This window comes from Gadus morhua, chromosome 15 (genome assembly GCF_902167405.1).
Source record: "Gadus morhua chromosome 15, gadMor3.0, whole genome shotgun sequence".
NCBI lineage: Eukaryota > Metazoa > Chordata > Actinopteri > Gadiformes > Gadidae > Gadus > Gadus morhua.
In genome coordinates, this window is record NC_044062.1 from 28076941 (window position 1) to 28221119 (window position 144179).

General features: G+C 44.4%; 1 protein-coding gene across 2 annotated transcripts; it reads left to right on the forward strand.

Annotated features, from left to right (window-relative positions):
* Positions 1-4590: 4590 nt before the first annotated feature.
* Positions 4591-93304, forward strand: piezo1 (piezo type mechanosensitive ion channel component 1 (Er blood group)). Of its 2 annotated transcripts, XM_030378828.1 has the most exons (54): positions 4602-5182; positions 38856-38951; positions 39906-40071; positions 40158-40299; positions 46977-47277; positions 47491-47704; positions 51902-52073; positions 53368-53448; positions 53648-53708; positions 53844-53944; positions 55398-55477; positions 55577-55757; positions 55938-56043; positions 56373-56554; positions 56920-57068; positions 57465-57623; positions 57804-57886; positions 58230-58393; positions 58510-58686; positions 59060-59185; positions 59593-59793; positions 65315-65519; positions 66538-66642; positions 66906-67062; positions 67344-67587; positions 67846-67942; positions 68238-68403; positions 68673-68762; positions 69074-69156; positions 71131-71205; positions 71308-71408; positions 71861-72005; positions 72312-72377; positions 73416-73588; positions 73682-73776; positions 78615-78785; positions 78948-79209; positions 79368-79556; positions 79935-80144; positions 80287-80479; positions 80636-80753; positions 81125-81272; positions 83649-83801; positions 84082-84143; positions 84319-84477; positions 84680-84827; positions 88543-88731; positions 89283-89375; positions 89533-89705; positions 90111-90233; positions 90829-90908; positions 91696-91891; positions 92021-92162; positions 92809-93304. In XM_030378828.1, the coding sequence occupies exons 1-54, from the start codon at positions 5119-5121 to the stop codon at positions 92935-92937; spliced, it is 7746 nt and encodes a 2581-aa protein (XP_030234688.1). In that variant the 5' UTR covers positions 4602-5118; the 3' UTR covers positions 92938-93304. The 2 variants fall into 2 exon arrangements, 1 of the variants encoding a protein (XP_030234688.1); XR_003979631.1 differs by lacking the exons at positions 92021-92162; positions 92809-93304 and having other exon boundaries at positions 4591-5182; positions 90111-90256.
* The last annotated feature ends 50875 nt before the right edge of the window (positions 93305-144179 follow it).

A 144179-nucleotide genomic window follows, 5' to 3' on the forward strand; every position in this document is an offset into this window, starting at 1 on the left:
CAAAAAAGCTGGTGAGTCACCTGTCGAATTTAGGCTTCGCAATAAATTGGAAGAAGAGCTCCCCCCTCCCCTCACAGAGTGTGATGTATTTGGGGGTAGAGCTGGATTCAGCTGTAATGAGAGCACGGCTCTCACAGCAGAGGATGGAGGCACTGTGGTCTCTCCTCCGCCGCTGTTCCCCGGGCAGCGTCGTGACAGCCCTCTCTGTCATGAGGCTGCTGGGCATGATGTCAGCTGCTCACACGGTGGTGCCGCTGGGGCTGCTTCACATGAGGCGGCTGCAGAGATGGTTTTCTCGCCGGCGCATCGACCCGGTGCGCCAACGGCGGCGCAAAGTGACCATTCCCCCATCAGTGGGCCCCGATTTGACCCACTGGGGCGATCCCCGAACTCTCGCGAGAGGGGTGCCGTTGGGCAGAGCAACGTCACACATCTCGGATTCACGGATGCTTCTCTGTCGGGCTGGGGAGGAACATGCGAGTTTCACGTGGTGGGCGGCGTTTGGCCCCCCCCCGTGACCATGCATATAAACGCATTGGAGCTCCTCACTGTGTTGAAAGTGGTCCAACACTTTGCCCCATTGTTGACGAATCAACACGTAATGATTCGCACGGACAACAAGGCGACAGCAGCATACATAAATCGCCAAGGGGGCATGCGCTCGGCACAGCTGCTGAGCAGAGCGAGACAGCTGTAATGCTGGGCGCACACACACTTGCCCTCTATCAGAGCAGCGTATATCCCCGGTGTCCTGAACAGAGGGGCCGACATAATGTCGAGGGGGGGTCCCCAACCAGGAGACTGGACTCTGCACCACGATCTGATCAATCAGATATGGAGCGAGTTTGGGAAGGCGGAGGTCGACCTATTCGCCACGCGGGAGAACACACAGTGCGAGCTGTGGTGCTCTCTCAGCGCGAAGGACAATCCCCCACTCGGGGTGGATGAGTTCGCTCACAGACCGCGGCCGAACACACTCCTGTACGCTTTCCCGCCCGCCCCCCTGATTCCCCAAGTCTTGGACCGAGTCCAAGAGGAGCGGCTGTGTATGATTCTCATAGCACCGAAACGCACGAGTGCACCGTGGTTTCCCTGCCTCCAGCGTCTGCTCTCGGGGCCGCCGAAGGAACTCCCTTGGTGGCGGGACGCTCTCTCACAGGCAGGGGGAGCCATCATAGATTACCCAGAGATCGGCCAGCGCTTGTGGGCCTGGCCGCTGAACGCGAGCGCCTAGAGGGTCTCAGCCTCTCCCAGGAGGTCGTACGGACCATCCAGGGTGCCAGAGCTGACTCCACCAGAGCGTGTTACTCGGCTAAATGGGCGGCTTTCCAGAAATGGTGCACGGAGAGGGGTTGTGATCCCATCTCCTGCCCTTTGCCGCATGTGCTCTCTTTCCTCCAGATGCTGATGGAAAGAGGGCTGGCTTTTTGCACGGTTAATACGTACGCTACTGCTGTTTCATCATGCCACAAAGGCTTCGGGGATAAAACTGTTTTTAGTCACCCCTTAATGAAGCGCTTCCTAAAAGGTGTGAGTAGAGAGAGACCCGTGACGCGCTCTCTCATTCCACAATGGGATTTAACACTGGTTAAAGCCCCATTTGAGCCTCTTGACCGGTGCCCCTCAAGTTTGTGTCAGCCAAGACAGCTTTGCTGCTGGCCCTGACGTCAGCTAAGAGAGTGAGCGACCTGTCTGCACTCTCTGTAGCCCCTTCTTGTCTTAGAATACAAGGAGACAGCAGTTCGGCCATATTACGCCCAAACCCGGCTTTTACACCTAAGAGTATTACTAGCTCGTTCAGATCAAGAGTAATAACACTCAATGGTTTCTCTCTCCCTCCTCATCAATCTGAGGAGGAGGCAACAGCCCATCTCTTGTGTCCCGTACGGCGCTTGCCTGTTATGTGAAGCGCACGGAGGCTCTGCGCAAATCTCAACAGTTATTTGTGCATTACAGAGAACATTCCCAGGGCCTCCCCCTGACGAAACAACGGCTGTCGCATTGGCTGTGTGATGCTATCACACAGGCTTATGTGTCAGCGGGGGCAGAGCCGCCTGAGACTATCAGAGCTCACTGGACCAGAGGAATATCGTCCTCTGTCGCTCTGCAAAGAGGGATGCCTATGGAGGATATCTGCACAGCAGCCTCCTGGGCTTCCCCATGCTCTTTTATTAGGTTTTACCTAAGAGACATGTCGCGCCTCTCTATGACACACTCAGTTCTAGGTGCTTTGTCAGAGTGAGTGTGATTGTGTGACTATTCCCCTCGCATATTAGACAATGTGAGGAGGAGTCAAATATTCATGCTGAGAGCTCTTGTGTCTTATCAGACACATTGGAGCTGCTTGTTGATGACATGCCGTTAGACGCATGACGTATGTTATGCTACGTCTGACGCTAGCGCGTATGTAGCTGTGTTTCTGGTACTCATTGGGACCAATGAGGCATAGACTATATCGTGCTTCGCCCTTTAACCCAATAGCGATAGCCTTAAAAGGCGAAGCCTATACGACATAGAACGATAGTTACGTATTGTAACTCTAGAGTCTCAGAGTATAGGCGCAGCCTTTTAAGTGTCGGCCTCATTGTCCTTTAAATAGATGAGGCAAATCTGTTTATTGGGAGCAGAACGTCCGCCGGCGCCCGACTATATCTGCGAAATGCGGACGTCGTTGAGGCACGTGGACGTAATTTAGGCCCATGCTGTTGGTGGGCGGGGATTACAATTTTTTCAGTGCTACGGCTCACGCCTAGGGATAACCCAATAGCGATAGACTTAAAAGGCTGCGCCTATACTCATAGAATCTAGAGTTACAATACGTAACTATCGTTTCCATGGTTGTTTTGCTGTTCGTCAGTCTCTTCCCCCAGATACAGGCTAAATCCCCGAATCAAGGTTGTTGTTTGTTTAGATCACTATCGAATGCCTCAGATTTTGCTGAGAGTGTAGCCTTTATCATGTGATATGTATGGCTGGACATATAATGTAGTACCCTGCTCCAGAGCTGCTAGTTAGCACATATTCGTCGGTAACAGAATTTCACGAGACGTGAACCTCCATTATAGATTTAGCAATGTTATACCTTTGGTGTAGTTCCCCGCGTGTCCATGGTGTAAACATGTTTGTAAAAAGATTGCGTTGTATTTTTTCTTAGTTACAAGCGTTGGAAAACAGCATTGTTATGAGTTATCGTTAGGAGGCTTGATGACCCAAGACGGCTTGGCCTGCTTGCCCCGGTACAGCCACCACCCACATCCGAACTTGTGCGGTACAAATGTCACGATGAAATCAAGAGAACCCTCAAGAGGATGCTACACAATAGCTGTTACTTGAATTTTTTTCAATTTCCAAAATAAATATTTTAACCAAAAAGTGTGTAGTATTGAACAAATGAAGGACAGGTGGTGATAACATCTGTTATCTAAAGGGGACATATTTTAAAACCATATACAATAATAATTATTTACAATTTTTGTATTTGCAAACCTTTACACGTAAACAAATGTGTCCCTAATCTTCCAGAAACTGCATCTGGCTATTATAACTGTCCTGCCGGGACTGGCGACAGCATACCCTCTCGATGTCTGAATCCATCTCCCTGCCTACACAAGTTGAGCAGATACATAAATGTACGATTGCTGCGCAAATTGTTAATGCTTTCGTTATGTAGCCAATTATGTTGGCCAATCTTATACAGATCGTTCGGTTCAACAACCAAATATAAACCAATTCTAATCTAGGATATAACATCTCCCCATCAACTATAAAAAAAGATGGGTTCATGTTTATTGTAACACAAATACACCATTTCAAAATGTATAACCTTGTCTACCCTTAATGAACAGCGAACATCAACCTCGGATATGGCTCCAAGCATTCGCCGGCTTCTTTGAAAACAAATACACATGGCTAGCTTACGTAGAAGTTGATGGGGTAGGGTCGTCAACGAGTTGTTACGACAGTGTTGTAAAATATCTACTCTGAAGCGTAGGGGGAGCTGTGTAGAGAAAAGTGTGAGCGCAAACCGAAGAAAACAGCGAAGAAATGGCCGATCCTGCATAGTGGGCCGTTAATCTATGTGGCCTTATTAAAAAATATTTTCAACCTCGGTTTATAGGCTACTACAGCGCTCACCGTATTTTCTGCAGGAAATGCATTTTCTAGTTTGTATCGTTCCACAAATCCACAGATTCATAGTTTCAAGTCATCCCTCTCTTCTCAGACGTCCCAGTGGTGGTTAATACTGGCGAGCTGTAGGTTACAGGACGCCCCAGTGTTATTGGTGGTATACTGACTGTGGGTTACAGGCTCCAACCATACCGGTGAACTAAGTAGGCCTATGCACACGTAATCTGTAGCTCTTTCCTGACACCACACACACACACACACACACACACACACACACACACACACACACACACACACACACACACACACACACACACACCATAGGAATACTAGGATTACTTTTATACACGTGTTGCCTACTATGCTCCTTTGAGTCAATATGTGAAGAAAATCCCTTTCATACAATGGGTCTGCTACAAAAACAGTGTTTCTGTAGTGTTTGTGCAGCAGCAGGGAGGTGGCATCGCGTCAGTATAGCAGGGTGTCACAGAGAGAAGGTCCGCAGCAGCAGCACATAGAGGGCTTGTTGAATCATAGTTTCCACTCTGGAACATCACCGAGGAGGAACGCCTTGAGGAGAACACACACACGCACACACATGCAGGCAGGCTCAGGCTGGGGCGGACCCACGGACTAACTTGGTTTTAAAATCTAAAGCATATAAATTGAGCTGCTTAGTTTTATTTCAAAGAATGGTTCTAGCTCAAGTGACACCAAAGGAAGAAGTGTATTGAACACTTCCAACTTTTTACACAAACTTTTTACGCAGTTCCGATCTACGATGACCGCACCGGGGAGTAAATGTGTTATCGTTCAGCCGGACTGTTTATCAACTAGTTGAACCGACGATTGATGTTTTATTTTTAAACATGTAGTGCACTACATATTATTGTACGGTTTATTGGAGGATTGGCCCGCAGTGTGTAACGAGTTGTTGGTCCGCCTCTGAAGGCTTCGTGACGGCTCTGTGCCGAAGCACGGCTCCTCAACATGGAGCTCCAGCTGGTCATAGGCTTCTTCTACTGTATGATCCTACCTGCAGTGCTTCTGACAGGTAAGACTGGACATGGTTTTATAATGTAACTACATTGATACACTCAGACCAGGCAAGAACGTTCAATATTCAAATATTGTAGTTCAAAAAGGTGCAGTCCATTTATGTGAAACGCCTGTGTTTACACACACACACACACACACACACACACACACACACACACACACACACACACACACACACACACACACACACACACACACACACACACACACACGTCATATTTCAGGGTTCTGCCTCCTGCTTTTGTTCTATCATGTCTATCATGATACATTGCAATCAGCCTTGTTCATACTCAAAATATGTAGAGAGAGAGAGAGAGAGAGAGAGAGAGAGAGAGAGAGAGAGAGAGAGAGAGAGAGAGAGAGAGAGAGAGAGAGAGAGAGAGAGAGAGAGAGAGAGAGAGAGAGAGAGAGAGAGAGAGATATCCTGGTATGTTGCTAAGCCAGTGAGACATTTCTTGACTTGATGTGAGAAGTGATCAGGATGACATCTCCCCGGTTTTAGTGTACGATTTCTGTGGGAAATGTGTGCTGGTTGATCTCAGCCGATGAGAACACCAGAGATGAAACACAAAATATGACCACACTGTCAATTCAAAAAATGATCACACTGAGTGTCAATTCATTTTTGTCATGTTCTCTTCAGCATCTGCTGCCTATTTCAATTCAAAAGAGCAGACTGTGCCTTTAACAGTTAAACAAATGTACCTTTATGGGTACATCTATATTTCCGATAAGCCCTAATTTAAGGGAAAGTCCATGACAAAGAACAAAACAATTACAATTTGCTGTATGGGTTAAGGTCATTGCTGATATGGTCTTACGTTGAATGTGCTTTTGTTTTCCTCCTCTTCTCTTGCCAGTGTTACATGTTTCCAAAAGTGTGGATATCTTGGTGTCATGTGCGAGGGCTCATGTGCCCAGGGGCGGGGTTGTTTTAACTGGGCCTCCAGGTCTCAGGCATTACAAGTTCAACCTGAAGCTAGTTGAGAAAGTCTTTACCCTCAGAACACCAAGGATTTACAAGAGAGGCAGTACGCTATCCAACTAGCCATAAATGATCTCAAGTGCCACCCACTGATTAGGTCAACACCACCCTTTTTTAACTGCTTACAGCTAAATGTATTTGTTCCGTGTGTGTGTGTGTGTGTGTGAGAGTGATAGTGTGTGTGCCAACACACAGGCACACACGTGCGTGTGGGGAGGTTAGACAAAAACAGGAAAGCATGTCAATTCAGATTCACCAGTTGCTAACACACGCGCACACACACACACACACACACACACACACACACACACACACACACACACACACACACACACACACACACACACACACACACACACACACACACACACACACACACACACACACACACACACACACACACAGAATGGAACATTTCTTGGCTTATTGTTGTTGGACCAGTTGTCGTCATAATGACTGACAAAAGCAACAATGGTTATGGTAACATCAAGTCTGCTAACACATAGCTTAGTATGATCTCGTTAATATTTATTTTGTACTAGTCCGGAATAGTTTTTACAGAACATTAAACAGAGTTACGGCTTAACTTTTTCCATAGCTCCAATGTAATCCCAAAATAACCACGTTGGTTGCCAAGATTTGAACTGCTTTACCTTAACTGTCTACAGCTTTACTTTCCAAATGAGAAGATAATAATTTGTAGGCATTCAAACCCTCTCTACTTTACTCTATTTAATATTTAGTTAAAGTGGTTTGCTGTGTGTGTCTGTGTCATTGGCACACTGTATAGCCTCATATTGTTCAAAGTCAATTTCAAATTACCTCTCTATATCTAAGTTGATAGTTGGTAAGGCGTGTAGTATGTCCATTGTGCAATGCCCGTAAATCGGTTGGTTCAACAAGCATAATGGTTTATAGCACATTATGGCCTCGAAAACTCTCATCACGAAAGCGACTTCCTTCCTCTGATCAAATTCACATTTTGAGTCATGATCATATTTCTTATGTTCATTGTATTGTATCCCTTCTCAACACATACGTTACATATTATTGCCTCAGAAAAACTATTATTATTCCATGATCACAGCGACAATATATATTTTTTAAATTCAAAAAAGTAGACCATATCTAGTGAGAGCAGACTAAAGCAGTGAACAACTGCAATCTGTTGCACTGTGCTGTTTTAAGTGATAAAGAACGTCCGCACGTTGTAAAGAGCGGGTTTATTTCTATGGCCTTGGAAATATGTAAAATGCTAATTGTTTTGAAATATTTCCACGCAAAACCATTGCAATAGGGCTTGAACATTGTGAATTCACTTCACATTGACCGCCTCTATTCCGAAGCGTTGGAGAATAGGAATGTATTTGGTAATAAGGTTTTTTGGTTATTGTTGGGCAATTACTTGGGAAATCATTAGTCATTATGGGGAGAAATTGTTAGGTTTGAAACATGGTAAAACAAATAATGTATTAGCCACAGTTACGGTATGTTTACTTTTATTTATGATTTTACTGCAACTACCTGAAGGTTGCGGAGTATCAGCAACATAAATCTCATGATAGGTTCTGATCGACAAGCCATATGATTATTAAACATGATTTGCAGCATTATCTTTAGCAATGAAAACAGGTAGACCACAGTCTACGTCTCCCATTCTTGGAGATTGTTCAAACCATGTACAGTATGTGGTTCTCAAACCTGCAACCTGTTAGTGTTTGCACATATCAGCGGGGATCTTTCAAAAATGCCCCTAAGTGTAAAAAAAGCTCAAGCCCAAATCACACATCTCCGTTTCAGAGCCGTGTTGCTGCTCAGAGCCCGTACACGTCCCATTGGATGATACATGAAGATATAGGTATATTAGTATATATATTAATCTCTCTGGGACTTGGAGTCCTCTGAGAGCCTAGCGAGGTGTCACACAACACTGCATGGGTCTCGGCTTGAACACATTGCTTATTGTATCGAGAGACATTCTAAATTCTAGAACCGTTGTTGAATCTAGATACTTATCTTGTGTAAATGTGTTATGTATGTATGTATGTATGTATGTATGTGTGTATGTATATATGTATGTATATATATATATATATATATATATATATATATATATCTCTAGATGATTAACAGAAAATTCAAAAAGTGACCCAAGCGTATAGATTATTCATGCATAGTTTGAAGTAAGAGCAGATCCTTTATACCTGCAATGAAACACGTGTGTGTGTGTGTGTGTGTGTGTGTGTGTGTGTGTGTGTGTGTGTGTGTGTGTGTGTGTGTGTGTGTGTGTGTGTGTGTGTGTGTGTGTGTGTGTGTGTTATCTATTGTTTATCTAAGCTGCTACTGCTCAGAGAAGCCTGATTACACTACCTGCTGCAGCATATAATGTCTGTGTATATATGAGTGGGTAAATACAGTCTTTAATGTAGATGTCAGTAGTTGCAGGATTTGAAAACCATTGCAGAGGGAACAAAACATTACTTGGGTCAGAGCAGATGAATGGAATCAACAGAAACAAGAACTTAAACATAAGGAAACCAACAAATAGGCAGAAGACATAGACGTACTATCTAATTGCTGATATCTCCCACAGGGTGATAGCAAGGAAGAAGGATGCTTTCATCTGATTAGCGAGAGTTTTGACGTTCCACCTTGGAATAAACTAAACCATTACATTTGAACAAGATACAATCTAAGAACTATTCAGCAGCTTTAAAACATCAAATATTTAAAGGGCCCATGCCACCAAGTGTGGGTGTGATTAACTGGTGGCACACCTGGTGGCATGACATGAGCCCTTTAAGGAAGGGTTTATGTGGAGAAACTAGGGGGAGAAGTGGGGTGTTGTAGGGATGGTCTATGCCAGTGTCCATAAAACCATGGGAATCCCCAATGGTGTTATGCTGACAAAGTGCATCCGGTCTCGTGGCAGCAGTTATTCAGGCCTAGTGATTGTGGCAGCTGCTTAAAAAAAAAAAAAAGACCAGTTCCTCTTTAGACAATTTTTTAGACGGCTATGGTATTTTGCTACCCAAGTGTAAACATTTGATCAGTTTACCTGCTAATATCAGGGCTAGCGATAGGGAAAACATTCTTTTGACCCACAAACTGGCATATCCTTCAGCTTAATTTACGCCACATTAATCGACCCCATACTAGGCCGACATTGCGTACGTGCGTCTGTGTTTGAATTCCCAAATTGATACAAATAAAATGCAACCAGATGACCATAGTGATATTAAAAGAGGGTCCTCAGAGGTGATAGATTCAAACGTGTATCCTCTCAAAATTGTTAACCGATTACCCAATGTTCCAAAAAGAATGCCTAATCCTTACCAATGCATACAAATTCCAATACATAGTGCAACGTAATTATTTTCGAAATGGCATGGGTGCCAGTAATTAAAAGAAAATAGACTTAAACAAGTAAACCGCGATATAGCACGGTTTGACATAGTGCCTATATGGATGTAACGTGGTGCGACCATGGACCCCGATTAGAGGGGCGATTTCTGCACAGAACTGCCTAAAAAACTAATGAAACGTCTGTGTCTAATCTATAGTCGGGTGTAGTTTTGATAGCGAAATATTAGAATGCCTTCCTGCGGCGCCCTTTGTAAGAAGAAGCTTACAAGAAGATTTGTCAGCAATAAGCCAATTAAAAATAAAAAGCCCTTTGTTGTTTCATATTAATCACAGGCTTCGGCTAAATCTAAAGTATTCTACAAAGCTTGTTTATGGGTGTGTTGTTAATTAATCACAGAGCTCTTCTGGCTATCTCTGTCGCCACATGAGGTCAGATTGATACAAATAATAGGCTTCCCATCCCAGGTCATTCACTGAGCAGTCAACGAGCAGTCAATGTGGGAAAATCATGATTAACGCACTCCCAGAATTATATGTTTATACTATAATAACGAGGTCATCATTTTGTGGAGCCAAACAAAGGCGTTAAATTGGGTTTTACCTGTATCAGGGATCTCCTCAAACAATGCTATAGTGGTGCTGCGCCACCATACTCATTTCAATTAAAGGTATTTGTATGTAGCCCTTAATCACAGTTACAGTCTCAGGGCTTCACAGGCCATATATTCATGACATCCACCTAGGAGTGGTTGCACCCTCCTTCCTGGGATGGTGAGGAGTGCAATGGGTGAAATAATTGACATACACCAAGGCAATTCTGTTGTCTTGGTGATAGGGTGGTGGACGGTGAGCAGGCTGGTTACCTTCTGGGAATTCCAGGCATCCAGTCAGGGTGCAATAAAAAATGTTTTCAACCACTAATATAGTGCGAGTCATCTGCAGCAATCTCGGCAAACCCAGTGCAACAGCAGCTTAGTGGGTGCCATGCCGTAATTCCGACGCCTCATTGTTCCGACGTCTCAATGTTCCGAAATATTTCCCATTAGATCGACATGCCACTATTCCGACGGTTCAATGTTCCGAAAACGAAACCCCTTGGTCCGAAGGTCCGTTAGTCCGACTTTTCGAACTGGAGGCGCATTAGGCCGACGGTTCAATATGCCGAATAGGAAAAATAGTTTTATACCTCGCTCGCTCCCTCTCCCTCTCCCTCTCTCTCTCACTCTCACTCTCACTCTGTCTCTGTCTCCAAAATACAACCTAGGCCTACATATCACGTTCACGATGAATTTTGGAGGGCAAAAAGACAACGCTTACTTCATTTCGACACGGTGTTGCAGCACCATGGACAGAGAGCGGAGGTCTAATTCTCAACACGGGCACGAACACACACACACACACACACACACACACACACACACACACACACACACACACACACACACACACACACACACACACACACACACACACACACACACACACACACACACACACACACACAGAGTGAGAGAGAGAGAGGGAGCGAGCGAGGTATAAAACTATTTTTCCTATTCGGCATATTGAACCGTCGGCCTAATGCGCCTTCTTTTTGAAAAGTCGGACTAACGGACCTTCGGATTTCGTTTTCGGAACATTGAACCGTCGGAATAGTGGCATGTCGATCTAATGGGAAATATTTCGGAACATTGAGACGTCGGAACAATGAGGCGTCGGAATTACGGGCAGGCCCCGCTTAGTGCGCCTCTAGGCCAAATAAAAGAGTAAAATAGTAGGTAGGTTTTCAGCTTGTCTTTGAATATCTGAGTAGAGTCAGTTTCCCTGATTACAGATGGTAGACCATTCCAAAGATGGGGGGCTCGATTGAAGATGGTCCTTCGATTGAAGGACCATCAGGTAGGATGGTGCTAATTCATGCAAGGCTAGGTAAACAGTAGCACCTTAAAATCCGGACTGGCAGTTCTATGGTTGTGTTTTTTCCCCCACTTATGTTCTGAAATGGTTCAATTGGTTAGAAGGTATGTTTACGGCTTGGTGAAGGCAGAACTTCACTATGAAGCGGCTCACACACCAGACAAGGAGCACCGCGCGGGACAGCCTTATGTAGTGGAAAGGATAAACCTGTGAGAAGATTATATTTTAGGTGATAGGGGAGGTCATGAAAGGTTCGAGCCAAGCTGGAAGTTATAGAGTGGCTCTAATTGGAAACATGACCCACTGAAGTGAAGTTAAAACATAGGGCTTAAAAGGAGCTTTTTACACTCTGCAAAGTGTCAATGAAATTGCACAGTAACACTTGTGCTATAAAAGACAAGAGCATACAGACAAAATACAAACAATCACTATTCTGATGACTGAGAGCCAGAAAAGGAAATGAAGATCAGGTATAATACCTGTTTACCAGCCTGTTGTTATTAGTGGTTGAGGTTTTTAATGTGTGTGAGAGCAGTGTTGGTAGTGAGGAAAGAAAAGACCCCGGCAGTAAAAAAGGAAAAAGGAATTTACAAGTTATTGCAAGTAAGTTCATCTTTACAAATAAATCTACAGAGATGGATGAAACGGGACAGAGGATGTGCCAATACTGTGACAAAGTGGGGAAAAAGGGTGTGTGACAAATTCAGTTTGGGTGACACAGATCTCCAGTAGCGCCGAGATCGTTCATTGGCCTGTGACATGTGCCGCCGCGACCACTGACATACCATGGCACATGCCGTTCCGGAACGGCAGATGCCGTTCAGGAGCGGTAACTGCCGTTCAGGAGCGGTAACTGCAGTTCAGGTGGAACGGCATAGCGTTCAGGAACGGTAACTGCCGTTCCCAACAATGGTATATGACACCAGCCCGCCCAGCCTCCTTCGTATAATTTCAAGACAAGTATTGCCGTAAATGTAAAGCTATATATATTTGGTCTTTATTGACACTATATCACAACATAACGCCGTAAATAAAGGGATTTATACGTTTCTCTCGTCCGTTCTGTTGTTAGGTTATGTGCGATCTGTTTGTTGTAGCTTTTGAAATGACAGATGCGACTTGCTCCGGTGCCGGTAGTTAGCCTAGCCACCTAAACAGGTCCGACTAATCGATAACAGAGATTTAGAGCTATAGTTATGGCTACAGAGGCAGTTCCCTAAATTTACCATGGGGCAGGTACTGTAGCCTATGGCTAGACAGTCATCCATTTTTCCACTCGTGTTTTATCAAGGTGTCCTGGTAGCGTAGCCTATATAGCCTACTGTATGACTGCTTCAGCTCATAACTATTCAATAGGCCAAATATTAAGTTTGTTCTTATTGGTGTTTGACCCAAAAATTTAAGTAGGTCTACAGGTTCCTATCATTTAACACTGATCCAGTGTCATAAACCTTACTATACCGACATGATCCAGTGGTATCATGGCATAAAGGCTAGTCCAACCGTTTTTCCGCTGGCGAGCCAATTATGTTAATTGGAAGTTCCATTTCCTACTGGAATCACCGTTTTTCCGCTGGCATGCCACTCATGTAAAATAATAATAATAATAATAATAATAATAATAATACATTTAATTTAGAGGCGCCTTTCAAGACACCCAAGGTCACCTTACAGAGCATATAGTCATCATTCAAAACTATGTAAAACAGACTAGGAATAAAAGGAAAACAGAGGGAAACAGTGTGTGTGAAAATGGTAATTACCAGTTTATACTGGCTGGCAACTACCGTTTTTCCACTGGCATGCCACTTATGTAAAATGGTAATTACCAGTTTATACTGGCACCTACCGTTTTTCCACTGGCATGCCACTCATGTAAAATGGTAATTACCAATTTATACTGGCACCTACCGTTTTTCCACTGGCATGCCACTTAGCCTATGTACAATGGTAAGTACTGGGGATGTGCATTTCTGGCAAAAATACTATTCAATATTCGCTGAGAAGTATTTGAATAATATTCGAAAATCGGTCAATCAAGAACCCACACGCACCTCGGATACACTCACACAGAGGCTTGTTGATTTGTATGAAATCAATCAAAATTATTAAAACATCGCTATTTATTTTACTGAACACAGCCTGCATGACGGTGAACTAGACACGTCTTTAGGCCAAACAAATTTACACGGTGTGTCTTTTTACAATTTATTTGTTACCAGCATTCATAGTGTGATCAGCTAAGAAATAGTCTGCCAAAGACGATGACGTCGCTTAGCAACAGAGGAGTCGGAGGGATTATTAGTCTACGTCACTCCCCGCTCTAAGCGCATGTTATGCAGAAAGAGACAAGAGCGACAAGAGCCCCAATCATGTCTTGTTGTGCACAAACAGTTTTAATAAGACTAACAAAACGCAGAAGTTTTACAGGATACCATCAACTCGCACCCCATTTAATGCAAACAGAAGACGTCTTTGGTTACAAGCTATCGGAAGAAGCGATTGGAATGAGCAGATGATCAAGCTTACTACCGTCACCGGAGTCCGGCTGTTTTCAAAAGCATCTGTCATTTCAAAAGCAACAACAAACAGATCGCACATATCCGAGTCCCTCCAGAAAAATGCGGCGTTTTTTTGTGATTTATGCGGCCAAAAATCCTTGATTATGCAGCACGTTTTCTACAAAAATGCGATGAAATATGCGGCTTATTTATGCAATTTTATGCGATGAAATTGCGGGAACTTGCAAAAAATGCGGGAACTTGCGAAAAATGCGGGAACCTGCGAAAATTGCGGTTTGATAAAAGAGGGGAAAAAAGTGATTCCCCCAACACCCTGTTCTCACTAGGCTACTACCTTAATATAAAGAGTAATTTCTTATTACTTTCTATGATAAACAAGCATACCACATCGCAGAAAGTGCTGGGAATATTTAAGTTCTCATCTTGTTTTTTTTATTTGAGACCTTAAAACATGGCTCAAACTTACAAAACATTGAGTACAACTTCTGTAGCTTTACAAAAAGAATCTGCTTCAACTTCTGTAGAAATGAATGAATAAATTATAAAAAAATAAATGTTCCTGTTTTACAGAGGAAGCTTTTCAAAAGAGAATTGTTAAAAGAGAATGAAACTACAACAGTCCACTGTGAAAATTAAAACTAACTGCGTAGCCGCTAACACTAGCCAATCATTCCTCATCCTCCATCCCCTCTCCCTCAAAGTCCATCTCTTTAACCATCCTTGCGTGTTTGGCTGCGGCAAAGTGGTTTTCCAGCTTCGACTTCCGCCTGTGGTCCAACACGCAGTTGCACAGAGTGCAAATTAATTTGCCCCCACTGTCGTGTAAAAATCCGGGAAACTGCTTTGCACGGTATTTTGCATTTATCTTTGTTGGCAAATGACACTGCTTCATCTTGCCTTCGTCACAGGGTTTGCCATGGCGTTCACGACGCGTAATTACGTCACTCCATAATCAGGGTGTCCGCGGAGGTCTTAAAAGTCTTAAAAAGTCTTAAATTCATTTTTCTAAATTTAAGGCCTTAAAAAGTCTTAAATTCGTCAAAAATGTCATATGCTGGTCTTAAATTTATAACTCTGAGGTCTTAAATTTGTCAGGGCAGGGCTATTTAATTTTTATTTTTTCTCGCGGAACTTTTCGAGAAGGAGATGTACGAGAGGCTACTTTCTTGCTAGCTGCATATATAAACGGATGTCTGCGCGCTTTCTAGCTAGTCTGCAACAATGGGTAAATGCAAGTTCAAAGTCTGTTGGCTGGAAGACGTCCGTTGCCAACCCAGAACAGGCCAGATGCATTCCGTGCAAAAGTAGCCTACATTCAAGCTCGGCACCATGGGGATTAAGGCTGTTGTCAGCCATATGCAGAGCCAAAAACATAAAACCTCTGCCAGGAGCCACACACAGACCCCAGCCATTTCTACGTTTTGCATCTCTGCCCCGGCGCCACCGCCGCAGACGGTCCGCGCTGCTAGCACTGACCTGAGGGTAGCATTTGGTGCGCCACCAACACTGAAAGCGGAGCAGTTGTGGATTCTAAATACAGTGGTCAAGCACCAGTCCTACAAATCGAATGAGGGGATAGGAGATCTCTTCGGTTTGATGTTCCCTGACTCTCAAATCGCGAGCACCTTTACTGCTGGAAGGGACAAAACGGCGTATATAACTCGCTTCGGACTAGCGCCTTTCATCCGAAACGAGCTAATCTGCAGCGTCAACAAGGCTGATTTTGTTTTGATGTTTGAGACGTTGAACCACGCCACTAAAAGCAAGCAACTTGACGTGCACGTCCGATATTGGGTCGGAGATCAAGTGCATTCCCGGTACTTGGGCTCGCAATTCATGGGGCCCCACATATATTGGGGTAAAAGGGATGATGATGCATAATATTTTTTAGACAATATGCAGAATCTTTTCACTTACGAATTAACACGGTCGGCTATTTTTGCCAGCACGCCACCCTAGCCATATTATGGGCAACCGTGTTCCCCTTGGCTGTGATTTGAACTTTTAATTCCTCGTAGGAGTTCATAATAATACATTGCTCGCCTTGGATGAGATACACCGCTCTTGCGCGATTTATTTTGCATAAGGGTGAGTCAAATGACACGAGAAACGCCCCTTTTATGTGAACGCGCATTGAACCTAAAGCGGAAAACCTGGTTCAACTAATTTAATCTAAAGTGAGCGTCGTGGTACCATTTAACTGTGATTGCGAGTTGCGGCTCTGTCGAGCCAGGTTTTCCCAAGAAAGCCTGGGTATGTTCAACGAGGTTCGTGGTATACCCCCCAGGTCTTACTGAAGGCATTTATTTAATGGTGAAAATATTATTAATCAGTGGCGTAAATATCGACGGTGCAACCGGTGCAGCTGCCCGGGGGCCCAGACGCTGTCCCCCACCCCCCTCCCTCTCAACAACTCACAACTTGGGTGCACCATAAATACGTGCTGGTGCACCCAAATTAAAAATTCCTTGGGCGCACCAGTGCACCTAAGGAAAAAGTTAGTCTGGAGCCCTGGAGTATCACTTTATGTTCAATAAACAGACAGAAAGTAAACTTGAATGAGTCTCATTGAGTGACACACATGCTATGCTTGGGTTGTAATACAGCGGGATCCCCCCCACCATCACGGGTTTAAGGTCTTAAATTTCATTGAAGGTGGTATTAAAAAGGTCTTAAAAAGTCTTAAATTTGACTTGCTGAAACCTGCAGATACCCTGATACCCTGATAATCCCATGGCAACAGGGGGAAATGGCTGCTTTATGAGGTGAAAGTGCGGCATATTTAAAAAAATGCGCCCCCCGCATGAATATGCGGACTCGCTGATTATGCGTTGAATTATGCGATCACATAATCGCTTTTTTCTGGAGGGACTGATATCCTAACAACAGAACGGACAAGAGAACCGTATGAATCCCTTTATTCACGGCGTTATATTGTGATATAGTGTCGATAAAGACCAAATATATATAGCTTTACATTTACGGCAATATGGCCTACTTGTCTTGGAATTATACGGGGGAAGCGGGACGTGCTAAGGATTGGTTTTGGGTCGTTTTAGAAAAATAAATGGCTTTGGTGGAATTTGTAAAGACATCATTTGAATACCTGATAGATTAGAGAGACAGATAGAAATACATAATACAAATCTCACTGGCTCTTACACAGGCAGGGACAATCAACTCGGAAAACTGATTCTCATAGCGCATGCTCACTAAGAGAAGGCAGATGGCTTTGCCTTTTTTGAAATATTACACTTTATTAAGTGCTGGAAAACTGGATCTAGAAGCTTAAAATAACCATTACATATCCCATTATCCATGACACATCTACCAAATATCTAGGAAATTTTTGAAAATGATATAAATATACATCTCAAAGACGGCTAATAACTCTTCCCCTCAATGCTTTGTTTGGTCTGTACTTCCCCAACCCATACAATAGGCACTATTGCCTGGATTAGCCATTTGAGAGTATGGTCATTCATACCCACCACTCCTTGCTATTACGAGTCACTTATTTCTGTTGTCCATCACTTTTTATTTTACAGGCAGCTCCTTTAAAGGTATAATTCGCCCTGATAATCTATAATAAATGATAATCTCTCGCTCTCTTAATGTCTTGCCTATTACAGTCAAACACAGTTTTTAATTCATATTTTGAAGAGTCAGGGGCAGGGCACAACCTTCTCCTATCAGTCTTTTTCACCTGCGCTATTCTTATTGGAATATGCCAAATAAACGCATCATTACTGATGAAATGCATACTGAAAAAACATTGTTTGTCCAAATTATTTACGTTTTTCTCAGAGTGAAGTTGTGTTCTCTGTGTTATAATTATATTATTTTAATGATAAAACAGCCGAGAGACACCAGGGTAGCCTCATTGTAAAACTCTTCCGGATGTCCCTCCCCTACAGCCTCCGCAAATCCCTACTTAGATGTTTCCTACGTGTATGCGTAGTGTTAACGATATATTGTTATAAAACATGTTCTATGATTGTAGGTGCAAGCTTCATTGGCTTGTTGATTGTAGGTGCAAGCCTTATTGGCTATGCATACTAAATGAATGATAGCCAACGAAAACAGTGGGGACACACAGATCCTCCCCACGGTTGAGTTGGAGAGAGTTTCTCACTACGGGGGCAGGAGATTAAAATCCTGGACATAGCTCAACTTTGTGGTTAGCTTTTGTCTTCTTTTTGCTGATCAAAAACTTGATTTGCAAATAATACATTGATGTTTGTAAGCCTCTTGGACTGGAGTTGTGTGTCACCTGGTCCCCACATGTCTGAAACGGCTGCTCTTTCCTGTGGGGGGCCTAAAAGCCTTGTATATGCTGCCCTCAGTTCATATTGTGAGCAAATTTAAAGGTATCAAATATCCCTTCTACCCTGACGATATCCAGGGTAAATATCCCTGGATATCGTCAGGTATGTCTCTTTTAAGTCCTAATGAGATTGACAAAGTGTGAGAGTGACTGTTTTGCACATTTGTCTTACTTTCTTAGGGAATTGGTTCCTTATCATTGCTTCAGAAAGAAGTGTGTCCAAGCTTGCGTATTGGGTCTCCTTCTGCAGCAGTACTATCTAACTATACAAATCACTGGGTTATATTTGACGCTTTGTACTTCGATCAACATGTAAAATGGTTGTCCTTAATAGATTTTTTTTATCTAAGATACATTGCCAAACTCAGGTTTGCTGTATGCCTGCCTGCTCTAGAGGTGATCATTCACGCTTTAATAGAATTCAGGATAGAACAGCGATCCCCTTTTCCCCTGCCTAAGCAAGGCATCTGTGACAATCTACACATGGTGGAGAATTCTGCGGGAAGGCTGTTGACAAGGTCTAGCTGGACCACTCAAATTACATTCTTCTTCACATTTGTTTCCCATGAAGTTCAGGATTTATTTTAAGGTACTTGTTTATTTTACGTATAGAGCCTTGCATGGTCCAGGACCTGTGTACATCTCTGACCTGCTCAATCCTTATATCACAGCTGAAAACAAAGCTGGTTGGCCCTTTGAAGTGGTAACTCTGAGAATTCTCTTACATAGTCATATGAAATTAAGAGAGATGAGAGATATTAATATTGTAGTTGAAGACTAAATTTATTCAAACTGGCCTTTGTGTTTTTAAGATCTGTAGTTGCTTATTGTAGCAATGTCAAACCACATATCCCTAGATGGCAACTCTCTCCTGCATGCTGCCATGCAGGAGATCTCTTCCAGAGTGTGTATGGAGATGGCTGGTTTAACCTGTGCACACTGATTACTCAATGCGCAAATTGGCCAATAAAGTTGGAGCAGTTGGCCCATTTTTCTCATATGACCATTTTGTTATTGTATAAAAAAATATACAACTATTATTGGATGGATACCAATACCCCCCAATACCCATAAACCAAAGTTGTTGTACTGCACCCAAAGGTGGCTCTATTTAAAAAGCCTTATTTCTCCTCACCAGATTGACCTGGACTCAAAATTCTTTAATCATATTAACCTCTAAAATCAGATGCATCTTTTTCCCCCTTATCTTCTGCTCTAAAATGTTTTACTTTTCCCACAATTTCATAGAAAAGCCAAACATCCACAGTCTAAACCCATTTTGCCTATATTACCATTTTGTTGTTGTATAACTACCATACGGCTATCATTAGGTGGAAACCATTAACAATGCAAATTTTCAGACCTGTACTCTTTAAGAAAACCCTCAATTCTCTTGTGAAATGTGTGCTTGGAGTTTTCTTGATGTTGTGTGCTTATCAATTGACATTTTCACCATGTGAATGAGGCTTTATGCAGTTCAGGAATGTCAGTGGCTCAATGGGTTTATGCTGTGTACTGGTGATCCTGAGGTTGAGAGTTCAGATCCCGATTATCACATTATGAACAAGCTGAACATGACATTCTGTCATTGCCACTCATTTAAGAAACACAACAATGAAAAGCACCTGAAATTCATCAGGCAATCAACATTCTGGGTCATTAGTTTCCAAGAATCTGACTGCCATGACAGAGTATGGCATTAAGGGGAACTTCCTCATTTATCATTTTTCCATAATGAACTCTGTCATATTGATATTTCTTCCGTTAGTGTTCTTGACTACAAATGTTTAATTTTCCCAGAATTTCAACGATTTTTGTTATATGCTTTGATGAAAGCCATTAATTCACTTGAGAAATGTGTGTTTGAGTTTTCTGGATGTTGTGTGCTTATCAATAGACATTTTGACCATGTGAATGAGGCTGCAGTTCAGGTTTATAAGTGGAACATCTTTCCTTAAATATGACAATTATATGTTATATATCTTCCATTAGTTTGTTCTTGACTTTTAATTTTGCTCGGACCCCGTTAAACACCACTTGCGGTTTGTCTTTCATTCTGCTTAGTTTGTTAGAACTTCTTTTCAAGAGAAAAATACGTTTCTGATCCTCCTTCCGAACCACTTTACTCAGTGGTTCGATGAAAGCCCTCAAACTGATGTTACCCGACAAGCTTCCTAACCAAAGTAACACATTTCGAAACATCTCAAAATATTTTTACCTTTAGTTCTCCTATGATAAGTTAAACATTTATAACATATCTTGGAAATTGGATATGCCGCCAAACTATGAATGACCCAATGTTTCATTTCAGAAATGTAATCACATTTTTATACATAAACCTCATCAAACATTATGCTTTCTTTGAGGGATCGACATGAATAGCAGAGTGGGAATACAGAAAGGATGGAACATCACTTATAAATTAAAACTTAAAAATAGGTTTGGAGTGGGTCTGGTCTAAGAATCCTGAGTTCATGGAAAAATGTCAAGGGTTCTTCGGTGTTGAGAGTTGATCGGAAACCCACTTACTTCCTCCAAATAGCACCTATGTGATATAGGAACCAATATATATCAGGTAGAGTAGAGTACACTTTGTTTGACTCATCTCCAGATAACTAGCAGATTGACCTAATGGATACGGATAGGTCGATTTTACCTACCAGAGAGGTAGAGTTTGTTTTAAGCTCCTCAAACAGAGGAGCTGGCAGTAACGGAAACACAGTCCTATAACCCTATTTGTTTAAAGATAGAATTACTGTCTTCCTTCTGTCAAAAAACTTAGTTTTATAAGTACTTACCGTAACCGACTATAAGCCACGCCTTTTTTCCCATTTTTAGATTCTGTGGCTTATATAACGGTGCGGCTAATCTATGGATTTTTACAGCTAGCGGCCACTAGGGGACCTCCTAAATCGAGAGCAAGTTAGACATTACGAGAGCGAGACAGCAATCTCTTTCCCGACAATCTTCTGTGCACGAACCCTTACATATGGTAATTAGGGCTGGTCCGAATTATTCGAATACTTGTTCCGAAAATTTGTATTCAAAGCTTAAATCAGTATTCTGAGCTTCGTTTTTTTTTTCGAAATGCTAACCTTAGCTTAGTTGTTTGTTTACGTTCGCAGTACAGCGCCGCACCAATCAACTGTGACTGGCTGCAGAGCGTGAGCGTCTTGGGAGTACCCGGTCAATATAATTGATATAATATGGACACGTAAGACGATCAATATTCGGTATTTGTTATGGATTTATTGTACAAATTCCCTGAAAAGATGCACGTTCCAGGATGAATTTAAAAGCTCCCGTAAGGGCTGAGACGGCAGAGGACAGCTGATTTGGAACAGAACAACAGCTGTTCGCTTTCACAGGGAAAAACTAAGGAACTTCAACCTACTTAGGCCTACTAATTAACGTTCAAAAGCTATTAAATCTTCAACAAAATATGCAGATACTGTCAAAATCGGTTTAGGGAGTTTATAGGGATTATTAATGTTGTTTTTGATGGCGTTTTCTTCTGGAACGAGTATTCGAATATTCGCTCGGAAAAATCCAACGAGTATTCGGAGCCTGAAAAATGGCATTCGGGCCAGCCCTAATGGTAATTAAACATTAAAACACCTGCGGTTTATAGTCCAGTGCGGCTTATATATGTACACATCATTCAATTTAGCTGCTGCGGCTTATACTCCGGTGCGCCTTATAGTGCGGAAAATACGTAGTTCGATTTTTGTCACAGGGTTGATTTTTCTTACTAATTATAAATTGTTAGAAGCTGGAACTTACCAAATAATATTGGTTTCTTTAATGTCTGAATCAAAGCAGCCACCAAGATTTTGGCAGATGGTTTGACATAAGAGGATGAATGTGTAAGGCCGTTGGTGAGACAATTGATGGAGTCCAGGGCGATATAGGACAACCTTAGACTTGTTGTCATTCAACTGGAGAAAGTTGAGCTGACTCTGTGCTGCGAGAGGGCCCTGAAAGCAAACAGTTTGGGAATAGCCTTTTCGAAGTACTTTGAAAGGAATCGCTTGGAGTTGCTGGACTTCTGCATTCTTAGTACAATGACCCAGTACCAGTGATTTGCAGCGGTTGATAACAGAAAGAATGCAATCGGAGGCTTGAGGAAATTATCTTCATATCATATGGGGGACTAAATATGAGGCAGAGACCGGTTGAAATGGTTGACTGGAAGGTCCCTCAGTAGGCCTATATGAAAATGTGTTTGAATGTTGTTGTTTTTTTCTACATTCTCTTTTTACAGAGCGATTAAACCAGTGCTGGGGTTGGGCTGCATCAGGGCTCGGCGATTAATCAAATTTTGATTGCGATTTCGATTTTAGCGACAAACATTCCGGAAATTAACATAATCTAGTTTTTTTTAATGATTTATAGAAAGGGCAGAACAGCTGAACACATATCTATTAAGGCTGTAACGATACGCGTATCAAACCGAAAATCGCGATACCCGAAGCCACGAACCTGTCTCGCGGTGTGAGAAGGCAGAAGCGCGATATGCCCTTTCTAACTCTTCGGTCAAATTGTCCGATTGAAATTTGCTAATAATTTGTCTAAATAATAGTCTGCTGACAGCGCCCCCTCCTATCGATGCCGTAAATATGTGACGAGATGCCCTCTCTGTGATCACAGCTCTCCGTGGCTACGGAGGATTGCATTTCTCCGCAGCCGTCGAAGTCCTCATATGCGATATGAACAACATTTATCCAGAGTGGGCCAAGCGCGAAAAAAATTGCCTGTGTGAGTGTGATCCTGTCTCTATTGTTTTGTGTGATTTGACTGGCAGTTTGTCTGCTTATAGGTCGGAATGAAGCGGCCACCGATTATTGACAGGATGGGTACTTTATTCTACCGGACTCGTTCGCTTCTTCACTAGACACACGCGCTACCGCTCGCTCTCCTCGCTCGTCCACTCACTCGCTGACGTCACTCACACACGCATACGCACACTGCCATTCTCGCGCACACACATATGCTACTCGTAACACCAGAGCCCGTCTACGAAGAGCCTGGGCACTCCCTATACGCCCCATTGTACCGATTTTGGTTGCAGTTCCATGAGACATCCACTGGGGGTGATCGCGGGCGAGTCCAGATTGAATGGGAGTCTATGGGGCTAGACGGCTAACTATGCCTCTTTCACCTGCTTGTCGTTGAAATATCGCAAATGTTATTGTAGATTCCGCAAGTTCAATATAGATTATGGTTCAAAAGTCAAATGAGTGAGTACTTATGTCCTTTCGATTTCTTACAGTTTGGGCCGTTGTCGGCCATACACGCTAGCATTCTGCTAATGAATGCTGATTGGTCAGGGACGGACTTGCGACTGATTACGACCAGAGACCCCTCTTGACGGCATCTGAAGCTGAAGAGCAATCAGAAACGTGTTAACTTCGACTTTCCCTCGAACTAAATTTTTGCGTATTGTATATATATTTTCCTGCAGGCCCTTTTATTTTTTAGACAGTATGTATGGTGAAAGTACATGGGCATAAATTGAATTTCTTCCATTTCTTGTGTTCAATGTTCAATGTGTTATATACATGGTAGGTACGGTATGACCACCTTAAATAATACAGTCAATGTCCCGCTCAATATAATTTCATCTGTCATTGTCTATTTTTCGAAAATAAAGATAGTTTAAAAAAGAAATGCCTCGTAAATGTGCAATGATAAACTGCACTAACAGTGGAAACGGATTGTCCGTCTTTTCGTTTCCCAAGGAAAGAAAAAGGTAACGTTCTTGCTTGCTCCAATGGTCCTAGGCTACCTTCGGCTTCACCTGGTAAGGAAAGTTGCGCTGGAGCCCGGGTAATATCGCACATGGCTTATCCAAGTTGGGCGCTAGACATTCTCTAAAGTGTCGAGACTCAAGCACTTAACTAACCTTAACCGATTGTTCCATACAAATGGTTAGTTAACGATTTAACAACTTCAACATCTGCTATTACAGTCGTTATTTTTTTGTAGGACTTGTGCTAATGACCTTGCACAGAGGGAAAACCATCTACACCACTTGTCATTGATTTCTATGCATTCACTGATCTTTACAGATGGGTTTGTTTTAAGCCATTGAATATAATTGCTCTGCCCTGCAACACATTATAAGCTACACATGTTTGTTAAATGAGAAATATGGTCTGGGTCACATTGAAACAGTAACAGTTATATAACAGTAATTATACAAACATTATACCAACATTGCAACAGGCAAGTTTATTCAAACATCACACTAACAAGAACACAATAAGAACAGTAACTAATAAAAAAAAAAGAGAAATGATTTAACAACACTGAACATACTGAACAGAGGAGGGGGAAAAGGACAGAGGAAGAAGACTTGTCCGTTGTCACAGCATCAAGGTCCAACTGTACAGATCAAGAAAGGAAGAGGCATGAGGAGTACAACAGAACACTGCTCTCTAGCAGATTGTTTACTGATGTAAACTAAATTGATGCAGTCTTAAAATTATGATTCTAATCCAGGTTTCTATTTTAGGAGAAAGAAATGGCTCATAATCGTTACAAAAAAAAAAAAGCTTTATCATCGGCACTAGTGAGGATTAGAAAAAACACTCTGTAATTAACATACATATGTAAAACATTCACGCATTTCTTTTTTTTACATTAGCTCACTAAAACTCTGTAACTAGGGTATTAAGCAAAAAAAGCCTTACCTCCAACAGCTGGTGTTATCGTTGCGGGAAAAGGGAAATGCTTTAGAAACTGCCGTAAAGCAGTACCTCTGACAGTATGACAATGTGTGACGTCATCGCATGTTTTTAACGCCTTTTTAGAACAGATACTTGACCTTAAAAAATGCAATATTCAGCTGAGTTTATTATCTTAGCCCCACCTTTTGATAGCAACTTTCAAATTACTTGACAAAAAATTACATCGTGAGAAAAGTGGATTCTGAGGATAAAACCCCGTTGGCTCCCATTCATTCTGGACTCGCCTACGAGCGCCCCGCGTGGTCAGAGATTATTACTGCAACCAGTCCAGAAAACCGGAACTAACCCGCGAGTGCCCATTCTCCTCATATTAGACATTCTCTGGTAACACTATGCATGGTTATTGCGACGTTCATGTTTTTCCTCATCTATTGAAAGTTAGGCTATTAAACATGTTGCATTCTATCCGGCCTGATTATGTCATTATTTAAGCTACATAGCCTAATAAGAAGCGCTAATAAGGATATTTGAATAAACCAACCAAACAGTTAAAGGGGCCCTATTATGCCTACCAGCAAAAAGCATCCTCCAACTGCAATCTTTGGTTATTTCTTTATTAATATAGCTATACTTTAATAGTATTCTTTCGGTTCAAATCTGTCCAGTGTTCCAAATTATTTGTTATTAGATTAGATTAGATTAGATTAGATTTCTTTATTGTCCTTGTTCAACAGAGTTAATCAACGAAATTACGTTTAGAGCATCACCACTGGCATAGTATATAAATATAAATATATTAATAAATAAATAATAGATAAATAAATAAATGAATAAATAAATAAATAAATAAATATTAAATGTTACATCAAGATAATTGGTATTTAAGTGTTGTTTAAATAAAATGCTTTTTAAATTTAAAAGAATCGTGGGATGTATCGAACCGTGGGTCAAAAATCGTGATACAAACCGAATCGTGAATTTGTGTATCGTTACAGCCCTAATATCTATATATCATTTTAGATTTCGACTATTTTGTGGGGTTTTTTAAGGCAACATTTCTCAGTTACAAAGGTTTTTTGGGAGAGACATAGTGATTAAATGCAAAATGTTTTCAAACTCAAAAATAATCGTTTGAATAATCGGGATTTCAATATTGACCAAAATAATCGTGATTATGATTTTTCCAATAATTGAGCAGCCCTAGGCTGCATGGGGGATACGCGTAGACATCCGTCAGCCATCGGTGTGTGAAATGGCTGACATAGGGAGGGGGGGGAGGTTTTTCTTGGTTGGTTAGTTTCAAAATATTGTTCTCTCTCGCCTCCCCGATCTCTCCCACATCTTTAGAATTGAATGTGTTTGATGGACATGTAAGGCTGAATGTGCTTTGAATGATTTTGTGATAATCTTTGCATCACCTAATGATCTGATGTCGGAAAGTTTCCTTAACATAGCTTTCCTAGCAAGGTGACATTATTGCATAAGCTTTAATTGGAAAGAATGACCAAACTTCAATAGAAGGAAGAATTACTTAAATATTTGACAATTGTTCATAACCAATATTACAACGAATGTGCTCCTGGGCCCCTGTACTCCAGTTTGAGAAACAAGGCTCAATGGTTTTCTAGACATCATGCACTCCACTGCCCATGGTTCCCGCGGGTCCTTAAAAAGTCTTAATAAGTCTTACTTTTTTTGTGTGAAATTAAGGCCATAAATTGTCTTAAATTTACTGTAAATTTGCTCTAGGTATTACATTTTGCAGAGGGTTTTTTAAGACTAGGGGAAATTGTCGCACACAACAAATCACGTGCGTCTTTTAATTACGGAGTTTTCAGGAGTTCAGTCACTCATCAGTAGGCTAACTTGCTGGCGCTACTTTAAGCTAGTGACGGTTGACATCCTTAGGCCAACTTGCGCTACTTTCAGGATGGGACGGTGCAAATTCAATGAGAAATGGTTTGAGGAGGATAAGTTTCGGGGGTGGTTGGAGAAGGCAGGTGACTACGAGGCAAGGTGTCATGTTCCCAGGTTCTGAGTCGTTCACCTGTGGTGAAAACAAAACAACGGCCTATCTTGCAAAATACGGCATCGCATCTTTCATAAAAAGAGAGCTGTCACGCAGCATAAGCGATAAACAGTACATCCTCACATGTTCGATGACAGTGAACAAAACCACTAAAAGCAAACAGATGGATATCCATGTGAGGTACTGGCCCACGGAGGACACCGACAGCCATATCATATCGCGGTACTATGGATCACAGTTCATGCTGGATCATTTTAATGTAAGTATTCCAAACAGTAAATTAATAAAATTGTGTGTGTAGGGCTTTGACCCTTGCCCAAAAATCATATCTGAAGTTTGTTTGTTTATTAATATTAATATTCGAATATGTTCGAATATTTATTAATAATACTTTGACCATTAAATTCCTTCAGTAAGACCTGGATTGGGCTTCGCAGGGTTTGTTTACCGGCGTTGCTATGGTTACCGGTCCTGCTTGTTCCGACGGTTTATTAGGTATCTAATAAATCGCTGTCTAATCAATACTTTCATAAATTCACTGCCTCCTCCGTGGTCATTACAATATTATGAATAGACTGCGTCGGCTTCTCCGACGTCTCTCCCTCTTGGTCTGCCATAACAGGTTTGAATCTTAAGGGTTGCCTAATATTCGTTTGAATTTTGATTTATTTTTTGATATTCAAATTATATTCGAATAAGGAAGTTCGGCGTCAAAGCCTGTGTGTGTGTGTGTGTGTGTGTGTGTGTGTGTGTGTGTGTGTGTGTGTGTGTGTGTGTGTGTGTGTGTGTGTGTGTGTGATCACTGTCAGCCGTGTTTACATGGACACATCTGATCCGCATAGATGTGGAAGAACACCTCAATCGGAATAGAAAAGGATCATAGGCGTCGATTACGGGGGGGACATGTCCCCCCCACTATTTAAAACACAAATTTTGTCCCCACCACTTTTAAAAATGTGCAAACCAATTGCGACTGAAAAAATCCCCGCACACTCAACCGAAATCGTCGACTCTAAAATCATGCGATAGGCGCGCACAAAGACATTATTTATTAGATAGGCCTACCTAATAAACCGTTGGAACACACAAGACCGGGACCCATAGCAACGCCGGTAAATAAACCCCGAGAAGCCCAATCCCTATGAGCTCCCCGCGCTACGGCCATCCGGAGGCGCACTGAGCTTTTGGCCGTGATATTATCTATACAATTATATTATATTATATACTATTATATATAGAGCTCAGAGAGTCGCAAACAGCAACAATCACTTTCTCCTCCATGCTGCAGTTCACCCCGGACTGCACTGCACAGCACTTAGTTTGACGGTTGAACGCTGATTGGCTGTTACGTTACACATGTCACTCAGCGGCAATGCTGTTGAACGCTGATTGGCTGTCATCACGCGAAATTCGTGTCAAAGTTGAAATATTTCAACTCGAGCGAATTTGTCGCGCCACAAATCCTCGTGAACGCGCCCGCCTGTGCACGGCGACAGTGTGGCGCGACAAATCAAAACTTGTCGCCGGTTGTATTTCATGTAGGCTACGCCGTCTAGGCTTTGCCTAATGGGCTTGTCCCGCGCGCGCGTATGCGCGCGCTGAAAATTCAAACTATGCACCTATCAGCGTGGGCACCGCCCACATTTCCCACGGTATCGTGTCTATATAACACGGTGTATACCGTCGCTCATCCTCCCTTTTCTTTCAGCACTTGTGCTTATCAGCGAGAAATTGAGAACTACTATTAAGAAGATGAGAACTTCTTTCATACGCTTAGAGCTTTTGGATTTGGTCAAACATTTCTCAGATGGATAGATATTCTCTATAAAGACCCACAGGCCGCAGTGAGAACAAATGGTCTGATTTCCTCTTATTTCACACTTGGTAGAGGCACCCGGCAGGGCTCTGCATTGTCGCCAGGGCTTTTTTGTCTAGCTCTTGAGCCTCTTGCGGCAGCTATTCGGAAGAATCAGAATATTCAGGGAGTTAAAATAAATGAGTCTACACATAAGCTTCTGCTATACGCGGACGACATTCTGTGGCTTACCTCGGACCCAGCCAGATCTGTCCCAGCATTATTGGACGTTATTAAGTCATTCTCCAAAATATCAGGGTATAAAGTCAACTGGTTTAAGTCAGAGGCCCTCCCACTGACCTCATACTGCCCAAAAACTTTATTTCAGGCAGGGCTATTTCAGTGGCCTACTGAAGGCATAAAATATCTTGGCATTCTCTTCCCTCACCAAATTGATAAAATAATCGAAAAGAATCTGGACCCACTTTTTAATAAAATGTCATTAGATACAGATAGATGGTCACCACTATTCTTATCATTATGGGGGAAGGTTAACGTCCTTAAGATGAACTGTATCCCAAGGTTGAATTATTTGCTTCAATGTCTTCCTATTGCAATACCCCAGAAATACTTTAAAAGGTTTGACCAAATTTGCAAAAAGTTTTTATGGAATGGCAAACGTGCAAGGATAAAGTTAGAAAGGCTTCAAGTTCCAATCAATAAGGGTGGCATGGGCCTCCCCAAGCTAGCCCTGTATCATTATGCCTTCTGTCTGAGACATATAGCTCAGTGGACACTGCCACCTGAGAGAGCCCCTCCCTGCTTTGAGATTGAACAGAGACTGCTTTCCCCACTTGCCCCTATAAATGCTCTGTCTAGCACTATACCTTCCGAATTAAAATCTCACCCTATCATATCCAACCTCGTTAATGTGTGGAAGAAGTTTTCTAAAGCTTTTAATATCAATGTCTATCTTAATTCTGAATCTTGTATTTGGAATAACCCAAAGTTACGTATTAATAAACATTCTTTTTTATGGAAAGATTGGGTGGAAAAAGGAATTATTACACTAGCAAACCTATATGAGAGGGATAATATAAAGTCATTTGAAATGTTGACTGGTGAATACAATCTGCCCAGAAATAATTTCTGGAAGTACTTACAAATGCGTCACTTGTTACTTACTGTCATAGGGAGAGGAATAGAACCTCAACAGTCAGATCTTCTCTCTCGGACTATGAAAATAATGGGTTTGGGACATGAGGCTTCCATATTCTATACAATGTTATTCCAACAGACAGTTACCATATCTTATGCATCAATGTTAACTTGGTCGGCAGATTTGAACATTGATGTCACACATGAAGACTGGGATCGTATTTGTGAAAACATTAAGAGGGTGTCAAGAGACATTAAAATTAGATTAATCCAGTTTAAGATTCTTAATCGCTTTTATTGGACTCCAAGCCGACTGTTCAGGCTGAAGCTGCGGGATAATGCAGACTGTTGGAAGTGCTGCAGCTCAGAAGGGACTCTCCTTCATCTGCTCTGGGAATGTCCCATGATACAGAACTACTGGCTAAAGATTCATGATCACATTGAAAATATTACCCGGTCTAGCTTGGAGTTCTGCCCGCGGCTTTATGTCTTAAATGATCCACAAATAACATCCAATTGTGGAGCAGCAGACTTTATCCAGACCAGTATAATGGTTGGAAAACAAATTATAATGAGAAATTGGAAGAACCTAGGTGAGCCCTCTTTCCAGGAGTGGAGCACGGAGTTAGCAAAAGTGGCATCCTACGAAAAGATTTCTTTCAACATTAATGACAGGACTGAACGGTATGTGGCGAAATGGGGAAAGTACGTGCAATATATTGCTATAAGATGAGAGCGTGGTGCCTATTGTAAAAATGTAAAATTGATCCATGTGTGTTTTTCTATTTTTATTTTCTTTAATTTTTTTTTATTTTATTTTATTATTATTTTACTTTTTCTTTTTCATTTAACTATTTCTACCCGATTTTTATTACCTTTTTTGGCTTAATCTTTATGTTCTTTTTCAAAAATGTAACATCACTAAGGAACAATTGGTAAGATGTCAATTGTCATGTTGACTACAATGTTGATTGCAGTGTAATAGTGGTGTATAAAAACTCAATAAAATACCAATTACAAAAAAAAAAAAGAAGATGAGAACTTCAACACGGATCTCCCAAGCCGGTGGCAGCGGCTCGGGCGAGGCCGCGGACAAACGGCCCTTTTCAGGGCCACCTGAGAGCGCTCCTGGAGCTAGGTCCTTTTCAGGACTCCTATGCGCCTCCTGTCCCGCCTCCCTGGCATCGGGTGACGGGCACTTGGCATGCTTTCGGTGCCTCGGCGCCGACCACGCCGCGGCTGCTATGGCGGCCCCCGTCTCCTGTGTCGCCTGCCGGGAGCTAACTGAAGGGGGTGCTTCTTGCTTGCTTGCTTCTTTTCCCCTGCGGTGGAACTGGCTGACGCCATCGACCTGTTCAGGGCCGGCCCTGAGGTCGACGATGGCATCATCGACGCCTCCCTGGACGATGTCTTCGGCGACTCGGCGTCCGGTTTTTCCCGCTCTCGGGTTACAACCACCACCGTCATACAACAAGAGGGTCCGTGCCGGATGACCGATCTCTTCCGGGACATCATGGGTGAGGCGGCGGCCATCAAAGGGATTCCCATGCCGGCCCCGCCTCTCGCCCCCGTATCTGACGATATGCAGGGCGAGTGCTTTCGCACCCCATCTTTTTCCCGGCGGGTTACCCAGTGCCTTGTTCCCGCCTTTGCAGCACTTGTTTATTGCTGCAGGTGAGGACCCTCCGACCCTGAAGGCTCCGGTAAGATCCTACACGGATTTCACCAATGTGGAGGGGTGGGCCGATACTCAGGCGAGGGGGATCCCTCGCCTGGAGCCTCCCCTGGCAACGCTTCTCTGTCCGGGCGCCGGATGGCTCCCTAACGAAAAGCCGCTGCCCCCCGACCGCCTCCAGAAGCAGATTGTCGGCCTAACGGACAGGGTGTTCGTTTGTGCCTCTCAATCCGCGGCGGCGGTCAACAACATCGCCCTGCTCTCCTCTGCCTTGTTCTCCTTGTCGGCTCACAGGGAGGCCTACGGCCCGGAGGAAGCCGTGAGATGGCTGGCGGTTTTCCGCTTTTCCAGCGCCATCCTCCAGCTATGCCAGCCGATAACCGTTTCGGCCGGCCGGCATATGGCGTGGGCTACCATAATTCAAAGGGTCATATGGCTCTCCCACACTGCGGTGCGGGAACGAGAGCGGGCCAGCCTCGTCCAGGGTCCACTAGCGCCGGATGGCCTATTTGGTCCAAGGTTCTCCGAGGTGCTCGTGCACCAGCAGTCAGTCCGTGAGAATCTTTCCCGGTTCGGGCGGTTCTCACGGGCTCCTCCCGCCAGCAGGCTGGGAGGAAGCGGGGTCTAGGCCGGTCCCATCGTTCCAGGGGGCCGCCTCCGACTCCAGCCCCGGTGCAGCAGCAGCAGCAGCCGCCACACACGGGGAGAGCAGCAGCGCCACGGATCGGGAAGTACCGGACGCTTGCTCCTACTTTTTCTTTCCTTATTAAAGAAAAAAGTAAAGACCGTTCGGCCGAACGGCGGTACATGGTACCTAAAGAGCGATATTCCTCAGGCCACCTGCGTCCTACGCTTGTGGTGCGCTCCTCCATGTTGCCTCTTTCCCCCTCTCAGCCTGGTGGCTGTAGGGTGCCGGTCGGACGGCTTGTTCACATGGCCTCTGGTTCACCTGCTTCTAAGAAGCGGCGTCCCTTGGAGCCTCGTGGACGGATCAGAGACTCGTTGCACGAGCCCGTGGATACGGCCGCTTGTACCGGTCACCTGGTTCCCCACATTATAGGTGAGGAGACGGGTCCGCACTCTGTGGCTACAGCCTGCGGACAGCGCATGCGCACAGGTGCTGCGGCCGGACAGCTTGCTCCCTGTTCAGCGGGCACGAGCGCGACGTCTAGACAGCTTGTTTTTTTTACAGCTGCTAGTTCTGGTACGTCTCCTACGCTCGCTGAGCCTCCTCCCTTTCATGGGAAGCCCCCCTTGGTTCACACGCAGTGTGGAGGCGGTAGGGGCAGAGGAATACGGGTTATTCCTGGACGGTCTTCCTCAGCTGTGGGCTCGCCCTCTCTCCGACCGCTATGCGTGTTGGCAAGAGCGGTGCGTTCTGCCATCGTCGTTGGACACCACGTTGAGATGGGGCCATCCTATACAGTTCAAGCGTCGTCCCCCACCCTTTATGGGGTTGGTGGAAACCACGCTACGGGACCCGGCTGCGAGCACGGCTCTAGCAGCAGAGGTGGCACGTCTCTTGGTAAAGGGGGCCAACACTGTCGTTCCCCCCTACGAGTCTCACCTAGGGTTTTATTCCCGCTACTTCCTGGTTTCCAAGAAGTCAGGGGAAAAGAGACCTATTCTGGATCTTCGCGTGTTCAACAGATTCGTTGCCACGAGGAAGTTCAGAATGCTCACTGTTGGAGCGTTGTTCCGGTGTGTGAGAGAGGGCGATTGGTTCACATCCCTGGATCTCAAGGATGCTTACTTCCACGTCCCTGTTCGGCAGGCGCACAGGAAGTTTCTCCGCTTTGCCTTCATGGGGAAGGCGTACGAGTACCAGTGTCTGCCGTTCGGCTATTCCCTGGCTCCACGCACCTTCTCGAAGTGTCTGGAGACGGCGTTGGAACCGCTCAGGCGTCAGGGAAAGAGGATTCTCTTCTACCTAGACGACCTGCTTATTCTGAGCAACTCAGAAGAGACCGCGAGAAGGGACACCATGTTGGTGATAAACCATCTCTCCTTCCTGGGTTTTGCCGTCAACTGGGAGAAGAGCTCCCCGCTCCCCAGCCGGCAGACAGTCTATTTTGGGCTTTGCCTGGACTCAGCCACCATGACTGCGATGCTTTCGCCTCCTCGGCGAGACGCCATCCTGTCGTCGCTCTCCCGTTTTCACGTTCGCAGAAACGTGACCGCACTGTCCACCATGCGCCTGTTAGGGCTGATGGCAGCTTCCCACCCCGTGGTCCCCCTGGGTCTGCTTTTTATGCGCAGACTCCAGCGGTGGTTTGCTCGCCAACGGTTGGACCCAAGGCGACACAAGCTCAGGGTGCTCCTCGTTCCCCGTTCGGTGTCGCCAGACCTGGAATATTGGAAAGGACCCTCCGCCCTTCTCAGGGGTGTTCCCCTGGGCAGGGTGGCGTCCTACGTTGTGGTCTTCACGGACGCCTCGTTGACGCGTTGGGGAGGAACGTGCCTCTCTCACTCGGTCGGAAACGAGTGGCGCACGCCCCCTAGAGCACACATAAATGTGTTGGAGCTCGACGCTGTGAGGAAAGTGCTGTTGCATTTCTTTCACCTGGTGCGCGGCCGCCACGTTCTGATCAGGACAGACAGCGTGTCGGCGGCGGCGTACATCAACAGACAGAGCTCTGGCTTTGGGCTCATCAGTATCTCCTCAGTCTGAGAGCCCTGCATATCGCGGGCGCCCAGAACTTTGGGGCGGACCTCATGTCTCGAGGCGGTCCCCGCCGAGACGAGTGGCGGTTACATCCCAACATTGTCAGACTGATCTGGCAGAGGTTCGGGACAGCGCAGGTGGACCTCTTCGCGTCCAGGGAGAACACGCACTGCAGGTGGTGGTTCTCCCTCAGCCCCCAGGATCTTCCCCCGTTGGGGGTAGATGCGTTGGCACACACACCTTGGCCGCGGGCTCTCTTGTATGCGTTCCAGCTGATCCTTCCTCTTCTGGAACGGGTCAGACAGGAGAGACTGTCCCTGATATTAGTGGCCCCGGAGAACCGTTCAGCTCTGTGGTTTCCAGAGCTGGCCGCGCTCTCGCGGTCGGCGCCTTGGCCAGGATGCGCCAGGATGCGCTTTCACAGGCCCACGGGAGGGTGCACCACCCGCCCGATGTCTCGGGACGGCTGTTGGTTTGGCTCCTGAGAGGTTGATCCTGCAGGGCAAAGGTTTGCCTGAGACGGTTATCAACACTATTCAGAGTGCTCGTGCGCCTTCTACTTCTTCCCTCTATGCGGCGAAGTGGTGCGCCTTCTCTAATTGGTGCGAGACGAACCACGCTGTTCCATCTCAATGCGAGGTGGGAAGCGTGCTTTCGTTTCTGCAAAACGTATTGAAAAAAGGTTTGGCCTTCTCCACTATCAAGGTCTATGCGGCAGCCGTTTCGGCTGGCCATGCAGGCCGTGATGGTGGACCGATCTTCAGCCATCCACTGGTCAAGAGATTCTTGCGTGGGGCTAGACGGGTTAGGCCTGTTTCACGCGTGCTTACACCACGCATTTAAAACGGCGCTCTTGTTGGCCTTGGTTTCTGCCAAGCGGGCCGGTGAGCTAACCGCTCTGTCTGTCAGCCCGAGTTGCTTGTTGCTAAACGAGGACAGCTCCTTGACGTTGCTCAGACCTAATCCTGCGTTCCTCCCGAAGAACATTAATAGTTATTTTCGGTCGAGGGATATTGTGCTTAAGGCTTTTCACCCCCCGCCTCATTCTAGTGAGGCGGAGGCGGAGTTGCATCTCCTGTGCCCGGTTCGGGCGTTGGCTATGTACGTGAATCGCTCGGCTGCATTCTGCTCCACACAACAGTTGTTTGTGTGTTATAGCGACGCTAGCAGGGGCCGTGCTCTCTCTAAGCAGCGGTTTTCTCGCTGGGTATGTGAGGGTGTTTGCTTAGCTTACTCTCGGCAGGGCTTGGCGCCACCGTTGGGTGTTAAAGCTCACTCCACACGGAGCGTGGCCGCTTCAACGGCTCTACTCAAGGGCGTTTCAGTGGAAGACATCTGCGCGGCTGCGTCTTGGTCTTCCCCCGGCCCCTTTGTCCGTTTTTACATGTTAGACATGTCCAGGGGCTCACTCGGCAACTCTGTGCTGGAGTCCGGGACCCCTTTCACGGCTTAAGAATATAGACATGTTCTTTAAAGCGGCGTGGTTGGATTTCCTCTCGCCGCCTGGCGAGTTGGACTTGATTACCAGTCTTACTCTCCCACCTTTTTTCAAATGAAAAACAGGCTAGGGGTTTTTCTATTGGCTCGCCAATTGTCTGGTGGTTTTGTTTACCAGTGTGGCACTCCCGCCCGTTTTCTTCAAATAAGAAACGGCCGAGAGAGTCCCATTATTGGAGAGCCGGATTCCGTAGCTCCGCCCCCGGTGGTAGCGGACCTAATGGAAACCGTGTTGCTCTGGTTTTTCTTTTCCTTTTCATGGGTTCCATGAAGCACGGATTAGAGCCGGAGTCTTTACAGACTCACTTTTTTCTACCTTGATCATTGCCTTGCTTGATCTGGGAGGAATTAGTTTTTTATTAAGCTGTTGTGCTTTACACTTCCTTGGCTTTTTGAGTCTTAATGTGCTCTGGTGACTTAGGTCGTTTTGACTGGGGTCCAGCAGGAGTACATTGATCGGGCTCCGCTCGCAGCTTCACCTTAGCCCATAAGGCGGAGCCTAGACGGCGTAGCCTACATGAAATAGAACGATAGTTATGTTATTATGACTCTAGTTCTATGATTGTAGGCGTAGCCGTATAGTTTCCCACCTGCTGTACCCTCCAAATGCTGAAAGAAAAGCGTGGAGGATGAGCGACGGTATACACCGTGTTATATAGACACGATACCGTGGGAAATGTGGGCGGTGCCCACGCTGATAGGTGCATAGTTTGAATTTTCAGCGCGTGCAAGGGACAAGCCCATAAGGCGAAGCCTAGACGGCTACGCCTACAATCATAGAACTAGAGTTATAATAACATAACTATCGTTTTCTCTCGCGAAAAATTAGACCGATACGCGTCTATACGTTCACTTTGTATGGGATCCTGTCGCCCCATCACGTTTGGTGTGAACGCACAGTGAACGCACTGGAGAATTTTCAAGACAGACAGCCAAAATTGACAGTTTTATTCAGAAAATAAAAAAAGCATGTTTGTGACACTGGATAACGATATGGATACATTACCTAGCCTGCATGTGGAGGGCCACATAAGGGAAGAAATTGGTTTACGTAAACTTTGCTGCTGGTTCTGTTTGCTCGTGATGACCTGGCCAAAGGTTACCCGCGGTCCTAAGCGATGGTGATCTGATTCTGGTTGGTGCTCCAGCTAGTATGCATTGTATATATAGATTGCAGCTTGTAGCAGCTACACACGGTGCGATTGCTATGCCAATGTGGTTATAGTTGTTTTGTCTGATTGAGATATGTGACGACTTGGAGCCTGGTAGGCCTATATTGACATAAATATGTTACCTGTGTGATTATGCTAAACTGTAGGGGAATTTATTTGCGGGCAATTTGCTTATGATGTTGTAACGAGTGAAGTCTACATTGGTCCTTCGCAAGTGTTTACTGGTGGTCAGGATTTGGAAGATGCAATTCTCCTCTGGGTGCTTTTTTTTTTATTTTTTTTTATGCAGCATAACATATTCTACCAGCAGCCCTTGCTCGTCTTCAAAAGGCTGATGCTCAGTACCTCGTTTCATTTCGTACCCCCTTTACAGTCTGGCATTGTTTGTCTGGTAAACTTTGTTAATGTCAAGATAAGTGTTAAATTGCCAACACTGTTCTTTGTCCTGTGTGTATTAGTATTACATATCCCGAGCCAATACCCTGGTCTTTCCAACGCCGTTTTGCAAAACACGCCAAAACACAAACTGTGGTTTTCAACTTGTATTGTTCGGATAGGATTCAACACCTGACAATACGCTGTAGTGCATATTGTAATGCAGCGTTGAATGGATGAATAGCTTACATAAGGGTACCCAGCACTTTTCAAACCACACTTATGGTTATTGTCCCCACCACTTCTAAAAACAAACTGACGCCCTTGAAAAGGATCATATACACGCCTCAATCGGAATATAATTATCTGTTCGGAATATAATTCTATTCGGCTACAGAAGAGGTGGTGTAGTCCGCTATAATCGACATGCATACACTTATTCCGATTAGTTTGGGGTTTAACTAAGAGCAGCTGCAGTAGTTCGCATTTGGTCAACTCCGCACACCAAACTTGACCGCTGTCAAGCAAGGTGGATTTATTGCCTGATTCATGTCTTTGTTATCACTCCGTGGTAGTTACGGTAGTCCGGTAACATATCAACCCCAGCGTGTCCGGTTGCTAAGCGACGGGACTTGGGTGATTATGGGTGACATGGGTGGGTTCATGTGTTCGCGTATCGTCGTGTCTGCGCGCTTCCGAGATAACTTTGCAAGAGTACTACTACTGCTAGTACTACGGCTACGGTTGATGTGTATAAGTGACTCAATAAATTCCCTTTTCTATCAAATAATATTTCAGACATTTTTTGGGTCTTAATTTATGTATGTGTTGGTCTTAAAAAGGTCCTAAAAAGTCTTAAATTTGACTTTAAAAATGGTGCAAGAACCATGCTGCCAATCTCCTCCCATCAGAGACAGCGCCCCTATCCTTCAAAAAGGATAGGGGCTTCCCATAAAATGAATTAACTTCTTAATAATTCTCATGATTTACAAAACTTTCCTCACTGGCAGGACCTTAGCTGTAAGGTCCTGCCAGTGGTGTAGCATAGCTACACCATTCCTCTTGAACCAAGAACAGCAGTGATTTTCCCTCCCCTCGAACCATTCAAACCCTTTCAATCCTTCAAACTCCCTCTCTCCAAACGCCCTCTCAAAGCGCCAGTGAACCCACTGTTTCAGCTGGAATTTGAACAGTATGAGTTAGAACTTTGAGTCAAAAAGGTCTGAGAATTGTATTACAAAACCATAATAAATAAAATGGATAATTACTATAATTATTACTTTGTTTTACCTGTTGGAATTGAAATGTTACTGTCAATGACTTATAGAATTGAACAAGACTAGATAGCGCAAATGTTTGCAAAATAAATAATGACAATGCATAAATCAGAATTGGAGGGTGAGAAGTTGATTCATGCAGTTGATCACATCTAATTTGAGAAGGTATTGTGGGACAGTATTTTACTGACTACAAACTTTGTTTTTTACACCCCACAGCATGTTTGTTGCGCTACACTGTATTCTCTCTGGTCTACCTGTTCTACTTGTTGCTGCTACCATGGTTCTTCTGGCCCAACAAGCACACAGTCAGAGGTAAGACAGATAGATTTGTGTGTGTATATTCTGCTGCCTGTCTTTAAGAAGCCTGTGTGTAACTTAACAATTCATCTTGTCGATTGCCGATTCTGTGTAAAAGAAGGAAGAGCCCTTGGAGGCTAAGGAGACACAGGGAGAGTCCTAATTGATTAAAACTTTAATCAATTAAGAATTCCTTTAGTTCCTTTAGTTCACCTTTTTCACAGAGGTGTCATCATAGGACACAGACAGCGGTCACTCATATCACTAATTACATGTCTGCTGTTTTTATGGGCATGGTACATAAACCAGCCATACATGATTGGAGCTGCCCATGTAGTGTTGGAGACACACACACACACACACACACACACACACACACACACACACACACACACACACACACACACACACACACACACACACACACACCAACCTACCTACCTACCTACCTACCTACCTACCTATCTACACCCCTCATGGGAAAAGGTTTGTCTGTAATCCGAGCCTGCCTCACCAGGCATATTTAGCTTTATATAGTAATACAGAGAACCTGATAGGGACAGCTGGTTAGGTTTGGTAATCAATAATATGTTCCCAGATATATATCTGTCCAAAAGAGAACGCAAATGCTCCCATAAGCGTAACAAGCCAGAAGGTAACAAGAAAAAATTATGTTAAACAGCACAGTGGAACCGTTGGAGTAAACAAATTGATGGGCAATGTTATGAAACTTAACAGTACAGAGTCACGTAAACACCGGTAGTCCGCCATTCCCTCATGTTTTTTATTACCAACTCAGATTAATTATGTAAGCATTCTTCCTGCCTGGTAACCCTGGAATGTTTGACTTATGTCCTTAGCAAACATCATGTATGACAAAGCTACTGCCGAGATTCCCCCATGTTATGTCTTACATCTCCAATGATAATCACAATCTATTTTGTCTCCTCTATCATTTGTCTGTTGCAGGTCCTACAGGCCTATACATCAAAGGATTGTTTTGCACCAGTCTGGTTTTTGTGCTGGCTCATGTCTGTTTCCAGACGATGCTATACACATATCCACCTCTGTATACAGCTCTGGCTGACAACTGCACGCAATGGGACATGCTCTCCAAACACATAGGACTGTCAAGGTACCAATGTCACGTTTCAGTTGGTTTGACTTTGCCGGTGTTTGTTGACATTTACCATTACATTTTTTTATTTGTGTCTTCCGAAGGCTTTCATTGGACGACCCATGGGGTCTGATGCGTCAGTTATGCCCGGATGTAGGGGTGTGCATGGTTGCCCTGGTAACCATGGTACTCTGCAGCCAAATATCAAAGAACAGGGAGCTGCTGGCTGCTTCTAACATCACCTCGGTAAGTTGCAGCATATACCTTAAGGGTTGCTCAATATATTAAACCTTTTCCTTAACCCAGCCACTTCTCCACCATCAGCCCACACTGGACAGTGGTGCTGTTCCACCCTCAACTGAAACTTACTTTGCTACGGATGTGCTGACGCTGCGTTTTAGTTATGGAGTACCAAAGAGGCAATGCTGCAGACCTTTAACTGGGTGATTAGTGTGGTTTCAAAGCAAGCCCCACTATTGTTATTATGTGTCTTATTATTATAAGCCGGCGAACTAAATCCGTAGGAACCCTGTTGTATACGTTTGTATTATCAGGTGTCTGTAACCACTGAAAAAAAGACTCAATCGCACAACTCAGATTGGTTAGAAATCAAACAAACAGATAAAGATGTAGTCAGGAGAAACAAGCAGGAATCAACAAACCAGGAACTGTAGTAATCTCAGAGTGAATGCTTGGACATTTGACACATTGAGTACACAGATAAACTAGCACAGAGGGAGGGCACCAGACTGACTAAATACACAAGGAAGGAGATGATAACGTGGAACAGGTGGAACATATCAGGGAGAGGGAAGGACAAAAAAGGATAAAGACAGCTGGTGGACCCAAAAGCTGGAGACTCAAGACTCATGACTAGATTTGAGTTGGACATGAGCCGCAATAGTGACCATCATTGTTCACAGACAAATAAAAACAATGGCGTGTGGAATATTGAAGGCTGGCTGATTTAATACACCCTTTCGTGTATCCTATGCATTAATACAAAACAGTGCTGCCAAGTTTTCAGAAAACCTTGGAGGGATAGTTGCGGTAAATTTAGGCAAGCTGGACATTACTTTTGGGCCTGTTTGCACTGCACACTGAAGATATTTATTTATTAATTCCTGTACTTGATGAAACTTTTTACAGTCGCTAACCCTAACCAAAGTTTCAGCACTTATTTTCCTTACCGCAACCATATGACCTGACAATCAAGGGACTGGTTGGGGTTCGTCTCCTCAGTATCGCGGCAATATTTTCTATTCAGTTGGCCATCCTTGATTAACTTACTTATCACTGCATGATATCTTGAACAATAATTCAATCATGAAAAATGAAAGTAGTGTAGTGATTTATTATTAACGTGTCGTGATAACAAACAGACTTTAATACGTATATGTACAATAAGTATTATAGATTGCATAATTACATTTACAATTACATTGCATAAATGCAATTTTAATTATAAATGTAATTCAATGTAATTTGCATAGATCTATCCATTTATCCATTCCTCCATCCATCCATCCATCCATCCATCCATCCATCCATCCATCCATCTATCCATCTATCCATCTATCAACACGTGTCTAGTTTTAATGTGATGTATTTTGTGTATTGTGGCATCCCGCCCCATAAACCTCGGCCCGGGCGGGTCCGAGGTGAGGTGGTGGACGGCATATACCGCCGCCAACCACCGACCGGCGACAGAGAGCACCACTTCTCAATCCCTAATCAGCGTGATTGGGGGACACCTGCTGGATGGTACCGGAGCCATGTTAAAAGGGCCATGAGGACAGGCAGAAGGGACCGGGAACCATGGAGAGCGAGGAAGCCCACGAGACGACGACCCATTCGAGGCTCACGGAGACCCTAAGTCGTTCTTGTTAATGGACCCGGTATACCCCGGTTTTCCTGTGAATAAATGCCCTGCAGCGGGAGACCACGGAGAGCCTTGCCCTGCTCCGTGAGGCCGTACTACGGCTCACTCAGCACGCCGTCCGCGAAGCTCCAACCGCCGCCCCGACCAGCCGGCTCACCAAGCTCGGCCCTGATGACGACGTGGAGGCGTACCTGGAGACGTTTGAGCGGACCGCCCAGAGGGAAAGTTGGCCGGAGGAACAATGGGCCCACATCGTGGCACCGTTCCTCACCGGACCCGCACAACAGGCGAGCCAAGACCTACCAGCCGAGACGGCCCGACAGTACCCCGCCCTCAAGCAGGCGATCCTGGCCTACTACGGCCACAACCTCGCGGCCCGCGCCCAGCGCTTCCACGACTGGCGATTTGACGTCCGGGGGGCATTCCGAACACAGATCGCTCAGCACGCACGCCTGGCGAAAGGGTGGCTGGCGACAGGGGAGGGAGCCAGTCCTATCGACCGGGTCCTGATCGACAACACCATCCGCCAGCGTTTAATACATTTTTAAGACTTTCAACAAAACATTCTGTAATGGGCCAACATTCGGTGGGCCAGTACTCTCCGAGCTGGGCGCTCGGAGAGTACTGGCCCACCAATATCCCGACACAGTGGATGACCTCGTGAAGCAGCTGGAGAACTGGCAGGTGGCCCAGCAGCTAAGCACCGGCACCGGGACCAGTCCGCGGCCGTCCGAAACCCGCCGAGACCGACGGGGACCCACAACCGGGGCCCCGGCTCCACCACCAGACTCGCCGACACAGGCTCAGGGGAGCTGCGAGGGGAGGCGGTGTTATGAGTGTGGCCAGGCCGGCCACATAGCCCGCTATTGCCCTGGAGACCGGGATGTGTCGATGCCGTCGGCGTACGCAGGCGAGGGGACGAGCCGGCCCTGCCTGCGGCCCTGCCTGCTGGCGGCCCTGCCTGCTGGCGACCTGCTGGGCACGGGGGACGACCGGGAGCCCCACCATCCCCGTGCGGGTCATGAATACGGACGCACAGGCCCTACTGGACACCGGCAGCGTAGTCACTCTTCTCCGCCCCGACCTGGCAGGTGGAAAGGAGGGGGGGCCCCTGGAGGTGGCCTGCGTGCACGGGGACACACGGATCTACAAGACCTGCCATGTGGTCGTCCGGACGCCGCATGGCGTGTTCACGGCGCGGGCGGGGATCGTACCGCACCTCCCGGTACCGCTCCTGATTGGCAGAGATTGCCCAATATTCCACCGGCTGTGGGACCCGGAGCGGGAAGGCCGGGGAGGAGAGAGCCTCCCCGCCGAGGGGGGAGGGGAGCTCGGCAAGCCTGCAGGGCCGCGCGGATCCCAGCATCTCCCAGGGAGTCGACGGCAGAGGACCAGGGATCCGACGGGAACGGTCCCTCACCACCGGGATCCCCGATCTCCTCAGGGGGAGGAGGGACCGCCAGGACCGGCTCAACGGGCCCCCACCACGACACCCCGGCCACCCTCACCGCGTCTGAGCCGCATGGCCCACCGAGGGAGCCGGAGAGCTCCCCTCTGACCGAGTTCTCGGACTTCTTCCCCGTGAGAGGGGGGAGCTCGGACCATCCAGGCCAGTTCGCCAGCGCCCAGCTCCAAGACGAGGCCCTGAAACACGCCTGGAGCCATGTGTTGGCCCACGACGGACAGACTCGAGACTCGGACTTCCGTTTTAGGGTGGACCACAGACCGGGCAGGGAGCACGCCGACGCCCTTTCCCGACGGGACACCTGCCTGGGCGGGTTCCCCGGCTACCAGAGGCCTAAGCAAGCGGTGGAGGAGTGTGGCATCCCGTCCCTTAAACCTCGGCCCGGGCGGGTCCGAGGTGAGGTGGTGGACGGCATATACCGCCGCCACCCACCGACCGGCGACAGAGAGCACCACTTCTCTCTCCCTAATCAGCGTGATTGGGGGACACCTGCTGGATGGGACCGGAGCCATGTTAAAAGGGCCATGAGGATAGACAGAAGGGACCGGGAACCACGGAGAGCGAGGAAGCCCACGAGACGACGACCCATTCGAGGCTCACGGAGACCCTAAGTCGTTCTTGTTAATGGACCCTGTATACCCCGGTTTTCCTGTGAATAAATGCCAAGCATGGCTAGAACCCTGACAAATCAACTCATTTGTACCTGGAACCCGCCCCACCGAGCACCGGGTTACCACAGTATTTCCAGTCAGACTTGTCTCCCTTGTTCTGTGTGGTCTTGTAGGCTACTGTCCTGTGTGAGCCGAATCACCTAAATGAATTCCCGATGATTTGGGTCTTTTGGTATTAATAAAGACTTCACTAGGCTATATATCTATCTAGGCTATTTAATTAATAAAGATTCACCTCAGGCTCCGTGAATGGTGGGGAATAAAGGGATAAAAGACAAGAGATATATCCCTTGACATTTATCCCTCGTCTTGTAGATTAGTTTGTGTATGTGACGATTTCACAAAACGTGTTTTGTTAAAAGCATGACTACGCGCGATTGGTTGGTAGATTGGTGGTATGGAGAGCAAATGAAATTGATTCCAGCTTAAATACTCACGTTCTAGGTCGCAAATATTTTCTATAAATACTCGCGCTTATCATCACTTGGTATCAAAATCACTATGGATGTTGCACTCATTAACTATTGAACACAAAACAGAAAACACAGCTGTCATTATCACTGTCACTGACAGCGATATATTGTTTCACTTCTTATGGCAAATGTACTTATTGTAAGTCGCTTTGGATAAAAGCGTCTGCTAAATGGTCATTTGTCCGCCGTCTATCCTCAAATAAACTGCATTGAGGTGACACATTTGTTCCATGCATTATTCATTTGCATTATTATTACATTATTATGCGTGCATTATTCCTTTGCACAACTTATTAGTCCTTTGCACAACGTATGTATTTTCGATATTTCAGAACGATATCGTCCCATTCAGAGCAAGGAAGATTAGTATGCTAGGATCTCGGTTAGCAGGCATGTATCTCGCCTATATTACAATAATCTCAAACGTTTCATTAACTCACACACCAGACCGACCAACCATGCGCGACACCTCCGCCCAGGCCACAGCCTTTTTGTTGCGATTTCTGAAATGAAAAAGGCTGGGATCGTACAACACCGGAATTTTCAGTCGACATTTTGTGCAGTGAGTAGGAACCAAAAAAGTAGGTAGGAACCAAAGTGCAGATGTTAGTGTTGGCTTGTTCGTTCGCGAACCGGTTCGAATGAACGAGTCTTTAGGACGAACGAACCGAACCGGTTTGTTTATCTCGTTTGTTCCGTCGTCTCGTTCACCATTCGATTCACCGGAAACTCGACTGAACGAACGAACGAGTATCCGGTAGCACTATCTCCACTGAGTCTGACTGACTCAGCTGAGAACCGTGCAATGGCGTGCATTCCATGATGCGATTTACCGCTACCGGAAACCAGGCTGAACGAACAAACGATTCGCGAACGACTCCTCCCAGTTCAGTCGAGTTTCCGGTAGCACTGAGTCTGACTGACTCAGCTAAGAACCGTGCAATGGCATGCATTCCATGATGCGATTCACCGCTACCGGAAACTAGGCTGATTCGCGAACGATTCCTCCACCGAGTTTCCGGTGAATCATTTCACCGGAAACTCGACGGAGGAGTCGTTCGCGAACCGTTTGTCCGTTCATCCTGGTTTCCGGTAGCGGTAAATCGCATCATGGAATGGACGCCATTGCACGGTCCTCAGCTGAGTCAGTCAGACTCAGTGGAGTTAGTGCTACCGGAAACTCGACTGAACGAACAAACAAACGAACGATTCACGAACGACTCCTCTTGGCGAACTGAATCACGCGAACTGGGTCACGGAAACGAATCATTGAATCCACCACTAGCCGGTGTTCGGTGTTCCCTGGGATCCACGCAAGCGAAGAGTCTACATTCTGATTGGCTGTCAGTGTTTTGCCGCCGAAACGTGTCATAGTAATTTGCATAAAGATCAGCCGCTCACCTTTTGCCGCTGGTAGCGTTTGACGCTTGTGTCGCTCTGACTTCCGGTGATTTGGCAGCTCAATTCGCTTCTGATGTGAACGCACAGTTATGCTCTCTTGCTGTCATTTGGGATGGCATTTGTTTTGGCAGTCAGGACCCAAGTTTGTCTGTATTTCCCATACACATACATGTAAACAACAGCATCTGTTAGTCATGTTAAAGCAGATCAATGATTCAAAAAGAGAACTTGTTAGGGCTCGGTCAGAGCTAAATTATAATAAATCTGAAATCCTCTGTCTTGGCCCCAACAATAAGATGGATATGCTGTCCATTAGGAATAGTCTTAGGATAGTTTACTCCTTGGATTAAATAAGGGTCTCAAATCAAGGTGATATTATGCAGAGAAAATTATTCATTCAATTATTTCTAGTAGCCTTGGCTAATGCTATGCACTATTTACTGACGTGTGGCTTGGTGCATTTTGGTGATACTGAAGGTCTTGAAGTGACAGAGTGTGGCTGAAAGTCCTGCAATTTTTCTGTTTATTTTTTTTATTTTTCCTTTATTCTGTTATGATTGTATAATGTGTCAGAGTGTAAACAGGTATAGTGTATAGCACAGAACCATTTCTTACCTAACCCTAAACATAAGCCTCTGTAACCTAAAACCTTCACCTAAACATCTCCAATGAACAATAGTAATAATAATAATAATAATAATAATAATAATGCATTTAATTTAGAGGCGCACTTCAAGGCACCCAAGGTCACCTACAACATCCACTGAAGCATCTCTAGCCTCAAACCTAAACTTTAACGTATGATAAGTAGCAATTCTACATTCAGATATCTAAACATGATTAGAATGATGTTATATAGTTTATGGAGTTGTGTACTTAAATTATCTAAGTTGTTTCCTACAAAGTTCAAACCTAGAGAAAACCGTAGTCTTATTCATGGTGGTGGACGGTTGCATGTCGATGGCGTCATATGTGTCATAAATGCCATATTTGTCTTATTTCTGATGTGTTTCTTGCATCTCTCAACCCAGATTGAAGATGTACTCACAGACATTGAAGAAGAAGAAGAAGAAGAAGAAGAGGAAGAGGAAGAAGAAGAAGATGAGGTGAATGAAGCAGTCATTGATGAATTTGTTGAAGCAGACATCGATGTTGAAGCAGGCATTGTAGATGCAGACGAGGATGAGACGATGCTTTCATCCAACATGCCTGCTGAGAAGGTTTCCACAGCGACCAGAGCTAAGCAGCTGGCCCAGCGCCTTCGAACCACAGCACACGAGGTTCTCCAGGACGTAGGACGGATCCTAACCATATGTCTTTTGGCTTTAGCTGGTAAGATTAATGTTGAATCTCTAATACATAGGAGATTATGAATATGTGTATTCAAAGCAAATGATCTATGTATGTTAAGTGTTTGAGACTTAAGTGCTTATAGTAAAGTAAGTGCTAATTAAAATGTTTTATTATTGTTAAATTAAATACCGTATCCTTTTGTCTGTTGCTTTGTCCATGACAACTGCCGTGTTTGTGTGATTGCCTCTGCAGGCATAACTCTTCCATCTACGTTCTCTGCGGTCTACTTTATTCTCTTCATTGGCCTGTGCACATGGTGGGCGTGTCACCTTCCCATCAGCCCCGTGGGGTTCAACGCGCTGTGTGTCATGGTGGGATTCTTCACTGCTGGACACATGGTCTGTCTGTATCTGTACCAGAGTCAGGTGGCACAAAGCCTGTTCCCACCTGAAAGTCTATGGGCCAGGTAAAGTATTGTTCCTTTTTACACTTATTCCCTTAGCGGCACTCAAAACACATTTTCAAAATGTAAACTTGTTGCAGATGAAAGTTGATTTATTACTACTTTCCGACATCAGATTTTTTAAATCTGTAAATCTTAACAACTCATTTGGATGGATGGATTTATTTGAGTATCTATTTTGCTAATTTACAGTTTTGGTCTTATTAGGTGAGTGCTGCATGCAGCGCTCAACTATTGTTCTTCATAAGTTTTATTCTTTCTTTCTTTCTTTCTTTCTTTCTTTCTTTCTTTCTTTCTTTCTTTCTTTCTTTCTTTCTTTCTTTCTTTCTTTCTTTCTTATTCTCTACAAACTTTGGGACCTATCTCCTTCCTCAATCTTTCACCTAGAGACTCCATTCAAATTTTCAGAATAGCTTGGAATCGCGCGCTTCATTTCAGATTTCTTAATATTTTATACTTTTTAAGATATTCTACTTTTAAAATACTGTCTTTTTTCAACATGGGTGTCAATGGGTGTTTAAGACGTAACTAAATCAATTTCCAACCGTTTATCTTTGTTCAAACCATTTAACAAATCGACACACTTGTATCTTCAATAATATCCAAACGGAATTTCGATATAATTTAAACTTTCTTCAAAATCACAGTTATAGTTTCATACCGGCTTCGTTTTCAGCTTGTTTTCTATGGAAACATACATGTAGAATTCAAATGGCAATGCAATTTGCAATTCAATAAATCATTACATTATGCAATTGACAATTCATTCTGCAGTTGAATAATGTAATTCGTAAAGACGTTATTCAAATACGTTACACGGGGACGCTATAGCTTTTCAATTTGAATAAAGGAACTCCAAAAATTTGACAAAATGTTATTCTATTTTTATTGTTTTAACTTTTGCAAATTGTATTGAGGATTTCATTGTCACTTTGCATCTTAAAATACACTTTGAATAACGTGTTTACAAATTACATTATTAAATTGCGTAATTAATTGTCAATTGCACAATGAAATGACTTATTGAATTGCAAATTGCAATTTGCTTTGCCATTTGAATTTTGCTACATATGCTTCCATAGTTTTCATTGAAGACGTCTGCCCATTCTGACACATCTACTTCTTAAGACATCGTAACTCAATAATTTTTCAACCGTTTACCTTCGTTCAAACTATTTAACAAATCGACACACTTGTGTCTTCAATAATATCCAAACGGAATTTGGATATCATTCAAACTTTATTCAGAATCACAGTTTTAGTTTCATAACGGCTTCGTTTTCAGTTGGTCTCTTTGATTTACGTTGACGCTGGAGCGTGAGGACGTTCAGCAGTGTTGCCAGATTGGGCAGTTTTTTCCGCCAGATTGGGCTAATTTTGGAGGAGGTTCAAGCAGTGTTGCCAAGTTGGGCTGTTTTTCCCACTCTAGTGGGCTCCCTATTCTCTTAAAGACGCACGCACGCACGCACGCACGCACACACACACACACACACACACACACACACACACACACACACAGCACACAGCGCGCAGCGCGCGCACACAACACACACACACACACACACACACACACACACACACACACACACACACACACACACACACACACACACACACACACACATGCACACGCACCAGCAGTGCAGGGCAATACATTTGACCTTTCAGATTAATCAGGTCAATTCATTTTACCTTTCTGCATTTTTTGCAATACTTTGTGCTTTTCATTCAGCTGTCACTTTATTTGTTTCCAACCATTTACATCTTCTTAAATGGTGTGCATGTTTACATTGTTTACTCCATTTAGACCTTTGAACTTTTGTTCAAATCCCTTCGCTTGATTTAAGCCATTTAACGTTTCTTTATGTGTTGATCGATGTGGCTTTATTAAATAATATTTTCAAAAGCACTTTGCACTACAGCACTCACCTCATTTTCTGCAGGAAATGCATTTTCTAGTTGATAATAAAGTCTTCTCCTAAGGGCACGGCATATGTGGAGGCTGATAATTGGCCTCCGGTTAATGGACATTGTGCAACGATTTAAGATCAAAATGCTACATTTTGTTATTCGTGGTGATGTCAGGGAACACAAAGCTGAATTCTGGCCCAAGGCCACTCCTCCTTTAGTTTGTGAATGCTAATAGACATCAGGGACCCTATTTTAACGGTCTGAAATGCAAGTGAGAAGCGCCAAGCGCAATTAGCTTTGTTGGCGGTTCTATGGCGATGTCGCTAGTTTACCGGAGCGAAAAATGACTCTTGCGCCCGGCACAAATCTTCAAAGGGTTGGTCTGAAGTAGCCTAATTACCCGTAGGTGTGGTTTGTGCGTAACGTGCAATAAACCAATGAGAGTGCCAGCTCCCATCCACTTTAAGAGCCATGAGCGCATTTGAATCTGACGAGTTTATATTTTGACACCGCGTCTGCAGTCTCCGATGAGACAGATGCACATGAATTTCAAACTTCAAATGGCTCAGTTTATGGCCAAATAATATGGCCTTATTCACACATGGAATAAGGTTTTCTTCCACAACTTCAAATACTGAGTCCTATTTAATATGGTTCTATTTAATGATATTTAATGATATACGCAATACATTATAAACATTGTTCCTTATCAGTGTTGTATTCATTATCGTTATCGACTTGTGTTCCCAATATGCATGTGTCCCCCGTTAATATACATTGCCATGGACTGTATTATGCGTTACGTGTTTAGTTTGCGTGTGTTTAAACAGATGACGCACACACATGCGGTAAAACAATATTTTCTCACGATCAAATACTCATCATCCTAAAAGTTGTGGGCATGTACACGATGTCTGTGTCAAGAAAATATGTGTTTGCTGTACAGTGTTTTCAGATGCATTGATTTAAAAGTACAACTTATTACCGCTGTATCAGCTGTTCTTTCCCAAATAATTTACCAAGAATGTGTGGCCAGGTAGATGAGAGAAGCAAAGTGTTAGCGCGAGGTGCACAAGCAACATTATGCATGCGCCCTTAAAATAGCATCTCAACAATGCGCCACTGACTTTTAACCTGGTATTTCCTGGTTTGTGGCGCAATTGTTTTCTGAAACTGCAGAATAGCACAAGGGAACGTTTGCGCCAGAACATGCCTCCTCCTTTCGCAGAGCCGCCCCTTGGGGCGCAAGATCATTCCCTAATTTACCGACGCGTGGCGCAGGAGGAAAAAGAACGCTCTGCGCCAGTTGCAAACTAGCAATGACACATGCGCCAGTGATTAAGTCAATTGCGCCGGATGCAAGATGCGGTCCAATAACTACTACTGTCTGGGTATAATTACATACATTTCAATGAGTGTCGGAGAGTCAAAGGATAGCCCCCCGCTCATGGAGACACTAAGCCCCAAAAAACTGTTTTGCACATACCTCTAGAGCAGGGGTCCCCAACCTTTTCAGCATCAAGGACCGGTATTATTCTCCGAAAAGTTTCACGGACCAGGAGGGGGGGGGGGGGGGGGGGGGGGGGGGTTGGGTTATGTTGCGCAGAGGTTGCCAAAAATGCAAACATGTCATATGCAATCTAACAACTGCATATAGACTTATGCCATGTAAAAGAGTGACAGTATTGCGAAGTGAAAAAAAAAAAAAAAAAAAAAATTACAATTAAAATTAAAATAAATAAATAATCTTTCTCTGCGGACCGGTACCAAATGACCCACGGACCGGTACCGGTCCGCGGACCGGGGGTTGGGGACCGCTGCTCTAGAGTATAACGAAGTCATCATTGTTGTAAATATTAACTGTAAGATTTGTTCATAAATTCACAAACACAATGGGTTAGCAGCTAACTAGACTTTCCAAATGTACATTATAGAATGAGGTCATGTAGTGGTGGGAAGTCATGACTGGAGTCCATTTATTCTGATCTGTACTCTATCTGACGACATATATTATATTAGTAGAGAATAAAAAAGTTAACCACAATTACTGCCTACAAGAAACAAATAAATATCTACCATAAAACTAAATACACAAAAAAGGTTAAAATATAGAAAGACTATGTAGGAAGAGTCTGTTAGAATTCCTTTCATTCAATAATCGTGGCTTTCCTGATCTGCCCTCTACAGTTCTAAATATTCACCATACGACACTTTTCACAATGTTCCTGATTTATCCGAGGTATAAAGACACAGTGTTGATTTTCTCTTTCTTTAAATCCCCTCCACTAGACTGTTTGGCCTGAAGGACATCATTCAACATGGAAACTGTTCTGCCCCCTCAGACCTCATCGTGAACCTCAACCATGATTGGCCCGTCTATGTCAATCCGGGTATATTGCTCCTTCTCTACATAACAATAGCCATCGTGCTGAAGACCAGCAGCCACAGGACACCAGCCAAGGTATCAACTACCACACCGACCCATGACCTTGACCCATGACCTTGACTGGCGACCTTGATCGCCAGTCAAGGTTTAAGGGCGCTGTCACATGCACACAATATGGTCCTTTTTAATCTGATTGTAGCAGGTCAAAGAGCGTGCGGAGACCACAGTTCGTCGTCCCTCACTGGGATCTCGTTTATTTTAATAGACAGCAAAACAAATCAGAGGCTTGAAATTATAAATCAACAACATCCGGGAGAATCCTTGCATTCAGCGCTCCACGACCTGCGATCTCTGGTGGGGATCTCTGGTGGGGATCTCTGGTGGGGATCTCTGGTGGGGTTCTCTGGTGGGGATCTCTGGTGGGGATCTCTGGTGGGGATCTCTGGTGGGGATCTCTGGTGGGGATCGCGGTGGATCTCTCCCTCTCTCTCTCTGCTCCCCGGTTCCTACTACAAACAAAGCAGGCACATAAACACACACTCCCTGATTGGCCTGATTGCGAGCAGGTGCCCGCAATCAGACCCAATCCCCCCAGCAGATCCGGTGCCCTCCCAACCTGCCCATACTCCCCCTGCAGGACAGACGCCGCACGTCCCCCCACACTGACCCTGGTACGGGGGCCCCTCATTGACATCAAAGGGTTGGATAGGTTTGTCCTTTTTAATTGGAACCTGGTACGGGCCCCTCATTGACTCAAAGGGGTGGATCGGTTTGTCATTTATAATCTGACCCTGGTACGGGGCCATCATTGACACATAGGTGTGGATAGGCTGAACCAGAGAACTCAGGGGACTGGTAAGGATGCACAATTGTATTTTCTCCAAAAAAGGAGGAATTGAGGCATTCGCCGTGACTTCCAATAGAAGAACATAAAACTGGGGCCAGAAATGTCGCCAAAGAGAAAACAGAAACATAGAAAACCACAAGGTTATATGAAGACTAAGCATGGAGAGCCCCGACTTAGGAACATTTATACATTGGAACTAATCAACCACAGGGGAAGATGTCTAACAAAGAGTCAAACAAAGGAGAGCATCCACTGAACACACTAAGGAGTTTAACCTGGAACCGGGACCCTGGTCATGTTGGTTGGGGTGCTTTTTCACCCAGCTCAGACCAAAGCATCCAGTCCCTGACTGCATGGTCTGAAGCCCACTACAGAATGACATAGAACAGACAATAGGGCCTGTCATATACCTGTGTAATACATGTGTGTGTGTGTGTGTGTGTGTGTGTGTGTGTGTGTGTGTGTGTGTGTGTGTGTGTGTGTGTGTGTGTGTGTGTGTGTGTGTTTGTGTATTTTCATCAGAAAAAAGGTGAGCCAACAAGTGATAATGTGGAGCTCAGTTCCAGGAGGACACAGAGGCATAACTATGAGGATGAAACACAGGTACATGTATATTAACACAAGAAAATAAGAATTGTTGTTTACAGCCTCATCTTTTATTTACAGTGTGTGTGTGTGTGTGTGTGCGTGCGCGCGCGCGCGTGTGTGTGTGTGTGTGTGTGTGTGTGTGTGTGTGTGTGTGTGTGTGTGTGTGTGTGTGTGTGTGTGTGTGTGTGTGTGTGTGTGTGTGTGTGTGTGTTAGCTTATGCTCCTGTCTTCAGGTCATTCAGAGAGACCAGACACTGGGGGAGAGGCCATTAGTGGTAAGCTGCATCTATAAAATATGTTTAACATAATATTGATTATTTTACGGTATACATTTAAAAAACTAAAAACACATTTTTAGCAGCAGGATACGATATAGTTCATTTCTTAATTTCTTAGCCTTTTTTCCCCAGACCTCTGCCCTGCCATTAACCCAGAAGGAGAAAACCCGTTCTTTGTCATGGGACGAGTGGTGATGCAGCAGAGCTACGTCTGTGCTCTCATAGCCATGATGGTACATCTCACTAGGGTCAAACAAGTGCATCCAATGTTATGCTTTGTCATGGGTCCTCAAAGTCTTCCCCTCAGGACCCAGAAGAAACCTCAGTGTTTGGCAACGGGCCCCAGAACGTTCTGAGCTCCAGTCCTCGGCTTAGTGGCGAACTTCTGCTCTGTATTATCGGCCCGGAAAGGCCAATGTACCCCATCAGGAATGTCAGGTTTATCCGTGCGGGTTCCAGAGGGCTTCCCCCCCGGTGGCCATCAAAGCGCCGACTGACACTGTGCTGTGCTGCTCTGCCCCCCCCCCCCCCCCCCCCCCCCCCCAGCCACGGGCGCGACTCAGCTCCGGAGCCGTACTGTGTCCCGGCCAAAGCCCTCATGAACCTGCATGTCCATTCCTGACATTCCATTCTCTGTCCGTATCGTAGAAATGCAATTTGTTGATACATAACTGGATAGGGTAGATCACACAATATATAACTATTACAAATTAATTTCAGTAGAGGCTAATATTAACATGACTGTTAAGATATACAGTACACAGTTAAAAATACAGTCAAACAATTCTTCATAGTTATTCTGCCACCTTACCTACCACAAAATCATAAGCATTGAGAAGTTCCAGATCCCTTGTCTTTCACAATCCACTCTGAACACCATGTTCATGCAGAGCAGTGTCAAGCAACCTTCCTTCACATAGCCTACTGAAATTACGTCTTCTGAACTCGCAACCACTTAAAAACGTTTGGATCACGCTAATTCCGCCGGAAGTCCCCAAAGAGGAAGACCCATAATATTATAAACTAGGTATCATTAAAAGCCTGCAGGAAGTGGTTACCTTATTAATGAACCTTCCTAAGAGTAATTTACAGCAAGATAGTGATAGTGATAGGTAGTGTATATTGAACTGTGATCCGGAGGAGCTGGTGTACATTGGTCTGACGCCTCTTTGCTCCTATCGCTGTTTGGAGGTCATATCTCTTACGCTGACCCTCATCTTCATGCTCTCTGCTCAGCTCTGTGTGTTAGTCTGTAAGTTGTCAGGCAGAAGATGATTAAACACATTCTCAGTTTTCAGCTACTCAATCACTTCAGTGGCATCAGCTGCCTCAACATTCACTGTTTCGGGGACAGAGCCTTCTCCAGGGTTGCTCCCAGGCTCTGGAACTCCCTCCCCAAAGACATCAGAGACTCAAAGTCCCTCCCATTTTTCCAATGCCGCCTCAAGACCAATCTTTTCTCTACTGCCTTCTCTTAGCCCCACCCCCCCCTCCTATCTGAGCGTGTGTCAGTGATGTATGTCTGTCGTTTGTTTTACAACCACCTCCCCTCAGTTTAAAGCGACTTTGAGTCCTAGAAATGCGCCATATAAATCGAATTTATTATTATTATTATTATTATTATTATTATTATTATGTTACTACATCAAGTTCATGTTTTTTCTTCATAATTTACATTTTCGTTAGGTGTGGAGCATCACTTACCATAGCTGGCTGACCTTTGTGCTGTTGCTATGGGCTTGTCTCATATGGATTGTGCGGTCCAGGTACTATAAAGACAATAACATTCAGGTCTGAAGCCAATGTATTGAAAACGTTCCTATACATTTTGAACAATCCTATTTCCTTGTTTTGTGTTTGTTCAGACGCCACGTGGCCATGCTGTGCTCGCCCTTCATCCTGTTCTACGGCCTGGCGCTGTGTTCTCTGCAGTTCATCTGGGCCATGGAGTTCCAGCTAGAGCTGCCCAACAATGTGGGGCTGCTGAGTCTCAGACAGCTGGGCTTAGATAGGGCTCAGTACCCATGCCTCAGGCTAGGCGCTATGGTAAGCAGGTCCCTATTTAATTGACAAAGTAAGAGAAACAAAGGACTTGAAAGCAGGTCTTAGAAGTCACACAAGATAGTCTCACAAGATGGCTCGGAACTGGGTGTTTAACTTTATTTAGATAGTTGTTTAAATTTGTTTAAATCCACTTATGTTTCTGTACATTTCTTTTCTCCTCAGCTTCTCTTTACTCTTACCTTCTGGCTGTTGTTGCGGCAATCAATGAAAGAGATTTTCAGTAGGAAAATTAAGATGTTCACTCAACTCCAAGAGGTCAATACCAGAGGTGAAGGTTATTCCTTTCCTCTTGCTTACACAGACATGCCCACCTGCAGAAGTGTATATTTAGCCATGAAACGCTAACATAAACAATATCACAATATTATTTTATTACAAACATCTTTAAAAGCCTGTGCATGTTTTAGAGACACGTAAACAAATATGAGATGAGAGGCCAGTAACAAACAACTGACGAAGCGTTATAGTTTAGTGGCTGTTTGACTACTTAGCTAAGTCTATGGGTCTGGTGTGTATAGGACTGTTCACTTAGAATACCTTGTCACCATTTCTCAATGTTCTCTTTGTGTTTACTTCTCCTGTGATGACCATATATAGGACAGAGTGAGGGTGATGCATCAGTGCTGAAGGTGGTGGGAGGAGTGGTGATGAGCTGCTATGCCAAGTACTGGATCTACGTCTGTGGAGGGATGTTTATCATGGTCTCCTTCGCTGGGAAGCTTGTTGGATACAAAATCGTTTACATGCTGCTCTTCCTTCTCTGCCTATGCCTCTATCAGGTCAGATGTTGTCACCACCCCACTGCATTCCTCTACGTCATTGTACTATTTATTATTGTGTTATATTATTTGTTTTATTATTTGATTCATTATAGTTTTTGTGAATAATGTAAATGTATTTATAATTTACCTTTTACATTTAGGGCATTTAGCAGACGCTTTTATTCAAAGCAAATTACATTAAGTACATTTGTCAGAAGAAAGATAAAAATCAATATATCGCTTTCGGTACAGTAAGGATGTTCAGTGCCAAGCACTTACAATCGCTAGGTAAACTGCTTCCCCGTATACAACAAAGATAACTAGGGTAATTATGTCAAGTAATTATTTAATTCTGTCCGGTCACCCATATGTCGTGTGTCCAGGTGTACTACTCCCTGTGGAGGAAGCTGCTGAAGGTGTTCTGGTGGCTGGTAGTGGCCTACACCATGCTTATCTTAATCTCAATCTACACCTACCAGTTTGAGGATTTCCCTGGCTACTGGAGGAACCTCACTGGGTTCACAGAGGAACAGTGGGTTGACCTTTTCTTATCTCCTCATAGGTCTTTCAACCATTCAAATACATTGTTTATAGCTTACCAGAATAAATGTACTTTTATGTTGTTAATGTGGCTAATTAATACATCCAAACGATTTAGGCTGAGAACAAATAAAGAATACAGTCAAAATTTGACAACAGAAAAGGTTCGGAGGAAAGGATTGACTAATGGTCCTCAGTAGACAGTAGACTTACTGCATTTGAAGAAGAAGAAGGTGAGGGGTTCTGCAACCATAAGGATGCTAGGTAGCTCCACCATCAGGGGGAACTTATCCGGGCATGGTTTTCTTGACCGGTGACCGGGTTACGGTTGTTTGACCCTAACCTTAACCCCTGCTCCCATAGTCTAACATAACGTCTGCGTTTCCAGGTTGGCTGACATCGGCCTGGAGACATTTGCTCTGTCAGAGCTGTTCAGCAGCATCCTGATCCCCGGCTTCTTCTTGCTGGCATGCATATTGCAGCTGCACTATTTCCACACGCCGTTCATGAGCCTCACAGACCTGGAGCACGTAAACCCTTTACACAGGTGATTAATGAGATGATTGTTAATACATGTTTTAGGCTTTTGTTATAAATCCATCTATTTTACAATACGCTGTAGTTATTGACTGCTGTTATTATACAATGTGTAATACATGCGTTAAATATTAATGTTAATCATATGATGTTTATATGGTGATTACTAAATATATCATCCTGAAATCAGAATGAGTGGCTGCGCCAATTCTGAGGGCACTGAGTGCCTTGATGAAGATCTGGAGATCGGAAACCACGATCTAGAGGATGGAGGTGAGTGGTTCTCCCATTCTTTAGCTTGAACTTATGATCAGATCGTCCAGTTTATAGTTAAATTGAGGTAGGAATTCATTATGTAGCTCTTGTTTATGTAATGCCTTCCTGAGAGAGAACATATTGAAGTATGTGACGTAATATACAAATTATGATCAGATGTTAAGTAACAGCTCCTGCTTGTAAGATCTATGTGGTCGTTTCTACTGAAATTACCCAACTTAAACCAAATCAGGAAGAACTTACCAATAGATATGAATATATTTTTATTTTGTTTTTCAAATTATCTGATATCACGCCTGTCGCTAAACCATTCTTCTCTCCTCCACATCCTCGACTCCAGCGCTTATGCCTAGTAAATGGGGTCTAGTGATGGACAGGTTGCTGGTTCTTTGCAGACAGTTTTCAGATACGTTGACCCAGACTCAGGAGTTTCTCTGGAGGTTACTTGAACTCCACATCGTTAAGATGGTGGCCTTCTACACCGTGTGGGTCGCTCTAGGAGAGGTAACCACCTCTTCTCCGATCTGTCTTTTAAGGCTCTATTCAGAATTGGAATGTTAAGAAATAAGTACAAGCTCATATCATCCTCTCTTTTAATGTTTTCACCTCTCCCCCTGCAGCCTTCAGTCATGAACCTGTTGCTGGTGGTCCTGTGGTCCCTAGCCATGCCCTACGGCCGCTTCAGGCCCATGGCGTCCTGTCTGTCCACCGTCTGGGTGTGTGTCATCATCGTGTGTAAGATGCTGTACCAGCTGGTCATCGTCAATCCGGACAAGTACTCAAACAACTGCAGCCTGGTAAGATTTAACGTACGGTATATCAAGAGATTGTTACTGAAAGAAGATATATAATCCTTTATAATCCGACAGGCTCTGAACCAAACCAGACACAGTTGGCACCACACTCTGCTCTACTTGTTAGTCCTCTAGGTTAGATTCTTCATTGGTCATGTTTTCCTCCCCCCCCTCCCCACATCCCATTAAAATGAATGACATGAAAGTGACACAAATGTAATATTTTAAAGTGATTTTAAAAGTGCTGTAAGCTTGTTATGGGTACTTGCGAAGGTAATCAGTAACATTTCTCCTGAAGTGATATGAGTTTGAGAACAGTTAATGATGGGTGAAGTCGGGTTGGTCTGAGCTATCATCTCCACCTCCTCCCCATCAGCCTTTCGCCAACATGACCAACCTGTCCCCGGAGCAGATGAAGAACTCTACCCTGTACAAGGGGCCCGTGGACCCCGCCAACTGGTTCGGCTTCAGGAAAGATGCCACAGTGCTGGGATACAGCAAAGTGCGCTTACACCTATAATTCCTTTATTGCATAAAATGTTAATTTTTAACAACATAGTTGCCCTGTCTACACAAGACAAAGCTTTTGCAATCTAGACTGTATCTGTATTAAATATTAAATATATACATTTTACATAAAGGGCACAACAATGTTGAATAAATGCAGAGTATAACATCTCTGGAGGGGGTTTGATGAAGGGTGTCTGTATCTCTCGTTCAACTCTTCCCGCCTGATAGGCCTGAGAAAAACATCCCTCTTTGCATTGCAAGGTTCAGAAAGCTTGTGTAAACATGGTCAATGCTAAACTCTGTCCCCATGATGGCTCACACTAAACGTGTAACATTGCTTTTCCAGTTCAGTGGGTTGGAGCAGTGAGATTTATTCAGATGACTATTCTCCTCTTTCAGAATCATTTGGTGGTCCTTATGCTGCTGGTGTTTGAAGCCACAGTCTACCGTCACCAGATCCACCACTACTGCCAGGTCCAGTGCTCCCCCCCTGCGGTCCAGACCCTGTTCCCCGCGGCCACCAGGGACACTCTGGACCAGGGCCTCATGAACGGCCTCAAGTACCTGCTCAACTACGCCTTCTACAAGTTTGGGCTGGAGGTTTGTTGGTTTTGTGCTTTTCAACACATTGTTAAGCAACAACCTCTTGTTTTTATACCCTACAATTAGCCCCAGCTGTGGTTATTTTAACAGCTTAATTATGTGTTTCCCTTCATAAAATGGTTAGATCCCACAGTCATGGTGTAGGCATTGAATTACACAATTGATCACATATCACATGCGTCATTGTGTAGTTCTGTTCTATTCTCCTGACCAATCAACTGTATGAAATCAGTTCTATATTAGGCCGAGAAGCAGCTGGGGCCGTTAGTAAGACGTCTGTTACTCTGCAAGATCGTTTGTAGTTCACAGCCTCTCCCACGGACGCAGCTAACTGTGCTAGTAGCTCGATAGGCATGTTGAACACAGGAGTGCTGAAGTGTAAAGTAGGACCCCTGGTTGTGTATACGTAGAGTCCAAGCCTCTTCAACCAATAACACATCATCACCAGATCTCTTCAGTGCTTTCACATTTCACATGTATCTGTAACTCTCTGTCTCTCCTACTTCATTTATCTCTCCCTCTCTCCTTCCTATACATGCATTTCTTGTTCTCTTTCATCATTCTCTAGCTTGCTTTCCATTTTGTCTCACCTCAAAGCATGTGGATAGACTTTAAGATGAGCAAAGTGTGTGTGTGTGTGTGTGTGTGTGTGTTTTAGTTTGTGTGGGTATGTGTGTGTGTGTGTGTGTGTGTGTGTGTGTGTGTGTGTGTGTGTGTGTGTGTGTGTGTGTGTGTGTGTGTGTGTGTGTGTGTGTGTGTGTGTGTGTGTGTGTGTGTGTGTGTGTGGGGAGTTTATTCTGTTTGCAGCCTCGGAGTACTCTCCAAACTAAAACAGAATTTGCTGGCTTGGAAGTCCCAAGAGATTGCTCTGATGCTGATGACTCCAAGCTAAAGGATCGGTGGTGGTCTTTGCGATGTGAAGTTGTGATGTACAAGACCTACTCATGTGTCGAATACCCTTGAATGATGACCGGGGATTTTTCAAGCTTGACCCCATCTTCCCATCATTTTGGCTTCAAGGGGCTAGAGTTATTTGCCCCTCATTACCCCTTAGGGGCTATTAAGGGTTATTAGCGCCTTAGAGCCAAAGCGAGACTTGGTTAGGCACACAAAAAGAAACAGACAGCATCAAGCAAAAGGTAATAAAACAGTTGTATTTCTCTGTAGGGATTAGGGCCCGACCGATTCATCGGCCTGCCGATTTAATCGGCCGATTATAGCCTTTTTGAAAATAATCAACATCTGTCAAAAAGACGCCGATTACAACCGATTATTATTATTATTTTATTTAAGAAATGTTATTGCGCTTAGTATCCTGCAGATTGCGCTCCTACTCGCCTTGCTAACTAACAACTTTAGCTGGAGTAAAAAAGAGGAGATTGAATTTTACCGTACAACATGAAAGCACGCTCGCTCAGGCAGCTGCGCGCTCACCTCACCAATGTACATAAGACGAGTTGTTTGAGCATGTTGTGCCTGTTTTTCTTTAGGTCCCAGGCCATGTTAATTTGTTATACTGTAGACTCTAACGGTGAGACCATACTGCTCAGCACGCACGTGTTAGTCACTGCTCACGGGCGCAGCACATTGGGAGTTATTTATTTATTTTACATTATACTATACACTAATTTTTTACTGTAAATGTATTCTAAAACACTCAAAGGTTCTGCATTCAATTCACATATTCGTCAAAAGTGTTTAAAGTATATTTAAGGTATCAAAAACTACGTTTTATATGCTTTTTTTTGTTTTGTTTTTAATCGGCCGATTAAATCGTAATCGTAATTTTTCTCTGAAAATAATCGGCATCGGCACTCAAAAATCTATATCGGTCGGGCCCTAGTAGGGATCATTTCCATCATCAATATTGATGGCTAAGTGTTTAGCCATCTAAGTCTTTAAACTATTCAAGAGTAAGTACCAGAAACTGATTTTAGTATGTTTTGTTGTGAAGGACTGGATTTAAACGTGGTGGTTTATCTTATATGATCTTCGCCAAATTAATTGATTTAATTTGTCGAAGATCAAAACTACGATGAACTATCTTATCATTTGTAAAATTAACATTGAAAACTAGATGCATTGATTTGCAACAGTGTCCCGTTATTAAATAAAAATGCACACCCGTGGAATGTTGTGTATCAACCGATCAGTGGTATTCTACAATGCTCAGGTGTATGTATAATAATTGTAATTAGACCCATAGCAATTATGTGGAAACCCAAGTCGATATTGTAACAAATTTCTGAGTGCATAATATAATAACATTTTGCCTATAATTGTACAACGTATAAAACAAATCACAAAATTCAGCACAAATTACTCTGAAAATCAGTGCCAACATTTAAATATTTGTTAACCATTCAAAGAACAAACGGCAACTGGTTGATTATCATTTAGGGGGCCACTCAATGACATGCAGAAGTGTCATCAACACACCCACTGATGTGGTGTGAGAAATACCACACATAGCATACACAGAAAAACATACAAAAAAATATAACCGCAAGCGGTGATTAACAGGGCCCAAGCTAAATTAAAAGTCAAGAACACACTAATGGAAGATATAAAAATATAACGAAAGATGTTCCACTGCAGCCTCATTCACATGGTCAAAATATCTATTGATAAGCACACAACATCCAGAAAACTCAAAGCATTTCTCAAATTAATTAAGGGGTTTCTTCAAAGCATATACCTGAAAAATTTTAGGAATTCTGGGGAAATTAAACATTTGTAGTCAAGAACACTAACAGAAGAAATATAAATATGACAAGAGTTAATTATGAAGGAAAAATGGTCAATGAGGAGTTCCCCTTAATGCCATACTGTGTCTGGGCCATCCGACTCTTGGAAACAAAAGAGCCGGAATGTTGATTGCCTGATGAATTTCAGGTGCTGTTCAATGTTGTGTTTCTTAAATGACTGGCAATGACAGAATGTCATGTTCAGCTTGTTCATAATGCTCTAAACAGGATTCAAACTTTCAACCTAGGTATCATTCGTACACGGCATTATTCCGTTGAGCCACTGACATTCCTGAACTGCATGAAGCCTAATTCACATGGTGAAAATGTCGATTCATAAGCACACAACATGAAGAAAACTCCAAGCACACATTTCACAAGAGAATAAAGGGATTTCTTAAAAGAGTATAGATCATGAATGAGTAAAGATCAAGATCGTGGAGCAGGTGGGGGTTTCAGGTGCCTTGCTCAAGGGCACCTCATCCGTGGAGGCTCGGGATTCGAACTGGCCACCCTCCGGTTACCAGTCCAACTCCTTAACTAGTATCCTAAAGATAGCCGTATGGTAGTTATACAATAACAAAATCTTCATACAGGCAAAATGGGTTGAGAATGTCAAAATGGGTTGAGAATGTGGACGTTTGGCTTTTCTATGAAATTTTGGGAAAAGTAAACATTTTTAGAGCAGAAGACCAGGGTGAAAAAGATGTGTCTGATTCTAGAGATTGATATTGAGTCCAGGTCAATCTGGTGAGGAGAAATAAGCCTAATTCATGATATTTTAACAATAGCGCCACCTTTGGGTGCAGTACCACAAAAAAAATTCAAGATTTTTTGATTTACGGTATGGCTGCAGTATGACTTTTACAGAATTTGAAGGGGAAAAAAAACGTTACAGAAACGAGTGAACGAGTCTTTGAACGAACCGAACCGGTTCGTTTCTCTCGTTTGTTCATCTCGTTCAGCATTCGATTCACCGGAAACTCGACTAAACGAACAAACGAGTTTCCGGTAGCACTAACTCTACTGAGTCTGACTGACTCAGCTAAGAACCGTGCAATGGCGTGCATTCCATGATGCGATTTACCGCTACCGGAAACCAGGCTGGACGAACAAACGATTCGCAAACGACTCCTCCCAGTTCAGTCGAGTTTCCGGTAGCATTGAGTCTGACTGACTCAGCTGAGAACCGTGCAATGGCGTGCATTCCATGATGCGATTCACCGCTAGCGGAAACCAGGCTGATTCGCGAATGACTCCTCCACCGAGTTTCCGGTGAATCGATTCACAGGAAACTCGACTGAACTGGGAGGAGTCGTTCGCGAATCGTTTGTTCGTTCAGCCTGGTTTCCGGTAGCGGTAAATCGTATCATGGAATGGACGCCATTGCACGGTCCTCAGCTGAGTCAGTCAGACTCAGTGGAGTTAGTGCTACCGGAAACTCGACTGAACGAACGAACGATTCGCAAACTACTCCTCTTGGCGAACTGAATCACGCGAACTGGGTCACGGAAACGAATCATTAAATCCACCACTAATTCTGACCTCATCTGGCTCCAGTAGGCGTGGCCTATGTGAAGTAGGCGTGGTCTATGTGACGTCTTAAATGAGGCTTCCTTGTCTTTCTTAAAGATGCTGCCTTCTGTGGCTGGGGTAGATATTACAGCTTGTATGTTTGATCCTGCTCTCTTGTGGCTGTGTGTAGTAATTACAGCTTATTTGCTTTATTTACGTAACATTGTTCTAACCTGCGCGTGTGTCGATGGCCGAGCCGTTTTAAGGCTGAGTATCGCTGGTTGTGTGCGCGTGCGTGTGTGTTTTTACCTGCACATGTGTCGATGGCGGAGCCGTTATGATTAAAAACATAACGTCTGTCGCTGCCCTTCTCTTGACGTGTGTGGTGTGTGCGCGTGCGTGTAAGTGTGTGTTGTGTGTGTGTGTGTGCGTTTCCATGTATGTTTGTGCGCATGTGCGTGTGTGTGCGGTGTTTGTATGCGGTGTGTATGTGCATGCTTGCGGTGTATGTATGCGTTTGCGCGTGCTGTGTGTGTGTATGAGCTGCAGGCTGCTTGGCACATGCGCACATGAGTAACTTTAGTAACTGGTGCTACAGGCCTGCTATTATTATTATAGTAGTAAGATTTAAACAAAATTATCATTTTTTTATACTCTATATATGTTTTGTTATACTTAAAGGTACACTGAGCATACATCAAATCATAAATAGTACAAAATACAATGTAGAGTGCCAAGCTGCTTCTGTAATAGGGTAGCTTGTTTCCGTCACTCTACAGAAACCATCACAGCAAAACAGATGGTAGAACACGTAATCAAACAAAGACAAAGGTGTTGGGCAGCTAGGGCAAAACATTGCATCATGCTCACAAATCATAGTCTTAATCTTAATCTTCCCAACAGGAAATGTTGCACACAGTCCAGATCAGACCGATAGTGTTTTAAGTGTAAAAGGAAAGTTTCATAGATATTTGTATGTCTATTACTTTCCCTTGTCTTTCCAAGTTTTAAAAATGTTAACCCTATTGATAAGACTTGAACTATGCCTTTGTCAAAATTCAGACCGGCTGAATGAGTAGAACTGTACAATCCAGAGGTTCTTGGACCCCTGCTCATTGTACATTACATATAAGCAAAGTGCTTCCGCAAACAGCCCAGGTCTATAGGATTCAAGAACATTTGAAAAGTAGGACATAAAGTTGGACTATTCCCTCATTCCTTCATTCATATATTTTCTCTTATCTCATTTCTAACAGATATGCTTTCTGATGACGATTAATGTGATTGGCCAGAGGATGAACTTTGTGGTTATAATCCACGGCTGCTGGCTGGTCATCATCATAGTGAGGCGGAGGCGGGCAGCGATGGCTCGGATCTGGCCTAAGTACTGCCTATTCCTGTGCGTTTTCATGATTTATCAGTATGTCCTCTGCGTGGGAATGCCGCCCGCCCTCTGTATCGGTAAGGCCATGCTCTGTACTCTCTCCAAAGAGGCATCATCATAGGACAGACACAGGTGTCCCTCCTAAAGCGAGTTATGGGTCTTTAATGCACCAGCAGATTGAACCAGTCAAGGTATCCCCCGACCTCTGCAAGAAGGTTTGCAAAAACACGAATATATTGCAGAGCAGAAAATCAATAAAACAAAAAACAAGAAATATTTAGCAGTCAGTAGTGGCATCAGAGCCCCTTCTGAGGTGAAGGAGTTGGGAAAAATAACCAATGCTTTCATGCCTGCACAGTATCCGAAAGAAAATAACTTTGATTTGATTTGAAATAGATTCCGATAGAGATGTTGGCAAGGCAAAGCGACCCATGTGCCCATGTAGTTAAAATGATTTTACTGCTGCAAACCTAAAATATTGGTCATGTTTAATAATATTAAAAGATGTTCTGAGGAGTATAGGGGCTATAAAAGGCAGCACAGTTTGGGCCAGAAGCGCACAGAGTCCAGCCGCCTTAAAGACTGGCAGATCGCTTCCTTCATGTTCAACAGATTAGAGAGGATAAGGTGTAAGCAAAGAGAATTTAGATAGGATTAGAAGGTTGGAGTTGTCGTGATAAGTAATGAATAAGGCCTAACGTGTGATACTCACTCAGCGATTATAAATCTTTGTTTTGAGTTATTCTAGAGCCTATAAAAGGCTAAACAATATATTAAGCGGCTTATTCTTATTAATACTATTTTATTGTTTATTGTTGTATAAAGGTTAATACATTCAAAGCCCTTGTACAAGCCTTATAGGCACAGATGTGTGCGTACGAGTTGTCCATGAGGCCAAATGACGATGTGCCCTTTAATAGCAGGCCCATAATTAGTGTTGGAGCGACAACTATGTGTCCTATGGTGAATCCTGTGAAAAGGGTCTATTCAATGGATTTTAAATATATATATATTCACTATAAGTATCCTGATGACGGGTGGTTTGAGGCAGTCTCCACTATAACCCTCTTGACTCTCCGTCCCTCCTCTGTTTAGACTATCCTTGGCGGTGGAACACTCCAGTGATGATCAACTCCGCTCTGATTAAGTGGATCTATCTGCCCGATTTCTACACTGAGCCCAACTCACAAAATCTTATAGGTATTCAAATCAGGACCTAAATGCCGTACTCATAAGGAGCTGTTCCAATTGGTTGTGTACAATTATACATTTTCTGAAAACACAGCAAATGCTTATTTTGAACAAGCAACATGTTTCCTTATAATGCAGTTTTTTGGACTTGAGTGAGGGATTAATTGAAGCGATGAGGTCATGTATAACATGGTTATGGTTCATCCAACAGTGGTAGAAGCCAAAGGTTTTGTTACGTGTTGGTCTTGATGCATGTGTTTGTGTGTCTACAGCGGATTTTGTCCTGCTGATGTGTGCCTCCCAGCAGTGGAAGGTGTTTGAGAATGAGCGGACAGAGGATTGGATGGTTCTTGCGGGGGAGAACACAGACTGTCCTGATCCAATGGAGAACCAACTATTCAACCCAACACCCAATTTCATCAACTGCAGGCAAAAAGCATCCTCTATTGAACTATTCACCTCATAATCTGTCCAACCATCAAACATTCATGTGTAAACTATTGCTTGGTGCATCAAGCCGGCTTGTCATTTACTCATCTGTCACTCTGGAATGGAAAGCAGGATTAACCATGTCACAGCACGTACCACATTTATATCATTCTGTACACTGCAACTAGTCTAAGATCTGTACAAGATTCAGCTGTTTTCCTATATTGTTCCATAGTAATGACTCCTCTCTTGTTCCCTTTGTTTCCCTCTGCTCATCCCAGGTGTTACCTCGACATGGCTAAAGTCCTGGTGTTCCGATACCTCTACTGGTTTGTGCTGTCAGTGGTCTTTGTCACAGGAGCGACAAGGATCTCTGTGTTCGGACTGGGTTATTTGCTGGCGTGTTTCTTCTTCTTTTTGTTTGGGACTCAGCTATTGGTCAAACCAGCAAGGGCCCGCCTTGCTGTGTGGGACTGCCTTATCATCTATAATGTAGCAGTTATCATTGCAAAGAATCTGTTATCGGTAAGTGAGGTCCTCAAAAAACTTCAAACACACAGGACACATCTACAGACCCAGATTACCCTGATTAAGTCCTTTTGTCTGTGGATGGTTATCAAATTATTATTATCAAAGTACTTGAAATCATGGATTAGAATAAACTACATTTGTCTCCGAACTAGGAATAATAGTTAATATACACATACTTATATATATATATATATATCATAATATTATGAAATAATCCTACTGACTTGTGTTTTGATTGTGTTTTGAATGCAGATCCTGGCATGTGTATTTGTAGTTGGGATGCAGAAAGATTTTTGTTGGGTGATACAGCTCTTCAGTCTAGTTTGCACAGTGAAGGGTTATTATGACCGTAAGTACTGATTTCCTCAAGCACTTCTATACAAATGGAAAGACCCATTTTCTCATCCACTGACAACGTGACTTCTTGCATGATGCAATTCTGTGGACATCCTGTATTTCTGTGGACATCCTGTATTTCTGTGGACATCCTGTATTTCTGTGGACATCCTGTATTTCTGTGGACATCCTGTATTTCTGTGGACATCCTGTATTTCTGTGGACATCCTGTATTTCTTGCATTTCTATCTTAATAACACTTCAAGTGCTCTTTTTCACATGCATGTTATTTGAATTCCTTCCATCAGCCAAGTCTGTGGGCGACAAGACCTGCACCCTCCCAGTGGAGGAGGCGGGCATCATCTGGGACAGCATCTGTTTCCTCTTCCTGCTGCTCCAGAGGCGGGTCTTCCTCAGCTTCTACTTCCTGCATGTGACAGCAGAGCTCCAGGCCTCCGCCAAACAGGCTTCAAGGTAAGAGTGGAAACCACCATCCCAGGTTGATTTTGGTTTGGTAAAAATATCTTAACAGACTTTTTTCAATTTAGAGACCCAGTCTCTTCCTCAAATTCTGCAGGTAAAACATGCAGAATGTTTAACAGCATAGTATTCATTTATTTTTAGCATTAACAGATTGAAGGCATTAACATTTTCAATTAGTTAAATAATAGTTGAGTGATGCGTAAGTGTAGTATGGCTGGTAAGACAAAGACCAACTAAATGCGGTATTGCTTTGCTCCCAGGGGTTTTGAGCTGTTCAGAGCCAGTCTGGTGAAGGACATGACGTTCCACCAGAAGGCCGAGGAGAAGTCCCTCTCACAGCTAAAGAGATCGTAAGGATGTTTTGTAGCTTCAGTGCCTCAGTTCTAGTGACATTCTTGAGAAGGTATCTACAAAGATTTGCTAAAATATATTATTCCTAATTGATATTATATTTAACAAACATTGACACTCCTCTCGTAGCCACACAGGAATTGAAGAATTGTTATGTGTTGTAATTGTAATAAATACAACTATAAAATAAAATCGGATAACAATGTATGACGATGAAGCATCGTCATGGGGATATTAGTTGATGATTTATTTATATAAAAGGAGAATCCCTCATGTTTCCTTTATCTATATTATCTTATCTGTGTTAAAGTATGCAGAGAATCCGCTCCAGACAGAAGAAGTACCGAGCAGGACGTAGATCTTCTGGAGGTTCTCTGGAAGATGAAGCTGATGGTAAAGATTTAACTGTTAATGGAAAAAAACTTCTGCTCATTGAGAGGGATCTCAATGGTTTATAAATTGTTTATGGAGGTTATTGAGGAATATGAAAACACAACCATATTCTCTATAATGTAGTTGTTCACATGTTAAACAGAACCGCTTATCACGAGGGTCATGAAGAAATTCAAGCCGCCATCTTGGAACTTCTTGACCAAAAATTGTAGATTAACCAAGCAACCAGTTTTTATTGATTCAATAATAATGATGAATTAAAGCTGCAAGCAGCATTTTACGGGTTTCAAGCCTAAAGCCACCAATTAGACCCTGTCAGACCATTAAGACCCTGACGGGCCATTAAAACCCTGACGCAGACCAATAAGACCCTGTCAGACCATTAAGACCCTGACAGACCATTAAGACCCTGACTCAGATAATTAAGACTGTTTTTGTTTGCATACGGTTGACAACGCTGGAATAGCCTCAGCTTGGATCTGTTGATGGGGAAACAAAACGTCATGACCGTACGTCAAAAGGCTGAGGAGTTATAATTCTTTAATGTTTTCAACTGATCGCTTTAGCGCCCCCTATAGTCCTATTTTGACGAACTTTTGCCTAGTTAACCTTGACCTATGCTTCTTTAAATACACCAAGTTTGGTGATTATTGACTTAAGTTAACCCCACCTTTAGTCACCTATCATTGATTTGTCTAATTTGGAAGCCAGCCCCCATTTTGTTACAGGTTCTTGGTTTCCTGGGAACATTTGCTGAACATGAGGATACACAAATGTCTACCGGATTTCATGACTGTAGAAGAAAAAGTTCAGAAAATATGTCCATCCAAAGTCTGCATTTTCAGTTAATTGATATAGCTCCCCCTATCGCCCGATCTGGATACAATTTGGAGGAGTTTATCCGGACCCATGTTTCTTTTATTACACCAAGTTTGATGAGGATTGGGTTAAGTTAACCTTGCTTTTTAGCATTAAGTTCATTTTGGACGATTCCTCTGGCGGCCATGTTGTTTGTCAATCAACTTCATTTTACTTGAGCAGTTGGGACTTTGGTCCCCAATAGCCACTAAGTTGGTCTCGCTCAAACCAAACATTCCCTCTATGAACTGTTGTGATTTTTTTTTACTAATTTGAAATATGTTGAATCTTTCTTGTTCAAAATTTGATTCAGAACAACTTTTGATCGGACTCAAGATCATAGGAGTCCAATTTGATGTTGATATAAGCATTTAAGTCTTTACGCGTTTTAAACCACACCATTTTTAGAATTCAATGGCTCCTGGGTGCTTTAGTCTTTATTGGACAGACTTCGCTTTAAGGCAGATTGAAGAAATTGGTCCATAGATGATGCGTGCTAAAGGATTTTTGTCTGCGTCTAAAAACCTAGGATCCTTAGAGAATTGAGTGCTTTTAATGTCGTAAAAAAAATCTATCAAAATAAAGTCATCGATTCTTGAGTCATATTTGCTCAACCTGAGGATATGCATTTGTAAACAAAGTTTGATGACTCTACGTCAAAGCGGTTATGAGATATGTTTGTTCAAAGTTTGCATTTTTGGACTGTTGCTATAGCGCCACCTTCGGCCCAATCAGTGCAATATTTGTTCTCTGTTAATTTTGCGTCAGCCTCTACAGCTGTAGTAAGTTTCATAAAAAGCGAGAGAGCGGTTAAGGCTGTGTTAGTCAAACGTGGAGGAATAATAATAATAATAATAAAACTAACAATTACAATAGGTTGCATTCACACTTTGTGCTTGGCACCCTATCTAGCAGCAGGTTGGTGGCTTGGATTGTTTGTGACATTATGTGAACCCCTCCTCAACACAGGGCATGTATCAAGTGGACAATTTAATGTTTACTGCTACAAATCGGACATGTATCTATCTACTACTAATGTTATTAAAATATCAAAAGAGATAAAATACCATTAACCACAGAGAAAGATAACTAATGATTGGTTATTCACACTCCCAGACCCTTCCTCCCGTCCAGACCCCAGAAGGAAGACCCCGAAGAGATGGCATCAGCCATGGATGCACCACGCTACCGGTCGGAGAACTTACATCTTTCATTTGAGTTGTGCAAGTTGTGTTTCTCATACAGACATTTGTTCTACACAAGCTCACACATGTTGCTGTTTAATCCCTGCAGTGCTCCACTCTGGCGAGTACTACCTGTTTGAGTCAGACAGTGAGGATGAGGAAGACACGCCCTTTGAGGAGCCAACCCCTCAGAAGCAGACTGCGTGTCAGGTTGGCACCTTTATTTATTCAGCTTTTGAATATGTGCTTCTGATTGGTCAAGAACATTCCAGATTTGTGCATTATTTTCAATAATGGGACACCTATGCCTTTCAAAAGTTCCAAATCAATGCGCTGCCAATGCAACTTTGAGACAATGTTTAAATGTAACTATTGACCAGATTTGTCCATGATAACGTTCAAACTATATGCTGAAAACACAGCGGATTATAAATATGTAAGCTGATAGAAAACAATCCTATTATTATGTTTGAAAGTAACTAATATCTATTATAAACTTGTATAATCTACGAGTTGCTATAAGTTTTAGGGGGAATATGTACATAGGTTGAACGTCCTCATATTCAAATAATTGTATTTAGTTTATTAGTAGAGAGCGTTAAGAGTTTAGAGTACTTATGTTATGTTGACGCTATATGATTGTTCAACTTTGTGGCCTTCAGCTAGCGTACCAGGCCTGGGTGACCAGTGTGAAGGCCGCTCTACGCGACCGCCAGAGACGACAGCGAGAGCTGAGGCGGTTGGAGAGAGGAGACAAGAGCAAGGAGAGGGACAACAGAAGTAACCAAGAGGCTGGGCTGGAGTCTGGTACATTTGCAGATACACACCAAGACCTCATAGTGAAGGAGCTTTACTGAAGTCTATATCCAATCCATCCATTTGTTATCTTGTACAGTATTGTAAATTGTAAATTAAAATCATAAACCAAATGTCATTGTATCACTAAAGTTGATCAAAAATGTTTTATTTATATTTTCACAATGTGTTGTCTCATCCCTTTCACCGATCATTCAAACGAGAAACCATGCACGCACGGTTGCACGCACTAACAAACACACTACTACGGAACAATTCTGCTCATGTGTGTTTGCCTGTGCTTCTATGTGTGTTAAGGTGACCATAATGTCTTTGAGGATCTGATCCAGGATGGACAGCAGTCAACTGAGCAGTCAGACTCTGGTAAGTATATATATCTCCTGATATATTATCCTTTCTTAAACAACAGCCAGTTAAAGTTATTGCATATTTTAGGCTTTGGGCCCTATCTTGCATCCGGCGCATATTGACTTTCTACACTGACGCATGTGTCGTTGCTAGTTTGCAACTGGCGCAGAGCGTTCTTTTCCCACCACCGCCACTCGCGGTAGATTAGGGAATGATCTTGCGCCCCAAGGGGCGGTTCAGCGAAAGGAGGAGGCGTGTTCTGGCGCAAACGTTCCCTGGTGCTATTCTGCAGTTTCAGAAAACAATTGCGCCACAAACCAGGAAATACCTGGTTTAAAGCAGAAGCGCGTTGTTCAGATGCTATTTTAGGGGCGCATGCATAATGTTGCTTGTGTACCTCGCGCATACACTTTGCTTCTTTCATCTACCTAGCCACACATATATGCAAATTATTTGGGAAAGAACAGCTGATACAGCGGTAATAATAAGTTGACACATTTTCTTGACACAGACATCGAGTACAAGCCCATAACTTTAAAAATTTGATGAGTTGATCGTGAGAAAACATTGTTTTACCGCGAGTGATTGTTAAAAAGAATGAATGAATGCGGGCGCGCGTGTGTGCGTCCATCTGTTTAAATACACGCAAACTAAACACGTAGGCCTAACACATAATACATTCTATGGCAATGTATATTAACGGGGGGACAGATGCATATTAGGAACACAAGTCAATAACGATAGTGGATACAATACTGGTAAGAAATTATGTTTTTTAATGTATTGCGTATATCATTAAATAGAACCACAGTTACCGCACATCATATGTGTCTTAAGTTTTCCTCGCCAAAATTTATTTGAGGACTCACTATTTCTGAAGTTGTGGAAGAAAACGCCATTCCATGTGTGAATCAGGCCATTATTTGGCCATAAACTGAGCCATTTGAACTTTGAAATTCATTAATTTCTAACAATTCCACTCATACATCTACTCAATAGCTGTAGAATGTGTGGGGTGTGACCCTCTGTCTTCTGCTTCATGTTGATGTGCAGGTCATGGAGCAGTGGTCCAAAGGATCCTGGATATCCTGAGGTTCTTATGGGCCATCGTGTTGGCGATGGTGGACGGGCTGTCTGAGTGGCTCAATCTGTTGACTAAACAGTACAGGGATACTTCTACTGTTCTGTGCAAAGAACGCTACCTGCACATACACAAGATAGGACAGGTAATGTCCACAGACAATACCAGAAGGGTGTTAAACATAAACTACTCCAAATTACTCCATTACGTGGCCCCTAAATCTGCTTTCCCCTTCCAGCCGGGGACCACAGCAGAGCCTTCAGGGGACAATCTCTCTGAGGACGGGGACATACTGGAGAACAGCTTAAATGAGACTGATGCAGAAACAAACAAGTGAGCCTGTCTGTCCCAGGTTTCTTGAAACAACAATTAAAAAGAGAAATAATAGTTATAACAATAACAACATTAACAATCAATCAATAATATATTCAAATACGAAAAATACTTTGGGAAACCATAACACTGCTAGCCCTTATCATATATATTTATATGCATATAAATGTATATATATATGTATATTTATATACATGTAAATAAATATGTGTATGTGTATATATATATATATATATATAGATGTGTATGTGTATGTATATATACATATATATATATATATATATATATACATAGACAGCAGGTGAAAAAACTAATATATATATATTAGTGCTTTAAAGCGATTAAAATATTTAATTGAGATTAATCGTATTAATGCCATTGTTAACTCGCGATTAATCACATATTTTTTTCTATTCTAAATATCCCTTGATTTCGTGCTGCTAGCCTTTTAGTGAGATCAGAGAGTCTCACACACACACACACACACACACACACACACACACACACACACACACACACGGTGGCGGATTGGTAATCGGGAGAGTCGGGAGAATTCCCGGTGGGCCGTTAACGTTTCGGGGCTGTCGGGCTGATTACTGCGGGATAACAATATTGCGTTTATAAAAGTTCCTTGCAGCGCCGAAGCCCCTCCCAAAGTGGTACAGCCTAGGTGGGCCTTGAACTGCGATTGGTCAGAAAGACGTAACAGCTAATGACAACATTGAACTCTCGTGCAGGCTCGAACAGAGTGACACACACACTTTTAAGGAGTTTTTCACCCGCTCCGTATCCTTGCTTGCCCCAACAAGTTCGTGCAGCGAGCTTGTTGTTTTGTTCGCCGTGTTGCTAGATTCGGTATGGTGTTGTAGTTTTTCTGACGTGACTAGTTGTTGCTAGACAGCAGGTGAAAAAACTCCAACGTTTGCCAAGCCAAAAGATCGTTAAAAGCGCGTTAAAAAAATAAAGCCGTTAAAATTGGTTTGCGTTAACGCCGTTAATAACGTGTTAAACTGACAGCACTAATATATATATATATATATATCAGTGGAGGCTTCTCCATTGAGGAGAGGGAGGAAGATCCTCCTTAACATTGTTGAGAATAAAAAAATGTAGATTGCCCAGACTACTGTAATGAATTACTGCCCTTAAATATGACTACTTTAATGACTTTGAATATATAATGTTTGTTTCCCTGGGTAAAGGGATATTAGCACCCCCTATCGCCTATTGACAATAACTTCAGGGAGGGCGTTCCTCCCTCAGCCTCCGTTGTCTCCCATTCATTTCCTCGAAAGTACTGGCGGCCGGGGAATAACATGGGTTTCAATGGGAGAGAGGAGGGAAGTCCTCCTCTGAGCGGGTGTGACCTTAAGGGGTCTGATTCGCGCAAAAATCAATTCGCACTACGCTAGAACCAATAAGCAGGATCCCTGGCTGGTGAGTAGTGTTGCCAGATTGGGCAGATTTCCTACCCAATTGGGCTACTTTTAACCACGTTAGGCTGGAACAATTATCATTGGGTGGTAAATCTGCCCAATCCGGCAACACTGTCGATAACAAACCTGCTCTGCATTGCCGCTCAGTCGCAGGCCCCGTCCACCCAGAGCCGAAACGGGCGAAAACGATCCAGTTCCTTTTTATGTGGTTCAGGAATATCTCTGTAAAGACGGAGTCATTGGGAAACCGCATCGAGCTGTAGAAACTGTACTAAATATTCAAGGCGCTGGTTCTCCACAGAAAAAGTGGAGCGCGCATCAAGCCTGCGTGCATCCAGCCTGAGTTACTTACAGTAAGTTACAACCATTAACTTCAGTCATTGAGGTCAAAAATAGGCCCAGATTTTTTTATTTACTTTTACTAATCAGGAGTAGGCCTGATTTGACTTATGGGCTTTGCATCCTTTCCTTCTGCCCTTTTAGTCCATTTCAAAGACATGCTGCCCACCAGCTTTCAAATGACAGTGATGCCACTGGTGGCTTTGTATCAATTTTATACACATAACTATCCCTCCCTACTATTTTGTAGTTCACCAAATCACCCTGAAACAACTTGAGTCTCACATTCTTATGCCGCCATACACCAACAGTGCAAGCAGGCCAATGGCAACCAAGCGCGCAGTCTTTCCTCCCTCACTTTAAAAACCACCAGCCACCACTGATATATATATACACATACAGTTGTTTAAGTGGGATTTGGCAGGTGGGGGAACTCTCAAATTTTGTGTCGGCGCAACAAAGAAAAATTACTCACCATGTAACAACATATTGGGTATTGTGTATTATTTTTCAGATACGATAGAGTCACTTTCGTTCTGAGTATCACACAACTTAATTGCTTGACATTTAATGGTTTTACTTTGGTCCAGCCATACTGATATGGCAATATGCAAATATTGCTGAGCACCACAATATGGAACACAACCTTGCTTTCCCAATTTTAATTCAAAAATAAAAATGGGAAGTCCAAAACGGACTCATATTTTAAACACCCCAAAATGTTTGCAGACAAGAACAAAGAATCACAACCGATGTAGAGTTTTCTGTAAAACATAACAATAAAAAAACACCAAACAATAATCTGTCTACATTCATACAGTCGCATACAGTCAAAATAGCTCCCATACTGACTAGTACTATGACTTAATTGTCACAGTTTTTCTTTTTAGACAGGCTGTGTGACCTTTTTGTTAGAACCCATTTTTTAACATATCGCTGTGGATTCCACTGTTCAACAGGAGGCCCAACCAAAGAAATAAACATCAACGCTGACACCTTAAGTTATCCATTAGGCTATTTCCTGATTTAACTAGGCCAGGGATCGGCAACTTTCATGATTAAGAAGGCCAACATTTTTCATCATCACCATCAGAGGGCCACATGAACGCGCACTTCAACTAATTGGATATGAGAGAAGGTACCAATAATTCAAAATCAGAACAAAATATGTGCATATATATGTCTTATTCATTGGCGGCTGGTGATAACATTTGTGTTTGGGACATAGTCATGGACGGAGGGTCTCTGGGTCCTCCCACAGAAAATTTTGAATTTGGTAGATGTGATGTCCTGTATTCTGGTAACCCTAACCCTCAAAATTCATTCAGATTCATAGCCTAAGTATGTTCATTCAACCAAAATATATTAATTTCATATTTTCCATGCTGAAATGTTTTTTAACATGTCTATACTCTTGTTAAATTTCCCATGGCATGCTACTTTATAGATGCTTTAGGGCCCCTAACACAGTATTTGAAGACATTCCGAAATTCAGCCGTGGTACAGAATTACAGCCACTACGAGCTAGTCGCACATTGAGCTTTCCCCCAAACGCTTTAATGCAAATGAGGAGGAGCGAGGCGGGTCAAGGAGGAGGTTGGCGGTGTGGCCTTGAGCAGCTTGCGGCCACGGAACCATGCGCTCTGTTTACAGTGGATGTATCACAATGGCGAGGCGCACACAGCCTTTGGCCGTGTTCTGTAAATATTCTAGAACACTCCGGGTGCTCCGGCGGGAATCCTGGAGCTCTATATCTCAATAATATCATATTATACATAGATATCTATATCATATAATATATATGATCACGGCCAAAAGCTGTGTGCGCCTCCAGACGATATTATGAATCTCAAACGACTGCGTCGGGTTCTCCGACGTCTCTGGTTCTTCCACGTCCAAAACATCAATCTGAAGTAGACTGAACCACGACATGGAGGAGGAAGGGATTGTTGCCCACGATTGTCTCCTGCCGGAGCCTAGCTGCCGAGGGACCACCGCCTCGGCAGCGGGTAGCGCTTAGGCACCACCGCCTCCTGCAGCGGGCAGCGCCAAGGTGGTGGTCAGCGGGCAGCGGGGCTGAAGCGGGAGACAATAGCGGGCAACAATCCCTTTCTCCTCCATGTCATGGTTCATGTACTTCAGGGAGACAAAGCCAAAGTTTCTTTCCCCCAATTCCTTCTCAACCATGGCTGAGATAACTCCCACTACAAGTCTCGTTATGGAAACACCAAAGACGAGAGTCCGACGTGTTATGCGCCATAACACCAACAGCAGAACGGTTATCCAAATAACAAAGAAGTTTACAACACTTGCGTTACAGTGTGTGTAATCACACAAACACACACACACACATGTGCCGCGCGTACGGTCGTAGCTCATTGTCTCATTGGCGGGCCAAATTCTCTGGGCGGGCAAGGCAGAGAAAGGGGAGGTAACTTGGCCCCTTATGACGACGTATGGGGCCACATGACAAATAAGCACGCGCGAGCAGGGTACCTAGTGCTCGTTTTAAACCGAACGCAAGTTTTAGCCACTTGGGGACGGGAGGCAAGCTTGCTAGGGGAACTCATATTAATGTTAGAAAACCTCATAAAGTGAGATTTTCATGCCATGGGACCTTTAAAGAGTAACAACAACAGCCACATGAGTGATTAGTATTCTTTCAGTGCAAAGGGCTCACATACATCATCATTCAATGGTGATGAAAACTGAAAAACAAAGGCCCAACATTAAGTGCAACAACTAGCATTATATTCAGTGCAGTTTTGCTATATGTAGTGGCAACTTAAGTTGAAATTACTTTCATGACTGTAATCGTTTCTAAGCAAACTAGACACATGGGTTTGCCTTTGAATTCTATGAACAGATACTCTGCCTTTCATCTTGACTGAAAGGTACGGTTTTCTTGATCAAGTTTTCTGTAAAAATCTATTTATATATTCATTTATCTGAGGTGCCGGAACACAGTTCCGGAGCGTTCCGGCCCACTTTAACCCCTGTATATATATATATATATATATATATATACACACATATATAATTTGTCCTCCCCTTGTCTCTCAGTTTCCTGGCCATCACAGGTTGGTCCACAGTACCACCAGCAGTCTATGATGGTGGAACTGAGCAGTCATCAGAATCCACATCGTGCAGCACCGTGAGGCTGGCAGTAGAGCCACAGGGGGGTCACAAACAACACAGACACTCCAGAACAGCCAGTGAAATGCTGGGAGAAAGGTAAGGGAAGGTCGCTAACCTTCTCAGTGGATGGATAAAGAACTCATCCGTAGTGCATGGATAGAAGCATACGTCAATGAAAAGATATGTACGAGTAGATTTGTGACAGATTTGGGATAGATTTGTGACATGAAACCAACTAACTCAGATCTGTCTCTGCAGTTCTCAGTTCTTCATCGAGGAGCTGGAGCAAAGCAGGGACTTCTACGCCAAGCAGAACCGCCTCTTAAAGCTCCTCTTTGCCTTGTACAGCCTGTTGGCTGCCAACTCAGAGCTGGTCTGCTATTTAATAATAGTGCTCAATAATGTGGTCTCAGCCTCGGCCATATCCCTTGTCCTGCCCATACTCGTGTTTCTGTGGGCCATGCTAGCTGTCCCACGACCCACCAAGAAATTCTGGATGACGGCTATTATCTACACAGAGGTACGTGGAAAATGGAAAGGCATGTATGGATATTGTGGTTAATTGTATTGATCAATGTTACTGTCATAATTGTCAGAATGATCCTTTGGCTTGTACTAATCCACAGTGCTTGTGTGAACAGGACATTCACCATTTACTAAATGTTGATCTTTCAACAGGTGATGGTGGTGGTCAAGTACCTGTTTCAGTTTGGCTTCTTTCCATGGAATAGCGTTTATGAGATGACTTTAAACGAGGACAAGCCCTTCTTTACACCGCGGATCTTGGGCCTTGAGAAGACAGACAACTACATCCGATACGATCTGTTACAACTACTAGCACTCTTCTTCCACAGGTCTTTGCTGATGGTGAGTAACTTATCATATTATCTAGGTCAAATGTGTGTCTTCCTTTGGTCACCGAGCAAAGCACTCGGGCTTTGATTAAGGGCATGCTCACTTTAGTCATTTGCATGCACGCTTTAGAGGGTGCCGGCCGCTCTAATGAAGTTACACTCACCCTTTACTGAAGTGCACGCCCTGAAGCTTCAATGCACCGTTGACAAAAATGTAGTAAAGTCATTGAATAATTTATTGGTCAATTAATTGACGATACAATTTGATACAAAAGTTAAGCGCCACTATGGATCACGGTTGATGGATTTGTTGGGCCCAACCTTAAGAAGAGCTGCAACACGCTGCAATCAGATGCATGGACAACAGTAACCTTGTGTTCCTTTTCCAAAGCGCTACGGCCTGTGGCACCAGGAGGGCCCGCTGGAGGAGAACACAGCGGCCAACGAGGATGGCATGGACAGAGAACGGCAAGGAAGGGAGAAGGAGGAAGCAGCAAGGGGATCAGATGAAGACGTTTTTCAGAGAGGAGTTGCGAACAAGGACACCAATGAATCCGACGGGACCGACCAGCAAGGCCCAGTCCTGATTCAGTCAGAAAAGGCTTGTACTATTTTCTTTAAAACACAAGTGACACAGGATGGTGGTGATAGTGAGAGGCTCCTATACTGCATACTGAGCTTCTTGTGTTTGATCTGATGGGAGTAATCTTTATTGAATCCCAAACCGTGTCCAATCAATCCAGGATGAACACCGTGACCCTGCTATTGTTATTGGATACACCCAAGAGATACCTGCCACTGGACCACAGGATGGTTTGGAAAACCCTGCTGGTCCAGAGAACACCAAGCTAGAGGGAGAAGGACACACGGAAAAGACTGAACCGAGAAAGAGAAGCAGACTCCGCTTCCGGAAGGCCAAACGAAAGACGAGCAACGGTATTCATCTACGATATCTTGGGGGCTACATTGGTTTTAGGAAACTATATTTCTCTTTGCATATACTTATATCTCACATATATGCATGTGAATATATGTGTGTGTGTGTGTGTTTGTGTGTCATGTGTGTCTGTTCACTTTCTAACTCTCATGTAGATTTGCCGACAGAAGCTTCACAGCCAATCAAGGAGCCGGTTAAGAAGAAGGGGGAGAGCAAACGAGCTGAGAGACTTTTAGCTGCAGGACAGAAGATAAAACATGTGTTAGTCTCCCGGTGAGATGAACCCTCACTGAAAAGACTCAAGACTCAATTGTTCAGAGTTCATCTAGACTCTGTATAGCAAATCCCTCCCACCCCTCCTTAATGTACGCACTTACGCAGGCTTGCTTCTATGAACATCCTTACTGTACAAACAGCGATAGATTGTTTCTCTGTCTTCTGACAAATGTTCTTATTGTAAGGCTCTTTGGATAAAAGCATCTGCTAAATGCCCTGAATGTAAATGTAGCTCACACTTTGTAAATACCTGCTGTTGTGAGTTCCCTTCATACTACGAGAAGTTTGTACACTATGACCTTTTTGTATAAGGCTAATGCAACAGGAAATATAATTAGTTGTTATTTGTTGCCTTTCTTTTCCTCTAGCGTTCAGGATGTTTACAGACCTACCCGCTGTTTCTTTGTGAATATCCTCCACACGGAATACCGTGCAGCTACAGACGTCTACGCTCTCATGTTCCTGACAGACGTGGTTGACTTTATCATCATTGTGTTTGGATTCTGGGCGTTTGGTGTGAGTATTAAACCAAAGTAGTAAACCGTTTCTATTTTCATCTGTATTCTATTTTTTTGCAACATTCTTCAATGGCTTCATTTTCAAAATTTTCCTGCCCGGGTCCTCTGTTTACCGTCGGTCTCTCAGTCTGTCATCTTACATGAGTGGTCCAACAATGTGGTTGGTTGATTTTTCCCTGTGTTTTTCTTGTCTGTTGTATGGGACTGTTACTGCTGCACGCACTGCCTTAACATTTCCACCAGCAGATGTTTGTTCCAGATGTTACGGTCCGAAACGTTAGGCAGGGAGAACTAATAACTATAACTATAACTAATAATGGAAAAGATGTTGCTAGGAATACACAGATAACCTGTTATCCCTCTATCCCAGAGAGGGGTGGAGGTGTTGGGTTGTGCAGACAGAGGGGTGGTGGTGTTGGGTGGTGCAGACAGAGAGGTGTGGAGGAGTTGGGTTGGGCAGATAGAGAGTTGTGGAGGTGTTGGGTTGTGCAGACAGAGAGGTGGAGGTGTTGGGTGGTGCAGACAGAGAGGTGTGGAGGTGTTGGTTGGTGCAGACAGAGAGGTGGAGGTGTTGGGTGGTGCAGACAGAGAGGTGTGGAGGAGTTGGGTGGGGCAGATAGAGAGTTGTGGAGGTGTTGGGTTGTGCAGACAGAGAGGTGGAGGTGTTGGGTGGTGCAGACAGAGAGGTGGAGGTGTTGGGTGGTGCAGACAGAGAGGTGGAGGTGTTGGGTGGTGCAGACAGAGAGGTGTGGAGGTGTTGGTTGGTGCAGACAGAGAGGTGGAGGTGTTGGGTGGTGCAGACAGAGAGGTGGAGGTGTTGGTTGGTGCAGACAGAGAGGTGGAGGTGTTGGGTGGTGCAGACAGAGAGGTGGAGGTGTTGGGTGGTGCAGACAGAGAGGTGGAGGTGTTGGGTGGTGCAGACAGAGAGTTGTGGTGGTGCAGACAGAGAGGTGGAGGTGTTTGGTGGTGCAGACAGAGGTGGAGGTGTTGGGTGGTGCAGACAGAGAGGTGGAGGTGTTGGGTGGTGCAGACAGAGAGGTGTGGAGGTGTTGGTTGGTGCAGACAGAGAGGTGGAGGTGTTGGGTGGTGCAGACAGAGAGGTGGAGGTGTTGGGTGGTGCAGACAGAGAGGCAAGGAGAAGGAGGAAGACAAGGGAGGACTTTGCAAGCTTTAGCCAACTGCACTGATTTCAAATGAACGTTGTGGATGAAAAAGAAAGTAGTAGGAAGCATGAGAGTAGCATCTTCTGGAGCTATGGTTCTGTTTATTAAGGAGCATAAAGGGAACAGGCACAGGCACCATCATAACACAATGATTGAATACACTTATTGCTAAACTGTCTCCCAATTGATTTTTCCCTGTGTTTTTCTTGTCTGTTGTATGGGACTGTTACTGCTGCACGCACTGCCTTAACATTTCCACCAGCAGATGTTTGTTCCAGATGTTACGGTCCGAAACGTTAGGCAGGGAGAACTAATAACTATAACTATAACTAATAATGGAAAAGATGTTGCTAGGAATACACAGATAACCTGTTATCCCTCTATCCCAGAGAGGGGTGGAGGTGTTGGGTTGTGCAGACAGAGGGGTGGTGGTGTTGGGTGGTGCAGACAGAGAGGTGTGGAGGAGTTGGGTGGGGCAGATAGAGAGTTGTGGAGGTGTTGGGTTGTGCAGACAGAGAGGTGGAGGTGTTGGGTGGTGCAGACAGAGAGGTGGAGGTGTTGGGTGGTGCAGACAGAGAGGTGGAGGTGTTGGGTGGTGCAGACAGAGAGGTGTGGAGGTGTTGGTTGGTGCAGACAGAGAGGTGGAGGTGTTGGGTGGTGCAGACAGAGAGGTGGAGGTGTTGGTTGGTGCAGACAGAGAGGTGGAGGTGTTGGGTGGTGCAGACAGAGAGGTGGAGGTGTTGGGTGGTGCAGACAGAGAGGTGGAGGTGTTGGGTGGTGCAGACAGAGAGTTGTGGTGGTGCAGACAGAGAGGTGGAGGTGTTTGGTGGTGCAGACAGAGGTGGAGGTGTTGGGTGGTGCAGACAGAGAGGTGGAGGTGTTGGGTGGTGCAGACAGAGAGGTGTGGAGGTGTTGGTTGGTGCAGACAGAGAGGTGGAGGTGTTGGGTGGTGCAGACAGAGAGGTGGAGGTGTTGGGTGGTGCAGACAGAGAGGCAAGGAGAAGGAGGAAGACAAGGGAGGACTTTGCAAGCTTTAGCCAACTGCACTGATTTCAAATGAACGTTGTGGATGAAAAAGAAAGTAGTAGGAAGCATGAGAGTAGCATCTTCTGGAGCTATGGTTCTGTTTATTAAGGAGCATAAAGGGAACAGGCACAGGCACCATCATAACACAATGATTGAATACACTTATTGCTAAACTGTCTCCCCAGAAACACAGCGCTGCAGCAGACATCGCCTCCTCTCTGTCGGACGACCAAGTCCCCGAGGCCTTCCTGGTGATGCTGCTCATCCAGTTTAGCACCATGATCATCGACAGAGCTCTGTACCTCCGCAAGACTGTACTGGGAAAGCTCATATTTCAGGTGAGAGATTTTCAGGGAGACCATACAATGTATATTTTATATACCTAGATATTTAGCTAAGCAAAGATAATTATCGGTTATTTTTGGTTAAAAAATATCATTTGAACATTGAAGGTAACATTACAATTTGTTAATCTTGTGAAAAAACGGTTCTTGTTTCAGGTGACTTCCTAACAAATTACAATCAGATGATCTTTTTTAAGGCTTACCTACAGCACCTTTAGGATGCTGGAAGACATCAGACATGTTTTCATCTGTTTCTCTTCTTTCGCTCCTATAGATTATCTTAGTGTTTGGTATTCACCTGTGGATGTTCTTTATTCTTCCTGCAGTCACTGAGAGGTGAGTACAAAACAATCTAGTAGCTCACACAAATTTGGGTCGAATTATTATCATTGAAAACATAATTAATTGTACAGTGCACCATTTGTTTTCTATCTTTCAATAGAGTAGCTTTTTAATAATAAAAAATACTAATGCCTCTCTCTCTCATTCTCTGTTTCTCTCTCTCTCTCAGGATGTTTAACCAGAACTTCGTGGCCCAACTATGGTACTTTGTCAAGTGCATCTACTTCGGCCTGTCTGCCTATCAGATCCGGTGTGGATACCCCACCCGAATTCTGGGCAATTTCCTTACCAAGGGATACAACCACCTCAACCTTTTTCTGTTCCAAGGGTGAGGATAGATGCAAGTATGAATAGGAAAGAGTTCTGCCAGTTGTTGCTGTGTCCCCCTAAAACAAATAAAAATATATATATTATTAGTTGACGAAAAAACACCAAGGTATTCCATCAACTGACTTTAAGGGGGCAAATTCCATAAACATAAATTGTATCTACAAATATGTTTCCATGCTCTTTTCCATGATTGTGTAAAGGTTCCGACTCGTTCCATTCCTGGTTGAGCTGCGTGCTGTAATGGATTGGGTGTGGACTGACACAACCTTGTCTCTGTCGAATTGGATGTGTGTTGAAGATATCTACGCAAATATCTTCATAATAAAGTGCAGCCGTGAGACAGAGAAGGTAAGGACCTGTGTACCCTCCTGTCCTGGCTCAGGTCTAGCTTTACATTGAAGCCTCTGTCTAGGCAGAAATCAGTGTTCTCTTTCAGGTATGTTAGTGTTTAGTGCCGGTTATAAAAATTGTGAGGAACCACACACAAAACGGCATGTAAATCATACATTCTGCACGTTTTAACCTGTAGTAATTGGATTGTAGCGGTGTGGAGTGCTTTTACCTCATCGGCAAACCACACACGACCAATACCATTCACAACCAACCCTGATCCACACTCTACAATCAAACACGACGTGAGACTAAACCATGGACGTAAACATAGCTGGATGCATCTGTCCGTCAAGCTTTGATCTGTAGTCTGCTGAAGATTCTCTGTCCAAGCTCAGGGGCCTCCTCGGTTTATTTAGAGGAAGAAGGGGTAAAAGCGTTGTTTTGGCCATTCTCCCCAAATCACTACGTGAACGTTAAAAACAGGTGGCATCCTTTCCGTTCTTCTTTCAATCAAATAGTGTCCAAATTCCTTGTTAAACAGTGGTTTCACTTGCTTTTTTAGGCAAGTTTGATAGTCGGTTATCCAGTTCTCGATCTCTCTGAATGAGCCCCTGGACTGTCTGGATACTGCCATACGTAGGGCTCGGCATTCCCACAGAAAAGACACAACCTCCTGATCTGCTGCTGCTTGGCCTCCGACCAGAACGTCTCGAGCCCCTCCACCTCTGTCCTGGGGCCCCCGAGCAGAGCTCCGCTCTGTCAGCGTTTACCTCGAGCCAGTAGCCAAAAGCCGGTTTTAAGGGTTCAGGGTTAATTGTTGAGGTGACCTAGAACATGAAGATGCTCCACAAAGCTTACCCAAGAGCCAATCCACATCATTTCATAATTTCCATCTCGTTGAGCCCTTCCAGCAAAGTTGCAAAGGGTCAAGCTCTTGCGGCAATCTTGCTCTGTGCGAGTTGATTGGGCTGTGCCTATCGCCACTCTATCCCGTCCATGGCAGCAGTGAGAGCTGCAAATAATGCCTACAAGGCTTGTAAACGGGCTTCCTCTAGAACGTAGCGCTGCATGAGTACACTATAAGGTTCAGTATGGCAAATTAGTTGGTGATCCAGTGCCATCTTCAACTTCCTCTGTCTATCTTTGGGCATGTTAGTTAGTTCAGGTATTGAAACTAGCTCAGCAATGGTGGCTGGAGAGTGTATGGAGAGGCTTCTGCAACACAGGATACAATGACTGATGGCATGCTGTGTCAGGCTGGGCTGGCACAGGCTGATAAGGGGCTTTGCCGATTGTATACAGCTGGTAGGCTGGGGGAGCCTGTGGAGCAGGATGTACTTGGTGAGGTGATTGTGTGCTCAGCTGCTAAGGCATTGATAAGATGACTGCTGATACGCTGACTGTGCTGCGATGCCAGCGGAAGGCGGAAACACTGTCTTTAGGAGCACAGTAGGTGTGTGTGTGTAGTTATTGCGGATGGCCATACACTAGGTTGATAGGAGACCTGCCGATGCATGATGGCTGGGTGTTGGCTCACTGGACGGAGAAGTGGAGCAGTAGTGATAGACTGGAGGTTAAGATGGAGCAGTTATGATAGGCTGTGGAGGTTAAGGTGGAGCAGTGATGATAGGCTGTGGGGGTTAGCGTGGAGGCTAAGATGTAGCAGTGTGATACGGGGGGGGGGGGGGGGGGGATAGTTTGATACGGGATAGTTTGATACAGAATATAAATGTGTCAATAAATATATTTTAAATAATATTGAAAGGGCCCCCCTAAACTTTCCAAATTAATATTTTCAGGGGACCTCAAGTCTCATTGGCTCCCTGGTTCCCCCGTATTGTTACCCTGGATAAAGGCATTTCCAAGCGATGAAGGAAACAATGACAAGGAGCTGAAGGACTGCATTCAAGTAGTTATTATCCAAATGCAACAACCATCATTTTAAAGGTTTTTAAGTACTAACAATATATAATGTCAATAAACACAAATGTGTAATTGAGTAGTTTGAAGGAAATATTCAGAGCAGTTTTTCAAACTGGACCCTTTTTTTTTGGATCTATGGCGCATTTCCACCGGTGGGAGCGCTTCGGCCCAGCCAGCTCAACCCAGTAGCGAAGGTGCGGTATAGAGTGGCGAAGACACGCCTCTTCCGGTAGAGCCAATGGGACCCATGAGATCAAAAAATATGAATGGGTTTCAATTGAGAGAAAGTAACTATTTTCTGGTCCCAGTCTTTATATGCCACGGATTACACATATGTTGTTTGTGGATTTAAATGATAATTTTTCATGTCAAGAGTTTATTGGGAAATTGCTCAGGGCCCAGTTTCCCGAAAGCATCGTTAGCCTAAGTGGATCGTGAAGTGCGTCGTACAAGCATCGTACCGTTTTGATCGTCGTGAAAAAGCTCGTAGCTAACGAGGACTCCAGGGGTACACGTAGGATGCTAAGAGCATCGTTAGCCTACTATAGCCTCAGTGGCATCACAAGCGGACATTCTATGTATTGGATGTGTTTTATTAAAGCACATCCAATACCGCGGGATGCCCAGCTGGCACAATTTCGCAACCAAAAACAGTGGTTACCGCCTATATATTACTCATAGACTAATGTTAGATTTAATCAGCAACGATAGAGAAATGTTAGAAGTCAACAACAAAATAATTTATTACAGCAATTTAAAATTCCAAAAATACATGCGCAGCCGAAATGAACCGATCAAACGCCACTTCAGAAGGCATATAATAAAATCAAATGATTCCATTGCTCTTGTGTGGGAGGTCGCTTTCGAGCTGCACTTGCTGTCCTCCTCTGATTTTAATTCAACCATCGTGGTTAAAATGTCTTCATTCGTAAAAAAATAAAACATTTGGGAGTATGAAATAATCCAAATTATTCTAAAGAGGGCTAGACTCCATGCGCCGCCCCGCCTCCTCCAGTGAACCAAGAAAGCCCGCGCAGTGAATACCGGGGTTGACCCCCTCGGTTTTATGCAGGAAACTTGAGATAAGAAGGTGAAATCGCCAGGCGTGCCAAGCTGCGATCGAACCGGCTTGGCAGCGTAAAAAGACCTATAGCCTACATCATCCTGCCCAACAATAAGGGCAGGATCTAGACAAAGCTCTCCTAATCAGGTCAGCAATAGTTTTAATGTCTACAAATATCCTAGACTAGAGATTGCGCGCCAATCAATGAAACCTTATGCGGAATCAGATAAAGTCTTTGCTGCGCAAAGCATGTTTCTGAAATCAGCACGTAATTGTCACACAAGCTATTTTTTATTTTTGTGATATGGAAGGGGGGAAAAGGCCATGAAAAAATGTACGCACAGTGCATTCAGGATGAGGACCGATACATATGTCGGCCTAGGCCTAATCAATTGTGTTTTAATATCTTTAGCATTCAAATTATTGCAGGCTCCAGTTTAAACATCCAGAGGTTTTCCTTTAACTAGCCCCTAGAGAAAATACCTTACACACACCAAAACACAGCCACATGAGTGAATGTGAGAACGTACATTAATGAGGTCTGAACCAGGCGCAGGCATACAGAAAACACACCAAAGCAACAAATATAGTAACGTATATGGAAGGTAAATGTGTACTACATCCACTATTTATCCCTCCAATGTCGAGGAAGGGAATGTTTGCATTACTCCTCGTTTGTGTTTGTTCGTTTGTAGAGGTGCATGTTGTTTGTGTGTTTGAACATGTTTTTTCTTCTTTTGTCAGAAATACCCCCAGCCTAAAGGGCAGAAGAAGAAGAAGATAGTGAAATACGGAATGGGCGGACTGATCATTTTCTTCCTGATATGCATTATTTGGTTCCCACTTCTCTTCATCTCATTGGTCAGATCTGTGGTGGGTGTGGTCAACCATCCCATCGATGTGACTGTGACAGTGAAGCTCGGAGGTTATGAGGTAATGATTAAATATATGATGCTTATATTGTTAACCCCATATCTATAATGAATCTAGACTGTGTTGATATCATTCAGCCAACGGCTGAATGATTTTTTGTGGCTAAACATGACTCACATCTGAAGCTGTGTTAACTTTGTGCAACAAACCAGACAACATATATATATATATATATATATATATATATATATATAGACGTTATATAATTGATACTAATACACTACCAATGGGCATAGTTTAAGTAGCTACATACAGTGTCTTCTTCCATAAGCCTTACATAACGACCACAGCTTCAAATAACTTTCATTATTCTTAATTAGAGTGTTTGAGATCTGTAAAGTAAAATCAAATAGATAGGACCATGAAATCCCAAAGCTTAATATGTATGATGCACGCATACATGACTGAAGACAATGTTTGATCCATGGGATTTCCTGGCAGGTAAGTCTGTGATTTGAGTGAAGGTCTCCCCTCCCCGGTAACAACCCTTTGTCCATCATCCTGTAGCTACATACCTATATCTTTCTGAGGGTGGAACTTGTGTGTTCCAGCCCCTGTTCACTATGAGTGCTCAGCAGCAGTCCATCCAGCCCTTCTCTGAGGCAGACTATGACAGACTTACAACACTTTTTGGAGACAACGCTGTAAGTATCCATGCTTTAGATTGCTTTCTGCTATCCATCTCACGATGCATGATAGTGTCCTCTGTGAGGTTATTTTTCTTCTGGCGATTTAACTTAAATAAAGTCACTGAAATCAACCAATCTCCAATCTACGTTTGAATGCTGTGTGGTTTTGTAGGTCGCCATGCAGTTCATAACGTTCTACAGTTCTGAAGACATCGTGACAGCCCGGATCGAGGGGAGCTCGGGGTCGGTGTGGAGGATCAGCCCCCCCAGCCGACAGGAGGTGGTGAAGGAGCTGATGGGGAGTCCTGGTGATCTAACGCTGCGGCTTGCATGGAACTTTCAGAGGTAAACAACACATCAGGTCAATGAGTAGAGCAGCAATAGCAGCAGCTATTGAATGTCATAATTAGTTATAGAACTAATAGTTGTGTAGCATCTTATCCCAAATATCTTTGTTGTATGCAGGGAATGGGTTAACCAATTCATTGGTTCTATGAACATCCTTACTGTACCGACAGATATATATTGTTGTGCTAAATGCCCTAAATGTAAATGTACGTATTGTACATTGTGACCAAAACTAGGGTTAAGTAACATGGTGTGAGAAGTAATAAATAAAAATGGAAACTTGTAAAAATATATGTTTTATTTAACATTATTATTGATTTTTCCAAATTGGGAGTCACTTTAAAATACGTTTGTTGAATGAAGAGACTTAACCCCTAATTTCTGTGTTTCTCCCTCCTACAGAGACTTGGGCAAAGGTGGGACTGTTGAACACTCGTTTGACAAACACTCCATAAACCTGGAGCCAGGAAACCCAGTCAGAGCGGACCTGGCTTCACTACTGGTTGGCAATCGCACTGAGCCTGTGTAGGTCATCTTGGCAGAAATGTGTATGTATGTGCATGCAAACATGTTAGTATAACATGCTTGGAAAGCAAAAACAGCTGGTTGAACACATTTCTTAGCTTACACAGTTAAGTTGACATCTTTGTTTGAATCTTTCTCTTCTGAGAATCCATAATTAGGAACATGTATTGGGCATATTTTTTATAGCCTGGCATTTGCAGATGAATTGCACACTGCAATTATTCCAGAACCTCTCTGTAATTTTTTGGATTTCCCTGGACGTGGTTAACGGGTTAGACCAAAAGGCCTCTGGGCGATATTTCAGATCAACAAATCAGAGCAAATAAACAGGGGACGCAGCACTGAGCGAAGATTTTTTATCGTCATATTTATCCTTTCATTGTATTAATCCTGCCTCCAGATAGATAAAGGTGGAACTATAGTCGGTCCATCTTGTACCGGGCAGAACTCTTTTTGTATGGGAGGGGAACCAGAGCCTATCTGCACAGCAAATTATACATTGTGAGATTTGTCTGGTTTCCAGGCTTTATATTTCAGGGTTGCATTTTATTTCTGAATTCTGTGTCTGATGACCTTTCAATTTAAATCTTTCCAGGCGTATTCCTCATATGTTCCCCAATTACATCCGGGCCCCGAATGGCGCTGAGGCCAAGCCGGTGACCCAGCTCTATGAAGGTCAGAGTCATCCCTAATATCACATGTTCCTATTTACATCACAGGAACAACGTGCAGCAAAAGAATGAACGCATTCATTACCCCAAGTTAGTCTCAACTTGTAAGTCGCTTTGAATGTACTAGTGCAGTGCCTGTTGGGAATGGGCCGGTTGCCTCCCGTATCGCTGCTGGCAGCTTTCTGGAGAGGCGCTCATTCAAACACCTACACTCAACCCCTTGGATTCCATCGAATTACAATTATTTAGTTAACTGAAGGATTTGCAGACAAACAGAAACTACGCTCATTATAGTAAGAGAAATATTAGTATTATTAGAGTACTGTATCCAGAAGTAGAGTGCCATACTGAGGTTCAGACAGTGAGCCGGGGAGTGTGTGGGCATATTTAGTGTCGTCTGTCCAGAGCCATGAAGCCCAGCCCCGACTGCCGTGCAGCTGGCTTTTGTTTTTGTTCATTCATATTTATTCATATCGAACAACATCTCCAAATAAGTCAACATTACCCTTCATCGGTCCCCAACAGTAAACATGCCAAGTGGGCAGTAGATCAGACATACAGATATACAGATTAGGACATACCTACACCCATACATACATGATTACCCGCTTTATAGCTCTACTATTCAGATAAGATCAGATGTTCTCTATACATTCAATATGGGTATTATTAAACTTGAACATTCTTTGTTTATATCCGTTAATAAGTGTGACACATTGACTTTGGATCATGAATGATCGTTCATCTGCTGCAGTGTTTTTCATAAAAGTAATTATTGATTTTCTTTTCAGGGGATGAGGATGGGTACCAGAATGTGACTCTGTCCCTAATGAGCGACAGGTCCTTAAACCGCAGTGGGACCCAGGAGTGGTGGGACATTGCCATCGATGACTGTAAACCTTCCACAGGCAGCTGTCGCGTGTTGCCCATGATCATATTTAATGACAAAGTCAGTCCGCCGAGCTTGGGTTTCCTTGCTGGATACGGGTAAAGTATACAAAAATCTAATGTATACAGGTCACACAACAGACATACTCCACCACAAGAGGGGCAGTGCCATGTATTGAGGAACAGTAACTTATGTCTCTTCTATTCAAACCACTCTATTCCTTGCAGAATCATGGGTCTGTATGTGTCGGTGGTCCTGGTGATTGGAAAGTTTGTCCGCGGGTTCTTCAGTGAGATCTCCCACTCCATCATGTTTGAGGAACTTCCCTGTGTGGATCGCATCCTAAAGTTGTGCACTGACATATTCCTGGTGAGTGTATGCGCACATAAAACCATACAAAACGCGGACTAAAACACACCGCAGTGCATTGATCTGCTGAATACTGAGATAACCTAAAATCCCCATCCAATTGAGACCCAACCCTAGATTGTATGTTAAAGATCCCATATCATGCTTCTTGCCATAATTGCATTTGAGGTTACTACAACAATAGGATTACATGCCTGTATTTTAGGAATACCCTGTTTTATTCTCACACTGTATTCAAACAAAACTACTTTCATCATCTTTCACAAACGTTCTGTTTTGTATCGTGCCGCTTTAAGGCCCCCCCTCCCGTGTAGCCCAGTCTGCTGTGATTGTTCAGCACGCCCACTCTGTTGCGATTGGTCGAACGCTTTGAACGTGTCGGCAAATTCAATACCCCGAGAAGTTGTAAACATCGCGGGTGGCCGGGTGGCGGGACTTCTACTCTTTAAGCACCGCCCACTGCACTTATTAAGGGGCGTTCTCGGTGGGCGCGAATACTCCCCCTGGCTCCAGCTTAGATTTTTCTAGTTTAGCAGACGTAAAACATGTATAAATGCGTCATATAACAGTCTAATGTCTAAAGCAAAGGGAAAAGTCGAAAAAGCATGATATCACCCCTTTAATGGTTGGTTGTATTTATGTCTAGGTCCGTGAGACAGGAGAACTGGAGCTGGAGGAGGAGCTCTACTCAAAACTCATCTTCCTGTACCGCTCCCCGGAGACCATGATCAAATGGACCAGAGACATGCAAGTCAGGGGTCGAAGAAGAAACTGACCCTTTAATTTAAAGAAGTATTTATGAAACAGTACAATGAATAGCAAAAAATGCAGTGCATTTACAACGGAATGTAAGCAGACATGACAGGACGTATGAATTATTTCCTAGATGACCTCTTGCAACCATCATTTGGACTCTTGTGGATTCTTGGTGTTTTTTTATTCATTTTCTATTTTTTTTATTCAGACTCAAATGAATAAGGGAACAAAAAATAAAAGCATAATAGACTAGCTGTGAACATGAAATGAGAATGGCGATTTTATCGTTAAAATAATAATGTTAATATTTTTATGGTTGATAAATTCCCCCTGAAAGGAGGACTTTATGAAGTGAAAACAATGCAAATAAATGAAATGCAACATTTGTCAGGTTGCTTATGTTTAACAAAGATATGAAGAAGATTGTTCTGGTTAGAATAACCATCAACAAAGGGGATACATTTATTGCAGATGTAGATATCTTGTATAGATATGGATACCAAACGATTCGGATACTTTAATAATTTTCAATGTGAAACGCCCACTAATAATAATAATACATTTTATTTGTAAAGCACTGTTCATAAAATAATCTCAAAGTGCTACAGAAACCGAAAAAATAAAATAACAAAACACTAAGGGCAATAACAAATTAAAATCCAGTGATAAAATACATTAATAATAAACAGCTAAAAGAGGAGTTGATGTGCAGATTGAATTTTGAAAAATCGAAGGACAACTTAAGAACGCCTGCTTGAACAAAAAGGTGTTTTTAAAAGTGTCCACAGACTGGGGTTTTCGCAGATGTTCAGGGAGGGAGTTCCAGATGTGAGGGTCAGCGGAGCAGAAGGCTCGGTCTCCCATGGTGCGAAGTCTTGTGCGGGGCTGATGGAGGTTTGTGCTTTGGGACCGGAGGTAACGGGTGAATGAGTGAGGTGTAAGGAGGTCTTGGAGGTATTGCAGGGCGTTGCTTTAGATTCAAAGGTGGGTGATGAGGGAGATCTTGTATTGAATACTTGAGGTTCTGGGGAGCCTGTGGAGGTTCTGAAGAAAGGGGGTGATGTGGTCTTATCTGCGGGTTTTCATCAGAGTTCGGGCAGCGCAGTTCTGAATGAATTAAAGTTTCTGAAGGTGTTTACTAGGTATAACGATGAGCAGGCTGTTACAGCATTCAAGCCTGGAGGAGATTAAGGCGTGGACGAGTTTCTCTGAGTCAGAGAAAGTGAGGGGCGGAGTTTAGAAATGTTCTTGATAAGGAAAAAGCTGTTTTTTACAGATGTTTGATGTGGTTTGCAAAGGTCAGTTGTGGGTCCAGCTTCACAACGAGGTTGGTAACTGGTTAAAAGGGGGATGTCTTGACCGGAGAAGGAGATTTGTGGTTATGGGTGATTACTGGACCTGATGAGGGGTGCCAATTTGTATGGTTTCAGTTTTAGAGCTGTTCAGCTGGAGGAAGTTGTGACTCATCCACGCCCTAATCTCCTCCAGTTAGTTGGAGAGGGCTAGAAAAGATGGTAAACATAAACTAAACATTGTTATGGCTGGAACTGGTATATTAAAACAGCTAAATAATAACCCGTAATCCTTTTCCAAGTAAAGGAAAAATGGATCAAATAAATACTATGCTTTCAAATTAAATTAACAGAACCACCACGCGTGGAAGGGGCTGGACAGTTGACCATGAAATCAGCAAGTCCTGCAGCGCGCATTCAGCCATGTGATTGGACAGAATCTCCTCAAACGTTGGTAGATTGGGTAAAGCATAGCAACCTAATCTGATAGAATGTTGTTATGTGGCTCAGAAGCCACAGCTGTTTGTGTCTTCCAGTTTATAATGCCCGGTGGAAGGAAAAAAAGGTACAGGTTATCCATCCGGGATCTGGTCTGACCGGGCCTTCAGTAAGTGTGATTAACCGCAACAAGCTGTTTTGAAAATCAGCCTTTTCTGACATCACAAGTGGGCGTGTCCAACTAGATGTACGACGGATAGATGAGCAACATTTGCTACAGTCCACTGGGTAGGCTGGTAGACTGATCTATCCAGCACATATCTAGGTGGACACGCCTAGATGTGTCAACTCGAAAAAACAACTTGGACGATTTTAAAACCTCTTCTGACATCAGAAGTGGGCGTGTCCACCTAGATGTGTGCTGGATAGATCAGTCTACCAGCCTACCCAGTGGACTGTAGCCAATGTTGCTCATCTATCCGTCATACTTCTAGATGGACACGCCCACTTGTAATGTCAGAAGAGGCTGATTTTCAAAACGGCTTGTAACGGGTAATCACTCTCACACCTGGTGGTATAATATAACACCTTTAATGAAATTAAATGAACAGAACCTTTAGTTGTACATGATAATGATGACAAACTAAAGACACACTTTAACTTTCTTTTGAAGTGTTGATGCATCAATAAAGTGAAAGTAAGACAGAAACAAGTTTAAGAATACGTCATATTCTTAATAGTTTAAGAATACTTAAATGAACAACAAGTGGTCGTAGACCTACAAGAAGTGATGCAAACACACCATTCACAGGGACACAGAATGACTTAGGAGTGAGATAAAGACGTCTGATCTCTTGTATATGAATCAGGGCATTAAGGTTTACTAGAATACTAGAGATATACATCCAACCCCACCGGAAGTTATGTAATTAATAGGTGACCTAGGCATCAAAGACACTTGGGAGTGAGCCAGAAACTTGGGGTCAATTTTATATGAAAGAAGGCCTCAAGGACAAGTATGTTTATAAATGTGGGGGCTGTATCCTAGAAGGTTGTAAAAATCCTCAGATAATGCTGTATCTCATGACCTCTCACCCTTTGGCCCAACTCTTGGATTCTGAGACTTCATTCTTTTCACAGCTCCCAGCTTACCATTCCTAGAACAACTCCTTCTCCTTGCTTTCATATACAAAAATTACTTTAAAAGACTGAAACTCTCTAAACCTGTGTTGAGTCGGTTCAGAGTGTGGTCCAGCAAAGCATGTGAGCGACTTTGCGCCTGGTTGGATAGGGCAGGCTGTGACCAGGACTTCGAGTGGGCGGGGCCAGAGGCTGGAAACAACATGGATGAATACACAGATACTGTGTCATCGTTCATTGGCTTCTACGAGGAGGTGTGTGTCCTCTTCCGCTCCTGGAAGTCTTACCACAATGACAAGCCCTGGTTCTCACCCCAACTCAAGCGGCTGAGGTGGGAGAAGGAGGCAGCCAAGTGTGGCTGGGACAGTGACCTGTTCAGGCAGGCCAAGTACCGGTTTGGCAAAGCGGTGAAGGAGGCGAAACATCACTATGTGGAGAGACTGCAGCAGCAGCAGCTGTCGGAGGGGATCCCTCCTCTCTCTGGAAAGGCCTCAAGAAGATCACCAATTACAGAACTAAGTCCCCATCGCCAGCCTCCCCCTCGACCCTTCCCTCCACTCCCCTAGGTCACAACCACCCTTGCTGCCCCATGCTACTCCTCCCCCGCCCCCGCCCCCTCCCCCACCTCTCCTTCCCCTCCCCTTTTCCCCTCTCTGTGACACTCTGTCACAGAGAGGCTGGTGAAGCGTCTGTTCAAGAGTCAGAATCGCCGGTAGGCGGCCGGCCTGGATTCTGTCTCTTCCTCCGCCCTGAAGCACTGTGCCAACCAGTTGGCCCCGGTATTTACCTACATCTTTAACACCTCACTGAAGCTGTGTCACGCCCCGGCATGCTTTAAGGCTTTAATCATCAACCCCATCCCCAAGAAGGCCAAGGTCACAGGCCTGAATGACTAGATTAGATTAGATTAGATTAGATACACACTAATGTCTGTTTACACAGAAATTTGTCTTGCATTACACATCTCTTCAATACTCATAGCAAGACGTAAAAACAGCACATAAAAAACATTTACACAACAGCCCAAGTGTACATACACACAGATAAGTCCATAAGAGTCTCACAGTCCAATAAATTAAAGGCCATAGATGTCTCTGGGGTGTGTAAAGTGATATTGGGAGTGCGTAGTGTGTTTGCATGTGAGATGTATGTGGAGTCTACTTGACTCTTCTCTGTTAGTTGGGCAATGATACGGAATGAGGGAGAAAAGATTGTTTGCATTTGCGGTTTTTTTTTTGCCATACGGAGCGTTGAAAAAAGTTCAACTTTCAGGAAGAAAGCGGCCGACGTCAGGCGTCTTTTTGGAAACTGACCAATCACAAGCAGAACATTGACACTTCGTCGTGAAGGAAACTCTCAACTGTCAAAACAAGAATCAATGGCGGACAAATCACTCGGAAAGTGGAGCGATTAATAGTTTTAATTACAGAACATGTCGAGATCTACGACATGTCTAATGGGCTCTAACCTGGATACGTAGCAGGCGAGTAATGTCGGGTCTAGAATGGGTTCGTTGCTAGGCGATAGAAAAAAAGCCCTCGGCGCAATTAGGACAAAAAGATTTTTGCTCTCCCAATTGGACCAATCTCTTCACACTCTCATAGTAGAGAGGTAGTGGTGCTCCACTGCTCGTTGTGAGCAGGGGGGAGAGCGTCTTGTTAACTCTGACCAGCTGTTGCCTACGGATGAGGGAAAAGTGGTACCAATGAATAAGGTATGGATTAATGTCCAACTGTTGCATTTAGGAGAGAAGTAAATCCAGTTTGATGGTATTGAAAGCAGAGGAGTGGTCAATAAACAATACTGTAGCATATGGTTTGTGTTTTGGTAAGTCCAGGTATTTTAGGACAAGGTGTGTAAGGGTAGCGGCGTCATCTTCGGTGTTGTGGCCGCACTCATCTCATCTTCAACCGCTTATCCGGGGTCGGGTCGCGGGGGGAGCAGCTCAAGCAAAAGCCGCCGCACTTATAGGCAAATTGATTTTGGTCCAGTTTACTCTGCACTGACGTGGAGAGCAAGGGGCAGATGATTCTTTCCAGTCACTTCATCAATATAGAGGACAGAGCCACAGGTCGGAAATCATTGCACTCCTTTGGGCATGTTTTCTTTGGAAGCGGGATCACATGTGAGGTTTTCCAGGCAGTGGGGACAGTGTTGTGTCCAATGACTGTTAGAATATGGGCTGCCACACATGGGCAAGCTCTTCACTGTTTGTCTTCAGGAGAGACGCTGTGATGTTATCAGTATCAGGACCCGTAGACTTCTGTGAGTTGAGGTGTCGAAACGCCTGGGCCACCTGCACTACTGATATATGTACTCTGTCAGGGTGTACAATGACTGACTTGAGGATGTCTGTACATCTTTCTTCAGTCGAAGAGACTTCGAACCAGATGAAGAAAGAGTTCAACTCCACAGCGGATGCCAGCTCATCAGTTGTTATGAAGGGCTTGTGTTGTTTACTTGGCATCCCTGCCATGTTTTTCATGGCACTCCACATTTTCCTAGAGTCATTAGCCTGGAATAGTTCCTCCAGATGTTTTTTATGTGTGTCCTTTGCCTTCCTTATCTTCCCTCTGAGTTCTTTATCTTTCCTCCTCAGTTCCTGAGCATCCTTTTGTTTTAAAGCCAATTTTCTTTCATTCATTATTTGTTTAATGTCCTTAGTTATGTATGTTTTATTGTAAGGGTACACTTTGACAGTTTTCGTTCGGATTATGGATTCCACACAGAAGTTTATATAGTCTGTTGTAATATTGCATGCTGAATCCTGAGTGCTTTCCCTTAGCACCTCCCAATTAGCACAGTCAAAACAGGCACCCAGCGCATCTTGACTATCGAGTCCATACTCGTATTGATTTTATTCTGAGGCTTACTGCTTTTTAATTTAGTCCGATAGGTTGGAATGAGATGGATCACATTGTGCTCAGAATTTGCTACGGGTGGTTTGCTTCTGGATGTGTATGCATCACTTATGTTCGTGTAACATTAATCCAGTATATTCTCCTTCCTTGTTTTGCACTTAATATCCTGATGAAACCCTGGCAAAGCTTTCTACAGGTTACAGGTGTTCAAATCACCTAAAATTATGGCAGGGGCTTCTGGGAATTGTTGCTGTAGATTGCACACATAATCTGCTATTGCAGCTGCGGCACGGTGTATTTTGCTGCTTTGTGGGACATAAACAACTAATAGCAGGATGCAGCCAATTCCCGTCGGAGATAAAATGGTCTCAACCCAATGGCTAAAAGTTCAAAGTCACTGTTACAAGTTGCCTGTTTGATCGGGTATTGGCGGCACCATCGCTCATTAATGCATGCGCAGACCCCGCCCCCTCAGGTTTTCCCTGAGTTTTTATTTCTGTCTGCGCGAATAAGTGCGAAACCTTCAATATTATAGAGGGAATCCGATACTGCAGCGTGCAACCAGGTTTCAGTGAAACATTGCAGGGCCGCTTGCGGAATTCAAAGACTACCTGGCATATGTTCTTATTTCCTCGCTTCTTCCTTTGGGTTGGCTGACCTCCACCGGGGATCGAAGGTAGCAGTCCGGCCTGTTTTTTCCACGGACGGTGTATCTTTCTTTCCAGTTCTTTTGGTACATTATACAGCACTGCAGGGGTATTTGATCTGGACTTTTTGACGTAATCCGGAGGGCTAGAAGTATGGTGCGACCATAAATGACAGGTTGGCTTGTGTTGTAACGTAGCGCTGGTCCCATGTTCACAGCACTCATTACCAGTGTTGTGCCTGAACGCGTTCATTGAACGATAGTTCATGAACTAGTTCATATTTTCGGCAAACGTGAACTGAACGTACTGTATTACTGCCTGATGAACGTTACTGTGAACTCGTTCATTCTGGTGTCTGTGAACGGCACACGCACTCGGTTTAACTTCTTTCAATTGGGGGGTTATTTGTTTATCAAAACGGCGGATGCGCGCGCAGAATGAGAACATTTGTTTGACCGGTTGCCATGGTTATCTCTGTGTGGTTAATTTGCAGTTCCGGTGTTGTCAGCTTACTGTTACATTAAACTGCAATCAGAAAATGCGGTGATATGCTATAGACCCTATAGTGTCTGTGGTGTAAAGGCTGGGACGAATTAAAAAATATAAATACACTTTATGTTGAAAGTATAGACCGTCCCGATTCCCATTGAAACGAATGGCGCAGTGATTATTCTTCAAAACGAGATCTGTTAAATTGTGAAAAATGAATCAAACTGTAATCAGACAACACGGTTATATGCTATAGACCCTAGAGTGTCTGTGGTATAAAGGCTGAGACGAATTTCGAATTATAAATATGTACAATCCATAACGTTAGCTCTCTGGCTCATAGCTCAGCGGACTAGAAAACCTCCTAGAATCATTGCTTGTTGGCCGGAAACGGAAATGGGGGCTGTTTACGTTTGGTTGTAGTCTTTTCGCTCGGTTCTCCGACTCAACAGTAGGGCTAGAACCGAGCGAAAAGACTGCAACCAAATTTGAACTACAACCAAACTAGTTCCCTTTCCGCTTCCGGCCAACGAGCAATGAGTCTTCCAGCAGAAATCAATGGGATTTACAAAATGCGCTAAATGTACAATAAAACACGATAGAAACTATTTCGCTACGATGCTTGATTCAACCACTCAATTTCATCCTAGACAAATCACGAAGTGGGCTCGATGTTCAAAATACCGGAAAAAAATAATAGCTCACACAGCAACATATTGAAAAAAAAAGAACTATGAACTAGTTCATTTTTTGGAACTGTGAACTTAGTTCAAATCTTTGAATTATGAACGTTGAACTGAACTAGTTCATTTTAAAATTTGTGAACTGAACTTTGAACTAGTTCACGTAGAAAGTGAACTATCCCAACACTGCTCATTACCACCGTTCGCATAAACAAACACAATCCAATAAAAATCATAAACTTTGCCAAGTGAGTAAATCCACTGCGAGCCCCTTTCAGCCAGGACTCTGCCGCTTTCGATTCAGTCTCTTCCATCCACATAACAGTTCCGAGTAACAAACAAACAAAACACGTAGGATTGTCAGAGCAGGTATGCGCGTCGCCAGCAGAGCAGCGCCATTCTTTATTGTTTGCTATATGATGTTACTACAGACCCGTCGCCCTGACCTCTGTTTTCATGAAGGTGCTGGAGTACCTTACCCTGGCCCCCCTGAAGTCCATTACAGATCCTGTACTGGACCCCCTGCAGTTCGCGTACAGAGCCAACAGATCCACGGGCGACGAGGTGAAAATGGCTCTGAACTGTGTTCAGAGCCACAGAGCTGTGGGCAGGCCCTGAATGACAGCTGGGACGCCAAATAAGAAATTCCCACACAAAAATATATACTACTCTGTATAGTTAAACATGGATATTAGTACTGTTACGTATTTGTTGTATTTTATCTATAGAATGTTAGCAGTGGTGTAGTCTATTTTATTGTAGTGGGTATACTGTGATGATTCCCTCCCAGCCTCGTACAAACCCGTCCCACCGGTACGTGTACGTGTGTGGCACTTATGGGATGTCGCACCACACTCACCAACGCAGGGGTCTACAACCCGCTGACCTTTACCGATTATCAACAATCATGTAATGCTGAGTAGGTTTATCAGTTTTAATAACAGTATGAACAAATAGAAGACAAAAATGACAAGTTGTGCTTTGTATATCTATAGTAGCAATAGCACATGCTAAACAAGGACAAAATCTACTCAAAATAGTTTAATGAACTGTTTACAACCATGGAGGAGATGACAGGAGACTAATGTTTCACTCTTTCAATTGCTCTAATTTGAGCTCTTACTGTTGTTATCTAACATACCATACAGTAATTGAATTGTGTAAAAGTGTGAAATTTAGTGCACCTTAAAAATGACCATGAATTAGCTATAATCTCATTTGCATAGTGATTAACATTATGAATTTCAATTGTGTATACCAACTGTATGTTGGCTGACATTTACCTAACTTGTTTTCCCTCCACTCTAACCAAGGATGCCTGTTTTTAAATTCCCTAGCCTGACACCCAGTCTGAAAGGCTGACCAGGGGGTTCTCATCTAAAAGTAACAAGGAGATATAAAGTGGGATTAAAACATTGTCTTCTGTTGACCACTTATTATGTGGTTTACACATTAATATGTGAGGACTGGACACACACACACACACACACACACACACACACACACACACACACACACACACACACACGCACACACACGCGAGAAGGAGGGGCTCGGCCCGCCAACTAACGTGCAGAGATGCAGGGGCAGCTTCGCGCTTCGTAACAGAGACAGGGCAGAGCGCGAGCGCGCAGGGGGAATTTTATGAATGTGTGAATGTAGGAGATAACTTCCCCTGCTTAGAGTATTTTATTGCAGTTATACCCAACCGATATTTGCGAAAAATAAACACAGAAGTGAAAGATCTGTCACAAGACGATTGATACGTATCCGTGCATATTTTTAAGTGGGTATACGCAAATCCTGGTGCGTTCCTAGTGGGTATACGGCGTATACCTGCGTATCACGTAGACTACACCACTGAATGTTAGTAAAATTATAAGAAAAAAAGTTGGTGTGTTTTCGTTGGTCAATGCAACATCTATGTAGCACTATTGCCATCTGGCGTACGGTAAAGTTTGTTAGCAGTGTCAAGGTATAATTTTGTATTCATTTTGCTCTTTTATGGCTAAACAAGTTGCACTCGCTCAGTTTTTTTGAAAACCATGTTTTGAGAACAATAATGATGCTAACCGGCAAGCAGATCTGCCTATACACACTCCCTTGTCTAATCAACGATTACTGCCACCCTTGATTGCACCGTCGGATCTGCCAGCTCTTGGGGAACCTGCCTCCCAACCTCATCAACAAGTATTCCCGAGTACCATCATTTATGGGAAATATCGATTTGGTATGAAAGGTTCAGTCGAAAGACAAGATTATTTGAATAGCATGTAGGCATTTTACTGAACGGCACACTGAGATTACTTTTACTAAAGGTTTCAAAAACTAGAAACTTATCGGGCAGGGCTGGTTTCCCGAAACCTTCTTAACGCTACGTCATTCGTAACCTTTACTTTAAGTTCTACCTTAACATCTTGCGTGTTTCCCGAAACGTTCTTCGCTACGAAACTCTTACGTTCATCGTCCGTTGGTAAGATTGGTCTGAAGCACTGGTAGAACCTTCTTAGCTCTACCATAGTGATGGTTCAGCTTCTGACGCTAGTCGTCGCCACTGTCACCTTTAGAAATCCCCCTTGCGCATTGGCAGTGTTGTGTTTTACCAATGGGTTTAAGTCATTCATGAAGCAAAGAATTGCTGGAAACACACAAGCACAAATTAAAAAGATAGACATGCAGGATAGTACGGTGGCGCTGAGCATTCCCCAAATAAAAAAAGTTTCACAGCTAATGTAGCCGTTACAACACTCAGGATCTCGTAATTAAGAGATAATCTCTCGTAATTACGAGATCCTGAGTGTTACGAGAGTAGCGTAGGCCTATGTGTGTGCGCAAGAATGGCAGTGCGTGTGTGAGTAATGTCAGCTAGTGAGTGTTCGAGCGAGGCAAGCGAGCGTTAGCGCGTGTCAGTTTAGTGTCGGTGGCCGCTTTATTCCGACCATATTCCGACTTATAAGCAGCAGAGCCACTGCCGGTCAAAGTGAAGGGTGTTACCCCCGAGAAAACAACGGCCCTGGAGGGAACGTCTCTCCTGTGCTTCTCGACTACGGAAGCCGACAGCAGGAAAGGTGTAACAGTAGGATAGATCCGCCCGGTTTCCCGATTACATCGAAGCTGGTCTAAGAAATCTGTGAATATTATATATATATATATATATATATATATATATATATATATATATATATATATATATATATATATATATATACAATACTGTTTGGGAGCGTTTCTCAAACTTTTTACTGCTCTACAGAACGAAACGAGAGAGAGAGAGAGGGAGAGGGAGAGGGAGAGAGAGAGAGAGAGAGAGAGAGAGAGAGAGAGAGAGAGAGAGAGAGAGAGAGAGAGAGAGAGAGAGAGAGAGAGAGAGAGAGCGAGCGCTTCAGCAGGGGTGTGCGCAGATAGTAGCAAAAAAGGGAAGCATGCAAAAAAGGGTCAATGCTTTGTATTATGGATACTCCAAGTTTTGCAGCAGATCATATTGATGTATTTATTTATTTTGTTGTTCGAGGAGGTCTGGTGGTCTCCGTATATAATAAATAAATAAATATATTCACGGATCAGTAGCGTCATTAACTTGCATTGGCTCAAAATCCGTGGCCGCATCACGGAAATTCTTGTTTCCTGTGAGACCAGGTTGCCAATGTTTAGACTAAAGGTACGAACACACCAAACGCGTAACCCGCGTAAGATTTACGCGCGTAATGCAGCTAAAATGTTGCTTGACCATTTTGTGTCAAAAATGGTCCTACGTACGCAGCTACGCGCCTGTGGCTGCGCTGGATTTAGGAGTCCGAGGAAGGAAACCCAAACACCGCCGTGTTTGGGTGCATGATAGAGCTTGGATCGGGTTAGATTAAATAATCTCAGATATAAATAACAATAATCGGGTTAAATAACTTCACATGGTGTGTCTGGTGTGTTTCCAGCATTCGTAGTGTTGATCAGCAGAGATATAGTCCGCCAAGACGTTGAGGTTGCATAGCAACCAGAGACGCTGTCCATGCAAGTGAATGGAGCGTTCCCTCTTCGTCATAACTATTAAACCAAACATCCTTCACATTCACCGAGCGAACATTATGAAAGTAAAATGCACATTTCTCACTTTTTTTTTTTACATAAACGCATTTAATGGCGTAACTATGTTACTATTTCCACCCAGAATAAAGAAAGATGTCGGCCGTATGCTTCTGTGCAAGCGTCACTACACTCTGCCAGTGACGTCGGGTCAAGCTCCACGCTGATTGGCTATCGCGGCTAAGCATCACGCGTACGAGCGTTGAAAGTTCAATTTTTTTAACTTCGGGCGTAGGCGCGTAGGTGTGTTAGGTGCGTATATACACAGCTCATACGCGGCTAACGCGGCTAAAATGTTGCTTTAGCGCATGTAACGCATCTACGCAGCTTATACGCGCGTAAACCAATGGTTCCCTATGGAAAAATTGCCGATTTTATACGCGTCTTACGCGAGTAACGCGGATGGTGTGGCCGTACCTTAACACTCCTTACGTCGTTCGTAAATGGCGCTGTCCAGAAAGAACGTGCTGAAATCGATTGCTCAGAGATCGAGTTTCCACTTCATGAGCATTACATCGTAAGTTACCGGACTACTTACGGAGTGATAAGTACGGAAGAGGATTAGGGCCACACATGTAAAAATTTTTTTTTTACAGAATTCTGACATTAATCTCAGAATTCCGAGAAAAAAAATCAGAATTCTGACTTTAATCTCAGAATTCTGACTTTTTTCTCAGAATTCTGAGATTGAAGTCAGAATTCTGACATTAATCTCAGAATTCTGAGAAAAAAGTCAGAATTCTGACATTAATCTCAGAATTCTGACTTTAATTCTGACCCTATTTTCCACTAGCTAGTGGTGGTACTTTAGTCTGGTATTTCTCTTCACTGATTGGTTAGACAGCCTTCAAACTTAGTGGTCAAGCAAAGAAGAGGGAGGGCTCGTTCTGCATACCTAATAGCCGGAGTGAATAACTAATAGCCGGAGTGAATAACTAATAGCCGGAGTGAATAACTAATAGCCGGAGTGAATGACTAATAGCCGTGGCTATTAGTCATTCAAAACCGTACGGAATTCTTGCGAAACCGCACGGAATCCGTGCGGTTTTGCACTTTTACCGCGCCATTCTAGGGCCGGATTGTGGCCTTCGTCAGAATTCTGACTTTAATCGCAGAATTCTGAGAAAAAAAGTCAGAATTCTGAGATTAAAGTCAGAATTCAGACTTTTTTTCTCGGAATTCTGAGATTAATGTCAGAATTCTGACTTTTTATCTCAGAATTCTGGGATTAATGTCAGAATTCTGAGATTAATGTCAGAATTCTGACTTTATTCTCAGAATTCTGAGATTAAAGTCAGAATTCTGACTTTTTTCTCAGAATTCTGAGAATAAAGTCAGAACTTAATTTTTTTTTACATGTGTGGCCCTAATCCTCTTCCGTATAAACGAATACATTACTCTGGTCAAACGAATAAAAAGGGTTAGGGTTAGGGTTAGGTGTAATTTCGTTTCCCATAGGTCTCCCCGGGTCGTCCAACGACTACCGCGGTTTAGATAGAGATCTAAGGCAAGGCACGGGCCGGCGCTTGTCATTCATGGTCTAGATGTCCACATGCATTTTTGACCCAAAAAAATATGTAGAGATATTTGTATCATTCCGGTTGGGGCTTTTTCTGATAGAAGGGTTTTCCGTACTTTGTTTTATTGGGACCCCAGATTGTTTCCGAAGGTTTTCCGTCAGGGCCTAGGGGGCCATTTGGAGCCAATTTTCGGCATTGATAGAAATGTTATTCGTATCTACAAGGCTTTTCGTATTTTTGTTTCTTAAGATGGCGGCCCGGGAGTGGGGGATCCAATCACAAGTCAGAGTGAAATGGCCAGCAGAGGACGCCAAATAAGCCGATATCCAGAGGCAGTAGGAATATACGGGAAAGCATACACAGAGAGCGGATCCAATGTACCTGAACATTACAATAGGACATGAACAAATATACAGGTCGGGGCAGGTGAATAAAAACAATAAAGGGAACTGAAACGCAACAAACGCGGGGGACAAGGGGTCAAAACAAAAGGGAAAAGAATAAAGTAACGGAACAACGCGGAAGCGTCAGAGTTCGTTTGCGTAACGCGTCATCGCTCTAAGATGGCGGCCCGGGAGTGGGGGAGCCAATCACCGGTCAGAGTGGAATGGCCAGCAGAGGGCACCAAATAAGCCGGTACCAGGTAGCAGTCGGAATACATGGGGAACTACAAACAGAATGAACGGGACAGATGAAATAATGCAAATGAACGAACCAAGAGGACAGAAACGAATGCATTTAGAGTGGCAAATTAATAAAAACAATAAAAACAATACAATAAGGGGATAAATAAAAATAATCAACGGATAAATCAATAGATAAATCCATAGAAACGAATAGAAATAACAGGGAGGCAGATGCACACACATACACACGCACGAGCGGTGCTGGGTCAAGCCAAACGGAGGGGACCTAAGAACGGTGGTGAGGGGGACCAGAAGGGGGACATGGTAATGGCCAAGGTAAAGACGGGGTCAGGGGTCAAAGCCCGGGGAGGGGGACGGTTGGGGTTAGGGCCAGATGAGTAATAGTTAAGGTTAGGGCCAGATGAGGGAATAGTTAAGGTTAGGACCAGGGAAGGGGACGGTTAGGTTTAGGGCCAGATGAAGGAGTGGTTAAGTTAAGGGCCAGGAGAGGGAGGGGTTAGGGTGGACGGTGAAAGGGCGATGGCGAGGGGCCGAGCGCCGAGCTCAAGTGGCACGTCTCAGGAGGAGAGGGAGGGCACACATGAAAACAACAAACACCTACGGCACGGGTAGAGACACACGGGACCACACTAGAGGAACAAAACAAAAACCATACCACAATATACAAGAAACTTTTTAAAATGTGTATAGGGTGAAGCAGGCAACAACAATAAACACACAACAAAACAGATCATGGCCCTATAGGGCGACGATGAAGTTGAGGGTGGAAAAGTCTTTGTTGGAGGCGGTCCGGCCGGACTCGCGTGCCCAGGTGTTGGTGGGGAGGGAAGGAGATTAGGAGAGTCGATTTATAGGAGGCGCTGGCCGGTTAGGATCAAGATCAAAGGTCGGCGCCGCCACAGGCGGCGACGCCGGGTGCACGGGCCATCATCACACAACTAACTAATCTCCAACCCAACCCCACACTCTATAAGGTGATAACCTGGAGGTATGCTACGGAGAGGCATCCGTATCTGAGCCCCTCAGTGGTGGAGCAGCCCGACGAGGCTTACCGGCAAGCCTCCTGGCGGAGCTGGCACGCCTGGAAAACATGCGGGTGTGTGCCATCGGCGTGACGCCGTCTGCGGGCGGGTCAAGGGTCACTCGGGGCCTTCTGGTGGTATAGGCGCGTTTTGTAGCCAACCTGGTGGGCGTGTCCAGGGTGGCGCTGTCAGCCGGAGGGTTGAAGGAAAGCCGGGCGCGGTCGGAGCCAAGGGGGGTGTCGACAGGGACAGCGTCCCGACGGGCGTTGGTCTGGGTAGGTGTCATGCCGGGAGACGCAGGAGCTGGCTGAAGGGGCGTGGCGAGGGTCCGGCGCCATGGCAGGGCGGAAGCGCTGGTCTGGGCAAACCCCTGGGAAGGTGTCGTGCCGGGAGATGTAGGAGCTGGCAGAGGGGGCTTGGCGAGGGTCCGGAGCCAAGGCAGGACGGAGGGAGGCGTCGTTCTCTGCGGCAGGGGCGCGGCCGGAGGGGGTCTCAAGACTGCAGGGAGAGGGGGGAGAAAAGGGAGAGGGGGGGAGGAAGTGGGGAGGAACAGAGAGGAGAAGAGGGAATAGCAGCTGGCCTGGGACGGAGAGCGGTCCTCGCGGTCATCGCTGTCCGGGGCCCCGGGGTCCGGGGAGGGAGGCAGCAGGTCGGAGGAGGGCAGGGAGCCGTCACACAGGGCGTCCGCAGGGTCCGGGGCATCAAGCTCACGCCTGAGCTTGGAGTGGAGGGCGTCCAGCGTGTCCTGGCGGAGGGTTAGGGTTAGGACAGTCAACAATTAACGACACCACCGCCAAAGGCGGTGGTGTCGCTGGCACGGGCCATCATCAGGCGTCCCCCCGGTGGTCCCCTACCCACTTCAACGTTCAAACCAAGGGGTTGCCAGGTCCCCAGCCTGTCAATCCAAAGCCTCTCAGCTCTGCGCCGTTGAGCAACAGAGAAGAAAGGGTTGGCTTCGAGCACAGACGCGGAGAGGGCCAGCCATCCGTGCTCCACAAAATGCGCAACCACAGGCAAGTGAGCGTCTTTTTTGTGTTTGATGTTGTGTTTGTGTTGGTGGAAGGGGACACGAATGGTGTTCCCCGTTTCCCCCACATATTGGAGATCGCATGCGAGGCAACGGATGAGGTACACACAATTTTTGGTGTTGATGTCTGAGTGCCGGTCAGTGGGAAAGACGTCTCCATTATTTTTGTTGTGGGCCCACGGAGCGAAATTATAAAAATAGGAGCGTCTGTCGACCTTAGGCTCCACCAGGGGGCGTAGTTTGGCCCTAATTAGAAGGTCCCTTTTTGTTCCTCCGGTAGGCCGCAATAATATCATAACCCGGAAGGTAGGTGGTGGAGTCCAGAAGGCACTGGAAATTATCTCTGACGCGTCGGGTCAGGCGAGAGGAGGAGGTGGAGTAGGTCGTTACCAAGGGGATACGCTGTCCCTCAACGGGTGGACGCACTAATTTAAACTCCTTAAGGGAGAGACGGCGGGCCGAGCGTGAATAACCCCTAAGAGACAGAGCCTGAAATAGAATTTTAACAGCCGCCCAGAAGTCGGAAGTTCTGGAGCAGATCCGTTGAAATCGTAAGAGTTGCGACTTAAGGAGCCCAGCGAATGTGTGTTTGGGATGGAAGCTGTTCGCATTCAAGAGCGCATGCGTGTCAGTGGGTTTGAAGTAGACCTTGACGTCTAGAGTGAGGGACATCGCGAAATCAGGACCTTTAAACGTGGTGGTGTCAAGGAAATCGACCGAGGAGAGGTCTTGACATGATTTGAGTGTGATAGATGGATCGTGAGTGTTGAGGATTTTTAAAAAATGTTGGAATTCCGATTCCGAGTGTTGCCATACGCCCCAGATGTCATCTAAATAGCGCATGTAGGAGAGAGGTTGCAGAGGGCAGACGGCGAGCGCAGAGGTTTCCCATTGGGCCATGAAAAGATTAGCGTAGGAGGGGGCGAATTTCTTCCCCATGGCCGTGCCCTTAACCTGAAGGAAGAACTGGTCGTCAAAAAGGAAGTCATTCCTAGTCAGGTTAATTTCAAGCAGGCGGAGGAGTTCGTCATCATGGCGCGTGACGTCAGGGTTTAGATTAAAAGCATTGCGCACGTAGCTCGCGTGGGAGATAGACAAAGGATACAGGTAATGATCGAGAAACTCTGCCGTGTGGTAGGTCTCGCTGCTGCAGGGGATTTTGAAGGGCTCACTCCAGGCCACAGGCTCTTTATGTATTTTGGGCAACATGTAGAAGAGCCTGGGCCTGGGCTGGGCATCCCCCAGAAGGTAATCGCGTTGTTTGTGCGTAATGTATTTTTTTCTCCAAAGGGAGTGAATCAATTCAAAGATCATCGGAACGGTCTCAGTATATATGGGAGCCTCCAGTTTGGAGTAATAGCGCGCATCATGCAGCTTCCTATGGCCCTCCCATATACTGAGACCTATCCATGATGACAACAGTGCTGCCTTTATCGGCAGGCTTGATGACTATGTTTTTGTTTCCAATCAGTTGTCGGAGAGCCTCCGACTCCTCGGGGAGGAGGTTAGCGGGGGCCGGGTTGATCCTAATGCCGCGTTTCCACTGCAGGGTGCGGAACGGATCGGATCGCAAAGGGGCGGTAGGGAGGGGGCGGTATAGCCCAGCTCAGTTCAGAGGTCGCGTTTCCACCGCCGACAGTACCCTTTGTGGTAGGCCGGATGTCGATCGCCGCGGCAGCTACGTAAACATCGTAAACAACGTCTTCCTCCGCAAGAATGCAGACGAACGTCTCCACCTCCTTGTTCGCCCAAGCAAGCTTTATACGCGACATGTTAATTGTAAAGAATAATACCGCGAGGCTACTGTTTGTTTGTTTTTATCCCCGCGTCACCGGGAAGTGACGATTCTGTCGACCAATCAACGGAGGGGGGGTGTAGCTAGAATTCCAGGGTACCCTTTCAGGCGTCTGGTCTCGTTTTGGGTACCGAAACGGAGGAGTCCCTAAAATGGGGTCGGAACGGGTACGGCAAAGTCCGGGTCACGCCCACTTTTGGCGGTGGAAACGCGATCCGACCCGCACCTTTGCGATCCGATCCGTTCCGCACCCTGCAGTGGAAATGCGCCATTAAGGAGTCAACGTAGTACAAGAGGTCATCGCTGATCAGACGCGTCACCTCAACCGGGATATCATCATCTGGCGGAACCCACGAAGACTTGTCAGTAAAGGGTATTTTCTCCAACGGGGTGATCTCTAAAGTAAACAGCGAGTTTAACCCTACGGTGATATTGTTGTAAGTCCGAGCGGACCTGTTGGTAAAGCTCACAGGGGTTTATGTCGGTCGAAGGGATGAACGTGAGTCCTTTGTCAAGAAGGGAAAACTGCGCCGCGGTCAATCGGAAAGACGGAGAGAGGTTTATAACGGAGCGGCTCCCTCGAGGCGTGTCTCGGGACGCGGGAGCGCTCAGTTTAAAAACTTAACCCATTGGCTGAAGAGGAGCGCTGCCGTGTCCCGAGACCAGTGGACATTGTGCCTCTCAGTCACAAAGGACTTCCTAGGCAGAGCGGGGATGGATTCATAGCGGGTGGAGATAAACGTATTTAATTTTGAGAGAAGCTCCTGTTCCCTGAACGGGAGCGCGCGAGAGTAATTAATCTCCGGGATGAGGATCGCTGCGCAAGGGAACGCGATGCGCGCCCATTTCACTGCGGATTGAAGATTACCCACACACACCCGTTCTGTTTTATTACCCCTCTCGTTGATGCCGAACGCCAGAACCAGTTTGCGGACCTTGGGGTCGACGGCGGTCTTCGCCAGAACCGCGGAGGCATGACGGAAGGACGCGCCCGGGTAGCGTGACATTAGAATCCCCTATTACCAGAAGCGGTTCCCTTGACTGCAAGCGCCATTCCTGGCATTTCTTACCCGTGCTGGGGTGTTTGGTGGGTCTGGCGAGAGTCACAGTCAGGGTGGAGATCTGGAGGGCGGGGCTGGCGGGGCCCCGCGCGTCAGCAGTCGCGCCGTTCCTCTCAGCGTTGGCCCGGGCTAACCCATGCGTGGGTGTCGAGCCGGAGGGTGGTAGAGGAAGAGAGGAAGAGGGAGTCGGGAGAGACGACCTTGACAGGAACAGCAGCGGGCGTCAGGACCCCGTGCAGAGGCGCAGGTGCGGAGGATGGCGAGGAGGGCCCCGGAGTGCGCGTGGCTGCGGTGCGTCTGCGGAGGCGGCAGGACGCGAGCCTGGTCCTGCGGGCCAGCGGTGTGTTGCTCCGAGGAGGTCCCGGGACTGCAAGTCGTGGAGGAGAGGGGGTGGGGGGCACAGGAGACGAAGAGGAGGAAGGGGGGGAGGCTGGGGGGATGGGGGGGCACAGAGGCGGAGAATACGGAGAAGAGGAGAAGGCCAACGAAAAGGTGGGTGACGGCAGCCTGGAACGCCGGTCATCAGGTACTGCCCCCATGTTGAGGGCAACCAGACCGGGCCCAGGGGTCCGGAAGCCGGGGGTAGGCAGCGGCGATGCCTCAGGTGGGTTGAAGCGCGGCAGCGCAGCGCCAGGCGCGATGTCCGGGAACAACTGGACCAGTCGAACCGGGGTGTCCAGTGTGTCGCGGAGGCGAGCGCGCAGCGCCTCCACCGTCTCTGGGCGCAGGCGTTCTCCGAAATGGCGTTGAGCCCAGGCCAACGCCACAGCGAAGTTGGGGCGCCAGATGGGGTCTGCAAACAGGAGGAGCGCACCCACCTTCTCATCTAAGGCAGTCTGGTAGTGGTCGCGGAGCACCAGCATCGTGGTGTGCTCCCAGTTGCGTGCATTGCCATCTATGAGTTGCGCGGTAGCAGCGTTGGGGACCGCAGGGCGTATGGAGACCCTCAAAGTCTCGGCGAGTCTGGCGACAACGGGCAGGGGCTCAGGACCCTCGCAGTTGGCGAGGTGGTGAGAGGCCTTCAAGGCCGCCAGGATCAGCCTGTTCTTGCGCCTGAAGTCCGGGTCGTCGGAGAGTTGAGCGGCAGGGGCGCGCGCGTGCGGCGCTTGACTTGGTGGAGGCGGACGCGCAGACCCAGTGCGTGCCGCGTTAGCCACCGGAGGTTCCGGACGTCGTGGAGGTCGGGGCCGGTCTCGGGGTCGCGGGTCAGGACGAGGGGGTGGAGGCCTCACCTGTGGCCGTGCTCTCCGGGGTCCGGCGGGGGGGCGCGGGGTCCAGGCAGGGCGGCGAGGAGCCCGACGCGCCTCAGGCGCGTGGCACTGGGGAGGCCTCTGCATCACCCGGCGAGGAGGTGAGTAGGCATGCCGGCGAGGAGGCGAGTAGGCCGGCCGGCGAGGAGGCGAGTAGGCCGGTCGGTGGGGAGGCGAGTAGGCCGGTCGGCGGGGAGGCGCGTAAACCGGTCCGTAGGCCTCAGACCAGGCTCCGTGGTAGTGGTGGCGAGTGGTGAGTTGTTCATCTCGCCTTGGAGACGCATGGCGCGGGGCCCAGAGGCATTCCTGTCCGTCATCACATCGGCGGAAGCGATCCTCCGGGACAGGTGCAGCCCACGTGGAAAGACTCATCAACGGAGGGGGGTGGGTGGGGTCCCAAGGAGACCGTCTTCTGCGGCCCCGTTGGACCAGGCTCCACTCCCCGAGGTAACTCGGCTTGTTAGGATAGAATAAGACAGCACAGAAACAAATACTTTTATAGACAAATACAACAGAGGGAGGGGAAATTTGACGTCTGGGGCAGAGGTGTCCAATGGGGGGCCAGTGCAACACAACAAATTTGAAATTTGGGGTGGAGAGCCAATCGGGAGGTCAGATGGAGAGCCAATGGGGGGGTCAGGAGGATAAACTATTTTTAAGATTTGAATTGGGCCAATAGAGAGGTCGGATTTTCAAATGTAATTGTGCCTAATGCAACAATGTATCTTAATATGGTTGTGTCTCCCAGTCACCAGCAGGTGGAGTGAGGGGGACCCCTGTGCCTGCACCTTCTGGAGTCGCCAGCAGTGGCCGCTGGTTGTCCCCAGGCCGGGCGGCGTTGGGAGGACAGCTCGCGACAGAATCAAAAACAAACACATAATAAAATGCATATTTTTTTGCAATACCGTTGCATTAAATTATTGCAGTGGAGGACAAAAAAATAATAACAGAAAAGAATAAAAGCATAAAAGAATTCGGAACGTGCCCCGAATAATATATTTAGTAATAATGTGACCGTAAATACGGTTCAAACATCAGAAGCATCCTTATTAATACATGGTATATATTTTTAAATTACATATGTATGGGGGGAAATAAATAAATAAATAATGTGGTAAAGGAAGGGGGGGCCGATCGTAAGTTCGAATTAAACCGCACCGTAATTAAAAGTATAAACAGTGTTATATTTATATGTTACACTCCCATCAAACATCCAGGAGATGGAGCTGGAGAACCGTTGTGATATAATTAATTCGAGTCACCAACAGGGGGTGCTAAGTGACTACAAATTATATTCAGGTTGGAGATCCAAGATGGCGGCCTCCGTGAGTGGAAGCGTAAACATAACACCAAATAAGAGCGGTATTAGGGGTCACAGAAATGCCAATGTGTGACGATAAATAGTGAAGGTATAACACGAAACGAATCGACGGAGAACAAAATACAAAGGGTTTACAAATTGAACCGAAAACTTAAGAGTTCGGACCAAAATGGCCGCAGAGTGTCTTCGTTCCCCGCAGTCAGTGGCGAAATATACCAAAATCATACGTTCCATCAAGGAGATGGAGCTAGAGAACCGTGGTGGGGGATCCAAGATGGCGGCCCCCGTGGGCAGAAACGTAATCCATTCATTAAATAAGGGCGGTATTAAGGGTGACAGAAATTCAAATTCGTGACGATAATTAGTAAAGGCAGAACACGAAATAAATCAACGGAGAACACAACGCAAAGGGTTGCCATCTGAGCCGAAAACTTAAAAAGAGTTCGGGCCAAAATGGCCCCAGAGTGTCCTAGCTCTACGCGGTCATTAGGTGTCGCCCAATAGACCCAGATCAAACGTTCTTTATATAACGGTGGGTTAAATCCAGTGGTGTAGTCTACGTGATACGCAGGTATACGCCGTATACCCACTAGGAACGCACCAGGATTTGCGTATACCCACTTAAAAATGTGCACGGATACGTATCAATCGTCTTGTGACAGATCTTTCACTTCTGTGTTTATTTTTCGGAAATATCGGTTGGGTATAACTGCAATAAAATACTTTAAGCAGGGGAAGTTATCTCCTACATTCACCATTCATAAAATTCCCGCTGCGCACTCGCGCTCTGCCCTGTCTCTGTTACGAAGCGCGAAGCTGCCCCTGCATCTCTGCACGTTAGTTGGCGGGCCAAGCCCCTCCTTCTCGCGTGTGCGTGTGTGTGCGTGTGTTGGCGTGCGTGTGTGTGCGTGTGTCCAGTCCTCCCGTATTAAAGGCCCACTATGCAACTTCGGGCATTTCTTGGCTGTTTTCTTGGTTTTGGCACGCACATTTCTCTACACAGCGCCCCCTACAGCTTCGTAGTAGATATTTCACAACACTGTCGTAACAACTAGTTGACGACCCTTCCCCATGCACTTCTACGCGAGCCATGTGCATTTGTTTTCAAAGAAGCCGGCGAATGCGTGGAGCCATGTCCGAAGTAGATGTTCATAAAGTGTAGGCAAGGTTATACATTTTTAAAAAGGTGTATTTGTATTGCAATAAACATAAATCCATCCTTTTTTATAGTTGACGGGGAGAATGTATATCCTAGATTATAATTGTTATATCTTAGGTTGAACAGAACAATCAGTGTAAGAGGTTTGGCCAACATAATAATCTAAATAAACAAGAACCTGGATTCGGGGATTCAGTCTGTATCTGGGGGACGAGACATACGAACAGCAAAACACCCATGGAAACAAAGGTGTTTATATGGTTGCAACCAAGCAAGCTAGAAACATACAGGGCTCACAACAAAACGGTCGAGAAAACAATTTTTACAGGGCTCACAACAAAATGGTTGAGCAAACACATTTGTACAGAGACTATCAACATCAAGAATACCACGAAGACAAAGGCCACCCAAGGGTACTTTCAATTTCAAAAGCAACACGGCCGAGTCGGCGTCTGATTTGCAGTCTTCTTTTTCTTTCAGTTCACGCTATTCCTGAAAAGCTTGCTCAACGTTTACTCGTGTCTGGCCTCTCTGTCGGTCAGTCTCCCTTTTCTCTTCTTCTGTTCCTCCGACATTGGGTTTCTCTGTCTCTTTTTAGTCGGCTGATCTATGATGAATATAACAATCCCTTAGTTACTTGTGTTTATATCGAGCCGGTTCCGCGTTTGGGGGTCTGTGCCGTAAAGCACCAACGCCCGGAGTTCAGAACTTTCAACGCTCCAACGCGTGACGCTTAGCCACGATAGCCAATCAGCGTGGAGCTTGACCCGACATCACCGACAGAGAGTAGTGACCCTTGCACAGAAGCATACGGCCGACATCTTTCTTTATTCTGGGGGTGGAAATAGTAACATAGTTACGCCATTAAATGCGTTTATGGAAACATTTTTAGCGAGAAATGTGCATTTTACTTTCATAATGTTCGCTCGGTGAATGTGAAGGATGTTTGGTTTGATAGTTATGACGAAGAGTGAACGCTCCGTTCACTTGCATGGACAGAGTCTCTGGTTGCTAAGCAACCTCAACGTCTTGGCGGACTATTTCTCTGCTGATCAACACTACGAATGCTGGAAACACACCAGACACACCATGTGAAGTTATTTAACCCGATTATCGTTATTTATGAGTCCTTAGCCCAAGTGAAGGAGTTCAAGTACCTCGGGGTCTTGTTCTCGAGTGAGGGTACTATGGAGCGTGAGATTGGCCGGAGAATCGGAGCAGCGGGGGCGGTATTGCGTTCGCTTTACCGCACCGTTGTTACGAAAAGAGAGCTGAGCCGCAAGGCAAAGCTCTCGATCTACCGGTCGATCTTCGTTCCTATCCTCACCTATGGTCATGAGGGTTGGGTGATGGCCGAAAGGACGAGATCGCGGGTACAAGCGGCCGAGATGAGTTTTCTCAGAAGGGTGGCTGGCGTCTCGGGATAGGGTGAGAAGCTCAGTCATCCGTGAGGAACTCGGATTAGAGCCGCTGCTCCTTTACTTAGAAAGGAGTCAGCTGAGGTGGTTCGGGCATCTGGCAAGGATGCCCACTGGGCGCCTCCATTGGGAGGTGTTTCAGGCACGTCCAGTGGGGAGGAGACCTCGGGGAAGACCCTGGACTAGGTGGAGACCTCGGGGAAGACCCTGGACTAGGTGGATAGATTATATCTCAACACTGGCCTGGGAATGCCTCGGGATCCCCCCGTCAGAACTGGTCAATGTGGCCCGGGAAAGGGAAGTCTGGAGCCCCCTGCTTGAGCTGCTCCCCCCGCGACCCGACCCCGGGTAAACGGATGACGATGAGATGAGATCGTTATTTATATCCGAGATTATTTAATCTAACCCGATCTAAACTCTTAACGCGGTTGGTGTGGCCGTACCATTAGTCGATTGATCCATGATGAATGCAACAATTGCCCCGCAACTGGCTGTTTATATCTAGCCGGTGCCATGTTTGGGTGTGTGTCTGTGCCGTAAAGCATTTTCGAAACTACAATCTGACTACATTTTCGAGGATACTTCCGTTGCGTCACATCCGGATTGTGTCGGTCCGAACAGAGCAAGTTGCATATGCGCTTTTTCACTGGAGAGGCGACATGGGTAAATGACACACCCACCAATCGACCCAGAAATGGATGCAGAACCATCAGCATAACTCTCAACCTGCATACTTAATGTAATTTTGGCTAAAAAAGTTGCATAGTGGGCCTTTAATGTGTAAACCACGTAATAAGTAGTCAACAGAAGACAATGTTTTAATCCCACTTTATATCTCCTTGTTACTTTTAGATGAGAACCCCTGGCCAGCCTTTCAGACTGGGTGTCAGGCTAGGGAATTTATAAACAGGCATCCTTGGTTAGAGTGGAGGGAAAAAGAGTTAGCTAAATGTCAGCCAACATACAGTTGGTATGCACAATTGAAATTCATAATGTTAATCACTATGCAAATGAGAGTATAGCTAATTCATGGTCATTTTTAAGGTGCAGTAATTTCACACTTTTACACAATTCAATTACTGTATGGTATGTTAGATAACAACAGTAAGAGCTCAAATTAGAGCGAAACATTAGTCTCCTGTCATCTCCTTCTCATGCACTGGTTAGCCATGGATGTAAACAGTTCATTAAATTATTTTGAGTAGATTTTGTCCTTGTTTAGCATGAGCTATTATACAAAGGACAACTTGTCATTTTTGTGTTCTATTTGTTCAGACTGTTATTAAAACTGGTTCTTTCCATGATTGTTGATAATCGTTATACTCTTAAATCAGCGGGTAGACCCCTGCGTTGGTGAGTGTGGTGCGACACCCCATAAGCGCCACACACATACACGTACCGGTGGGACGGGTTTGTACGAGGCTGGGAGGGAATCATCACAGTATACCCACTACAATAAAATAGCCTACACCACTGGTTAAATCCAACCACTATCTGGGTTTGGAGGGTACATTAAAGCACTTTTCAGGTGAGTAGGGGATGGGGAATAAATGAAAGAATGGCAGGGAAGGGGGGGGCACAGGACATCAATTGAATAAACAACAAGGGTGCAATTGGAAACCAAATTAAACAGCAATATTGTTTGTAAATGGCTTAAATAAATGAAAAACAAAAAAGAGTAGGGGGACGAAGGGGGCCTGGGGCTGGGGCATGGGGGCAGAATAAAAAAACAAACAAAAAAACACACACATGGTAAGAAAAATAATAAAGGGGGATCCTTTGTGGGGGGCCGGGGGCTGGGTTGGAAGTCGTGTAAGGGGGTCTTTGTGGGGTAGGGAAGGAAAAGGTTGGGGTTAGGGTCAGGGGTGGGAGAGGATAGGTTTAGGGTCAGGGGGTGGGGTTAGGGTTGGGGTTGGGGTAAGGGTTAGGGGTTAGGGCAGGGGGTGGGAGAGGATAGGTTTAGGGTCAGGGGGTGGGGTTAGGGTTGGGGTAAGGGTTAGGGGTTAGGGTTAGGGCAGGGGGTGGGAGAGGATAGGTTTAGGGTCAGGGGGTGGGGTTAGGGTTGGGGTAAGGGTTAGGGGTTAGGGTTAGGGCAGGGGGTGGGAGAGGATAGGTTTAGGGTCAGGGGGTGGGGTTAGGGTTGGGGTAAGGGTTAGGGGTTAGGGTTAGGGCAGGGGGTGGGAGAGGATAGGTTTAGGGTCAGGGGGTGGGGTTAGGGTTGGGGTAAGGGTTAGGGTTAGGGGTTAGGGTTAGGGCAGGGGGTGGGAGAGGATAGGTTTAGGGTCAGGGGGTGGGGTTGGGGTTAGGGTCTGGTGAGGGAGGGGGTTAGGGTTAGGGTGGGGGGTGGGAGAGGTTAGGGTTAGGGCCAAAGAGGGTGGGGTTAGGGTTAGGGTCAGGTGAGGGAGGAGGTTGGGGTTAGGATAGGGGATGGGGAAGGGTAGGTAAGGATCAGGGGAGTCAGGGTAAAGGTCAAGGTCAGCTAGGGAGAGGTCAGGATGGGGGCCAGGGAGGAGGATAAGAATCCTAGTGATGGCTCGGTCTGTGGTGGAAGTCAAAGGGGGACGGGGCCAGGTGAGATGAGGTAGGGGCCAAGGCGAGGGGCACAGTTCTGAGGGAGGGGGCACACACACTAACATGAAACATGAAACACAAGCTTAAAGAACCAACGGCAGGTAGGTACTCACAACGGGATCACACTTGATAAATAGAACAATCCAGCACATGAACCTAACAACATGTGGAGGATGAGTAGGCAAGTATGCACAAGGTAGGAGCACAAGCAGCACACAAGGCCATAACACATAAACAGCAAATAACCTGCATTGGAAAAGTGAGGACCATGTGGCGGTGCAAACCATGTAGCAGAGGTCCCAGTGGGACTCAGAGAAAGAGAGCAGGTAATGGTGTGGGGGAGGGAAGTAGTCTTAACCTCCCAACATATAAATAATAGCAGATAAGTATATACAAGGTAGAAGAAAAGCAGCACATGAGGTCATAGCACATAAACAGCAATATAACCCGCATTGGAACAGTGAAGACCGTGCGATGGTGCAGTCGATGTAGCCGAGGTCCCAGTGGGACTCAGAGAGAGAGCATGCGATGGTGTAGGGGAGGGAAGTTATCTTAACCTACCAGCATGTAAATAAAAGAACAGAAAGGTTTGTACAAGGTAGAAGCACAAGCAGCATATGAGGTCATAGCACATAAACAGCAATAAAACTTGCATTGGAACAGTGAAGACCATGTGGTAGTGCAGTCCATGTAGCTGGGGTCCCAGTGGGACTCAGAGAAAGAGTTGGTCATGATGTGAGGGAGGGAAGTTATCCAAACCTCATAGTATATAAATAAATAAATAACAGATAAGTATGTACAAGGTAGAAGCACAAGCAGCACATGAGGTCATAGAACATAAACAGCAATATAACTTGCATTGGAACAGTGAAGACCATGCGGCGGTGCAGTCCATGTAGCAGAGGTCCCAGTGGGACTCAGAAGGAGAGCAGGCAATGGTGGTAGGGAGGGAAGGAGAGCCGAGGAGACTGTAGGAGGCACTGGCAGGTTAGGACAGTCAACAATTAACGACACCACGTCGTTAATTGTAATATTATTACAATATATATATATTAATAATATATATTGTGTCTAACCCTAATTATTGCGTCCGAGGATTAAGAAACACAGCATGAGCTCTGGAGAAAAATCTGCTGAGGAGCTCAACCATAGACATCCTATATCATAGACGGAGCATCGAACGCTACCGCCTACTGGCGCTGACGAGACGCGGGGCCGCCATCTTGGAGTGGTCATCTGCTCCACTCAGTGTAATCCGTTTGGCTGGAGCAATGAACTGTCAGCGCATTTAATTAATCATACCTCACTGAATACCACTGATTTTCATGCAGTTTTTTGTCATACGTGTAGCTATGATAAAGGACCCATGTTTTTTTGGCGTGTTTTATTAATCATAGTTGGCTTAACAGTAATAGAATAATCTGATATGCTTTAAGTGACCAGACGTCCGAGATCAAAACTGGGAACATAATCCCAGAGAAGGGGGAAAAAACGGTCAGCTATTTTTAAGTTGAAGAAACAATATGACATATCCTGCATAAACAATGTATGAATACATTAGATATTTATATATCTTAGGGACCTTATAGGCTATATCTCTGACTGTTGCTGCAGCAGCAGAGTTTATTCTGTCTTGACACTTTGTATTGACATTTTGTATTTGCTTGTATTAACAACATTCTTTCCTTCATGATTATGTTTACAGTGATTGTTTCATATGTTTTTTTTATGTATGTCGTTTTGAAGAGTCAGCCAAATATTTAAACATAAAACACCTGATAGTTTTTATATCAGCTAAAACCACCAATCTGTTTCACTGGATTCAGAACAAAACCAAATTCTGTCTTTCCCAACAATGTGAGTATTTGAATGTTTTGAATGACTTATTCATGGTTACAATAATACTGTTAAGAAAGTATTGTCTTATACTTAGCCAAAAATGAGAATGCAGGTGGGAATTGATACAGGAAAATGATCAGACCAGAATGAGTGAAATTCAAATTACAATAAAAAGCAGCCAGGGTAAATGCATATATATATCTATGAATAATATAGGGGAAACACTGTGTAATAATCCATTCTAGATTGTAGACAATGGAACAATAACTTGGAACAATAGAACACATGCACAACACTGAAATACCTACCAATACTTACCATTTTGACACCTACTTTACTTGGTGTCATACCATTTAGAAACATGTAGGACCTGAAACACTGAATACAAGATAATTCCAACAGAAACAAAACTGAAGCAGTTAGGAGCAACTTCAAAATAAGAACATGCTCCTAACTGAAATTCAAAATACCATAAAAAGCAGCCAGGTTTAGGGTTACGGTACGGCCACACCAAACGCGTTACTCGCGTTGGATAACGCGTGTAACGCGCCTAACCTGACGCTTGATCAAGTGTGTCACAAAAATGGTCCAACGCTCCTAACGCGCCTGTGGCTGCGCTGGATTTAGGAGTCTGAGGTAGGAAACCCAAAAGCTGCCGTGTTTGGGTGCATGCTAGAGTTTAGATCGGGTTAGATTAAATAATCTCGGATATAAATAACAATAATCGGGTTAAATAACTTCACATGGTGTGTCTGGTGTGTTTCCAGTAGGGATGGGAATCGAGAACCAGTTCTTGTTCAGAACCGGTGCCGAGTCAACCGATTCCTTGGAATCATTAGCAAGCCTGCTTAACGATTCCGCTTATCGGTTCCGGTCGCGGCAAATGCGTCATGACGTCACACACACGCTGCTTTGATTTGGTTCAGAACGCAGCAAACATTGCGCCGCCGAGGAAGAAGCGCATTGTGCGTTCACACCAAACGCGATGGGGCGACAAGATCCCATACAAAGTGAACGTAGAATTTTTCGCGAGGGAAAACCGGCGACAAGTTTTGGTCGTGATGACAGCCAATCAGCGTTCAACAGCGTGACAACTGAGTGACATGTGTAACGTAACAGCCAATCAGCATTCAACCGTCAAACTCAGTGCAGTGCAGTCCGGGGTGAACTGCAGCATGGAGGAGAAAGTGATTGTTGCCGTTTGCGACTCCCGGAGCTCTATATATAATAGTATATACTATAATATAATTGTATGTATAATATCACGGCCAACAGCTCTGTGCGCCTCCGGATGGCCGCAGCGTGGGGAGCTCTCATAGGGATTGGGCTTCTCGGGGTTTGTTTACCGGCGTTGCTATGGTTTCCGGTCTTGCGTGTTCCAACGGTTTATTAGGTAGGCCCATCTTAAAAATCTCTGTCTAATCAATACTTCATTTTGTTTATGTCAGTTGAATTTTGTTACAAATTCAATGCAAATGAGCACTGTCAGCATTCCAAAAGGCACAAGCTCTTACTTGACTGTTTTCAGTCTGTGTTTTTAGTTTTATGGCACATAATGATGGCATTTGGGCTTAAAAAGCCAAACATATTTTTCTGTCTAGACCAATTGATTTGAAAATCTACAATTTCCTAATACTAGCCGCACTTCTGACCAGATATTAAAGAGATTTAATACAAACAAACACATTTGTACTTATTTTCTCACCCAATGAGAATCGATAAGAGAATCGATAAGGAATCGGATCGATAAGCAGAATCGGAATCGGAATCGTGAAATTCTTATCAATTCCCATCCCTAGTTTCCAGCATTCGTAATGTTGATCAGCAGAGATATAGTCCGCCAAGACGTTGTGGTTGCTTAGCAACCAGTGACGCTGTCCATGAAAGTGAATGGAGCGTTCCCTCTTTATAACTATCAAACCAAACATCCTTCACATTCACAGAGCGAACATTATGAAAGTAAAATGCACATTTCTCGCTAAAAATGTTTACATAAACGCTTTTAATGGCGTAACTATGTTACTATTTCCACCCAGAATAAAGAAAGATGTCCGCCTTATGCTTCTGTGCAAGCGTCACTACTCTCTGCCAGTGACTTCGGGTCAAGTTCAACGCTGATTGGCTATCACGGCTAAACATCACGCGTTGGAGCGTTGAAAGTTCACTTTTTTGAACTCCGGGCGTTGGTGCGTTGGCCGCGTTACTGCGTTTACGTGCGTAATTACGTGCGTCTGCCGCGTCTAACGCCCCTAAAGGCCGATTTAGGGTCGTTTTAGACGCAGAGACGTAAGCACGTAATTTACACAAGGGACTTGTTTTAGACAAGTTTTGATTTACGGTTCCTTTAAGGTTCCTTAAGGATTGCGCGTGTTGCGAGGGGATTCTCCGCCAGAACAGTAGGGGGAGCAACGAACGAATCTGTGGGCGTGGAAGTGGAAATCGCTGGCTTGTTTATATTTATGCACTTCCAGTATTTTCGACGAGAGTAGCAGTAGCTAGGTTTAGGTTAGCGGTCTTTTTCCACACTCTGAACAACCGGAAATGTGAGACTCCTGAAAGGATGTGGTTAGCTGGCCAATCACAGTCTTTGTGTAGGGCCGTAGTGTTTTAGTCGGATAGTCAGGAATTTTGGGCGACGCACTTAAGCACGTAAGAGGGGATATTTTACCACGCAAGGGGGGGTTATGTATCTTACGTGCTTACGCGTTACGTCTAAAACAGCATATATCGGCCTTAACGCGACGCTTCAACGCGTGTAACGCATCTACGCGCCTATACCAATGGTTCCCTATGCAAAAATGCCGATTTTGGTGTGGCCGTACCGTTAGGGTTAAAACCCCTGAAAGAGGACTGTTTTACATAGCTTCTTTCTCGTGCTTCCTTTCTGAAGTCGTCTGTCGACACCTTAGGAGCTTGAGCTTGCATTGTTGAAGCTTGGCGGATCACCCTCTCTGCAGCCCTCAGCACCTTATTATAATAATTATAATAATAACAATAATAATACATTATATGTATGTAGTGCTTTACACAGTGCTCAAAGACACTTTACAAAACAGAGAAAATAAGAAAAAATGTTGGCGAATGGAGATGGGTGCTCTTCAACAGTTTCAGCAGAGGACATCTCCACAGCAGACAGGGACACAGTGTTAACTTGGGCTGCCACATTGCCTGTCTCACTAGGTGAGAGACCACACCGAACCATCAGATGACGGAAGATGGCCTGGAACTGGCGTGCCGTGGGATTATTATAACATCCGGCCACACAATACATACATTATTCACATAGGCATAACAAAGATATTCATTAGTTCTATTTTAAGAATTTATTGTTTATTATAAATCTATTGTTTATTGTTAAAACATCAACCCTACCTGACGGTCTGATTGAGTTAAATAGGAGCTCCAAGTGATCTTGGCTGAACCTGTAGGTGAGCACATAACGCTAAACCTGGAGCAGTTCAGGAATCATCATCATCAATGTGTCGATATTGATGACAAATCCAATGACCTACAAGTACCTGCAAAAGAAAAAAGTTGTATCACTCTGATCATGGCGAAACAAGACACCTCAACAAAGCACCATGTGATTTTCTTCATTCAAAGCAGTAATTGAATTTTCCATCACATCCATCGGTAATGTGTAATAACCTATTCTTGTAGCCAATGGAACAATAACTTGGAACAATGGAACACATGCATAAATGTAACACATCTCATCTTCATCCGCTTATCCGGGGTCGGGTCACGGGGGGAGCAGCTCAAGCAGGGGGCCCCAGACTTCCCTTTCCCGGGCCACATTGACCAGCTCTGACGGGGGGATCCCGAGGCGTTCTCAGGCCAGTGTTGAGATATAATCTCTCCACCTAGTCCTGGGTCTTCTCCAAGGTCTCCTTCCCACTGGACGTGCCTGAAACACCTAACAAGGGAGGCGCCCAGTGGGCATCCTTACCAGATGCCCGAATCACCTCAACTGACTCCTTTCTAAGTAAAGGCGCAGCGGCTCTAATCCGAGTTCCTCATGGATGGCTGAGCATCTCACCCTATCCCTAAGGGAGACGCCAGCCACCCTTTTGAGAAAACTCATCTCGGCCGCTTGTACCCGCGATCTCGTCCTTTCGGTCATCACCCAACCCTCATGACCATAGGTGAGGATAGGAACGAAGATCGACTGGTAGATCGAGTTTTCGTAACAACGGTGCGGTAAAGCGAACGCAATACCGCCCCCGCTGCTCCGATTCTCCGGCCAATCTCACGCTCGATCGTACCCTCACTCGCGAACAAGACCCCGAGGTACTTGAACTCCTTCACTTGGGCTAAGAACTCATTTCCTACCCGGAGGAAGCAATCCACCGGTTTCCTGCTAAGAGTCATGGCCTCAGATTTAGCGGTGCTGATCCTCATCCCAGCCGCTTCACACTCGGCCGCCAGCCGATCCAAATGAGTGCTGAAGGTCACAGGCCGATGATCCAATGAGGACCACATCATCTGCAAAAAGCAGTGACGAGATCCTCAGACCACCGAACTGCAACCCCTCCCCACCACGACTACGCCTCGATATCCTGTCCATGTATATCACAAACAGGATTGTTGACAAGGCGCAGCCCTGGCGGAGACCAACACCCACTGAGAACGAAACTGACTGGCTGCCGAGGGCGCGAACACAGCTCTCGCTTTGGGAGTACAGAGATTGGATCGCCCTGAGGAGAGACCCCCTTACCCCAAACTCCCGCAGCATCTCCCACAGTTTCTCCCGGGTGACCCGGTCATACGCCTTCTCCAGATCCACAAAACACATGTAGACTGGATGGGCATACTCCCAGGTCCCCTCCAGGATCCTTGCGAGAGTGAAGAGCTGGTCCGTAGTTCCACGTCCGGGGCGAAAACCGCATTGTTGCTCTTCAATCTGAGGTTCGACGATCTGCCGAACTATCCTTTCCAGCACTTTGGAGTAGACTTTACCAGGGAGGCTGAGAAGTGTGATACCCCGGTAATTGGCACACACTCTCTGGTCCCCCTTTTTGAACAGGGGAACCACCACCCCGGTTTGCCACTCCTTTGGCACAACCATGACAGTCCCTCAACACCCAGAGCCTTTAGCATTTCTGGCTGGATCTCATCAATCCCTGGGGCTTTGCCACTGCGGAGATGTTTGACTACCTCAGTGACCTCCACCAGGGAAATTGACGACGAAACACCATCAACCTCAAGCTCTGCCTCCAATATAGAGGGCGTGTTATTCGGATTCAGGAGTTCCTCAAAGTGTTCCTTCCGACGTCCGAAAACCTCCTCAGTTGAGGTCAACAGAGTCCCATCCTTACTGTACACAGTTTGGATGGTTCCACTTTTCCCCCTCCTGAGGTGCCGGATAGTCTTCCAGAAACACTTTGGTGCCGACCGAAAGTCCTTCTCCACTGCCTCTCCGAACTCCTCCCACACCCGCTGCTTAGCCTCCGACACGGCAGCAGCTGCAGCCCTTCAAGCCTGTCGGTACCCTGCAAACGAGTCAGGAGTCCTCCAGGATATTATATCCCGGAAGGCCTCCTTCTTCAATCGGACGGCTTCCCTGACCACCGGTGTCCACCACGGTGTCCGAGGGTTACCGCCCCTTGAGGAGCCTAAGACCCTGAGGCCACAGCTAGCCGCCGCAGCTTCAGTAATGGAGGCTTTGAACACCGCCCACTCCAGCTCAATGCCCCCAACCTCCACAGGAATGCCAGAAAAACTCTGCCGGAGGTGTGAGTTGAAGATACCTAGGACGGGGGCCTCCTCCAGACGTTCCCAATTCACCCGCACTACTCGTTTGGGCTTACCAGGTCTATCCGGAAATTTCCCCCATTCCCTGATCCAACTCACCACCAGATGGTGGTCGATTGACAGTTCCGCCCCTCTCTTAACCCGAGTGTCCAAAACATGCGGACTCAGATCAGATGACACGATCACAAAATCGATCATCGATCTTCGGCCTAGGGTACCAGGTACACTTATGAGCACCCTTATGTTCGAACATGGTGTTTGTTATGGATAATCCATGACTAGCACAGAAGTCCAATAACAAACGACCGCTCGGGTGGGGAGGCCGTTCCTCCCCACCACGCCTCTCCAGGTGTCTCCATCGTTGCCCACGTGGGCGTTGAAGTCTCTCAGCAGAACAACGGAGTCCCCTACTGGAGCCCCATACAGGACTCCACTCAGGGTCTCCAAAAGGCATGTGTAACACATGCACAATACTAAAATACCTACCAATACCATTTTGACACCTACATGTACTTGTGTTGTGTAATTCATACCATTTAGAAGCATGTAGGACCTGAAACACTGAATACAAGATAATTCCAACAGAAACAAAACTGAAGCAGTTAGGAGCATCTTAGGAACGCAATGCATAAGGAAATAGAGTATCGGAGAACTCATGTCATGAACTTAACAAACACTATTTTAATTGACCTCTTGACCGGGGAAGAGGGGTTCCATCTTTTGCACCAAAGTGAGCAAGTACTCCATAGCTCTTGGGAAAAATGCTTTCCTCTCCGTCCAACTAAAAGCACACAAGCGAGCTTTGTATCCTTTGGCCCGAGGATTGCATCCATTCATTGTATCAGCGTGTCAATAATCTATAAAGACATATCGGCATGTAAATCATAAGGTATCAGGTACATATTTCTAAACTGTATGCTCAACATGCAAGTAAAAATGCAAGTATTAGTATTTGCTTGACTTCCTCTTTCCATAGGTCTGCTTTGTACTACAGCAAATTTCTAGAGATCTACTACTTCGATGGATGGACGGGCATGCACTAGTTTAAAAAGAAGAAACAGGTACTTGGTTCTATAATCACTAATTGTATTACCTCAATGAATTCTGCCGTTGACTCACAGTCCTTAAACTGATAGTAGCAAAGATCCCTCATTGTAAACGGAGCGAGTCAGTGTCTGTGCAGCCATGTTCACCCTCATCTTGTGGTTCTCAAAGTAGACATGCTGGTCTGTAATTGTATTGGCAGCATGCAGTCCATCCTCTTTATGCAGATCATGGAGACGATTGATGTACCTCCAATGGATCAGTACGGTGGTCGTCGCAATTGGACTGTATGCCTGCAGAGTAAGAATCAGTCAATGCTCAAACAACTACAAACAGCAAAATTATGATCATCACGTCCAGCCATAAATGTGCAAATGGATAGAACACAATATTTAGATAACTTTTAGCAGCAGAGGCATAAATTGTACAAAAAGGTCTACAACGATCATCATTTACCTGCAACATATTACGTGCCAACTTGAGCATGTGGCAAGCATCCATCATTACAAATACTTTCTCACCAGTCACCGGATGGGGAAACTGGTTTGAAGCGGCTCTCGTGGGTCCCCCTTCAGCTCACACCCAAGTTGGTTGCACATGCTGACATTGGAGGCATGCCCATCCAATGTTAGACATACCACCCGAATGCCCCGTGCATACAGCTCCTCCAAAGCCTGACTGAGAAGGACCCCCTGTGGTTCTGGAGAGAGAGGCCTGGTCAGGAAGTATGCAATGAGAGCCATCCAATGTCTTTGTAGGCCAACCACCATAAACACAAGAGCCTCCGAAGCAACATCATTCTCATTGTTTCCATCACCCATGTCTACAAAACCAGACATGGACTCGGTATGTTAATTATATAGCACATGTTTTTTGATGGACATGGCATCCAACATGAATGAAACACATCCATAATTATTCGGGTCTCCCTGGCATCTTCTCTCCAGCATATCCAGCATAATCTTGTTCAGGCCAGGCTTTGCATCCACCGAACGCAGCCGTCTGTAAAAATATTGAGAAGAAACTATAACGTCAGCATCAGTACTGTATTTTCCAAAAATTCAATCGGACAACATTAAGCCTACCTACATTTTTAATGTTTGTGGATGTGGGAGGGGAAAATGTCGAGTCTCTCAGAGGTATTTGTATGCCTTTGGACCATGTAGATGGAGTGTGAGTGCAAACTCTCTGATGTCCTGTGTGTACTTATGGCCCTGCTTTGCGACGAAGTCCATCTTAAGATCGGAAATGTTATGAGCAAAGATGAATTAGTCCCCTTCAAATAATAACCAAGGAGTTTAATAAAGAGTAACAATAACATGCACATGAATTTCAAACTGCTGATGTTGACCATGTTGACCGATGTTTATTAAATTCAAATGACTATATACACTCCTAGTTTGGCAGAGCTCACCATACATTTGCAACGCTAAACATAATAAAAAGCACCGAACGAGAGAGCTCAGAGCCGCTGCACTTGCGTGCGCCGCCATCGCTTTGTTACATGATATGTAAACAAGCTAAGCATTTAATCATTATAGCAAAAAAAAAAGTCCAAGTGCTCGATTACCAGGTTTCTAGAAATTAAATTAATATTAAATATGATTTTTTTTTTAAGAGAAACATGTCAGTGAAGAAGTTCCCAGAAGAGACAGGAGGGATTATATTTTTGCTGCCGATTGGTCCATTTAAGAAGGAAGTAAACATTTATGAGCGCCCTCACCTTGGTCTCATGGGCACCATGTCCACATCTGCTGCACATCTGTCCTTCCATTGTCGCCTGAATGAAAATAAAGAAACTTTATTGATCCAGAGGGGAAGGGGTCACAGGAAGGTTAAAAAAGAAATCAAGGCAGAAATATAGAAATTAAAGAAAGGATGAAAGCCAGCATTGTTTAACCTAGGTGTTACGTTAGACATTTCTGCAGCAGTCTATCGCGTCCTTACAGTCATCCAAAGTAGTTAGCAAACTCCATCTAGTGGTTAATATTCACCGGAGAAAAAACACACACAGCCGCCATCATCTCTTTGGTCGGGGTACTACTCGGATCGTTTATTCTGCGCATGATCACATGACATTAACAGTGCACGCAGGCACGCACGCTCATATAATGACGTCTATGTGTAGGCTATTTAACATGGCTTTGCACCTGCACTTATATTCAGTAATATACTTAACACTAGGGTTGGGCCATATTCAAATTTAAAACCAATCCCCAAAACATTGAGATTAATGATCAAACAGTAAAAAAGAAGGTGCCTCTTATAACGTGTCCATTGAGCCATGAGCTGCTATGCCCTCATCTGCCACAGGGGGGAAGAACTCGACTGCAAATCAGGTTTCCCCTGTTGTTTCATACATTAAAGGGGACCTATTATGCTTTTTCGATTTTCAATGACCTATAAACGTTGTGATTGATAGTCATGTTTAACCATACACAAAAAAGATGTAGATTTTAGGGAAACTCTTCCTCTCATCTGGGCGCTTTCAGCATTCTCTGTCAACGCTCGGGTCCTTCTCCGCCCCCTCGCCCCCCTCCTGCCAACCCAACTCCGTTGTGATTGGTTACCTTCCTTGAAGCGCGCGGGCGGGCAGATTTGACCAGGCATATGGGGGCGCGGCAGGAGTGCCTCTACGTAGATGATTTCCCGGAAATGTGAACAAGTGAATCGCAAACACGATTCACTTGTTCACATTTCACATGAAGGCGCTTAAACCCTGACACAATCTTGTGGCTCAATAGGATTGAGCCACAAGATTGTGTCAGGGTTTAAGCGCCTTCATCGTCATTTGCTCGTGCTCAAGTATAATCCTTCTGGCTGAAATCAGATCAAATGTACTAGCAAGTACGGCTAGCAACATACCTGCCAACCAAAGCTAACCCGGTTGAATGAATGCAAATTGAAAGGCATTAAGATGATTGTTAGGGCCATATTTTATGTTAGTTAAAATCTATATTATTTCAGTTATATTATAAATTAATTCCCATTTCATCTTAGTGGTTATATTTTATTCTAATTTTCGACCTCACCTCACCTTCCCGTGCATCATTTTTTTTGTATACAGTAAAATAAACTAACGTAAACGAAGAAAGAGACTTGGTGTTTAATGGATGGAGAAGTGTCACGACTTGACTCAGGGACAAGGACTCAAAAGACGGCAGTATGTTTAAACCAAAAACGCTTTACTAGAAAATTGTAACAAAAAACGCTCTCATGGAGATTTCAAAACTATAACAAAAGATGCTCGCTTAGGAGGATACAAAACACAATTAAATGCAGTAGTATCTGCAAGTGTCAGGGCACAAAAAACTAACAAATCCTGAGGCTTGACAATACCCTAGGGACGCAAGACGAACTGGCATTAGACAAAGGAAAACAAGGGCTATTTATACATGAGGGGGGGGAACACAGGTGAGACGAATCAGAGACCGGGGAGGCAATCACAGTTGAGAAAGTCAAGTGCCTGAAACGAGAGGGAAAAGGGAACTACAAAATAAAACAGAAAGTGAACGCCATGTCATGAGTGATTTTAACTTGGCTCAACAGAATTAACAAACTTTGCGTGACATGACAAGAAGTGCGAGTCAAGATAGCGGTCCCCTGTAACTTGAAAGTTTATAAACAAATGTTTAGATCAGGCCACAACAACGATAGTTCCAGTATCCTACCCGGGTCCACATGGGGTCTTTAGGCCGCTGTAGTGCAGGCCTTTGGTCCATCCTCTGCTCCGGGCCGCCGTCCTGAGTCTAAAGAACCACCACAAGGCCCTCCAGATGACCTCCAGCACAACGACCTCCAGATAACCTCCCTCGTAAGGAACTACAGCTGAGACTGAGACTTATAACACATGTTTTATTTGCACAATGGAAATTTGTTCTCCCTGTGCATGAGGTAAATATGCATTTTACTCCAGGAATGCTATAGCTTTCTTGGATGTCAATCGTTTATTTTTACATGTACCTTCTTCCATATTATAGGATTTAATTGCAATAGCTAATACTCTCCCAGACACAAAAGCTGGCCACACACATCTTGACGTTAGTCCTAGGGGCTTAGAATGTTTTTCTTCCAAGCCAATCAGAACTAAAATGTTGATGAATTTGTATTTTGAGATCTGTACGAGGAGTTGCTGCTGCTCGTGTTCAATTTTACCAAAAGCAAACTACCATTCCTGGCCTTGCCTCCACGTGCAGCTCCCAACACCAGTCCTGGATTGGACAAACTGAACCTGTTCTTTAAACTTAGGCCCCGTTTACACGAAGGGAAAACGCAGATATTTTCACGCGGTTTGGCCTCTGATTTACACGAAAACGCTGTTTTTGTCACAGAAAACGATCATTTCTAAAACCTCTGGCCAAAGTGGAGATTTCTGAAAACGCCGGTTATGTGTTGTCGTGTCAACGGGGAGAAACAGGGTTTTAGGTTCTGAAACGTCACATTATGCGCCAGGAAATGCTTAAAGGGGTAGTTCGGAATTTTGGACATAGGGCCTGATCCCAAGTGAGCATTGGTATTTCTTTATCACTGGAGACAGTTTTCAACACATTTCATTCAGTCCTTCTAGTTGCAGAGTTCGCTCGTGCTAGGCTAGCGCACGGCAACGGGCAATGCTAGCCTGCTATTAAAAACAGTCTTACCCACTCCACAGTACACCCGAGGTAAATCAATTATAACGCCAGACTATAGATTTAAATGTCTGTGTTGATAGAATAATGTTAGAAATAAAACTAATCTTGCATCGCATGAATCATCGAGGGACTACTTTCTCAGCAGAAGCGGAATTTTACTATGCGCCGGTTAGTTTTGTAACCGAATCACGACAGAAGAACGTAAACAGAGAAGCGTGGAGTAGAAGCGCAATTGAAGAACTAGGCAACATGGTGGTGCAGTGTGCTTTTAGAAATTGTAGAAATAAACGCTACAGATGGGCACCACAAAGTTTCAACCAATTTCCAGTGTGAGATCCAGAAAGGACTCAACTGTGGCTTGTTGCTGCTGTCTTGGACATCAAAACACCGGCTCGTACATGTACGGTTCGTTAGATACAACAAATTCCTCATAATCGTATTCAAAAGCAGATGCATCGCTAAGTCCTCCAAACGTGGCCATATCTTGTTAATTGAATACGCTAATATAATTCCTTCGTCCACTGTACTCTGCGTTTGTAGCAATGACAGCGGCATGTAAAAAAACTAGAGCCGGTAACCTAGGTATTGTGGTAGAAATTAATGAGTATATTCTACGGTAAGCTATGATTATTATTAGGCCTTATATCTTAATGGTAGAAGACACATGATACCTGCAGAGCCTGGGGTCCGAACAGATGGTGGGACACAGATATGAGCAGGAAGCTATGGGGTTAAGCCATGTTGACCTCAGCCTTCAGCCTTGGGTAATCTTGGCTACAGGGTTAATGCATGCTGACCTCAGACTGGTGTCCAAAATCACTTTGTTGAAAATGTGCTAAGACAAAGATTGATGTGGGCGGAAACCTCCATTAGAACACAGGAATTGTTGTATGTATGTGTGTATAAAGAGAAGCTGGAATCCGTGGTCCAGCAGTGATTGTTAAGACCTACTCGGCTGTTATCGTTGTGGTTTTTCTTCACGATAAAGTCTTTTTTCAATTCTTGCTCCGGACCCCTCGATTTATTTTACACTCTCTCTCTTGAAATAGTCTAAGTGTTTTATATCTCGGTTAATCTTCGATAGTATCAGTCCGCCGCTGCCGTAGCCTACTACCAGGAATATAACACTGCTGCTGAGACCCAGCAATTCCCTCAAAATGCAATGCAATGCAATGTTGGTTTTATTTCTAACATTATTCTATAAACAGACATTTAAATTTATAGTCTGTCGTTATAATTGATTTACCTCGGGTGTACTGTGGAGTGGGTAACACTGTTTTTAATAGCAGGCTAGCATTGCCCGTTGACGTGCGCTAGCCTAGCACGAGCGAACTCTGCAACTAGAAGGACTGAATGAAATGGGTTGAAAACTGTCTCCAGTGATAAAAAATACCAAAGCTCACTTGGGAATCAGGCCCCATGTCCAAAATTCCGAACTACCCCTTTAACGTCATATGAGCGCCCTATGTTCACAGTTTTTTTGTTACAGGAAGACGCTCGTGTTATTCGTTGTTATTGATTCTGAGGATTCTGATTGGCTTGCATGGCTTTATCCTTCTCCCTACAATGCCGCCCATAGGTTTGGCATAGTTATAGTGGCGCTCGACGGCGTATTTATGCGTTTTGATGTAAACAACAACTTTTTTGAAAACGATGTTGCGTGCACAATGTTATTTTTGAAAACGGAGGGGGGGGGGGAAATATCTATAAATACCCTGCTACGTATAAACGTGGCCTTAAGCTGCCTCTGAACAAAAAATAACTACCATTCATAAATCCATTAAATTTTTTTAAAGGTTGGGTACGCGATTTGCGAAACGCCAGCAGATTTTGAAAATACACAACTCAAATGGTCCTACCCCCTCTCCTTCAACGCTGACTCTGACTCCACCCATTCCAAGTACCTGGACGCGCAATCATGCACGAGCGCGAACAGAGATGCGCAAGAGCGAGCCAGGCTAGCGTAGGTTTTCGTTTAACAACATGGCACTACATTCAGCTGTAAGTTGCACCCAGTACCGCGGGAAGTAGGGGTGCTGGGGGTGCTGCAACACCCCCTGTCCGAGGCCCTGTCTTATCACAGAAAACGATCATTTCTAAAAACTCCAGCCAACGTGGAGATTTCTGAAAACGCCGGTTATGTGTTGTCGTGTCAACGGGGAGAAACGGGATTTTAGGTTCTGAAGCGTCACATTATGCACCAGGAAATGCTTAACGTCATGTGAGCGCCCGCTGTACCGTATTGGTCCGAATATAAACACAAACCCCATTGTAAGACGACCTATATTTGGAAAAAAGATTTGAAGACCAGATCTTGATTTCATGAATAAATAAATTGTATTAATTGAAATAATATACGAAAATAAAAAGGCATAGAATAAAACACTGCATTGCCACTAAACAGTAGTGCAAATAGGCCGTACTGATGTGTACACCAAAGACTTCCTGACACTCCTCTGCCCCGCTGTGTTCGCTCTGGCTGTGGTCGCTCCGAACTGTTTCGGCCCGTGGCAAAGCGAGTCATCCTCGCTGCTGTCCAAGGCATGTTGAGACGCAGCATTTATTTAATGCTCATATGACCTAGTGCTGAAAAAAGGTTATATGAAAAAGTGTGAGGGTAGCGGTGGTGCGCTAAACTTGTTCTGTGAGCAGCTGGATGTGAACCATGGTGTGAAGGAAGTGAACACAACGATCGATTTTCAACTGTGCGCGCATGCACTGGTGTAATTGAGCTGCGCTGCTATATATCTTTTTTATCAATGTGACGAGTTGCGAGTCTAGTGCAGGCCGGTTTTTTTTTTCCAGCACCCCCTGCTGAGAATACGTTCTCGCGGCTATGGTTGCACCAGATGTTATAAACATTAAACGGTCACATAAATCATTACTATTTTTAGAAAATGTATGTTTGTTTCATATAATTGTATTGGAAGTCCTGGTTTTCACTAGGGTTGCCGCGGTGTGGACATTTTCACACCGAGTAATACCCTCGTCTCAACACCGGTATTACCGAGTATAAACGGTATAAACTTTGAAACTAGGTCAACCGCCACACAAGCATCGGTTTTTAGACCCTTCTCGTCCTTCAGTTGCCGCCAACGTTCGAAAGCAGCGCCTAGGATTATTCTTGATTTCAGTTTTTCTCTTTCAGCGTTTTTATTATCAATTACTCTCTGAAAAAGATTTTTCCTTCTCTTTGCTGGTGGTGGTGGTGGTGGTGCTGGGGATGGTGGCGTCTTGTCTGCCATGGAAATTGTCTTCTACTGCTAGGTCCAAATGTGGAATAACTAGTTCCAGTAGCTACCGCAGGATAACAACAAACAGGAGCTTGCTCTGGGTCACGAGTACTGCACGAAGGGGTTGCGCGCGGGGCGCGGGGGAGGGGGAGTGCAGTACGACCGTTTGATTGACGTACTTACTGTCCAATGCAACTCGGTGGCAATGGAAATGATTGGCTGGAGTTTTTCGAGCCCTGCCCGTTCCACAGATGATTGACAAGTTTAATTTTCATGTCAGTACTTCTGACTCAGTGGCTGTAAGCGGGTTATGATAAGGATTTCAAGTAATTTTGCAAAAATGGCCAAAAAAGCGAATTCCGTACCCAACCTTTAATTTCTTGGAAATAAAATATGAAGCATGAGCCACATCTACTAAGATGGGTTTAGTTGTCAGTAAGCCTGACCCAACACATCAACAAATGGTGAACCCATTTTAGAGCATTTAGGGTTGCTGAGCTGAATTCTAACAGACCATTGTCAATTGTAATACACATGCAAAGTTCACAGCACAGAAGCGCTGGAGAAAACCAGCTTCCAAACTGTGGGCGCAAAGCCCCCAAGACAGTTGTATTTACTGTACCCTCAACAGAGAGAACAGAGTGAGTTTAGACTGGCTTCAACAAAAGGACACTGCAAGAGGCAAATCATACATGGAACCACACTGCACAGAATGAGTCATCAAGCAGCAGTCAACAGCAGATCCAAATGTATTGAAACAAATTACGAGATTGATCTGATCTAATTCCCTGAACGATTGTATACATTAGAAGTATAATGACAGCACACTTAGATTGGGGTGTGCTCACTTTGAAATGATCATTGAATATTATAACGTATTTATTCTTTATTAGTCTTATTTTAAAGCGCATTTGAGAATTGCAATGGAATGAACTGAAGTGAACCAAATACTTGATGAAGAATAAGAAACTATCCAGTAAAATGTTTTTCAAGTACTGAGTTACCTTAAACAACTGATTTAATGTTGTAATAAGCAGAGCAAGATAAATGTAAATAGCCAAAGATAACATTGTATAAAATACATTAACAAAATATTAAATAGCATGTATCCCTTTAAATGACACAATTCACACTCACACATTCAATCTCAAAAATTTACATAAATGAAGGTCAATATAGCCACTATAAATCTCTCTATCAAATTTTTTCATTCACAAAAAGACTTAAGCAAGTAATTTATTCAAAGAGCTACTGAAGTAAATTAAATTTGAGCAAATATGACTTGTATTTATTTGTGTGTGTGTGTGTGTGTGTGTGTGTGTGTGTGTGTGTGTGTGTGTGTGTGTGTGTGTGTGTGTGTGTGTGTGTGTGTGTGTGTGTGTGTGTGTCCGTTTGCATTGCTACAACCGACACAGAGACACTGACCCAAACAATAACCCAAACCCAGGGAGGAGGTCCTCCTGGGTGAAGGAGGACCAGAAGGTGTGGATGTGTGTCAGTGTGTCTGAGGACCCTCCTTCACCTGGGGACACTCTGTAGAAGGACAGAGTGCCAGCAGGCTGGTCCAGATACACTCCTACTCTGGTAGAACCAGCGGAGGGGAGAAGTATGTCTGTCTTTCTACCGTTGTATTGGGCAGAGTAATCACCATCATCACAAAAAAGACTCCATGACTTTTTGTTCCATCCAAGCCTGCTGTCATCACCCTCTCCTCTCCTTGTGATTCTTCTGTATGTCACTCCTATATAAACACCTTTTTCCCTCTCTACCTCCCAGTAACAGCGGCCAGTAAGACTCTCTACCTAACACCTGGGACCAGAATTTGAATCTCTCTGGGTGATCAGGATACGTCTGCTCTCTAACCCGTGTCACCTTTCTGTTGTCCTCAGACAGAGAGAGTCTTCCGTTGGCTGTGCTGGGGTCCGGTGTGAGTTCACAGGCATCTGACGGAGAACAAGACATGATGAGCTGCTGAACCATTCAGTTATTACATTCTTATGTATTTCTGAGGTTTTGGTTTTCCCCCTTTCTGTTTCTTGTCCCTGTCATATATTTTAGGACTACAAATATGGATGTTCTGGAGTCCGGCTCAATTGATTGGTGAAGGTGTGGTGTTTCTGTCCCTGCTGTTAACTGTGTTTTGTGCTTGGTTTGTAACTTTATTAGGTGTTTTTACCTTTTGAATTAGTTGGCCTTATGTGTTGAAGTTTAGTTTAAACTTTGGCCCAGCCTGTAAGAAGCTGGTAGGGGTGAGTGGGCTTTCATTTGGTGCCCCATTTTCCCTCTAACCTGATGTATAGCTTCTTTTGGACTTGATATTATTTTGTTGTTGCAATAAACCTGTTTGTTTACTCGTGAATCCCAGAGTCTGTACTGTTTGATTTGGCTTTAAGTTACCCCCTCTATCCCTAGGCTTGAGGGATCATTATCACTCATACTGTTATCTTGCATACTACTTCTTATTTGTGTCATTTTTCAGGTGACATATACTCTAAAAACCATAGAAAGACTCAATTGTTTCATCTAGGTACTATAGTGGACTAGTGTGCTATAGCTTTAAAAATAGTAGTGATATTGTTTTTGAGATATTAATAGCAAATCCCATGTGTGTGTGAGTGGCTGTCCAACTTAAAGGACAATTCGGGTATTTTGAACATTGAGCCCCCTTACTGGTTTGTCTAGGATGAAATAGAGTGGTTAACACCGAAATTTTTAATATTGGTCCCGTCTCAAGTATTTTGCTAATTTCGAATTGCCCCTGCCTGGTTCACAATGGCTATGTGCATTCGAAAATACCCCTAAACGTTCATTTTCAGGAAGCTGAAACTCATCGAGTGGTTAGTGGTGTTCGTTGATGTACCTAATCAAGTATCGTAGCGAAATAGAGTTTCTGTCGTGTTTTATTTGGCATTTTGTAAATCGGCATTTTGTAAATGAAACGGAAACCGGACCGGAACCGGAAACGGTTCCGGTCCTGTAGTCTTTTCGCTCGGTTCTCCGCATCAACAGTAGGGCTAGACCGAGCGAAAAGAATACAACCACCCCCCCCCCCCCCCCTTTCCGTTTCTGGTTCGGTTTCCGTTTCATTTACAAAATGCCGATTTACAAAATGCCAAATAAAACACGACAGAAACTGTATTTCGCTACGATGCACATAGCCAGCCATTGTGAAGCAGGCAGTGGCGATTCGAAATTAGCCAAATACTCGAGACGGGACCAGTATTAAAAATATTTCATCCTAGACAAACCAGAAAGGGGGCTCAATGTTCAAAATACCGGAATTGTCCTTTAACGTTGAAGCCTATGAAGATTAATAAATTGCATCTACTCACGAAAAGTACATACATATTATCCATCAACATGTTCAACATGATGACCTGATTGCTCCTCTGAATATCTACGCTATAGTCAACATACTTCTCAAGATATTAGACTTTGAAAGGTTCCAATACTGGACAATCAATTTCCTTGAGGGAGTCATCCCAAAAGGATCAATAAAACCTAATCTAATTTTATCTAATCTAATCTAATACACATATATTGTAATCCACCTATGTAAACAACAGACTGAACCAGCTGAGCTCACAAACAGGTTTGAAATGAACTGTTGGTAGGCTACCATAAAACTGGTTCATACATACTATACATAGACATATACACATACCCACACACATCAACACAAACATACTAGACAAACATAAACACAGGGAAACATAGCTATACAAACGTATAAACAACGTACGTTTACATACGTACACCTATACATACGTGTACACCTTTCAATGACCGGACATCTCCTCCTGCTGTGTGGATGGACTTTCCATCTCAATAGTTAGTTTGTGTTGTGAAAAATCTAACTAAACAGACACTTACACTTCTTTAGAGCTGGTTTCAGCCTCCATACTCCACCTTGCTCCACACTGGGGGTGAAACAAAGTGAGAGCAGCATGTTGAAACCTCACCTTCATCATCTGCTGTCTCATCAATTTCTACACAACATGAGTTACATTTACATTTACATTTTACGTTTACATTTAGGGCATTTAGAAGACGCTTTTATCCAAAGCGACTTACAATAAGTACATTTGTCAGCTGCCTTTCAAACCAATTAATCTAGCAGAGGCTTGAATCCTTGTAGGACACTTTGTCCCTGAGTGGTGAGCTGTCCTCTCCATACCTGAGAGTGACCAGTCTCCATCCTGGATCCTCCAGTCCAGAGAGCAGCGCAGCTCCTGAGTCTCCTGGGTGATTGTAGCTCAGGTCCAGCTCTCTCAGATGGGAGGGGTTGGAGCTCAGAGCTGAGGCCAGAGAAGCACAGCCTTCGTGTGTGACCAGGCAGCCAGACAAGCTATACACACACACACACACACACACACACACACACACACACACACACACACACACACACACACACACACACACACACACACACACACACACACACACACGTGAATTATTACTTTTTCTGGATGAGAATCTATCTGTCTTCTGGAACATGTTGAGTAACCTTTGAGTAAAACTGACCTGAGAGTTTCCAGTGTACAATGTGGACTCCCCAGTCCAGCAGAGAGCAGCTTCACTCCTGAATCCTGCAGATTATTGTTACTCAGGTCCAGCTCTCTCAGACGAGAGGAGTTTGAGCTGAGAACTGAGGCCAGAGCTTCACGTCATCTCTCTGACAGCTGACAGCGATTCAGCCTTTACACACAATAAACAGAACATTTTAGGAACTGTGTTTAATATTCTATTTCAATTTTTTACAAGACATGTTTTATCAGGGTTAGTTTGTTAAATGTTAATAATGTCTATCTCAAAAATATGACTAACTTAGAGGTCAGATAACTAAAGATTCAACAAAACTCCTGAAAAATGCCCTAAGAAGACCCAGTTATAGGAATAAGCTGTTATAAAACTACTAAACAACTCTAAAGTTCATCTTACGGTCTGACTAAATGATTATGAGTAGAATAGAAAAGGAAAAAAAAAACGTACACCTTATAACATCCTTAACAAACTGAATCCGACGTTCACCTTTTACTGTCAGGGCAATACAAAAAGTTAGTGGGACCAGTGCCACCAGTAGAAAATGTGTCTTGAGCCCTGAGACGACATATTTTACTTATTTATTTAGACCTGTAACTTTCTGGGGGTAAACCTGTTCTATTTCCTCTGACATTGAACTTGTGGTGCAAGTTTTTCAGCATTTGAGTAAAACTGACCTGAGAGTTTCCAGTGTACAGTCTGGACTCCCCAGTACAGCAGAGAGCAGTTTCACTCCTGAATCCTGCAGATCATTGGTACCATTGGCGTTAGTTTGGTTTGAAATGTGGTGGGGACAGAGACGCAATCTGGAATGCATTTTTAGTGCTGGGGATGCACCTTATTTTTCTTTAGCTCAGGTCATGAAAGGTTCTGAAGACGGGATACCTGTGTAGCTTACTAATTAATAAGATTTTTACAAAAAAATTATGTCTGACACGTTTTATGAAGAAAGCGTTTCCAAAAAGCATTGGACATGATGACCCACAATGTTCTGCTCCATGATGCACTCAATGTTGACGTGACATGACATGAGCTATACCAAAATAAACAAAGAGGGGCTTATTACCTACGTGTTTAAGTTCAGAAGGGGCAAACGTATACACACAGCACTACAAATGTCAAGATCGAAAAAGCTAAAAATAATTATAGCTGAACGCTTTATATCACATCATGAGCTGGCTGTTCTCAATTCACAACACACATCCATCCAATCTACATGGCATTCTGACCAAAACCCATGCACCCCCCCCCCCCCACACACACAATCATTCCATAATTCAAGCAAAGCGAATGACCAAAAGTCACTTTGAGTCAACAAGAGACTGACTCCACCGACTCCACTATCGTAATCTCCACTAGTCTATACCCAACACCGTAAGAACGCTAACACTGGATAATTTAAGTTAGGCTACTTGGAGGCTATGGCTAGTAGTACTATTTCAAGTTAAAACAGCTGACCACATGAGGGCAAAAACACAAAAGATCTCGCCAAAGTACCAGCAAATCATAAGCAATAAATATCGCATCTTACCTTTATTAACGTGCCAGTGGTCTGCAGATGTATCCCGCGGTGTAGCCTGCGTGCCTGCTGCCTAACCACATCCATTTAGTTCAACAGGTTTTCGCTCTGACACTGTCCATCCATGGTACTAGCGATCTGGTGCTTTTTACCTATGTATTCAGGCTAAAATTAATTGACTGTCTGATGCCTCATCATTGCATACCAGCCATAGAGTATTGGTATTAATATCTCATTCATTGTCCAAGTCAGGCTGGCACCTCATACGAAAATAATCCACAACTACGGTGCCGCAGAGGGGACATCTAGTCACAACTGAAAAAAGACGAGATAGCGATACAACCAGAGCCCTACATTCTCTGATCCTACCTAGTTAATTATACAGCAAAATGTCAAAAAGTAGTGGACAGGACAGAGCTTTTTTTAAAGCCAAGCAATTGAAGCTGACATGCACAGTAAGTGTGCTAGTGTCTTATGAGCTCAGCTAAATTAATATTTATTCTAGAAATATATTGTAATTCTTGAGTTTTTTTTAGCTAGCTAGCCTCTACCAGCGCGACACACTGTTGGCTAGCATGCCTAGTGCTACTGGAGTGTTTTGCCCTATGTGCTTCAACGTTTAGCTTTCCTATTTAAATTCATTTTGAATTTACAACAGTACGAATGATTTATTTTATTTTCACTTCAATGACGTTTCGTTAGCAGTTTTCAGACTCCCCACTAGATGGTCGTAAATCATCCATATTATTTGTACCAAGTAACAACCATGGTACCAGGCAACCGCACACTCCAAACCAATATTTTGTCAAAAACCAATTACAATATTGATAACATATACCACAACCAACATACCGTCATAGTGGTCAAATCATTACAATAAAGGTTACAAGACTTTTGTTTGCACACCACATCAATCTCATAAAATAGAGGGCATAATCAATTGAGTTAACACATTTTTATTTATTTATAAGGAACATCAGAGCATAATGAAAGGCAGGAACTGGTAGATGGCAATGAAGAGGTGAGTTGGCAGAAACAAGTTCCTAAAAGGAGAAAACACTGCATTTTAAAATAAATAAATAAGACAGAGCTAAATCAATTAAGTTATCAATCTTCTGTCTTTGTTTACATTTGATCAGGGAGAGGAACTAAGTCAATCAGAACTTAGTGAAGCTAATGTTGGCTATAGCTTCAACGTCAATGATAGAACTTAGAAACTATCAAGATAAATCGTTCGCTGCCCTCGGTCAAACTACGACAAAGGAGTTTGTACAGATTGTCATCATCATGAATAAATATAGATACGTTACGTTACCTCCTCCGTGGAAGTGTGCAGCAAGCAGTCAGGTTCAGATTACACAGAGAAGGAGCCGCCCACCGTACCACCCACCCCCATTCTAGAACTACTCATCCAAATGTTATAATTGTTGCAAATTGTTGACGGCTGGCCTGTGTGCCGTATGCAGATCGTTTTTTTTTTGGATTGGTTCGCATCTGCTCGCGCTATAAACATTCATTTTTAAAAAACTATATATATATTTTTTTTTCATTTTTTTTTTTCTGGTGGGGACAAAATTAGTCTTTACGAAAACTGGTGGGGACGCGTCCCCGGCGTAATCGACGCCTATGATTGGTACTCAGGTCCAGCTCTCTCAGATTAGAGGAGTTGGAGCTGAGAACTGAGGCCAAAGCTTCACAGCATCTCTCTGACAGCTGACAGCGATTCAGCCTTCAAACACAATATACAGAACAAGTTAGGAACTGCGATTAGTGTTTTATTTGAATTTTGTTACTAGACATTTTTTATTAGTTTAACTAAATGTCAATACAGTAGATCTTGAAAATATGACTCACTTAGAGGTCTGAACTAAAGATTCCACAAAACTCCTGAAAATGTCCCTAAAAAGACCCAGTTCTAAGAAAAAATCTGTTATTAAACTTTAAAGACCCCCTTACTTACTGACTACATGATTATGAGTAGAATAGGAATGTAATAAAACATACACCTTATACCAGCATTACCAACGGAATCTAACGTACAAATTTTACTGTCATCACAGTAATCACAGCAACACAAATAGAACTAGGACTGGAAGCAGTCACAGAAGGTATTCACAGCCCTGTGACCGCCCCAGGCCAGCCACTGCCCTTTTCCGACAATCAGCAGCAACACCTCGGTAGGGGTCAATGGCATTAGTGTCCCCAAGATATTCTGAGTGAATCCTAGTCATTGGTATAGAGCAAATTACGTTTATATGCATTTGGGACCATTGGTGCTTAT

Bases quoted from the DNA above. Each gene is read 5' to 3' on its own strand.
- piezo1 (XM_030378828.1), top strand. From the start codon at position 5,119: ATGGAGCTCCAGCTGGTCATAGGCTTCTTCTACTGTATGATCCTACCT. The intron at 53,709-53,843 runs GTAAGCTGCATC...TTTTTTCCCCAG, and splicing joins TGGGGGAGAGGCCATTAGTG to ACCTCTGCCCTGCCATTAAC. The intron at 73,777-78,614 runs GTGAGCCTGTCT...CTTGTCTCTCAG, and splicing joins ACTGATGCAGAAACAAACAA to TTTCCTGGCCATCACAGGTT.